The sequence below is a fragment of the Bos indicus genome, chromosome 15 (genome assembly GCF_029378745.1).
Source record: "Bos indicus isolate NIAB-ARS_2022 breed Sahiwal x Tharparkar chromosome 15, NIAB-ARS_B.indTharparkar_mat_pri_1.0, whole genome shotgun sequence".
Lineage (NCBI taxonomy): Eukaryota > Metazoa > Chordata > Mammalia > Artiodactyla > Bovidae > Bos > Bos indicus.
Window position 1 is genome coordinate 12,580,110 of NC_091774.1, and position 144,179 is coordinate 12,724,288.

Sequence of the window (144,179 nt, forward strand, 5' to 3'; positions counted from 1 at the left end):
ATCATTATTCTGGAATCTATTTGGGGAAGGAGAGGACTCTGTCTTTACTCTGTAAGTTAATGAAGGCCTAAGTTAGTTGTTTATGGGGAGAAAATAACTTTTAAAGTGAATATATCCATTGATATGTGTTAGTATACTGTATTGGTGTTTTTCTTTCTGGCTTACTTCACTCTGTATAATAGGCTCCAGTTTCAGAGACAGCAAAATAAACACAGATGTATAGAACAATCTTTTGGACTCTGTGGGAGAGGGAGGGGGGATGATTTGGGAGAATGACATTAAAACATGTATAATATCATATAAGAAACGAATTGCCAGTCCAGGTTCAATGCAGGATACAGGAAACTTGGGGCTGGTGCACTGGGATTACCCAGAGGGATGGTATGGGGAGGGAGGTGGGAGGGGGGTTCAGGATGGGGAACACGTATACACCCATGGTGGATGCATGTTGATGTATGGCAAAACCAATACAATATTGTAAAAAAAATATTGTAAAAAATATTGTAAAAAAAAAATAATAATTTTTTAAAAAGTGAATATATCATACCAGGTTCTAGATATTTATAAATGAATGCCTTACCTTTGAGAAAAAAAAGAAAAAGTATAACAACAGTGAGAACTTCAGAGTTTCTATATCCAGGACATGTGGGAATGGCAATGCCATTAGAAAAGTGACTAAGACACTTGTCTTGATAAGGCATTTTTGGGAACATTCTTATTTTTACTAAGTTTGGAGGCTTTGTGGTCTGATAATATTTATAGGGGGAATTCCTTCTCCCTCTGCCTTGTACCATTCTTTTGAGGAAACTGAGGTTTAATTGAAATTTAAACAAAAAGAATTACTGAACTTCTATAAAATTTAGAGGCCTGGATGACAAATACAACAGCAAGTTATGTTAATCAATGTTCTCAGTTCTGTAAACATTGCTATAAATCAACTAAAATTAATAATGTGGCAGTTTGTTATTAAAATTCATTTTAAAGCATGTCAGCTGAAAAAAAAAAAAAGAAACATGATGACTTCACATGGAAATAACAAGTTAATCTAAATTGTAACTCATTGAGTTTGTTCAGTATTGGTTCCTAGTTGCTCTAAGATAGCTCTCCTTCATAGTGAAAAAAAAAGTATTTTTTAATAGTAAACATACTACAGTCTCTCATAATACTCTTGCCTGGAAAATCCCATGGGCAGAGGAGCCTGGTAGGCTGCAGTCCACGGGGTCGCTAAGAGTCAGACACAGCTGAGCAACTTCACTTTCACTTTTCACCTTCATGCATTGGAGAAGGAAATGGCAACCCACTCCAGTGTTCTTGCCTGGAGAATCCCAGGGACGGGGGAGCCTGGTGGGCTGCCGTCTATGGGGTCGCACAGAGTTGGACACGACTGAAGCGACTTAGCAGCAGCAGCAGCAGAGTCTCTCATATCATTTCTAACTTTATATAAAAGGGGCTAAAAAACAAAAATGTAATTTTTTTTTTTTTCTGAATGTTGATTCAATGAGTCTTTAAGTGAGGAAAAAATACCCAAAGGTGAGACAGTAAAGACAAAAATAAAAGAAAGATACTGGAATTTTCTTTAGAAGATAGGCAAATATAAAGAGAGACTTGATGCCCTAGAGATAATTAAAGCAGGAGAAAATCTGGAGGTTTTGAAGCAAGCTGACATGCATAGTGTCTTAGGTAACCTGAGGCAGATCAGCTCAATGATTGAAATAGGAAGGATTTATCTGGATTAGTAGGATAGACAGAAAAGTTTCCGAGGAAGGAAAAATGAATAAGACAGTACTAAGAGTAAACTAGGGGATGGTAGGATTGGTATTGTATGTTTTTGTGTATACAACTGTGTGCATGATTGCATGCTAGTCGCTTCAGTTGTATCCAACTTTTTCTTGATCCTATAGACTATATCCCGTCAGGCTTCTCTGTCCATGGAATTCTCCAGGCAAGAATATTGGAGTGGGTTGCCATGCCCTCTTCCAGGGGATCTTCCCAACACAGGGATCAAACTCATGTCTCCTGCATTGTAGGTGAATTCTTTACCCACTGAGCCACCTGAGAAATCCACATACGTGTGGGAGAGTGTAATTTGTATTGTGTATTTGATTTCTAGAGGTATCATAACAAAACACCACAAAGTATGCATGTCTTAAAACAGCAGAAATTTGTTGCCTCACCATTTGGGAGGCTTGAGGTCCAAAACTAAGACATCAGCAAGGCCATGTTCTCTCTAAAACCTATATGGAAAAACCCTTCCTTGCCTCTTTATAGTTTCTGATGGCTTGCCTGTAATGCTTTGCATTCCTGGCTCGTACTTGCACAACTTCCATCTATGCCTCTCCCGTTGCATGACATTCTCTCCTCATGTGTCTGTTTCTCTTCCATTCTGATTATCATGGCATCAGCTATATGGGGCTAAAGACCCACATTATGCATTATGACTTAAAATTAACTTATTTATATTTCATCATTCATATTTCTAAATAATATCACATTTGAGATCTAGAGATTCGGGCTTTAACATAACATTTTTGGGAACATAGTATAACCCATGGTATGTAGGAAAGAAGTATTCATTGATGAAGAGTTCCATGTGCTTCCAGATACCACCATCAAAGCATGCAAATGGTACTGTACTGATATTAGTTATTATATATATGGATTGGGGAACTATTTATTATCAATTATTGTTTTACGATGACCTAATATCAGTTGTGGAGAAGGCAATGGCAACCCACTCCAGTACTCTTGCCTGGAAAATCCCATGGATGGAGGAGCCTGGTAGGCTGCAGTCCATGGGGTCGCTAAGAGTCAGGCCCGACTAAGGGACTTCACTTTCACTTTTCACTTTCATGCATTGGAGAAGGAAATGGCAACCCACTCCAGTATTCTTGCCTGGAGAATCCCAGGGACAGAGGAGCCTAGTGGGCTGCCGTCTAAGGGCTCGCACAGAGTCGGACATGACTGAAGTGACTTAGCAGCAGCAGCAACAGCAGCAATACTAGTTGTAGTAATTTTATTCTATGAAATATCTTAAATGCATTAGTATGCCAAGATATTCAATGCAACATGGTATGAGGTACAAAAAAAAACAAATGTAAAACATTAAGTAAAACTATTAAATACACAATAGTCTTACTGACAAGAAAGATTTTCTAGTAATTAAAATGTAAGGAAAATAGTTATCATAAAGATTATGTCTAATGTTACAAAGTGAATTAAATAAAAATTATGTACGCAATATAATTCTACAGTTGTTACTCTCGCTAACTAGTATCCAACCCTGTGTGACCCTATGGACTACAGCACTCCAGGCTCCCCTGTCCTTCAATATACCCTAGAGTTTGCTCAAATGCATGTCCATTGATTCAGAGAAGATATCTAACCACCTCATCTTCTACCACCCCCTTGCCATTTTGCCTTCAACCTTCCCCAATTTCACAGTCTTTTCTAATGAGTTGACTCTTCGCATCAGGTGGCCAAAGTATTGGAGCTTCAGCATCAGTCCTTCCAATGAATATTCAGGTTTGATTTCCTTTAGGATTGACTGGTTTAATCTCCTTGCAGTCCAAGGAATACTCAATAGTATTTTCAAGCACAGAAGCTCAAAAGTATTAATTCTTTGGCACTCAGACTTCTTTATGGTCCAACTCTCACATCCATACATGACTACTGGAAAAACATTAATTTTAAGTATATGGACTTTTGTCAGTAAAATGAAGTGTCTGTTTTTTAATACACTGCCTAGGTTTGTCATAACTTTCCTTCCAAGGAGCAAGTATCTTAATTTCAAGGCTGCAGTCACCATTCACAGTGATTTTGGAGTCCAAGAAAATAAAACCTGTCACTGCTTAATTTTTTCCCCCTGTATTTGCCATGAAGTGATGGGACTGGAAGGCATGATCTTAGTTTTTTGAATGTTGAGTTTTAAGCCAGCTTTTATACTCTCCTTTTTCACCCTCACCAAGAGGCTCTTTAGATCCTCTTCAGTTTCTGCCATTTAGAGTGGTATCATCTGTATATCTGAAGTTGTTGATATTTCTCCCTGAAATCTTGATTCCAGTGATTCATCCAGCCCCATATTTGGCATAATGTACTCTGCATATAAATTAAATAAGCAGGGTGACAATATGCAGTTTTATCTTACTCCTTTTCCAGTTCTGAACCAGTCTGTTGTTCCGTGTCTGATTCTAACTGTTGCTTCTTGACTTGTATACAAGTTTCTCAGGAGACCAGTAAGGTCTCTATAAGAATTTTCCACAGTTTGTTGTGATCATACAATCAAAAGCTTTCTCATAGTCAGTGAAGCAGAAATATATATATATATATTTTTTTTCTTTTTTCCTAGAATTCCCTTGCTCTCTAGAGATCCAGTGGATATTGACAACTTGATCTCTTGTTCTTCTGCCTTTTCTAAATCCAGCTTGTATATCTGAAAGTTCTCAGTTCACATACTGCTGAAGCATAGCCTGAAGGATTTTGAGCATTACTTTGGTAGCCTGTGAGATGAGTACAATTCTACTGTAGTCAAACATTCTTTGGCATGACCCTTCTTTGGGATTGGAATGAAAACTGATTTTTTCCAGTTCTGTGACCACTGCTGAGTTTTCCAAGTTTGCTGACAGACTGGGTGAAAATCATTAGCAGTATCATTTCATCAAGGTTTTGAATGGCTCAGCTGGAATTCCATCACCTCCACTAGCTTTGTTTATAGTAATTCTTTCACTGACTTCACATTCCTGGATGTCTGGCTCTAAGTGACTGACCACACCATCATAGTTATCCCACTCAGTAAGACTGTTTTTGTATAGTTCTTCTGCATGTTCTTGCCACCTCTTCTTAAACTCTTTGCTGTGGTTAGTCCTTATGGTTTCTGCCCTTTATCATTCCCATTCATGCATGAAATGTTCCCTTGATATTTTCTTGAAGAGATATCTAGTCTTTCCTTTCCTATTGTTTTCCTCTGTTTCTTTGCATTGTTCATTTAAGACGTCCTTATTATCTCTCCTTGCTGTTCTCTGGGATCCTGCAATCAGTTGGGAATATGTTTTCCTTTCTCACTTGCCTTTCACTTCTCTTCTTTCCTCAGCTATTCAGAACGCCTCCACAGATGACCACTTTTCCTTGTTGCATTTCTTTCTCTTTGGGATTATTTTGGTCAGTCTCCTGTAACATGTTATGAACCTTTGTCCATAGTTCTTCAGACACTCTGTCTATCAGATCTAATCCCTTTAATCTATTGGTCACTTCCACTGTATAATCATAAAGGATTTAATTTAGGTCATATCTGAATGGTATAATGGTTTTCCCTGCTTTCTTAAATTTAAGCCTGAATTTTGCAATAAGGAGCTGATGATCAGAGACACAGTCAGCTCTAGGTCTTTTTTTTTTTTTTCATTAACTGTATAGAGTTTCTCCATCTTTAGTTGCAAAGAATATATCCAATGTTGTTTCAGTATTGATCATTTGGTGATGTCCATGTGTAGAGTCATCTCTTGTGGGAAATGAGTTTTTGCTATGACCAGTGTATTCTCTCTGCAAAACTCCATTAGCCTTTGCCCTGCTTTATTTTGTACCCCAAGGCCAAGTTTGTCTGTTATTCCAGGTATCACTTCCAGGTATGACTTCTTACTTTTTCTTTTCAATCCCCTGTGATGAAAAAGACATCTTTTCTTGCTGTTAGTGTTACTGAAAGGAATGTGTGTGGGGTCTGGGCACTTGTTGCTTAAAAGTCAATAAACAAGCCAAGTTGGTGGAAAGGAAAGTTTGTTTTATTTTAGATGCTGACAACTGAGGGTAGATGGTGGGTCAACTCTCCCACTTCCCCCAAAAAGTAGGGGATGAGAGCTTTTATAGACAAAGCTGGGTGGAGGAGTTATATGCAGAAACAGCACAGTCATCTGTGACAGTCGTCTTCAGATTGTTCATCAATGATCTGACCAGCATCACCTTGATTGTTTTAAGTCCAAATAATCTTCAGTTTCAGCCGTTCGTTCCTATTGCTTGTGTGGTCAGCTCAGAATTGTGGCATCTCATTTCTTGGGTACAGTCTGATCATCATGCAGTTAACTTCTCCACCTGATGTTTTGGAAGCTATAAGACAGCTCATAGGATATGGCTCAGAATATCTATAGCCCTTGAGAAAGAAGAGGTAAAAGTTTCTGACTATGCTTAATGACTACATCATTATTATCTAATCTCCTTTGACAGTTTTTCTTTGTTTTAGCATTTCTCACTTTTCTGGTTAAGCTTAATTTTTTACTAGAGCTTTCCACAGTCAAAAGGCAAACAGAGGATATGGTGGGAGGGCAAGAACCTCATAGTCCTGCTTCATTTCATTAGTTCTAGAAGGTCTTATAGATCTTCATAGAAACAGTCAACTTCAGCTTCTTCAGCATTAGTTGTTGGGGCATAGACCTTGATTACCGTGATGTTGAATGCTTTGCCTTGGAAAGGAACTGATATCATCCTGTCATTTTTGCAGTTGAACCCAAGTAGTGCATTTCAGACTCTTGTTGATTATGAGGTTACTCCATTTCTAGTAAGGGATTCTTGCCTACAGTAGTAAGATATAATGATCATCTGAATTAAATTCACCTATTCCCATTCATTTTAGTTCCTCAATTCCTCAGATGTTGAAGTTTAGTGTTGCCATCTACTGCTTGACCATATCCAATTTACCTTGATTAATGGAACTAACATTTCAGGTTCCTACCAATATTGTTTCTTACAGCATGGAGCTTTATTTTCACCTCCAGACATATCCACAACTGAGGGTTGTTTCTAATTTGGCATAGCCACTTTGTGCTTTCTGGAGCTATTAGTAATTGCCCTCTGCTCTTCCCCCAGTAACAGCTTCTGACATGGGGGCTCATTTTCTATTGTTATATATTTTTGCCTTTTTGTGCTGTTCAGGAGTTTTCGTGGCAGGAATATTGAAGTGGTTTTCCATTCCCTTCTTTAAAGGACCACATTTTTTCAGAACTCTTCACTATGACCCGTCTGTCTAGGGTGGCCCTGCATGGCAAGGCTCAAAGCTTCATTGAGTTAAGTAAGTCCCTTTGCCATGTGATCCATGAAGAAGAATTCTACAGTTAAAATGGAACAGTGAATGCAAAAACTAGGTTAAAATGTTAGTACGTGCTTTGGAGGGATATGAAGTACTTGATACATTTCTGTAATTTTTCTCCATTGTATTGATTTTTGGCAAAAAGTATAAGGTGTTGATAAGAGAGAAAATGTAAAATTTTGGTAGTTAAAATAAAAATTTATTTTGGTTTTAGGAGTAAATCCATCCATCTTACCCACCTTGATTTTCTAAAGATAAGACTGAATCTATGTTGCAGGTCATCTTTTTTACAACTTTGATGAAGACTTGTCACTTAGCATGGAACAAAAAGTTGATTATAGGCACTATGCTTGAATAGGGTGAAGGTGTTTATTTAATGACAGTCACCTGGAACATAAATGAAAAACTTTCAGGAGCAATTATGACCAAATATGTCTGATGTGATTTTCTCCCAAAGAATAAAAACAGTAAAGGATTGTATTCCCTTTTACAAAATATATACTCGAGTGGTTCTGTCATTCTAATATACAAGACACTACATCAAACTGGGATTGCATGTATATACAGAGAACATATTTTTCTATAACTGAAATAAACAATAAAAAATACAAATCAAGCCTATATCAACCTACATCCTGCACATCTGGACATAATCTATTGAATTAAAAATTGTTAAAATATTCATGAACATAAAACAAATTAGTGCTAATAACAAAAGTGGCATCATTTGTCTCATTATTATCTAGTATGTAAATTTGTTCCCTAGGCACAACCGTTTTAATTCTCTAGATGTATCTTCAGGCACTTATTTCCATTTTTCTAAGTTATTTGCTTACATGCTTATTTCTTAATTTAGATTTTAGACATTAGTCATTGACTCCCTATTATGTATGATAATTAAGGGTATTGGCTCACTTTAATATCTTTTCCACACACACACACACAATTTTACCTCCCCACACTACATGAGTTATGCCATGTGCGTGCTAAGTCCCTTCAGTTATGTCCAACTCTTGGCGAGCCTATGGACTGTAGCCTGCCAGCTCCTCTGTCCATGGAATTTCCCAGGCAAGAATACTAGAGTGCATTGTCATTTCCTTCTCCAGGGGACTTTCCCAACCCAGCAATCAAACCCTTGTATCTTGCCTCCTACATTGGCAAGCAGGTTCTGTGTCACTAGCACCACCTGGAAAGCCTGAATTATGCTATATTTTTGGTAGATTGATATTTATATTATTATGGCTATGTAAATATCATTCTCATCTCAATTGAAGAGTATATTATGATAATCTTCTTATAAATTTCCCCACAAATTTATAGCTTTGTGTGTGTGTGAAGTCGCTCAGTCATGTCCGACTCTTTGCGACCCCACGGACTGTAGCCTACCAGGTTCCTCCATCCATGGGATTTTCCAGGCAAGAATACTGGAGTGGGTTGCCATTTCCTTCTCCAGGAGATCTTCCCGACCCAGGGATTGAACCCAGGTCTCCCACATCGTAGGCAGACGCTTTACCGTCTGAACCACCAGGGAAGCTAGCATTTTTAAATTTTGCTGATTTTCTTTACAAATTTACCAATTTTCTCCAAATGCTCTAATATCTGTTAATATTTTTCAAAACATTTAAGTATGTTAAATAATATTGAAGTCCATTGTTTCATAATGGCCTTCCTAATTTAGCTACCCATCATCCTGCCTAAAATGGATGAACTATGTCTAGGTGTGGTACTGACTGCATCCAGATCCCTTCTCAACTTGTGTCCTAAACAATAACCTCTGATTGTAAGATCTGCAATTTTCCTCTTTAAAGTTTTTATTTCCTTTTTACTTTGAAAAAAAAAAAAGTCTGAGAAATAGTGTATGTCCAGTAATCTCTTTTCTTTTGACACTAGTTCTTCTTTAAGAGAAAAGTTCATTATCTCTAGAAATCATCATCACCATCATCACCATCTTTTGATGATTCATACTCTATTCTTCTCTTTCCCCATCTGGGAGACTCTATTGGCCAGATATTAGATCTTTTCTTTTGATTCTCCACTTCTGTTTTATTTTTTTTATTTTCCATGATTTCAAATTTTTGCTCTAACCTACTTTATATTGCAGTCTTTGTATAATAGCTAGGATGAATGCTAGATTTGGAAACAAGCAACTCACATTTCAGCAGTTTAACACAATAGAGTTTTATTTTTTTATGCTAGCTAGGATATTCCTTGTTGACCAGTTCTCTTGGGTGACTGTTGTAAGTAGAAAACTAGGGAGAAAGGCATTATGCTTAACATCTCCACTGAGTTCTAGGCCCCCAAAGACTTAGATGTACCAAGAAGGTAATGGCATACAGTGTATTGTATGGACAGGTTGGACATTTCCTATATTGTTTCTACCATTGTGCAGAACATAGCCATATGTCTCCAACTTTAAGCAAGAGGGTTTGTGTAATGTGGTTTAGCTTAGTGCCTAAAAAGATAAGAGCTAGATGTCAGTAATATATACAATCTCTAAGTCACAGTAATTGCTGCCCATGTAGACACATGTTTCTCAGTCAAACTAATCTGGAAGTCAAACTACTTTCACCAACCTGATGCATTGACAACAATAGCATTTATGAAATAGTATTTCTCTTTCTCTATACTCCTTAATACCATATAAAACACCCAGATTCCATTCAAATATAGGTCTAAGTATGTAATTGCTCTATGGATTCACAGGGGCTTTTTCAAAGGTGTTCACAAGGAAGTTTTTCTCAGTTGCCACATTGTATCTAGTACAATTTATAGTGTTCTGTTCTAGTCTTACTCCATTCATTGATGCCTATTTCCTAAGACATTCTTAAGGTGTTTGTACCAATGTTTGGTTTTCTACTTCTGTATAACTGTGAAAAGAATGATTATACCACTTCACCAGAATGGCAATGTTTGTAGTTACAAGTAAAATATTAGCTACTAGTCAGACCCTATACTTAATATTTTCATTCTCATAGTATCTCCCTGACTATAGAGAGCAACAGTTACAAGAAACAGGCATCCTTTACTATTTAAATATCTGTTCTTACCCTATTCCATCTGTTCATTTGCTTGCAGCAGAAACCAGCTCTGTACAATTTGATGCTGATGCTCTGGCCCCTGAAAATCTGTCCCTAAGTAACTGATCACTTGAATAAAAATGGCTCAATAATTGTCTATCAACTGGGAATTTGAAATTGAAGCAGGAACTGCTTAGTTTAGGTTTTGATTTATTTTTGAATTGATATATTTCAAAATTGACTTTTTTAAAAGACATTTTTCTGCCCATGTGAACTTATAAGTCAATAAGACCTCTAGAGTTGAAGAAAGCTGAAACTACACACAATATAAAGTTTGAGTGACTTACTGGCTTTTTCACAGGGCTCTAGGACTTGATTTCAGTCCACTTGAAACTTCAGGTATACTCCCATTTTTATGGTAGTGTCATCGTTGTGTCTGACTCTTGCAACCCCAAGGACTGTAGCCCACCAGGCTCCTCTTTCTATAGGATTTCCTAGGCAAGAATACTGGAGTGGGTCACCATTCCCTTCTCCGGGTAATCTTCCCAACCCAGAGATCAAACCCAAGTCTCCTTCAATGCAGGTGGATATTTTACTGCTGAGTCACCAGGGAAGCTCCCTCCCCCGATTCTCATGAGACAATTTCAAATACTTCTTACTAACAAGTTCCTTTTTTATATACACAAGTTCTACCAGATTCAAATATTCATGATATGATCATAAATATAATTCCTATTTTCAGAGATCTAAATGAAGGCAAAGGAAGGTGTGTTTAATTTTCAAAATTTACATAGCTTATGATTTGAGAGGCAATAGAAAGAGCTCAGTTATCTTGAATGCAAAGTTTGTGCTTTTTCTCTCAAATAATACTGCATCCAGAAATATTTGACTTTCACAAAATTCTTAAGACATGTGAGTTGAAGAAGGTACAAAGAATTTATTATAAATTAATGATAGTATAGGTATGAATATTTAGTTGAAATTTGAATATCAGTGGGTTAATATATATTTATCTTGATTAAGCCATGTAGTAAAGAACAGCAATGCCTGTAGGGAATATTGTCAATTAGAAAGTAACAAATTGTACTTCTCTGACACTTGAGTATTTTAGAAGTTTGCCCAAGAATATTTGTCATCTTTGTTAAATTTTGAAACTAAAGACAGCTGATTTTTAAAGAATTTAACACGTTAACAAATAGATGTCATAACATATCTTTTTAAAACATGTCATAGACAAGAATAATTATTCTTTCCTCATGGGTGAATCCACTATAAAATGACTATTATTGTAAGATAATATATAGATGGAGAAACACAATTAGAATTAAGTATGAGTAATACAGAGAATGTTTTTTTCATGATATAGTAATCATTTCTTTAGAAGATACCTTCTGAAAGATAACAAATAACAAGGCTAATATAACATTGTCAAATGTCACAGAGCATCTTTAGCTAAAGTTGAAATCCTGTACCCAATTTTGGATGACATTAATTCTTATATTTGTTTTCCCAAGTTTATATGCATTTTTTTTTAATGCAAAGAGATGACTAGGTTAAAAAAAAAAAAAAAGTATATGCCATGGTTCTGTTCTTTCTTCTGGACAAAGTAATACTGTGATCCTTTATGAAGAGAGAAGAGGTAGAGATAAAAACAGAAAAAAAAAAATCATTTAGGAGACTCTGAGCACTACCATCTGCTGAAGTGAAAAATTATGTCACAGTTCTCATATAAAACAGCTTTGTGCTCAGTCGTATCCAACTCTTTGTGACTCTATGGACTGTAGCCCTCCAGTCTCCTCTGTCCATGGAATTGTCCAGGCAAGAATACTGAAGTGGGCTGCCATTTCCTTCTCCAGGGGATCTTCTGGACCCAGGGATCGAACCTGCATCTCTTACATCTGCTGCATTAGCAAGAAGATTCTTTACCATTAACACCACCTGGGAAGCCCATAAATATTTATTGATATAAGTTAGTCTTTCAACTTTAGATAACCACAGACAAAAAGTAACAGCTTTCTTAAAAGCCATCAGCACAACTGGTACTGCTCTACGAGGTTTTCAGACTAGAGAACCGAACAGATGTGTGACACAATGAAGATTCTAATGTCTGAAAGACTTTTAAGAAACCACCTGATAACTTAGCTCCCTCAAATATGCCTAAGGAGATAACATGAATATTGACTTTATTTTAAATAAATCTTCAAGCTTTATATATCTGGAGGCATTCGGGAAATGAGGTGAAATTGAAGCACAAGGCAACCAACTATTAGATTTAGTCACTTTTAAAATTTTGTCTTAGAAACTTCATTTCCTGGTAACACGTTGAACTGAGTACTTGCATGGACATCTCCCCCTCCTGCAATCCTCTCACTTTATGCAGGAAGATCTTCTTAAATATATTCATGAATTTGTACTAAAGTCAGTCATAGTCAAGTAAGCAGGCATTGAAGGTATTTGCCAAACTTTGTGAATTTCAATTTAAGTGTTTTCAGATATGTGTGTTTTGGGAGAGAGAACACAAAATCCATATAAGCTTATGTAAGGTATGGTAGTAGTTGTTTAGTCATTAAGTTGTGTCCAAATCTTGTGACCCCATGAGCTGTAGGCTATTAGGCTCCTCTGTCCAAGGGATTTCCCAGGCAAGAATACTGGAGTGGGTTGGCACTTCCTTTTCCAGGAGATCGTCCCAAGCCAGGTATCAAACCTGTGTCTCCTGCATTGCAGATGGATTCCTTACTGACTGAATAATAAATACCTCCTTATAAAACTATATCCCAAATAAACTAGACAACTAGTACCAACAAAAAAATATTTCTCTATATGGAGCTTATATTTTAGTGGATGAGGGTATACAAGCAATAAATAAAATAATACACAGTTTATCTGAAAGTGATAAATGTTATAGAGGAAATATGAATCAGCAATAGGTGTAAGAATTATTATTAAATTGACATGTTAAAGAGCTTGGTCAGAAAGAGCTGGTGGACATTTGAACAAAGATCTGAGGTAGATAAGGAATGAATCATGGAGTATCTTGGAGATGTGTGTTACAGACAAAGAGAATAAACAGTGCAAATGTGCAAGTGCTCTTGCATTTTAGAGAAAAAGCAAGGAGGCTTGTACGGCTGTAGAGTGATTAAAAGCATTAATAGGAGGAGATGTAACTGAAGGAGTAACAAGGGGAAAGATTGTACAAGACCTTTGATGTATGGTGACCATATGTCCAGGATTGTCCAATGCAATCTTCGTTCATACTTCTTGACTAGTATAATTATGACTTGGGACCCCTTTTCATTTTAAAAAATATCCCTGTTTGGATGATATATTATATGGTTACCTTATTTGTTAGGTATTATAAAGATTTTGGTTTCTCTCCTGGATAATACATAAAACCATCAAAGGATTTGATCTGGTAAATCACTTGATTTGACATATATTTTAAAAGGCTCACTCTTTTTTTAAAGAAAAAAAAAATAGAGTGAAGCAGAGAAAGAATAGATTTTATTAAACCAGTGAAGGCCATTGTGATTTTCTGGTCTAACAATGGGGGCTCAGATAGGGTTGATTTTAACCTGGATGAAAAGAAAAGACTGGCTGGATTCCAGGTATCTTTGAAGATAAAAATAATGGGATTTAGTAGTATATTGGATGCATATTAGAAAGAAAGAATAAAATCAAGATTACTTTAAGATTTTGCTGGTGAACAGAACAAGTTATGCTGCATTAACTGAGACTGAGAGATGAGCCAAGTTTGGAAGAGGGATCAGAAGTTCAGCTCTGGACAAAACAAGCTTGCTATAAGTACAAATAAAAAGGTATGGAGCTTGTGGGGAGGATTAGCCTAGAAACATAAACTATAAGATATCATCCTCTGGTTAGTATTTGAACGATGAGATTAGATGAGATTTTCAAACAAGTGAAAATAGATAGAGAATATAAGTTAAACAAAGACTGAGATCTGGAGTAGGCCAAAATTCATCCCAGATATGAAGAAGACTTAGTAGAAAAGAAAGTTAATATTTCAAAAGAGAGTGAGGCTAGGCATTGCTGCAACTACAGTAGGCATGACTACATGAGATTAGAATTAAGCCACCTCGCATTCCTTTATGTTAACAAGAGAAAGACAGAGTAAAATATATAACAACAATGACACAGTCAACGTGTCTATGATTGGTATTAGAAACACAAAATCTACATTTGCTGTGGGATTATATATTTCATATATTTCCTTCATTGCCTCTTTTTCGTTCTTCACTTCTGTTGGATAAATATTTTTCTGAATTTTATTTTAATAATTTTTAATCTTTCTTTCATGGATTTCATCCTTGGTATATGTGTATACTAAATAAAAGTATTTAGCTGGGTGGGAATAGGGCTGATCTTTAGCTTGAGCATAATATAATCACCTTTACACAATATCACATAAAACTGATGTAAATGTAGAACAAATTATTAATCAATATGTGTATCTTTCTGAGTCTTTTTTTTTATAATACATAACTCAGAATGTCATTTTTAAAATTATACAGGTTGATGAACATAGAACTAATTGCTATGAAGTATGATATAATTGTTTATTTTTATATGTATTTATTTCACTGTGATTGAGAAAAGAAAAGTAATGAACTGGTAAACTATTTCACAAATGCTTAAAAAAACTGCCTACACTTTAACCCTGACTCCTTTGGCTGTATTTACATCTAAATTTAAAATCTGCTGGCTAGCCTTTCACAGATCAAGTCGGGTAATTTCCTTAAAAAAAAAAAAAATTCATTGAAAATAATGACATTGAAATACTTTTTGACTCATTTTTCAATCTTTCATTATATTCTGAGACATTTTGTCCAAAGTCAGGCTTCCTAGTCTTTATGGCAGGTTTCGCCATAAAAGTCACCTGAAACTTTTCAATTCAGACCTATGGACGGAGGTTCATGACATTGTACAGAAGACAGGGATCAAGACCATCCCCATGGAAAAGAAATGCAAAAAAGCAAAATGGCTGTCTGAAGAGGCCTTACAAATAGCTGTGAAAAGAAGAGAAGTGAAAAGCAAAGGAAAAAGGAAAGATATAAGTATCTGAATGCAGAGTTCCAAAGAACAGCAAGAAGAGATAAGAAAGCCTTCCTCAGCGATCAATGCAAAGAAATAGAGGAAAACAACAGAATGGGAAAGACTAGAGATTTCTTCAAGAAAATTAGAGATACCAAGGGAACATTTCACGCAAATATGGGCTTGATAAAGGACAGAAATGGTACGGACCTAACAGAAGCAGAAGATATTAAGAAGAGGTGGCAAGAATACACAGAAGAACTGTACAAAAAAGATCTTCACGACCCAGATAATCACGATGGTATGATCACTCACCTAGAGCCAGACATCCTGGAACGTGAAGTCAAGTGGGCCTTAGAAAGCGAGAGGGAGAGGGTGGGATGATTTGGGAGAATGACATTGAAACATGTATAATATCATATATGAAATGAGTCTCCAGTCCAGGTTCAATGCACGATACTGGATGCTTGGGGCTGGTGCATTGGGATGACCCAGAGGGAAGGTACAGGGAGGGAGGAGGGAGGAGCATTCAGGATGGGGAACACGTGTATACCTGTGGCAGATTCATGTTGATATACGGCAAAACCAATACAATATTGTAAAGTTAAAAAATAAAATAAATTAAAAAAATTAAAAAAAAGAAAGCATCATTACGAACAAAGCTAGTGGAAGTGATGGAATACCAGTTGAGCTATTTCAAATCCTGAAAGATGATGCTGTGAAAGTGCTGCACTCAATATGCCAGCAAATTTGGAAAACTCAGCAGTGGCCACAGGACTGAAAAAGGTCAGTTTTCATTCCAATCCCAAAGAAAGGCAATGTCACAGAATGCTCAAACTATCGCACAATTGAATCCATCTCACACTCTAGTAAAGTAATGCTCAAAATTTTCCAAGCCAGGCTTCAGCAATACGTGAACCATGAACTTCCAGATATTCAAGCTGGTTTAGAAAAGGCAGAGGAACCAGAGATCAAATTGCCAACATCCACTGAATCATTGAAAAAGCAAGAGAGTTCTAGAAAAACATCTATTTCTGCTTTATTGACTATGCCAAAGCCTTTGACTGGGTGGATCACAATAAACTGTGGAAATTTTTGAAAGAGATGGGAATACCATACCACCTGACCTGCTTCTTCAGAAACCTATATGCAAGTCAGGAAGCAACAGCTAGAACTGGACATGGAACAACAGACTGGTTCCAAATAGGAAAAGGAGTACGTCTAGGCTGTATATTTTCACCCTGCTTATTTAACTTATATGCAGAGTATGTCATGCCACATGCCAGGCTGGAAAAAGCACAAGCCGGAATCAAGATTGCCGGGAGAAATATCAATAACCTCAGATATGCAGATGACACCACCCTTATGGCAGGAAGTGAAGAGGAATTCAAAAGCCTCTTGATGAAAGTGAAAGTGGAGAGTGAAAAAGTTGGCTTAAAGCTCAACATTCAGAAAACGAAGATCATGGCATCTGGTCCCATCACTTCATGGGAACTAGATGGGGAAACAGTGGAAACAGTGTCAGACTTTATTTTTTTGAGCTCCAAAATCACTGTAGAAGGTGATTGCAGCCATGAAATTAAAGGATGCTTACTTCTTGGAACGAAAGTTATGACCAACCTAGATAAATATTAAAACCAGAGACATTACTTTGCCAGCAAAGGTCCATATAGTGAAGGCTATGGTTTTTCCAGTGGTCACATATGGATGTGAGAGTTGGACTGTGAAGAAAGCTGAGCGCCAAAGAATTGATGCTTTTGAACTGTGGTGTTGGAGAAGACTCTTGAGAGTCCCTTAGACTGCAAGGAGATCCAACCACTCCATTCTGAAGGAGATCAGCCTTGGGATTTCTTTGGAAGGAATGATGCTAAAGCTGAAACTCCAGTACTTTGGCCACTTCATGGGAAGAGTTGACTCATTGGGAAAGACTCTGATGCTGGAGGGATTGGGGGCAGGAGGAGAAGGGGACAACAGAGGATGAGCTGGCTGGATGGCATAACTTACTCGATGGACGTGAGTTTGAGTGAACTCCGAGAGTTGGTGATAGACAGGGAGGCCTGGTGTGCTGTGATTCATGGAGTCGCAAAGAGTCGGACAGGACTGAGCAACTGAACTGAACTGAACTGAACTGAACCATAACTATTATCACCAAAGAGGCACAAGTGTATATATATAAATATATGTCACCTTTAGCACTTCCCTGATAGCTCAGTTGATAAAGAATCCACCTGCAATGCAGGAGAACCTGGTTCAATTCCTGGGTCAGGAAAATGTGCTGGAGAAGGGATAGTCTACCCACTCCCACTCCAGTATTCTTGAGGTTCCCTTGTGGCTCAGCTGGTAAAGAATCTGCCTGTAATGTGGGAGACCTCGGTTCGAACCTGGGTTGTGAAGATCCCCTGGAGAAGGAAAAGGCCACCCACTCCAGTATTCTGGCCTGGAGAATTCCATGGACTATGTAGTCCATGGGGTCACAAAGGGGGACACGACTGAGTGACTTTCACTTCATTTAACTTCATATGTCATTTTTCAGTTACATTAATTAGTAATAAAAATTATAGACTTTTTTTTAACTTTACAATATTGTAGTGTAAAAATAAATGAATAAACAGGGTAACAAAAAAATGATAGACTTTTTAAATTTTTAATTTTTTAATTCTAGTTTTGTTTGTTTGTTTCTAGGCTATCAAACAGTATAGGAAAGACATTGATGATCTGACACCCAAGATCAAGTGAAAACAGAGATTCAAGGATAAAACTATAAAATCAGTCATATACTACAGTGAGTAAAGAAGTAAGCAAGTGATTTAAAGAGGGATATGTAGCTAAAAAAATGTGATCTAATTTTTTTTTTTTCCAACAAAGACCATATCATTTATTTACAAAGGCCAGTGTAGGAGTTGGGGGAGATAGGGAGGGAAAACCACACAGACATCCTCTCTGGATTGCTTGGGACCCTTTCCCACTTGGGAGAAAATTCAGTTCCTCTTGCCTCCGTAACCGGTCCTCCAAGCAGCTGGGCTAAGTAGCAGAGAGAGGAGGTGATCTGAGCCTCCCCTATGCTCCACTAGAGTAAAGTCCAATTCCAGATCAAAGTTATCATTGCTGCCCTCTCCTTCCCTTCCTCAAATAGAACTTTCTGGCCTGGAGGGAAACAGTGAAAACTCAAGGGCGATCTAATTTTTGAGTGTTTGAGTTAGCTTGTTAGGTGAAGCTTTATTTTCTATTTTAATTTTTATCACAAATTATACATAAAAATGTCATTGCACACATTTATAAATAAACTTACCCTTATAGTTCTGAAATATGTCTTTAATTGTAGTTTTCCACTGCAAAATATTATAGCCATAATTTTTTTTAATTTTATTTTATTTTTAAACTTTACAAATTGTATTAGTTTTGCCAAATATCAAAATGAATCCACCACAGGTATACATGTGTTCCCCATCTAGACAATGCTAACATGCTGATTTTTCCCTTTCATGTTATTTAATATTTTTCTGAAAAATTTTTTTTTTGACTTTTTGGTGAAGAGGAGCAAATATCAAACATTACCTCATTCATCAACTAAAACTTGACACATAATTTTAAGGAGAATTTATCCTAGTATTTTTGATCTGAGGAAAAACAAAAGCAAAACAAAACTAGGTGGTCATGTCAGGCAAGACCCCCTAGACACCAAAACCAGCCTCTATAGCCCTGTCAGTAAGACATGAAATGATGGCATTCACTAAAGTGCATTATCTGATTAATTATGCTGAAAGCATCAGTTAAATTAGATCTAGTCAAATAAAGCCAGACATGGAGTCATCCAATTTAGCTATTAAAAGGTTTTTAAGTACATTTACTAATATTATTTTGTTTGAGGAGCCAGTACTCCATTCAAATATTTTAAATATGAAATTTTAAAGTATGAAAATTTTCCATTCCTCTCTCAAAATGATAAAATGACCAATAATGGAGACAAAAAAAAATCTTCCAAAAGCAAAAACCATATAAACAGAAGCAACTGCCTTTGAAAATAAGGAACAAATGTGATTAAAGGGTGCCTTCCTTCTCAGAATTCTGAATGAGACAAGTTCTGTCACATAGGTTTATTGATGTCATCTTGCTGAGTTTTTTAAATATATTATTCTCTTTTAATGCTTATTTTATTAACTATATTTAATCTCTACTTTAAATTCATAAACATAATGCTGTTAGTATAGCTAGGTAATCAAGAATGGCAACTGAGTTCACTAAAGATTATCTTATCTAGAAATGATTTTCTTTTTAAAGAAAGTTATTAGTATTTAATTTTATATATGAGGGAAATATTTTGTGTCTAGATAGTGAGGTCTATGTAGAGTGTCTTGGGCTGTGAATATCTTAGTGACAGCTAAGTCAACCTTGGGCTTTCCTGGTAGTTCAGTTGGTAAAGAATCCACCCTCAATGCAGGAGACCTGGGTTTGATCCCTGGGCTGGGAAGATCCCCCGAAGGAGGGTATGGCAACCCATTCCAGTACTCTTGCCTGGAGAATCCCCATGGACAAGGGAGACTGGCAGGCTACAGTCCATGGGGTCTCAAAGAGTAAAACACGACTGGGTGATTAAGCACAGCAAAGTACAAGTCAATCTTAAGGATTGGCAATGCCAAAAGAAGCCCTGAGAGGCTAGAGTCTGGATACATGTAAATAGTGAGGATCACAGAACAAAGTGTGGTAGACATCAGGTGAGTGATAAAAAACAGACTTAGAGAAACTTGTGCAATACGGGAAAACAAAAAAAAGAGAGAAGAAACATGGGAATCCAAAAAAATAAAAGGCCCGTGCAAAGTAACAGGACTGTAGTTAAAATGTACAAGGAATAAGAAAATATTTTACATTAAATGATTCTTTAAAATCTTAGGGTCACTTAGGATGCTTTTGCATCCAAATGTCAGAAACTCTCCAAATTAAATGGTTTAAAAATAAGCCATAAGGCAGACATATATAAGCCCTTTTAAGAAAGCATCTACATTTTGTGTGTGTGTGTGTGTGTGACCTTTTAGTGACCAATGGTAAGTGCCAGTGAATCAAGAGAAAAGTAGAAAGACATGCTAATTATTCTCACCTGTGCTTGTGCTAATGGCTTGGATAAAGTGAAGCCAAGGGAAGTTTGGAATTTTCCTTGCCCCATAGTTTCCATAGGTTTTAATTATCTTTTGTTGGGAGGAACCAAAAATCCTGTTAATTGATCATATCTGTTTGAAACTTCATTAAGAAGACTATTGAAGCTACTGACTTATCCGATACTAAAAGAGTGATTAATATTATGTTAGAGAATTTTAAGGCTATACTGAGAAAATTTCTTTATAACTTGGCATACTTTTATCATCTTCCTGCCAACAACCTTACCTCAGTCAGCATACACAATACAGTGTTGTTACAGATACAGCTCCGGGAGTTGGTGATGGACAGGGAAGCCTGGCATGCTGCAGTCCATGGGGTCACAAAGAGTTGGACATGACTGAGTGACTGAACTGAACAGATACAAATGTTATCATTTTATGAGAAATTTTGATCAACCACATGGATATAGTATATTAATACTGAGGATGCCATTTTTAACACACTCTCAAAATACTATTAAAAATAAAATATTAAAAAGAGATTTATGAAAAAAAAAAGAATGGGAATAAAAAATGAGCCTCCACACTTGTTATGATTTGCTGATCAAGACTGTAAACAGGGTTAAAGTCTTTGCTTTGTCTGTGTTGATTTCATCCTTGTCATAGTCAAAAATGGTTGCCTATGACAACTGGAGGGCATACTTTCATTTATCATGTTATTCAGGATAGAGAGAAGAGGGAAAAAAAAAAAAAAAGAACAGCATTCTCTTAAATAAGCCAAAAACCAAAACTATAGTAACCAAAATTCTTTCCTTCTGCCTGATAGGCCCCACTTAGTTCAGAGGACTAAACCTAGACCACTTACTTGTCTACATCATGCTATGCATGCATTGGCTTAGACTTAGAATCATCCCTATGAATGTGGAGGTGATGGGGCTTATTAAAGAAAATCGAGGCTTTGGGAATACAAAGAAAGGGAGAAATGGTTGGATGGTCTATAAGCTATGAAAAGTTGACTTGTTTGGTTGAGAGTAAGGGCAAGTTCTTCCTAGAATTTGAAACAGAAAATGGTATGAAGGGGAGGAGGCATTTTGATGAATTGGTTAGTAGTGTTCTTTGAAATGTGGTCAACCTGAGAATGAAGGATGGCTCTGCCATTTCTCATTTTTGAGGTCTTGAGGTATCATTTAGCCTTTCTATCATTTTTTCCTCATTTCTTAATAGGAATAACATTACCTACACCTTAGGGCAACAAAATATATAATGTATGTAAAACACTGAAATAAAATCATGTCTGGCCCATAGTAAACGAAAGGAACTATTTTTATTATTGATATTAACATTATTGTTCTTTAATATATTTTATTATTCTTTTTTAGTTTTTAGATTATCATTGCAAAAATGGAAATTCTGCTTAGGTAGGGAAGAAAAATTCTAAAATATAAATGCAGAGTTAAATAAGAAAATATATTAAAAAAAAAAGCAAATTTGAAGAACAAGTCACAATTAAAACTAGCTCCTAAATATTTACTAGCAGTAGCAGTTTTTGGGAGAAGGCGAAGACACCCCACTCCAGTACTCTTGCCTGGAAAAGTCCATGGACAGAGGAGCCTGGTAGGCTGCCGTCCATGGGGTCACTAAGAGTCAGACACGACTGAAGTGACTTGGAAGCAATAGCAGCAGCAGCAGCAGTTTTTGAGGTGAGCATGATGAATAATGGATTTCTCATGAGTGAGTGTGGTAAAGAGAACAAAGTGATCAGGACAAAGATAAGCTGTGAAAGATCATTAGTGCATACCTGCTCCTTGTTACTGGGCACATGTAAGATGCTTTCTCTACATCGGGTAGATGTAGAATGCCACATCAGGTTTACTACATATTTAATATAACATCTATTATACAAAACTATTTCTCAAAATTTAACTTAGTTTTCTAACACCTACAAATTTTTTTTTAATTTACCTTTGTAATTGCTTCACTGAAACAAACAAACAAAAAAGCAAATAGAAAGTTGAATATTAATAATTTTATTTTCCTCATAAAGACAATGTATTTGGAAATATTAATGAGGGTTCCTAATATCTGAGGAAACTAGTAATTATTTTGCAACTACTGTTGATTTCACAGAGAAGCATAAGCAGAATATGCACTTAATTATATGATGTAACTTGTTCTTGGCTCAGAGACTGGTCCTGAGGGGCAGAAAATCATGCTACAGTAATCAAAGATGCTGCCTAGTTAAAGAGTTTAAATTTTATAGCTAACGTTTCTCAGGACAAAGTTATCACAGCACACTTGAAATGGCAAAACAATAATTCTAATAACATTGGAATGATAGTTCCAGTGAAAATTAATGATATATGCCTAGAGATGTGTCTGAAGCCAAAGCCAAATTTACTTTGTAATCATTTTATAAGACAGAGAAAACCTGGAGTGAAAATAAATCAATGATTCCAAAGATAATTACAGATATCCAGCCTCATCACAATCCTTGCTTTTCCTTATTTCTGCTGCCGCTGCTAAGTCGCTTCAGTCGTGTCCGACTCTGTGCGACCCCAGAGACGGCAGCCCACCAGGCTTTGCCGTCCCTGGGATTCTCCAGGCAAGAACACTGGAGTGGGTTGCCATTTCCTTCTCCATTCCTTATTTCTAGTAATTACCAATTAGTAGTATTCAACAAGTTATAAGAGTGGAAAAGTTTAATTAAACTACACAGAAAAAATCTTATATTCCTAGGCAATTTATTTACTTGTAGTCCTATGCTAAGAGCTGTATATAGCTCTACAGTTTATTTAATCAAAAAATCTTCCAAATGATACAAACACAAAAGCTCTGGTACAGAGCTCAATCTCCTACTGCTTTCAGTTAGCCTATGTTTTACTATTTTTCCAGTTCTTAACCCATTTTATATATAATGTCCATATGTCCACAGGATGTAGAGGATGCTTCTAAGAAAAGACACAGTATAGGAATCATTTCATTTCCCCTATTTTAATGGGTGGAAAGATTCCAGTGCTGCAATAAACGTCAAAAGTTCTTCTACAAGCCAGGACCCAAAGAACGTATCACAGCTGGTAAAGGCTCTGAAGGCAATTGCTTGTGCTGGTTTCCTATTATTATAGCAGCAAAGTCTCTGCAAGGTCTTACCATCAAAAGCATTGATTTATTCTTGTCAAAAGCCTTCAGTCATCCTCTGGCTTTTAATTAAATCCCACTTACATTCTTCTTTACCTTGTCCACCTTCTGTTATACATAAGATAAAGCTGGTGCTGAATCTAATCATCCTCAGTGGCTATATCGCTTTGGCCCTACTATAGAAAATAAGGGCGGGGAGTACTTGGCCACTGTAGATTTACACCACAGTTGATTGCTAAATATACAAATTAAAATTACTTAGGATGGGAATAGCTACAACAAGTCTTTTTTATGTTATAATTTTAAACTCTGCTTATTATATTTTAACTCTAAGTGGACTTAGAGTTATTTATTTAGAGAATTATTTCTCTAATAATTCTTAGAGAATTTATTTCTAAATTCTCCAAAGTAGAATATACAAGTGTATGTTAACATTATCACATGCCCTTGAACCACAGATGTCCCTAAAACCCTGAATTTTAATAAGATACTTCTAATTACATACAATAAATATGATGAATAAATGGCTGAATCGTAGAAGAGTCTCATGGTTGAATATAGTCAGGAGTTTTTATACTGGTTTTGTCATTCACTATTAGTGTAACAAAAGCTATTTTAGGTAACATATCTAAGCTTTGCTCATATGTAAGTAGAAAAATAAAACCAATAATATGTATATTGTAGAGTTGCTGCAAAAATAAGAAAATATATGCAGTGTGTCTAATATTCAGTAAATGATCAGTAACAATGATTACCATTGTCACTATGATTATTAAACCTATAAACATGAGGTTTTAAATCTTGTGTATTTTTTCAGCAAATGTTTAGTTTCAGTTTCAGACTTGCTTTTTTCTAGTAAGTAATTTAGAGCTCATTTCTCTCTGCCATAATTTGACAGCAATCTAATCCTATAATCAACCCAATACCATTCTCACTCAAATATAAAAAGTAAAAGGTAAATGCAATGTAAAACATTGTGTGAATCAATTTTAAATAAAAATTAGATATTATTTGGTTATCTGCATCTCTAATACCATGGATACTTGGAATTACCTTTATATTTATCAATAAGGCTATATATTTCTTGTCTCAAATATATTTAAATAATCATAACAGTTCACCATCTATTCTACACTAGACCCTTTATAACAATAGAATGATTAAACGTATTTTCAATGAATCTGGAGCTCAAAGATGTCATGTAAATTAAAAAAGATTGCCTATGTCATCTAGGAGTCTAAAGGGTTATTTCTCAGAAAAATCCCTAATACATTTTTGTTCTATTTGTGATGTGTCTCAAGGCTTTAATAATTGAAAAGTAAATAATTCCATAAAAGTTTTAAACATCATATACTAAATTATATTTCAAAGATAAAAACTTACATATCAAAGAGTGAAATATATCAACGTAAATATTTTAATGAGAAGATCATAGTATTTGTTAATATCTATCTTTTACCAAAGTAGTCTGTAACTTGGAACATCTTGTTCACATATTTAGAATTATTTCTGATTTTGGCTATAATATGAGTCCTTATCATATAACAGATCCTAAATTTAATCAGAAGGCTGTCCGTAAATTTAATTCTATTTTTTCCCTAAATTACTCCTTTTTCTAGATTCCTACAGCATCTATGAAGTGAAAAGCTCAGTTCAGTTCAGTTCAGTCACTCAGCCACGTCCAACTCTTTGCAACCCCATGGACTGCAACACACCAGGCCTCCCTGTCCATCACCAACTCCTGAAGTGTACTCAAAACTCATGTCCATTGACTCAGTGATGCCATCCAACCATCTCATCCTCTGTTGTCCCCTTCTCTTCCTGCCTTCAAATTTTCCCCAGCATCAGGATCTTTTCCAGTGAGTCAGTTCTTCACATCAGGTGGCCAAAGTATTGGAGTTTCAGCTTCAACATCAGTCCTTCAAAGAATATTCAGGACTGATTTCCTTTAGGATGGACTGGTTGGATCTCCCTGCTGTCCCAGGGACTCTTAAGAGTCTTCCATTGAAGAGTTACAGAAGACTAAAAGCAATGTTGAGGCTGAACAGTTATAAATGGGAATCTGAACTCTCTTCTCAGTCTTTTCAGTCCTACAAACTGTCTTACATAAAAGAATGGGACCACAGGTTTGCAGTGTGGCTAATTAGTACATCAGCTGTTGACTGTTATTCTTTCCAGTGATCATTCTTTGGAATAATAAAATGACCTGACAAAATAAAATCTTATGTAACACAGTCATTTGCAAATGTTAGCATTGCCTCTAAGTGTAAAAGGCTGGATTCTTGTCCCAGACTCTTTCATTTAGTTCTGCTGCTGCTGCTGCTGCTGCTGCTGCTAAGTCACTTCAGTCATGTCCAACTCTGTGCAACCCCAGAGATGGCAGCCCACCAGGTTCCCCCGTCCCTGGGATTTTCCAGGCAAGAACACTGGAGTGGGTTGCCGTTTCCTTCTCCAAAGCATGAAAGTGAAAAGTGAAAGTGAAGTCGCTCAGTCATGTCCGACTCTTAGCGACCTCATGGAGTGCAGTCTAATTCACACATAAATATTAGTGTTGCATTTGAGACATAAGCCCATGACTTCTTACTCCAACAAGAAAAATATGTGCATAGGATATTGCAGCTTACAAAGCAGAGCACCTAGCAATTGTGTGGCAAAATATACTGAGATTTAGTTTCTTTCATATAAATAAATTTAATAACACTCCTTAAAAGTTAATTTGATAATTTACATAATTATGAAAGAGTGGTTTTAACTATACATTTCTGTACACATTAAAAGAGTCCTTTTCTTGAAATATTATTTATGCAATGAATTTGTATTGACAAACATAAAATACAGTGTGAAGTAAAAATCTCAAGTACCAAGGAAGGAAATGCCAAAGAAGCAGTTAGGAAACAATCTGAAATAGAATTAATTTTATTCTTCTCAAGTTCTTAAAATTATATCCTTTGCTTTTTATATGAATATCTGACATTCTGCTAGACATATTCAATTCATTCTGCTAAGCAATTCCTTTGAAGTCAGATTATGTATCCTCTATTTGAAACTCCATGCTTGGGTTAAGATGAAACACAGTTGTCTTTGAGAATAATATATATATACATTTATATTATGAAAGGAGCACAGTGCTAGATATTTTACTGTTGTTAAAGCTTTTTTCTCCTCACAGGAAAGTCCAGTGTAGCTGTCACACAAACTGATACTGTGCACTCTAAGTTTTGTGATAGACATAGACAAAGACAGAAATGTCAATAAGATAGTCCATTTCAAATTTAGTAATTTTGTGTTATTCGAAGCATGCATGGATTCTCAGTCACTCAGTCGTGTCTGACTCTTTTGCAACCCTGTGGACTATAGCCTGCCAGGCTTCTCTGTCCATGGGATTTCCCAAGAAAGACTACTAGAGTGGGTTTCATCCTCCAGAGGATCTTCCTGACCTAGGGATCAGACCCAAGTCTCCTGTGTTGGCAGGAGGATTCTTTACCAGTGAGCCACCTGCTCACTTGTTATTTAAAAGGACAGGAGAAATTGTGACATGAACACATAGCTCATTACACACGAATGTCAGTCTAGCTATTCATGAGCAGGCTAAAATCTCTCTTTGCTTTCAGTTATCTCTATAACTTTACCATTATAATTAAAAAAATGTAAAACACCATTACAAAAGATATGACAAAACAAAAGAAAATCATCAAAAGTGCATACCAAAGGTGTTCAATAAAGTATATGCACAAATTTTTCTAACAATAAATTAAATTCTTAAAAATTTCTAGCTTACTTAGAAACTATAATGGCTGCCATGTAATAACCTCAGATTTAACAAATACTTAGAATTTTCCACATTACACTAAAAGTGTATATATATATATATATACACACACACACACACACACACACACACACACACACACATATAAAAGCCATGAACTTAAAAATAAGTTATGAATGCTAAGGGTGAAATACAAATTTGTTCTTGTCACTCCAATCAGTATTATTTCATACATTCAATAATCTATAATAAAGCATTCTTGTTATAGTCATCCCAACATCTTTGCTTTTATTTAATGTCATTAAATAATGTTTGGCTTAAGGAAGTGTTCCTTTGTTGAATGCAGTATCCTGAAATCCAGCCACAAAATACGATTTGAATTTTGATTATCATACCTTTTATTTTGAAAATAACATCTCTATTAATAAAATATACATCATAAATACACACTGAAAAAAATTATAAAGAACCATAACTACTTGCAGCCAAAGATGGAGAAGATCTACACGATCAGCAAAAACAATTCTGGGAGCTGACTGTGGCTCACATCATAAAATCCTTATTGCCAAATTCAGATTTACATTGAAGAAAGTAGGGAAAACCACTAGACCACTTAAGTATGACCCAAATCAAATCCCTTATGATTATACAATGGAAGTGACAAATAGATTCAAGGGATTAGATCTAATACACAAAATTACTGAAGAACTATGGATGGAGGTTCATGACATTGTACAGGAGGCAGTGATTACAACCATCCCCAAGAAAAAGAAATGCAGAAAGGGAAAACGGTTGTCTGAGGAGGCCTTGCAAATAGCTGAGAAAAAATAGAGAAGCTAAAAACAAAGGAGAAAAGGAAAGATATACTCATCTGAATACACAGTTCCAAAGAATGGCAACGGAGAGATAAGAAAGCTGTGCCCACAATGCTGGATGCTTTGGGCTGGTGCACTGGGATGGCCCAGAGGGAAGGGATGGGGAGGGAGGAGGGAAGAGGGTTCAGGATGGGGAGCACCAGTATACCTGTGGCGGATTCACTTCGATGTTGGGCAAAACTAATACAATATTGTAAAGTTTAAAAAAAAATAAAATTTAATAAAAAAAAAAAAAGAAAGCTGTGCCCAGTGATCAGTGCAAAAAATAGAGGAAAACAATAGAATGCGAAAGACTAGAGATCTCTTCAAGAAAATCAGAGATTCCAAGGGAATATTTCATGCAAAGATGGGCACAATAAAGGACAGAGATGGTATGGACCAAACAGAAGCAGAATACATTAAGAAGAGGTGGCAAGAATACAGTGGATAACCACACAAAAAATACCTTCATGATCCAGATAACCATGATGGTATGATCACTCACCTAGAGCCAAACATCCTGGGATGTGAAGTCAAGGAAGCATCACTACGGAAGCCTAAGGAGGCATCACTACAAACAAAGCTAGTGGAGGTGATGGCATTCCAGTCGAGCTATTTCAAATCCTAAAAGATGATGCTTAAAAGTGTTGCACTCAATATGCCAGCATATTTGGAAACCTCAGCTGTGGCAACAAGACTGGAAAAAGTCAGTTTTCATTTCAACCCCAAAGAAAGGTAATGCCAAAGAATCTTCAATGTACAGCACAATTGCACTCATTTCACATGCTAGCAAAGTAATTCTCAATATTCTCCAAGCCAGGCTTAAACAGTACATGAACTGTGAACTTCCAGATGTTCAAGCTGGATTTAGAAAAGGCAGAGAAACCAGAGATCAAATTGCCAACATCCATTGGATTATAGGAAACACAAGAGACTTCCAGAAAAACAGCGACTTCTGCTTTATTGACTATGTAAAAGCCATTGACTGTATAGACCACAACAAACTGAAAAATTCTTCAAGAGATGGGAATACCAGACCACCTGAACTGCCTCCTGAGAAATCTGTATGCAGGTCAAGAAACAACAGTTAGAACCTGACATGGAACAACAGACTGGTTGCAAATTGGGAAAGGAGTATGTCAAGGCTGTATATTGTCACCCTGCTTATTTAACTTATATGCAGAGTACATCATGGAAAATGCTGGGCTGGATGAAGCACAATCTGGAATCAAGATTTCCAGGAAAAATATCAATAAAAATAGACACATAGAAGACACCACCTTTTTGCCAGAAAGTGAAGATCTGAACAGCCTCTTGATGACAGTGAAAGAGGAGAGTGAAAAGTTGGCTTAAAACTCAACATTCAAAAATCTAAGATCGTGGCTGCTGCTGCTGCTGCTAAGTTGCTTCAGTCGTGTCCAATTCTGTGCGACCCCATAGACGGCAGCCCACCAGGCTCCCCCATCCCTGGGATTCTCCAGGCAAGAACACTGGAGTGGGAAGATCATGGCATTTGGTTGCAACTCTTCATGGCAAATAGATGGGGAAAAAATGGAAACAGTAGGAGAATTTATTTCCATGGGTTCGAAAATCACTGCTGATGATCACTGATGCCATGAAATTAAAAGATTCTTACAACTTCAAAGAAAAGTTATGACCAACCTAGATAACATATTCAAAAGCAGAGACATTACTTTGCCCACAAAGGGTCTGTCTAGTCAAAGCTATGGTTTTTCCAGTAGTCATGTATGGATATGAGAACTGGCCTATAAAGAAAGCTGAGCACTGAAGAATTGATGCTTTTGAACTCTGGTGTTGGAGAAGACTCTTGAGAGTCCCTTGGACTGCAAGGAGATCCAACCAGTTCATCCTAAAGGAAATCAGTCCTGAATGTTCATTGGAAAGACTGATACTGAAGCTGAAACTCCAATACTTTGGCCACCTGATGCAAAGAACTGATTCACTGGAAAAGACCCTGGTGCTGGGCAAGATTGAAGGCTGGAGGAGAAAGGGACCACAGAGGATGAGAGGGTTTGGATGGTATCACCAATTTGGTGTACATGAGTTTGAGCAAGCTTGGGTAGTTGTGAAGGACAGGGAAGCCTGGAGTGCTGCAGTCCATGGGGTCACAAAGTGTCAGACATGACTGAGAGACCAAACTGAACTGATAACTACTCTCTGACTTGGAAAGGGGTTTTTTGTTTGTTTGTTTTTAGAATTAAACAATATAGTTTAGTTTTGCCAGCTTTTGAAAATTTACACAGATGAAATCATACTATATGCTGTCTTTGTGGTTTCCTTAATAGTAGTTTGTTGTATTAATATATCACATTTTTAAAATCCCTTTCACTGCTTCCACTGGATTTTAGGGTTGTTTTCATTTTGAGGCTATTATAAATACTATTTCAGGTATGTCATATATGCTCACTAGAAGTTGAAGTTTTATGGGGTAAACCTTAAGAGTAGAATAGCTGGGTCATAGGTTACACATTTCATTTTCTTCAGATGTCAAAAATGTGTGTATTATGTATTACAAAAGATATATAAATTCCATGAATTGTCCTGTGTATTAGTTCAGAAAATTTTGCTTTCTCATTATGACATGGTCAGTTGTATGACGTATGTTCTCTTACTTAACTAATACCATCTGTAAAGTTTTTATCAGTCTTTCATGGCTTGAATATTTGTGTGTGTGCGTGTGTCTTCTCACCATTTAATGTTTCCTATTCCCAGGAAAACACCAACACTACTGGCCTTTTCAATGTTTTATTATTAATAATATCTTTTCTGGTCCTGTTAATTTACATGCATTGAAAGGACAAAGTGTAAATAAGTAAATTTTTCTAAAACATTCATCAGTTTACCCATAAGATATATAAGGATGGAGAGAATACAAGATTATTTTTTGTTTTATTTTTATTGAGCAAAGTTGTTTATAATCTTCTAAAAATACTACATTCCAAAATAAAACCCTGTTAATTTTAATCAGTTTAAACATGTTATTATATCTTATAATCTATATGTACTGCAACATGTTTTATTTTAAGAATTGAGAGGGGAAACATTCCCTCAAAGTCCTAGTTCCAAAGTCACAAACAAAACTATGATTTTTCATTTATTTAGAGGTCTAAATGTAAAAGGATCAGATAAGTGAGTTTTAATAATAGATTATAAATGTTTTTAAAATACCATAGTCATATTTTTATTGATGGCTATGGTAGAAGTGAAGTGAAGTGAAAGTTGCTCAGTAATGTCCAACTCTTTATGACCCCATGGACGGAATAGTCCATGGAATTCTCGGCCAGAATACTGGAGTGGGTAGCCTTTCCTTTCTCCAGGTGATCTTCCAACCAAGGGATCAAACCCAGGTCTCCTGTACTGCAGGAGGATTCTTTACCAGCTGAGCCAGAAGGGAAGCCCAAGAATACTAGAGTGGGTAGCCTATCCCTTCTTCAGCTGATCTTCCCTACCCAGGAATTGAACCCAGGTCTCCTGCATCACAGGTGGATTCTTCACCAACTAAGTTATGAGGGAAACCCAAGGCTACAGTCAAAGAGAGTCAGCCTCACCTGAAGCCACATTACCCTGAAAGACAATCAGCTTAATTTATGAAGGGCATTCTTAAGGAAATTTAACTATAGTCCGTTAATCAAGGTCTACTCCAGAAAAATGAAAACCACGATAGATATTTTAATAAATAGGACTTACTATTTTAAAAAATACTTAATGGTGTATTAACTTCAAAGACTGAGCAATGAAGTATTACAGAAATTGTACTCACATAAAGTAGCTAAAGCTCTGTTGCTAAAGCTCTGGGAACCAAGAGAACAAAAGATTTTGGAGCAGAGGACCCAGAGGCCTGGGACTTAGATCTCTGAAGAACAGGTCCACACTGTCTTTGAGTATTTTGAGACTGAATGACAAATCACTTGGAATCAGGGCACAGATTTCTAATGAGGGGGCTTGGCTTAGCAGGTAACTTAGGGGGTCTAGTATGCCTGAATCTGGTCGTCTGAAAAAAACAAACAAAACCAAAACCAAATGCGGAAATTGGAACCTACAGCTGTTACTGAAATAAGCAGCCACTGCCTCCATGTACACTTATTGCTGCTGTGAAAATGATAGGAACAGGAAACAGAGAGAAAGAAACAAGTCTGTATTTCCTTTTTAAGCCTACTAATCTCTTTTCCCCAGAGAAGGCAATGGCATCCCACTCCAGCACTCTTGCCTGGAAAATCCCATGGACAGAGGAGCCTGGTGGGCTGCAGACCATGGGGTTGCAAAGAATTGGACACGACTGAGCGACTTCCCTTTCACTTTTCACTTTCCTGCATTGGAGAAGGAAATGGCAACCCACTCCAGTGTTCTTGCCTGGAGAATCCTAGGGACGGTGGAGCCTGGTGGGCTGCCGTCTACGGGGTTGCACAGAGTCAGACACGACTGAAGTGACTTAGCAGCAGCAGCAGCAATCTCTTTTCCTAGCACTTCCCAAATGTCATGGTATACCAGCAGACCGGCCTGCAAAGGTGGAAATGTGGTTTACCAGGTCTCTGCTCCAGCATCACAAAAATGCCCGTAGAAGAGGGGCTCTGATGCTACAAGAGAACAGCTTAAAAACAGGTACACACAGAATTTTATAAAATCCCTCATCCCTTGACTACTAAAAAAAAAAGTATAATAATCAGCACCTGATGAATGCACTTTAATTTTCCAGAGGATAAAAAGATTATGTTCTCTTGTGTCTGTTTGCTATTGTCTCTTAGTTTTGCCTCTCATGGGCTTTCCTAGTGGCTCTGTGGGTAAAGAATCTGCCTGTGAAGCAGGAGACCTGGGTTCTATCCTTGGGTCAGAAAGATCTGCTAGAGGAGAGCACAGTGACCCACTCTAGTATTCTTGTCTGGAGAATCCCATGGATAGAGGAGTCCGGAAGGCTATCGTCCATAGGGTCACAAACAGTCGGACATACCTGAAGTGACTGAGCACATATGCATGCATTGCTTCTCCTTAATGACTAAAAGACACTGTTACACAGTACAAAAACAATGAATTAGATATGGAATTCAATATATTTTAGAATGATCTAAAAGAAAATATATTTTTATTTTACACACATAGTTGTAGTCCCTGAAAGACAGCTATATGCTTGCACAGCAAAGGAAACCATAAGCAAGAAGAAAAGATGACCCTTAGAATGGAAGAAAACATTTGCAAACCAAGCAACTGAGAAGAATTAATCTCCAAAATATATAAAAGGCTCATACAGTTCAATATGAGAAAGCAAAAATAAAAAAATAAGTAGAAGACCTTAAATAAACATTTATCCAAACAATGTATGCAGTTGACCAAAAAACACATCAAAAGATGCTCAACACCACTAATTATTAGAGAAATATAAATCAAAATTACAATGAGGTATCACTTCACATTGGTGAAAATGTGAAATGGCCATAATTAAAAAGTCTACAAACAATAAATGCTGGAGAGGGTGCTGAGAAAAGTGACCCTCCTACATGGTTGCTGGGAATGTAAACTGGAGCAACTACCATGGAGAACAATATGGAGGTTCCTTAAAAATATTAAAATTAGAATTAACACATGATCCAGCAATCTCACTTCCTAGCATATTCCCAGAGAAAGCCATAATTCAAAAAGACACATGCACCCATTCTATTGCAGTATTATTTACAATAGGCAGGACAACTTAAAAAAAAAAAAGTTCCTCAGTCATGTCCTACTCTTTGCAACCCCATGGACTACACAGTCCATGGAATTCTCCAGGCTAGAATACTGGAGTAGGTAGCCATTTCCCTTCTCCAGGAGATCTTCCCAACCCAGGGATTGAACCCAGGTCTTCCACATTACAGGCAGATTCTTTATCAGTTGAAAGACAAGGGATGTCACAAGGAAGCCACAAGGCAGGTCATGGAAGTAACATAAATGTTCATTGATAGAGGAATGGATAATTAAGATGTGGTATATATATATACAATGTAATATTATTCAGTCATAAAAAGGAATGAAATTTTGCCCTGTGCAAAGACGTGAATGGATATAGAGACTGTCATACATCGTGAATTAAGTCAGAAAGAGAAAAAATAAAAATATTATATAGTATAGCTTATATGTGTAATCTAGGAAAATGATATGGATGAACTTATTTTGCAAAGTAGAAATAGAGACACAGATATAGAGAACAAATATATGGATACCAGGGGGAAGAGGGATGAGATGAATTGGGAGATTGGGATGGATATACATATATATATACACAACAGCTTTGTATAAAATAGACAGCTAATGAGAACCTACTGTATAGCACAAGAAAGTCTACTCAGTCCTTTATGGTGACCTAAATGGGAAGGGAATCCAAGAAAGAGAGACTATATTTACATGTATAGCTGATTCACTTTGCTGTATAGCAGAAAATAACATAGCATTGTAAAGCAATAAAGTTAACTTTTAAAAAGAAAAATTATATATTTAATCATAAATATAGGTGGCTAAATATGAAAAAATAAGAAATATAACACAGAAACTTTCTTTTAATAAAATAGACTTCTTAAACTTGTGGTATAAATGTTGCCTCTATATTCATTCTATCATGATCATATTGGTATTATTTTCTTACTAGAATGATTAAGTTAATTCAAGTAGTAAAAGATCAGTGACTTATGCTGTCTTGTTTAATGCATCATCAAGGTGCCAGTTGTATTTAAACTGATCAATTCTATCCGCTGGGAGTCGTTTTATTGTGAAGTATAAAACTGCACAAATCGAAAGCATTATTCTTATATGAAAAAATTATTTTGAAGAGTTTGAAGATGATAACAAAATTTAGTACAACTTTGTCTTTAAGGAAGGTATGTAATTTCTAACAGGTACACTGTGATGCTTATAATTATTGGTAATGTTCTATTTCTAAAGCTTGGTTATGAAGACATGGGTTTTTATATTATTCTGTTACTCTCCACTACATTCATTCATTCAAATCTGATATATATATGTAACAAGCTATAATAAGAATTTGAAATTATTATTGATTTTTTTTTTTGCAAATTAAATGTGTATTTTCAGGAAATGAAGATATTTAAATACATCATTTGGAATGAAAATATTAAAGCAGTGGCATGATTTGGACAAGTCTAATACTAGCAGCTCTTAAATAAATAAAATCATTTCTGATACAGAATTTAATTTTAGTATTAACTACCCCAAATTGGTTTCATGCATGCAGGGTGCGTGCAGGGCAATTTCGAGGAATAGGGTTATTGCAGAAACTTTAAAGCTTGTCCTAGAAATACCCAAGAAGATGAGTCCCTTCTATAGTTCCAGAATCACAACTAAAGTAGGATATTTAGGCAATGGTCTTGATCCAATATTGCTAAGTTTTTCTTCCTCACTTTATGAAAATACCTTTATTTGAAATATAAGACTTGAATGTCCTAGATCCTTGTTATTGTTAAAGTAATCACTGTGCTAATTTGACTCAAGCCACAGCTAAGCTTCTTGGTTTCCCTGAGGTTTTTCCTCTTCCCCTGGGTGACACAACTGATAGTCAGCAGCTAGCGGAGCAGATGTTGTTCCCCAACTAGTGTATGGTTGTTTTCTTCTGAAAGCAAATGTTCCCATGTGTGTACCTCCATTTCTGATCAGTTCCTTTGTTATATAAACAACAGATTGTGTTGTTGTTTTCTTAGAATATAGACCTTCAAAAGATTTCCACATAAGCATGTATTCTCTAAAATTGTTAGTAATTAAGCTCTCCTTCATTATTCTCTAATGTTCTCATTCTATCCTTTAAATCTGACTCTAAATAATTATTTATTTGGACTTTTCCATGTTGTTTCAGAAAGAATTTTGTTTAATTGCATCATCCAATTTTTATTTTCATTTTAATTATTTTACCTTGCATATAAATATATTATTTAACTTTTTTCAAGTTCTCAGATGTTAACATATTTTATCTTGATTTTTACTGGGATGATAGAAAAACTTTGCAATAAGGTTTAATATTAAATTCAGTTCATTTATTTTCCCATGTGATAATCTGTGTTAATTTTTTCCCTTAATTCTGAAACTGTAAATCCTATGTCCTAAGAATACTAGAAATTGAAATTCAAGGATTTCCTTTCTTCCTCTCCTAATTCAGAAGTGTATTGGAACACATTTGCTGAATCAATAATTTTTTACTGCTGCTCCTATACAAATAATAGCAAGCTACGACTCTCACACTCTGCCCCTGAAAATTAGAATAAAGAATAAAAAATAATTAATCTTAAATTCCCTGAAAACAAGTGGAAGTAGAAAGCATTCTATGTGTATGTGGTATTTCATGGTATTACATTAGCCATATCTCCACTCATCCAGAGACTGTGCAAAAATTATACACAAATTATTGAAGTATAGATTTAAAGTTAATCTTACTTGCCCTTACTTATTTTTAAAATAAAAGATTATATCCAGAGAAGAAATGATGCTTTTGCATGATCATGTACTAGTTACTAGCAGAATCAAATCAGTGTAACATAGACTTGATTAAAGTGATTATTTTACTTTTGTGTTTACTGTTAACACAATAAAAATTAGCTTTAAAGTCTCAATTTAAACCTTCTGTATGAAGTTCATTTTTTTTTTTTTTCCTGATGGTTTGTTCAAAGAGTGGTTTCAGAATATAACCTGTAACCAGTGCTAAGCTTGGGATAATACAGCATAATCAAATATATTATGTTTGCATATGGGAGTGTGACGATGCAGATGCAGACATCTGTCTATCAATTATTAGGTGTTTCTGAGTCACTTCACGAGGTGGAGAATGCTGAATAGTTTCATGATGGGATTTTTAATGCACTAGAAGAGAAATGGGACCTTCCCTGTGGCTCAGCTGGTAAGAATATGCCTGCAATTCAGGAGACATAAGTTCATTCCATGGGTTGGGAAGATTCCCTGGAGGAGGAATGCAACTCACTCCAGTATTCTAGCCTGGATAATCCTGTGGACAGAGGAGCCTGGTGGGCTATAGTCCATAGGGTCACAAAGAGTTGGACACTGAGCAAAAAAGAAACTGACTCTTCTTTTCACAAGAGACTCTGATATAGTTTTTGGTTTTCTGATGTCAATAGTTACTTGTTTCTTTAGAGCTAAATTTTGACTCCTTTGAAAATTGAACTATCCTTTCAAAAATTATGATGTTAAGGAAATAAATATTGGAGGTGGCCCTAAGATGGTGGAGGAATAGGACAGGAAGACCACTTTCTCCCCCACAAATTCATCAAAAGAACATTCAAACACTGAGTAAATTCCACAAAACAACTTCTGAATGCTGGCAGAGGACATCAGGCACCCAGAAAAGCAGCCCATTGTCTTTGAAAGGAGGTAGGAAAAAATATAAAAGACAAAAAGAGAGACAAAAGAGGTAGGGACAGAGCTCTGTCCAGGGAAGGGAGTCTTAAAAAAAGAGAGATTTCCAAACACCAGGAAACACTCTCACTGCCGAGTCTGTGGCCAGCCTTGGAACCACAGAGGGCAACAAAACTTGGAGGAAAAATAAATAAATAATTAAAACCCACAGATTACGTTCCCTATGGTAACTCCCCCAGTGGAGAAGCAGCGTAGACACCTGCACCTGCCACTACCAAGTGCGGGCTGAGCAGGGAAGCACGGGCTGCATTGCTTAGAGTAAGGACCAGGCCTGAATGCCCTGAGGGCCATCTGAGGGAACCAACTTGGGCTAGCAAACCGGACTTTGGGATAGCTACCACGCGAAAAGCCGTAACCTAAGATACCACCAGGCAAAGGACTGAACAGAGCTAGCCGGCTGCAGACCATCCCCCTCTGGTGACAAGCAACCAGAGTGGAAGGGGGAAATTGCAGCCCCAGAGAGATATTATCTACCAAACTGCAAGCAGGCTTCATTGCTAATTAAGACTTCTTGGGATTCTGGACGGTCAACATCCACCTGAGAAGGTGCGCCAATTGTACATACAGAAAACTGAGCAGCACGGATGGGGGAGGCAGTAAGTCACAGCGACTGTGCTTGCCAAACACCTCATCACCTGAGCTGCTTGGACCTGGGAAGGGCACAAAACATAGGCCCAACTGAGTCTGCACCTCTGAGGACTACCCAAGTGCCTGAACCTGAGTGGCTTAGACCTGGGAGGTACATGCAGCCCAGGGCCAGCCTCGGACGGTTCCAGTGGAGCAACCTAGAGCCTGAGCAGTGTGGGCAGGGAGGGCACACGTGCCGTGAGTGGGGGCAGGCCCAGTGTGGCTGAGACATTGCAAGCACACACCAGTGTTATTTGTTTGCAGCGTCCCTCCCTCCCCACAGCACGACTGAACAAGTGAGCCTAAAAAAGTGTCCACCACTGCCCCCTTGTGTCAGGGTGGAAATCAGACACTGAAGAGACCAGCAAACAGAAGAAGCTAAAACAGAGGGAACCGCCTTGAAAGTGACAGGTACAATAGATTAAATCCCTGTAGTTAGTACCAACTACATAGGAAAGGGCCTATCTCTCTTGAGAAATATAAGCTGAACAAAGGAAATATCCAAATATGAACTGACCCCACACTACCCTCAACAACACCAGAGAAAGTCCTAGATATATTTTTACTATTATTTTTTAATTTTTTTTCAATTTTTAAGTCCTCTATTACTCCTTTAATTTTCATTTTTATAACCTACTATTACTTTGCAAAAAAAAGAAGAGATCCTATTTTTTAAAGCAAACTTCATATATATATATATTTTTAATAATTTTTGTGACTTTTTTTTTCTTTAATATTGTATTTTTGAAAATCCAACCTCTACTCTAGATTTTTAATCTTTGCTTTTTGGTATTTGTTATCAATTTTGTACCTTTAAGAACCCAATCTTCAGTACCCAGTTTTACCTGGGAGCGAGATTACTGGCTTGACTGCTCTATCCCCCATTGGACTCTCCTATTTCTCCACCCAGTTGCCTCTATCTCCTCCCTCCCTCTTCTTTTCTCTACCCTGTTCTGTGAATCTCGTTGTGTGTTCCAAATGGTGGAGAACACTTAGGGAACTGATTATTGGCTGGATCTGTCTCTCTCCTTTTGAATCCCCCCCTTTATCCTCCTGGCCACCTCTGTCTCATTCCTCCCTCTTCTCTTCTCTGTATAACTCTGTGAACATCTACAAGCCATCCAGACTGTGGAGTGCACATAAGGAAGTGATTACTGGCTAGCTTGCTATCTCCTCTTTTGATTCCACCTCATCTCATTCAGGTCACCTCTAACTCCCTCCTCCCTCTTCTCTTCTCCATATATCTCTGTTAACCTTTCTGGGTCTCCCTCACTGTGGAGAAACTTTTCATCTTTAACCTAGATGTTTTAACAATGGTGCTATATAGATGGAGAAGTATTGAGGCTACTGTAAAAATAAGACTGAAAACCAGAAGCAGGAGGCATAAGTCAAAATCCTGAGAACACCAGAGAACTTCTGACTCCAGGGAACATTAATCGACAGGAGCTCATCAAACACCTCCACACCTACACTGAAACTAAGCACCACCCAAGGGCCAGCAAGTTCCAGAGCAAGACATACCATGCAAATTCTCCAGCAACACAGGAACACAGCCCTGACATTCAATATACAAGCTGCCCAAAGTCACTCCAAACCTACTGACATCTCATTACTGGACACTTCATTGCACTCCAGAGAGAATAAATCCAGCCTCACCCACCAGAACACCTACACAAGCTTCACTAACCAGGAAACCTTGACAAGGCCCCCATACAACCCCACCCATAGTGAGGAAACTCCACAATAAAAAGAACTCCACAAACTGCTAGAATACAGAAAGGCCACCCCAAACACAGCAATATAAACAGGATGAAGACACAGAGGAATACCAAGCAGGTAAAGGAACAGGATAAATGCCCACCAAACTAAACAAAAGAGGAAGAGATAGGGAATCTACCTGATAAAGAATTCCGATAATGATAGTGAAAATGATCCAAACTCTTGAAATCAAAATGGAATCACAGATAAATAGCCTGGAGACAAGGATTGAGAAGAAGCAAGAAAGTTTTAACAAGGACCTAGAAAAAATAAAAAAGAGTCAGTATATAATGAATAATGCAATAAATGAGATAAAAAACACTCTAGAGGGAACAAATAGTAGAATAACGGAGGCAGAAAATAGGATAGTGAAGTAGAAGATAGAATGGTAGAATTAAATAAATAAGAGAGGAAAAAAGAAAAACGAATTAAAAGAAATGAGGACAATCTCAGAGACCTCCAGGACAATGTTAAACACCCCAACATTCAAATCATAGGAGTCCCAGAAGAAGAAGACAAAAAGAAAGACCATGAGAAAATACTTGAGGAGATAATAGTTGAAAACTTCCCTAAAATGGGGAAGGAAATAATCACCCAAGTCTAAGAAACCCAGAGAGTCCCAAACAGGATAAACTGAAGGCAAAACACCCCAAGACACATATTAATCAAATTAACAAAGATCAAACACAAAGAACAAATATTAAAAGCAGCAAGGGAAAATCAAGAAATAACACACAAGGGGATTCCCATAAGGATAACAGCTGATCTTTCAATAGAAACTCTTCAGGCCAGGAGGGAATGGCAGGACATACTTAAAGTGATGAAAGAAAATAACCTACAGCCCAGATTACTCTACCCATCAAGGATCTCATTCAAATATGAAGGAGAAATCAAAAGCTTTATAGACAAGCAAAAGCTGAGAGAATTCAGCACCACCAAACCAGCACGCCAACAAGTGCTAAAGGATCTTCTCTAGACAGGAAACACAAAAAGGGTGTATAAACTTGAACCCAAAACAATAAAGTAAATGGCAACAGGATCATACTTATCAATAATTACCTTAAACGTAAATGGGTTGAATGCTCCAACCAAAAGACAAAGACTGGCTGAATGGACACAAAAACAAGACTCCTATATATGTTGTCTACAAGAGACCCACCTCAAAACAGGGGACACATATGGACTGAAAGTGAAGGGCTGGAAAAAGATATTCCACACAAATAGAGACCAAAAGAAAGCAGGAGTAGCAATACTCATATCAGATAAAATAGACTTTAAAACAAAGGCTGTGAAAAGAGACAAAAAAGGACACTACATAATGATCAAAGGATCAATCCAAGAAGAAGATATAACAATTATAAATATATATATCCACCCAACATAGGAGCACCGCAATATGTAAGACAAATGCTAACAAGTATGAAAGGGGAAATTAACAATAACACAATAATAGTTGGGAGACTTTTATACCCTACTCACACCTACGGATAGATCAACTGAACAGAAAATTAATAAGGAAACACAAACTTTAAATGATACAATAGACCAGTTAGACCTAAATTGATATCTATAGGACATTTCACCCCAAAACAATGAATTTCACCTTTTTCTCAAACACACACGGAAACTTCTTCAGGATAGATCATATCCTGAACCATAAATTTAGCCTTGGTAAATTAAAAAAATTGAAATCATTTCAAGCATCTTTTCTAACCACAATGAAGTAAGATTAGATGTCATTTACAGTAGAAAAACTATTAAAAATTCCAACATATGGAGGCTGAACAACACACTGCTGAATAACTGACAAATCACAGAAGAAATTAAAAACAAATCAAAATATGCATAGAAATGAATGAAAATGAAAACACAACAACATCAAACCTGTGGGACACTGTAAAAGCAGTGCTAAGGGAAAGGTTCATAACAATACAGCCATACCTCATGAAACAAGAAAAAAGTCAAATAAATAACCTAACTCTACACCTAAAGCAACTAGAAAAGGAAGAAATGAAGAACCCCAGGATTAGTAGAAGGAATGAAATCTCAAAAATTAGGGCAGAAATAAATGCAAAGAAAACAAAAGAGACCATAGCTTTGGCTATTCGAGGTTTTTTGTATTTCCATACAAATTGTGAAATTATTTGTTTCAGCTCTGAAAAATACCGTTGTAGCTTGGTAGGGATTGCATTGAATCTATAGATTGCATTGGGTAGTATACTCATTTTCACTATATTGGTTCTTCCGATCCATGAACATGGTATATTTCTCCATCTGTTAGTATCCTCTTAGATTTCTTTCACCAGTGTTTTATAGTTTTCTGTATATAAGTTTTTAATTTCTTTAGTTAGGTATATTCCTAAGTATTTTATTCTTTTCATTGCAATGGTGAATGGAATTGTTTCCTTAATTTCACCTTCTATTTTCTCATTATTAGTGTATAGGAATTCAAGGGATTTCTGTGTGTTGGTTTTATATCCTGCAACTTTACTACATTCATTGATTAGCTCTAGTAATTTTCTGGTGGAGTCTTTAGGGTTTTCTATGTAGAGGATAATGTCATCTGCAAACAGTGAGAGTTTTACTTCTTCTTTTCCAATAAAGTCTACAAGCAATAAATGCTGGAGAGGATGTGGAGAAAAGGGAATCCTCTTACACTGTTGGTGGGAATGCAAACTAGTACAGCCACTATGGAGAACAGTGTGGAGATTCCTTAAAAAACTGGAAATAGAACTGCCATATGACCCAACAATCCTACTGCTGGGCATACACACCAAGGAAACCAGAACTGAAAGAGACACGTGTACCCCAATGTTCATCACAGCACTGTTTATAATAGCCAGGACATGGAAGCAACCTAGATGTCCATCAGCAGATGAATGGATAAGAAAGCTGTGGTACATATACACAATGGACTATTATTCAGCCATTAGAAAGAATACATTTGAATCAGTTCTAATGAGGTGGATGAAACTGGAGCCTATTATACAGAGTGAAGTAAGCCAGAAAGAAAAACACCAATACAGTATACTAACACATATATATGGAATTTAGAAAGATGGTAATGATAACCCCGTAGGCGAGACAGCAAAAGAGACACTGATGTATAGAACAGTCTTTTGGACTCTGTGGGAGAGGGAGAGGGTGGGATGATTTGGGAGAATGGCAACAAAACATGTATAATATTATATATGAAACGAATCGCCAGTCCGGGTTTGATACAGGAAGCTTGGGGCTGGTGCACTGGGATGACCCAGAGGGATGGTATGGGGAGGGATGAGGGAGGGGAGTTCAGGATGGGGAACATGTGTACACCGTGGTAGATTCATGTTGATGTATGGCAAAACCAATACAATATTATAAAGTAATTAGTCTCTGATTAAAATAAATAAATTTATATTAAAAAAAGAAGAAGAAAGGAAATAAATATTGATAATATTACATCTTCGTGGTATAAGTACCTTAGTTAAGAATGAGTTTTTGTAATTGGGGAATTGACTGACTTCAGTCCTGAAATAATCATAATAAGAAAATAAAATGTGTGTCTATGTGCCCAGAGAACGAAGTTCAATGTTTGATACAAATAGATTCCTTCATAGTTATCTGTTTTTGTTTGTGTGTGTGGCTTGTTTACTTATTTGTTTTATGTTTCCATCATAAAAACCAGAGCACTAAATTGCTAGGCAAGTTTATTTGGATCCAAGGGAGCTTGCATTCTCTTTGTCAGCCCTTAGGGCTGGGATATCCTATGTATGGCTTGAACAGCTCATTTCCCATGTAATGTCTCTGCTAGTGTAATCTCACTTTTCCTGTGAGTCTCCTCCCAGAAGCGTGGGTCCTGATTGATCACTTCTTTCCCCCTGCTGTATGATTCTGAATGGATCTTTCTTATAACCTTGAATATGCAGGTGTCTTTCTGCTTATATACAGTTTTTTAATAGTTTTCAATAAGAACTGTTACATGTGCAGATGTATTTTTGATGTGTCCATGGCAGGAGGTGAGTTCCACACTCTCATACTCCACCATTTGGATTCAACCCCTAAAGTTTTATTTGGGTTATTTGTGTATGATTCAATGAATTTGTGGTGTGTTTTCTACAAAATATCAATCTTTCAGTTTTGTAATCCTACATGTTGTAACATTGATGAATATTAGATGTGCATCTGGTCCAAAAATATATATTTCTGCTATTGAGTAGAAAGTTGTATAAATATCATTCAAGTCTAGTATAGTCAATGGTGTTTTAATAGTATTTTCTATTCTCCTTGATTTTTTATGTGCTTATTATATCCACTGCTTGGAGAGTAGGGTTGACATTTGCAACTATAATTATAGATTTTTAAAACTTTTACTTCAGTTCTTTTTTGCTTATATATTTTGAAGCTGTTTTCTGATGCAAAAACATGCCATTTATCTTTGTTATCTTGATGAATTGACAATTTTATAATGGTGATTTTTTTTTCTTAATATCTGGTCATATTCCTTCTCTGCAATTTGCTTCCTATGATGTTAACATAGTCATATGTTTCGTTATCAGTACTATTTACACAATATATACTTTTTCCACCATTTTATTTTTATTTTGTATGTCTGTAAACATAAAGTGTGATTCTTTAGGAGAGGATAGAGATATGCTTTCTTAAAATTATTATTTATTCTGGTGGTAGTGCCTTTTAACTTTGATAGCCTACTTAAAATCAATATTGCTCTGAGTAAGATTGAGTTGTATTCTACCATCTATCTGTCCTTGTCTATTATTTACTTTCTCTCATATCCTTTTTTATTTTTGATGAATAGAGTATAATTGGCATTCCATTTAGTATCCACTCTTGGTATTTTGACTACACTTCTTTGTTTTATTCATTTTTAGTTGTTGTTCTAGGGCTTACAATATGCATCTTTAATTTATCACTCTCTATATTGATATATTACTTCACATATAACTTAAGAAAGTAAAAAAACATGCATTCTCTTTTTGTTTCCTCTTCTTTTAGATAACACATGGATATACATGTATATACACATACATACATATCCATGTATTTTCTGTATACACAAATTTTCTTATTAAGTTTTATTTCACACTATCAGTAATTATTTATGCTCATAAAAACAAACCAAAAATTTTAAAAACCTTGTGTTTATACTCATCAGAAGATTTATTATTTTCTGGTTATTTCTTTCTTTCATAGCTCATTTTTCTGCCTAATACAATTTCCTTGCATTTGTCTTTATTCCTTTACATTTACTTGGGAACAGGTCATAACGTGTATACTCAGATATTCAGTTGTGTCCCATTCTTTGTGACCTCAAGGACTGTAGCCCTCCAGCCTCCTCTGTCCATGGAATTTCCAAGGCAAGAATACTAGAGTGGGTTGTTATTTCCTTTTTCAGGGGATCTTCCCAATCCAGTGATTGAACCCATGTTTTCCTGTGTCTCCTGCATTGGCAGGTGGTTTCTTTCTTTCTTTCTTTTTATTTTTTTTAATTTAAATTTATTTATTTTAATTAGAGGCTAATATTGGTCAGCTGAGAATAAATTCATTCAGTTTAGTAGGTCAGAAATCGACTCTGTTTTGCTTTAATTATGGATAATATTTCCAATGGACAAAGGATTTTAGGATCATTTTTTTCCTCTGCATTTCTAAAAGGCTGTTCCATTGTCTTGAATTTTGCATAGTTTCTGAAAAGTGTGACATTCCCATTTTTTATTTCTCTGTATGTATTCATTTTTTTCCAGGTGTTTTAAATTTTGTTTCACTAATTTCAGCAATTTGATTAAGATATAATTTTGTGTGCCTGTTCTTATGACTAGCCTGCTTGGATTTAATTTAGCCTCTTGTATTCATGGTCTTCATCAAATCCATTATTTTATTACTCTTCTCTTTTGGGGGAACACTAATTACATGAGTTTCAATCAACTTTATATTCCACAGCTTACTGAAGCTATCTTTTTTTTTTTTTTTTTAATTGCCTTTGTTTCGCCTATATTTTGCTCTGTCTTCACTTTGGACTGGTGCTACTGTTTTCAAATATTCAAGACTCATTGGTCTTTTTGTCTTCATTGTTTAAACTTCTCTTCACTTATCCTGCTGAATCTAGGGTGCTGTAGACACAAAGTACTTCCACTTTAAGTAGCTAGTGGTAGAGCTTGCCATTTTGTTTGCTATTACGATGTTTCCGGTTGATTTCTGAGCTGTTTAAAGACAGTCTTTGTTGTTGTTATAGTTTAGTCACTCAGTCATGTCTGACTCTTTTGTGACCCCATGGACAGAGTAGCCTGAAGAGCTACAGTCCATGGGATTTCCCAAGCAAAAGTACTGGAGTGGGTTTTCATTTCCTTTTTCAGGGGATCTTCCTGACCCAGGGACTGAACCTGTATCTCCTGCATTGCAGTCAGATTCTTTACCATTGAGCCACCCGTGTTTACCATTACTTAGCCTAGCTGAATGTTTTGCAAAGTATAATTTTAAAAATTTAAAATCTTCCCTCCATAAATTGTTAGACATACCCCAAATTTGTCTTTCACTATGCATTTTAAAATTCAGAAACAAATTTCCCCTGTATTTCCATATGGTGAAATGAGTCTGCTTTTATTAGGAAAAAGAAAAAAAAAAAGAGAAAAACAAAACAAAACAATTTCCATTATGTATCATGCACTAATCCAAAAAACTGAAACTATAAAATGAAGTACATATAATTGTAACAAAGTAATTAACTTGCATTTCACTTACAAAACTGAGATAAGAGAGTACTTGTAAAGTGACTGCCATATGATCAGATTTAGCAGAAAGCAACGCATAAATACAAATAAAATAAATTTCTATAACTACTCACATCCCTTCTTGATCATCTAATATTAGCAAAAATTATCAAGTAAATTGAAGTGAAGTGAAGTGAAGTGAAGTGAAGTTGTTCAGTCGTGTCCGTGCGATCCTGTGGACTATAGGCCACCAGGCTCCTCCATCCATGGAATTTCCCAGGCAAGAATACTTGAGTGGGTTGCCATTTCCTTCTCCAGGGGATCTTCCCAACCCAGGGATCGAACCCGGGTCTCCCACATTGCAGGCAGACTCTTTAACCTCTGAGCCACTAGGGAAACCCAACCAGTAAATTAAGAAGACCCAAAAATATAGCATATAACTTGAAGAAGCAAATGTACATAACATTAAAATTCTACCAATACAATATTGTAAAGTAATTAGCCTCTAATTAAAATAAATAAATGTAAATTAAAAAAAATAAAATTTTGCTTTTAGTCAATGTTTCAGTACTCTATTTTACTTAGAAACTATCTATATGATAATTATCCATTAATTAACTTAATATTATATTATTACAAAGTTTTGGCTTTTAAGTTATTTAAGCTCTTGGAAATGCTCAAATTTTTAAAGTATGACACGTTTACATGCTGTAAAATCTTTGTCAGAAGTATGATTCAATATAGTTTATTAGAAATTTACCAGTTTCATATTTTGTAATGTTAAGGAAGTATGCTCTGCTATGCTGCTCTCTTGAATCCAACTCTTTGAGACCCATTAGAATGTAACCTGCCAGCTCCTCTCTTCATGGGCTTTTTCAGGCCAGTATACTGGAATGGGTTGTCATTTCCTCCTCCAGGGGATCTTTCTGACCCAAGGATCAAACCTGCATCTCCTGTGTCTCATCCATTGCAGATGGATTCTTTACTACTGAGCCACCAGGGGAAACCCTAAGGGATTAGCTTATTTTATCAGTAAACAAAAGCAATGTAAGATGTTTAAGAGGGTCAGATTAATTAAGCCAATAGTATAGTTTAGTTGGCTTTGTCAAATTAGTCCATTTTGTCATCTTGGTTGAATTCGAAAAACTGCTAAGGTATAATTTTCAACTGACAAAATCATGATTTTTTTCAAATATAAAATGCCATTTGTTAAATGTTTTTTTTTTCAGTATTAATTAATAAGAAAAGAAGATGTTAAGGTGGATTTTAACAGCATTTAGGAGCTTAGGTTTTTATAGAAAATTTAATAATGGAAAGTTAAGATAAGACTGCTGGATTAATTTCAAAATTGACTAATATCTTGCTGAGTAATAACCTTTGACATTTAGAATTATCTTTTCTATTAGACATAGATTGTTTGCATTTTGGTCTGAAAAATTCTGTGAGTTAACATATGATTTCACTAAGTCTGAGAACTTTAATCAATAGTAAATAGTGAGTCAAAGAAAAGCAATTTCCCTGGAAGATTCTTAGATGGGCCTTCAGATCATATCAGATCAGATCAGTCCCTCAGTTGTGTCTGACTCTTTGCGACCCCATGAATTGCAGCGCGCCAGGCCTCCCTGTCCATCACTAACTCCCAGAGTTCACTGAGACTCCTTAGGTCTATATAATATTACAAGTTCATCACTGAATATTTTGCCTTATTTCTATGTTTTGGATGATATTTCTAAGGCATTTCTCAAAATTTAGTGCTCTAAAGAAGCAGAACTATTATTTCTTTTTAAAGAAAAGTATATGGTTTTGATAATGTTTTGAAAACAAAAGGAAAAAATAGAAAAGACACTAGTAGCCCATCTCTTATTTTCACATTCATGTTCCCAGGTAAATCATTTATGGCTGAACATTGTTTATCTTCAGATGGACATGGATGAAATCTAATATAGTGATGATATTTTCTACTTGCTGATGACACTTGGTAGATGTTTCCTTGATATTCATATTCAGAGAATTGGGGATATAGGATTTGGTTTAAGAGTATGATTCAAACAAGGGATTCCAAGGGTTACTATGGAAGGTTTAGACTGAGGTTTCCATAATCCTTCATCACAGACTGACACTACTCTCTAATCTATTCACTCCAAAATTCTTGCTGGAAGTGTCTGTTTTGTTTTGTTTTTTTCTTTTTTTTCTTTTTTAACTTGGCTGCAATAAATTAGGATCATAAGAATGCTTTTCTTGGTAACCTATATAGAACAACATTAGTATATTTAAAATTCATGATATATTATAAGCCAAATTATACTTACTGTCTGAATCTTATGTTTCTCAGTATGAGTTTCACTTCTCATTCAACTTAAGAAGAATTTATTTAACCATAGAAGAATTTCCAGTAAATAAGACTTTCATCTCCTTTTCCAATAGCATATAAACACAATTTAAGAAATAATAATAAAAAAAGAAATAGCTTTGATAATGTTAAATATTGCTTTTTTAAATAAAATAGCTCCTCTGAAACTCCAGTACTTTGACCACCTCATGTGAAGAGTTGACTCATTGGAAAAGACTCTGATTCTGGGAGAGATTGGGGGCAGGAGGAAAAGGGGACGACAGAGGATGAGATGTCTGGATGACATCACCAACTCAATGGGCATGGGTTTGGGCGAACTCCGGGAGTTGGTGATGGACAGGGAGGCCTGGCTTGCTGTGATTCATTCGGTCCCAAAGAGTCAGACACGACTGACTGAACTGAACTGAACACTAATATGCTAGCAATGTAACCAAATAATGTTATTACTGAAATTGTAATAATATTCTCTTGTAGTAATACTCTTTATGATTTAAAAATCAAACACATTTTCAAATGTTATTCTTGCAAACATTTTATAAGATAGATTGTATAGATATTTAGCTTATAAGAATGCAATGGTAGGGGAAAATGTGAGCTTCAAATCCACAGATTCTGTTAAGTTGGAATCATTGCCAGTTTGTAAAACTGACAAGGTGTATCTATAATGCATTCAGATTAATTTTATAAAATTAAGAATCAGTCTAAAAATATTCAGAATCAGTCTAGAGTATTTTAGATTATTTTATGTTACATTTGACAATTCTACCATATTGCAGAACATAAAATTCGTATTCTCATACAATTTTATTATTTTCATTATATTTCCCAACTAAAAACTGAGCAATAGAGTTCTAAATAAATATTAAGAGTGTATCATATTTTCAGTTTGGAGATGGGATTGGAATGGCTAAGAAGGGCAGTTATTTACCATAAAATAATATTAAAGTTTACTGAAAATTTCAATATAAATTTTGTTGAACTATTTCACTATAATTTAGGTTTCCACAATTCAGAATTCTCTGGAAGGGAATCAATAAGTTACAACCAGATGACTGGTTCTAACTATGATGTATTAATTTGCAAATTACTTTTTGCTGAAAAACAACTGTGTTCATTATTTTACATATTGATTTGGTTACTTTCTCACTACAATTATGAGAAACCATGTGACATGCAAAGGCAAACATATTTACTGCCTGGTCCTTTACTGAAATAATTTGTAGATAGCCTTTTTCAGAAGAAATCTTATTGTTTGTTTGTTTTTGCATCTTTACTATTATATACATATCTTGGCCTTTACTGAAATAATTTGTAGATAGCCTTTTTCAGAAGAAAACATTGTTTTATCTTGCATCTTTACTATTATATGCTTAATATGAAGCAGCAGGAGGCAAAACTCATTTAAAAATAAAAAAAAAGCAATTTGAAATATAATATATACTTGCTGTGAATCACATCTCAGTATTAGCACCAAACCTTGTAGAATATGCTTTCTCATCCCTCTACTATGTCATCAGAGTTTCTGATAATAAAATTATATAAGTCCTAGAATAGTTGACATTTTTGCACAATATAGCTGGTGAATAGTTACATAATGCTAAAGGAGAAAGTTCTGGTTAACACACTTGCATGTGAAATATCTGACACTAATATACTCTGAGTGGATCACTTAGTCAGGTTAAGACTAGAGTTTGCTTATTGTTATGGTAGGGAGTGCAAATCAGATAAGAAATCTCATGTGATCCATAAGTAAGCAATAACAAAATTACTTCAATGTTATTTTTATTTTCTCAACAAAATTGTCCTCATAATGTCAACTTTCTAGGCATACAGAGACCAAATATGAGTAATCTCTGTAGGAAAAATCAGAAGCATACTTTTTTTACTCTTCAGGATTGTTCCAGGATGTAGATTGTGCCTATAATGGGAGAAATTGTGTATCAAGAATGCATAATTGGATAATATTATAAGATATTACTTAAAGTTGATTTATACATACAACTGTTCTTTACAAAAAAAATTCTGGAAATAAAATCAATGTTTACATTATGATGCAAAAACATACCATGAAAATTAAAAAATATAACTTTACCAGTAATAATGACAAAATCATGAAAAAAGCTTACAGAATAAATTTTGCAATCATTGAGAATAAGAGCCTCTAGAACTTTACAATTCAATTTCAGTAAGTGCTTATTTTCCATTTCTGTTTTACAAGACTAAAAAATAATTAAAATTGATAAATGACATAATGTCTTCCAAGTACATATCCTTACCCATTTATTATACTCTGGAAATTAAAGATCTTGGTGTTAATAAGCTATAATGATTTTTTTCTATCAACTTCACCTTAATGCTTTGGCTTCTCAATTACTGGTGAGGGAATTTGCCCAAGTTGACCTGTAATTAGAGTTGATTATCATTGCCAGCTTATCATAGAATGTATGACACAAAGACACAATATATTTTTCATTGAAAGCAAAAGAAAAGGCTGAGAAAATTTTATGTTCTATACTATAAGTCATAACAATATCCACTATGAAAACGATGCCAGTAAAGGCCATGGTATAGTATGGATGTAATTTGTCTTTAGTAAGATAATACAGATATTTTCTTTCAGTATAGCTGACATGACTTATCACTGTGATTCCTTTCTGGTATATTATGATCAAATCTAAATGATGAGTGAAGTAGAAATCAGTCACCAGTTGATGATTGCATAATTATTATCTCTAGGTAGGCATTTTGACATTAACTTGTGATTAGTATACAACCATAATTCATAACCAAGTGAAAGAAAGTAAGTCACCCTCACATTTCCTTGCATGCTGAGTTGCTTCAGTAGTGTCCAACTCTTTGATACTCCATTAACTGTAGACCACCAGGTTTCTCTGGTGGTCTCCAGGCAAGAGAGGAGACCAGGCAAGAAATACTGGAGTGGCTTGCCATGCTCTCTTCTAGGGAATCTTCCCAACTCAGGGATCGAATCCGCCTCTCTTACATCTAGTGTATTAGCAAGCAGGTTCTTTACCACTAGAGCCATCAGGTTTCCGTAATCATTCTCTAATTAGACCCTACTTTCAGATTTAATTAAAGGAGAAAGACATTATTACTATAAGATTTATTCTATTAGTTACTTACTGTTTCAATAATTCAAACCTAACCACACATAAATTTTAGTCCCATTTATAGAGTTTATCAAATAAATCATAATTGTGATTGCATACAGTCAGTCTTCTAGTGATCACTGTTCTGGAATGTTGTAGAAAAATATTTTAAAAGTTTTTAATAATACATTTATTAATATTTAATATTTATGAATTGTTTCAAGAACCAGGTTTTCCTGCTAACATAGACATTTTAAATGAACAAATATAAGAGTCTGTCAAATAAGGGATTTAAAGGAAAGAAAAACAATGCGAAGAGTTGACTCTGATGCTGGGAGGCATTGAGGCCAGGAGGAGAAGGGGACAACAGAGAATGAGATGGCTGGATGGCATCACCGATTTGATGGACATGAGTTTGAGTGAACTCCGGGAGTTGGTGATGGACCGGTAGGCCTGGCGTGCTGCAACTCATGGGGTCTCAAAGAGTCAGACACGACTGAGTGACTGAACTAAACTAAACTGAAGGAAATAAATATATTTGCATTAAGGATATATTCCTAAGTCTTCCCAGGTAGATTCTTTACCACTCTGCCAATGCAGGAGATTCAAGAGATACGTGTTGGATCTCTGGGTCAATAAGATCCCTTGAAGTAGGTCAGGTATTTTGTAGAGTGTCCAGAATACAGATTTGTTTAAGGTTTCTGATTATACAGTGGAAGTGAGAAATAGATTTAAGGGCCTAGATCTGATAGAGTGCCTGATGAACTATGGAATGAGGTTCATGACGTTGTACAGAAAGCAGGAATCAAGACCATCCCTATGGAAAAGAAAAGCAAAAAAGCAAAACAGCTGTCTGGGGAGGCCTTACAAATAGCTGTGAAAAGAAGAGAAGTGAAAAGCAAAGGAGAAAAGGAAAGAGATAAACATCTGAATGCAGAGTTCCAAAGAATAGCAAGAAGGGATAAGAAAGCCATCCTCAGTGATCAATGCAAAGAAATAGAGGAAAACAACAGAATGGGAAAGACTAGGGATCTCTTCAAGAAAATCAGACATACCAAGGGGATATTTCATGCAAAGATGGGCTCGATAAAGGACAGAAATGGTATGGACCTAACAGAAGCAGACGATATTAAGAAGAGATGGCAAGAATACACAGAAGAACTGTACAAAAAAGATCTTCACGACCCAGATAATCACGATGGTGTGATCACTGACCTAGAGCCAGACATCCTGGAATGTGAAGTCAAGTGGGCCTTAGAAAGCATAACTATGAACAAAGCTAGTGGAAATGATGGAATTCCAGTTGAGCTATTTCAAATCCTGAAAGATGATGCTGTGAAAGTACTGCACTCAATATGCTACCAAATTTGGAAAACTCAGCAGTGGCCACAGGACTGGAAAAGGTCAGTTTTCATTCCTATCCCAAAAAAAAAAAGGCAATGCCAAAAAATGCTCAAACTACTGCACAATTGCACTCATCTCACATGCTAGTAAAGTAATGCTCAAAATTCTCCAAGCCAGGATTCAGCAATACATGAACCGTGAAATTCCTGATGTTCAAGCTGGTTATAGAAAAGGCAGAGGAACCAGAGATCAAATTGCCAACATCCGCTGGATCATGGAAAAAGCAAGAGAGTTCCAGAAAAACATCTATTTCTGCTTTATTGACTATGCCAAAGCCTTTGACTGTGTGCATCACAATAAACTGTCGAAAATTCTGAAAGAGATGGGGATACCAGACCGCCTGATCTGCCTCTTGAGAAATTTGTATGCAGGTCAGGAAGCAACAGTTAGAAATGGACATGGAACAACAGACTGGTTCCAAATAGGAAAAGGAGTATGTCAAGGTTGTATATTATCACCCTGCTTATTTAACTTATATGCAGAGTACATGATGAGAAACGCTGTACTGGAAGAAGCACAAGCTGGAATAAAGATTGCTGGGAGAAATATCAATAACCTCAAATATGCAGATGACACCACCCTTATGGCAGAAAGTGAAGAGGAACTAAAAAGCCTCTTGATGAAAGTGAAAGTGGAAAGTGAAAAAGTTGGCTGGAAGCTCAACATTCAGAAAACGAAGATCATGGCATCTGGTCCCATCACTTCATGGAAAATAGATGGGGAAACAGTGGAAACAGTGTCAGACTTTAATTTTTGGGCTCCAAAATCACTGCAGATGGTGACTGCAGCCATGAAATTAAAAGACACTTACTCCTTTGAAGGAAAGTTATGACCAACCTAGATAGCATATTCAAAAGCAGAGACATTACTTTGCCAACGTAGGTCCATTTAGTCAAGGCTATGGTTTTTCCAGTGGTCATGTATGGATGTGAGAGTTGGACTGTGAAGAAGGCTGAGCACAGAAGAATTGATGCTTTTGAACTGTGGTGTTGGAGAAGACTCTTGAGAGTCCCTTGGACTGCAAGGAGATCCAACCAGTCCATTCTGAAGGAGATCAGCCCTGGGATTTCCTTGGAAGGAATGATGCTAAAGCTGAAAGTCCAGTACTTTGGCTACCTCATGTGAAGAGTGGACTCATTGGAAAAGGCTTGGTGCTGGGAGGGATTGGGGGCAGAAGGAGAAGGGGACGACAGAGGATGAGATGGCTGGATGGCATCACTGACTCGATGGACGTGAGTCTGGGTGAAGTCCGGGAGTTGGTGATGGACAGGGAGGCCTGGCGTGCTGTGATTCATGGGGTCCCAAAGAGTTGGACACGACTGAGCGACTGAACTGAACTGAACTGATGAATTTTTGAAAGGAATGCTCCAGAATATAAGTGCTCCTCATATAAAGAGGTGCATGAAAGCAACATGTTTTACTTCTGGCAATTTTAATATGGATCACTTAGTTAAAGAAGTGTCTGCAAGATTTCTCCACTCAAATACAATTATTTTCTTTTCATATTGGGTTTTCTAAGATGAGTCACTAAGTTCAGATCCAGTTTATAGTCAGTAACAGGGAAATTCCATTCTACCTCTTGGAAGAAAGAATGTAAAACTTATTGGCGCATACTACAACAAAACAGTAATTGACAAGTATTTGGTGAATATTTATTTTTAATTAATTTTTACTGAAGCAGAGTTGCCTTACAATGTTTTGTTAGTTTGTACTCTACAGCAAAATGAATCAGCCACGTTGTTGCTGCTGTTCAGTCACTAGGTTTTGTCCAAGTCTTTGACCCCATACACTGCAGCATGCCAGGCTCCTCTGTCCTCCACTGTCTCCTGGAGTTTGCTCAAATTCAGGTCCATTGAGTTAGTGCTGCTGTGTATATACTTTATACTTTATACTCCTTTTTCCTTTTGCTTCCAATCGTCCCCAGCATCAAGGTCTTTTCCAAAGAGCTGGCTCTTCCTGTCAGGTGGCCAAAATATTGTAGCTTCAGCATCAGTCCTTCCAATGAATATTCAGAATTGATTTCCTTTAGGATTGACTGGTTTGATCTCCCTGCAGTCCAAGTGACTCTCAAGAGACTTCCCCAGCACCACAATACAAAAGCATAAATCCTTAGGCATTCAGCCTTCTTTATGGTCCAGCTCTCACATCCATAGATGACTACTGGAAAAACAATAGCTTTAACTAAATGAATGTTTGTTGGCAAAGTGATGTCTCTGTTTTCTAATGCACTGTCTAGGTTTGTCACAGCTCTCCTTCCAAGGAACATGTGTCTTTTAATTTCATGGCTACAGTAATCATCCACTTCCTTGGTGGCTCATACGGTAAAGAATCTGCTGGCAATACAGGAGACCTAAGTTTGATTCCCTGGGTTGGGAAGATCTCCTGGAGAAGATAATGGCTACTCACTCAAGTATTCTTGCCTGCAGAATTCTATAAACAGAGGAGTCTGGTGGGTGACAGTCCATGGGGGTCTCAAAGTGTTAGATGTGACTGACACTTTGATCAGGTTTGTCATAGATTTCCTTCCAAGGAACAATCATCTTTTGATGTCATCGCTATAGTTACCATCTGCAGAGATTTTGGAGCCTAAGGAAACAAAATCCATCACTGCTTCCACTTTAACCCCTTCTATTTGCCATGAAGTGATGGGACCAGAGGCTGTGATCTTAGTTGTTTTATCGCTAAGTTTCAAGCCAACCTTTTCAATCTATTCTTTCATCTTCATCAAAAGGGTCTTTAGTTCCTCTATGCTTTCTCCTATTAGAGTGGTGTCATCTGCATAATCAGTGATTACTGATAATTCTCTCAGCAATCTTGATTCCAGCTTGTGATTATTCCAGCCTGACATTATGTACTCTGCATGTAAGTTAAATAAGTAGGGTGAGAATATACAGCCTTGACACACTCTTTTCCAATTTTGAACCAGCCATTTGTTCCATGTCTGATTCTAACTGTTGCTACTTAACATTCATACAGGTTTCTTAGAAGGCAGAAAATGTAGTCTGGTATTCCCTTTCTAAGAATTTTCACAATTTGTTGTGATCCATACAGTCAAGGGCTTTAGTGTAGTCAGTGAAACAGAAGTAGATGCTTTTCTGAAATTGCTTGCTTTCTCTATGATCCAACAGATATTGGCAATTTGATCTCTAGTTACTCTGACTTTTCTAAACCCAGTTTACACAATCGTAAGTTCTTGATTCATATACTGCAGAAGCCTAGCTTGAAGGATTTTGAGCATAACACTGTTAGCATGTAAAATGAATACAGTTGTATGGTAATTTGAATATTCTTTGGCATTGCCCTTCTTTGGGATTTAAATGAAAATGGACATTTTCAAGTCCTGTGGCAACTGCTGAGTTTTCCAAATTTGTTGATATATTTAGTGCATCACTTTAACAGAGTCATCTTTAAGATTTTAAATAACTCAGCTGGAATTATATCATTTCCACTAGCTTTGTAGTCCTAAGGATCACTTGACTTCACACTCCAGGATTGCCAGTTCTAGGTGAGTGACCACAGCATTGAGGATCTGGGTCATTAAAACTTTTTTTTTTTTTTTTTTGATAGTTCTGTGTATTCTTATCACCTCTTCTTAGTTTCTTCTGCTTCTATTAGGTCTTTACTATTTCTGAATCAGCCATCAGTTCAGTTCAGTCGCTCAGTTGTGTCCGACTCTTTGCGACCCCATGAATCGCAGCATGCCAGGCCTCCCTGTCCATCACGAACTCCCGGAGTTCACTCAGACTCACGTCCATCGAGTCCGTGATGCCATCCAGCCATCTCATCCATATACATACATGCCTCCCTTTTAGATTTAGTAGGGTCTCCTGTGTTATACAGTGGGTTCACATTAGTTATATGTTTCATACATAGTATTAATAATGTATATGTTTCAATACCAATCTCCCAATTCCTTTCACTTCTCCTTTTCACCCTTGGTCTCCATATGTCTTTTCTCAATGTCTCTCTATTTTGGCTTTGCAAATAAGATTATGCCTACTATTTTTCTAGATTTGGCTTCACTGGTGGCTCAGATGATAAAAGTGCCTGCCTGCTATGCGGGAGACCTGGGTTAGATCCTTGGGTCGGGAAGATCCCCTGGAGAAAGAAATGGCAACCCATTCCAGTGCTCTTGCCTGGAAAATTCCATGGATGGGGGAGCCTGGTAGGCTATACTCCATGGGGTTGCAAAGAGCTGGACACGACTGAGCCACTTCACTCTCACTTTCTTTCTAGATTCTACATATACTCTAAATTCTACATATATTTGTTTTTCTCTGACTTCACTGTATGTGACATCCTCTAGATTTATCCATATCTCTACAAATCACCCAATTTCATTACTTTTATGGCAGACTACTATCCACTGTATGTTTGTACATCTTCTTTGTCCATTTAAATTACTTCCATGTTCTGGCTATTGCAAATACTGCTGCTATGAACATGGACATATATCTTTTCAATTATAGTTTTCCACGTATATACCCCAGAGAAGTCAATGGCACCCTACTCCAGTACTCTTGCCTGGAAAATCCCATAGATGCAGGAGCCTGGTAGGCTGCAGACCATGGGGTCGCTAAGGGGCAGACACGACTGAGTGACTTCACTTTCACTTTTTACTTTCATGCATTGGAGAAGGAAATGGCAACGCACTCCAGTGTTCTTGCCTGGAGAATCCCAGGGACGGGGGAGCCTGGTGGACTGCCGTCTATGGGGTCACACAGAGTCAGACATGACTGAAGTGACTTAGCAGCAGAGCAGGTATATACCCAAGAATGGGATTGCTGGCTCATATTGTAATTCTATTTTTAGTTTTGTAAGAAATGGTCACACTCTTCTCAATAGTGACTGCATAAATTTATACTCCCACCAACAGTGCATTAGGGTTTCCTTTTCCTCACACTCTCTGAAGCATTTAATGTTCGTATATATTTTGATGATGACCATTCTGAGGTCTTCTCTGGTGGCTGAGATGGTAAAAAATCTGCCTGCAATATAGGAGACCCTGGTTCAATCCCTGGGTCTGGAAGATACCCCAGAGAAGGGAATGGCAACCCACTCCAGTATTCTTGCCTGGAGAAGTCCATCGACGGAGGAACCTGGTGGGCTACAGTCCCCATGGTGTCGCAAAGAGCTGAACATGAGTGAGTGACTAAAACATTCTGACATAAATTGCATCAAGAACTTTTTTACCCACCTCATAAAATAAAAATAAGACCCAATGTAACTGAAAAGCTTTTGCACAGCAAAGGAAACCAGAAACAAGACAGAAAGACAACCTTCAGGATGAGAGAAAATATTTGCAAAGGAAGCAACTGACAAATCTCTAAAATATGCAAGAAGCTTATTATCAAACCAAACAACCAAATCAAAAAATGGACCTAAGCGGACATTTCTCCAATGAAAATATATAGATAGCCAACAAACACATGAAAAGATACTCAACATCACTAATTATTAGAGAAATGCAAATCAAAACTATAATGACATATCACCTCACACCAGTCAGAATGTGAAATCTGAACAGCTACGTGTGTTCCTCTAAGGCTTTTATAATGTCTGACCTTGCATTTAGATCTTTAACCCAGTTTCTGTTGATTTTTGTAGATGTGTGAAAGTGAAAGTTGCCCAGTCATGTCCAACTCTTTGCGACCCTGTGGAACTATACAGTCCATGGAATTCTCCAGGCTAGAATACTGGAGTGGGTAGCCTTTCCTTTCTCCAGCGCATCTTCCCAACCCAGGGATAGAACCCAGGTCTCCCTCATTGCAGGCTAATTCTTTATCAGCTGAGCTACCAGTGAAGCCAGGAAGTGTTCTAATTTCCATCTTTTACATGTAGCTGTCCAGATTTCCCAACATCACTTATTAAAGAGGCTGCTCTTTCTGAAGTCTAAGAATCTGATTCCCCTAGCTCCATATTTCTTTCTAAAGATTGTTTTGGCTGTTTGGGGTCATTGGTGTTTCCATAGGAATTGTAATTTTTTTCCTATAATTCTGTAAAAATTGCCATTGACAATTTGATCGGGATTGCATTGAATCTGTAGATTGCTTTGTATATCATAATAATTTTCACAATATTGATTATTCCAATCTGAGAACATGGTATGTCTCTCCACCTGTTTGTGTTATCTTTGATTTCTTTCATCAATATTTTACAGTTTTCTGCATACAGGTCTTTTGCCTCCTTAGATAGGCTTATTCCTAGGCATTTTATTCTTTTTGTTACAATTGTAAATGTGATCATTTCCTTAGTTTCTTTCTGATAATTCATTGTTAGTGTATAGAAATGCAGCAGATTTATGTGTATTTGCTTTATATCCTGAAACTTCACTAAATTCATTGATCAGAAGCTACAAAACCACCTTCTTAAAGTCCAGTTCACTAAGTTCACATAAGTTGATCTTATCTATGAATTCTAGTACACTAATAGTGATTTTCTATTTCCTTTATATCCTTAAATTTATTATTTGTGATCATTCTGCAAAGAATATTTTTCATTTCTGCCCTCTTTCTTGTTTAATATTTTATTTATATATATATATATATATTATAATATAGAGTCCAAGATTATCATTACTTTTTTCTGAAGATATTAGCAAAATACATTCAATGCTCATTTACATTTTTCATGAATCAAGAGCTCATTTACTTTTATTGTTGAATGGTATTTCATTCTATAGATGTATTACAGATAGTTTATTCATTAGTTTATTGAGTGAAATTATTATGCATATGATTAGGATGTGCCTTAAATGAAGGTGCTGTGTTGTTACAGTCAATATCTGGTCTTAAAAAAAACAGAAGGACAAAATATTTTTCTTAAGACTAGTCTACTTTTTGTCTCTCTTTTCCTGTTCTGCCTTCATAGAGGCCTATAAGAGCATTCTTGAGTTGGTCCACATACAGATGACAAATGGATTAACTATGTTAATTAACAAAGCCACCTGATCTATATCATTACATCCAAAACTGCAGTCTTGCTGGAGACTAACCATTTTTAGGTATCATAATACTTTCTAAATTCCCTTCATAATACATACCAGAATCTCAAATTATTAGCTTCATGTCGTGTTTATTCTCTGCCTCATATTACTGGGCATCTATGTTCTTTAAGGGTAAGGGACAGACTGCTAACTGCTGGAAGACTCAATTTTTTTTTTCTTTGCTTTTTCTATTTTTTGAGGAAAGAGTAGGGGTGGTGATGCATAAAATGATAAAAACAAGTAGAATGTTTATAACTTCATTGGTATACCATTTTACTTCAAGTGAATTGTATTCCTTTTGGCATTAACTGACAATGGGAAAGATGTAAAAGAAGCTTTATAAAGTTTAACTCCTACTCTGAAGTGTGATTTGTGAAAGCTCTTTTCAGTGGCCAATTCTCAGTAGAATTAGAAGAGTCCTGTGCTTATGTCCTTTGTACAGTGACAGGATAGCAAGGAATTTGAAATCATTTAAATAACAAATTAATCATCCAACTGCCACTCACACTGAAAACATTTGATGATTGTACACTGTTCTTTCAAATAAGTGAATTATAGGTTATTTTTAATGAAAATATGTTTATTATTTAAATAGTAGAATAGAAACATGAAATTCACTGCATAATGTCTTTAAAACCAACTTTGGAAGGGCTGATGCTGTCACTTAACAATTATTTGGACTACTTTGTTTCCTTAAAGTACAGAAAATGATTATGTCACTTTCACCAAACTCCTACTGGATTTGCATTTCCTGGTGTAAGGGGCAGTATTGTTTACCTATAGGAAAATATTTGAATCTCACCATCATTACCCGGAATAATTTGCATTCCTTTCTTGTGCAGGGGTAGGTATTAGGGCATTTTCCTGCTTATGAAAAGAGAAGACACTCTGTACACATTGTAAATATTAAATTGTGTCTATTTTAGATGAAGAACACCGAGTTTTTGCATAATTCTCCCTTATTTTGTCCAGGATTTTACCTTATGACTAGTTTTGCAATATTTCCCAAGAAGAAGAAAAAAAAAAAAAACATTTCTCAAGAAGAAATTAATTTAGATAGATGCATGTGCAAGGACATTGTCAAGGGTAGAATCCCATAACATTACTGATATTATCATGTACATGAGAATCACAATTCATTAAAGTGTCTGATTTATTTGAACTGCACATGTGTGTATATACAGGCATTAATCTCTTTTTTCCCTAATTCTTCAATGAATTGATATTAAATTACACGATTTCAAAAAATTGTGAATGTTAAAATGATCATATGTATCATTTTCATCAGTATTTAAAACAACTGCCACAAAATTTTATAATCTAGTTGAGGAGAGGAAAATGGACTGTGAAAGATAAATATTAGCAGGTAACATTATATGAAATATTTCAGCAGTCTATTATTTACTTCTAAGTAAGTACTAATAAAATAATAAATACTCCCCAAAGGTATTTATAGGTTTGTCTTCATAAGAGCATCTCAAAATATATTCTCATTTTGTTATGAAAAAACAAGTAATATTGGTGCATAATATATTTAATATTCTTCAAATTCCAATTATTTTATTTTAATTTAAATAACTCTAAAAGTAGATCAACTTAGTAAGCCCTAAGTCAAAACGGAATCCAACTTCTCTGGCTCTAGAATTTTTTGTTTCTGTTACTTTTATTCACCGAAATAGTGTTTCAAATCCTAAACTCCTGAATTTATTTTAATTTCATTCTTCTCTAATCTTTACTTAAATATCAAGGACAAATTATTTCTCCTTTATACTTATTTGAAAAATTTATAAATTCATTTATTTTTTCTAATATGACTGTAGTGAGAATTCCCAAACTGGCATCTCCTGTATCTTCTGTCTCCCATGCATTCTAGTCTGTACCCTATCATATATTAATTTTTCTAAATCATGACCTTATTTTAATTTTTCCTTTATTCTAAAATCATAAATGCTTTCCCACTCCCAAATGAAAAAGCAAAAATGATTTATATTAACCATTCAGTGGTGCTGCTGCTGCTGCTGCTGCTAAGTCGCTTCAGTCGTGTCCGACTCTGTGCGACCCCATAGACGGCAGCCCACCAGGCTCCCCGGTCCCTGGGATTCTCCAGGCAAGAACACTGGAGTGGGTTGCCATTTCCTTCTCCAATGCAGGAAAGTAAAAAGTGAAAGTGAAGTCGCTCAGTCGTATCCGAATCTTGGCGACCCCATGGACTGCAGCCTACCAGGCTCCTCCGTCCATGGGACTTTCCAGGCAAGAGTACTGGAGTGGGGTGCCATTGCCTTCTCCGATTCAGTGCTACCACAATCATATAACAAAGTATAATACTGTTTTGACATACCTTTTCTCCGTTTGTGATGCTAATCTGGACTTTAAGCTTTAGTGTCCAGAGTTTTTATTGGGATTTTACTACATAGGCATGATTGATTAAATTACATTCACCTGACTCAAATTCCAGTTCTTCCTCCCTCCAAGGAAGTAGTGCTCTTATCATGTGGCTCAAAGTTCCAAAACTCTAACCACATTGTTGGTCTTTTTCAAATGGCCAGCTTCCGTTCTGGATAATCTTGCTAGCATAAACTCAGATGTGGTCCCATGTCAATAACAAAGACACTCTAATCATTTGGGAGCTATCAGTATTTAGAAGTTGCTTCCCGGGAAGGAAGGGAAAAGTCAAATTGTTTACTATTGAACCCTAGCCAAACTAAACCATTTTCTCATCTTCTCTCTCATTTTTGCTCACCAGATATGCTTTTTTTTTTTCTTCCCTACATGTGCTGCTTCTGCTGCTGCTAAGTCACTTTAGTTGTGTCCGACTCTGTGCGACCCCATAGACGGCAGCCCACCAGGCTCCCCCGTCCCTGGGATTCTCCAGGCAAGAACACTGGAGTGGGTTGCCATTTCCTTCTCCAGTGCATGAAAGTGAAAAGTGAAAGTGAAGTCCCTCAGTCATATCCGACTCTTAGCGACCCCATGGACTGCAGCCCACCAGGCTCCTCCATCCATGGGATTTTCCAGGCAAGAGTACTGGAGTGGGGTGCCATTGCCTTCTCCCTTACATGTGCTACCATACCTTTAAGCTCATCACAAACATAACTTCTTTAGGAGCAATTCCTTGATTAGTCCAACTTCATGAATTTTAACTCTAGCAGATCTTCTTTTGTGAGTTTATTATACTTTTTGCATACAAACATTAAATTATTTCCTGTACAAAACTATAGATTACTGTAGATTTTAAGTATGACATTCATCTACATCTTTTAATAATATTCAGCCAAGGATTTTTCACAAAATATTGTTTTTTATCTAATAAAATTACTCATTTTGTTTGGATAGCTACTTTGTGGCAGGCCCTGAGATAAACAAAGAGAATACAGTAAATAACCCCAAATAACAGTATTGGTTTCCTACCCTCCAGATGCATTCATGCCAGGTGAAGAGGTGAACCTTGTTGAGAAAGGAAAGCAATTGGACCAAAGCTCTGGAAACAAAGTTTAGATATGCAAGAAAAGAGACTAAAGTTATTTGTTGGAAATAGGATTTATACTCAAGTATTTGTGTATCTTTCTCACTTGAAACCTAGTTCCCTATATTAATCTGCCTAATGAACTGACAACAAGGTGCAAGAAACAGACAACTTTGATTATCTTTAGGTCTAAACAAATTAAGTTCTGGATATTCACACAACCTGACAGTACCTATATAAGTTGGTACCTAATAAGCTCTGGGAGCTGGTGATGGACAGGGAAGCCTGGCAGTGCTGCAGTCCATGGGGTCACAAAGAATCAGCCACGACTGAGCAACTGAACTGACTGACAGTACCTTTAACTATACAGGATCTTAGGTAAAAGGTCTTATCAAGTGATTGTTTCCTTTTCCAATACATACCATAGTATCCTTTTAGACGGCAGAAAACAAAATTTATTTATTTGCCTCTGAACGACCTAGTAAACGTAAAGTTAGTTGGCTGTTAGCATAACCAATATCTGGCATAGTTAGGAGCACTTCTGGGAATTCAAAAATAATGGTTATTTTCTAAGCATGTATTTGTTTATTTCATTAGATTATGTGGGAAACATGACTAATTAAACCTTTGGTTTTGCTCTTGTGGTGAATTAAAACATATGTGAAATATACTTAATCTCAGTTAAAAGTCTGAAATATTTTGCTTCTATAGTCCCTGATTTTGTACTTTGTGATAACATAATAGTTTTCAGATTAGAACATAAGCTTATGGCTTTCATGTCCTATGCAAGAATTAGTATCTGTAGGATCCTAAATATATTTCTTAAACTTTCTGAGTCAATTTCTTATCTATAAGAATAACATGATAAATCCTTCTGCAAAGCTTTGGAAAGATTATAAAATGTGCTTCTGTGCATAAAAGAGTCGTAAATATTTAGTTTGTAATCAAAATAGCTTAGCTCTCCTGACCACATTGAATAAGTTAGATATTAAAATCTGTTTTCTAAAAATATTCAACCAGATCATTGTCATGTCAACACAGATTTTAAGAATTTATAGATTTAAGATAATCAATGTAATTATTATCTTGCTATCTTTCCTTAGAAGAATATACTTTAATCATTCACAGGACTTAGTACCATTCACACATAAAAAAGACCAAACTTGGATAAGTCATTACCTTAGGACTGAAAATAAAATATCTTTTTACAGAGGAAAATGTTTGCATTCGAGCAAGCTGTGCACAGCAGTTAATGGGAGTGGAATTCAGAGGGGAAGATGTACGTTTAAAAATATCTTTCTGTAAAAAAAGGAAGAGAGTGAATAGAAAAATCCCTAGGGATGCAGCATGCAATAAAATTTGAGACTGATAGTGAGAAAAGCTATGGAAATCAGTGAATAACAAAAGGTCCCTGATTAATGGTATCTGAATGGTTTCTGTAGACCCATTTGACATTTTTCTGTGTGGAACATCCAATTTGGAATCGGGTTGGAACCATAATCTATACAGTTGTATGGTTCTTTTACTTTCTATTTTTTATTCAATGGCATAGATGAATTTCAGAAAGCCCGTAGGAAATAGAGAAAAAAACACTAAGTAAAAACTCTAAGTCATTTTCAAGAATAGTGTCAAAAATTCAGCTACAGAAAAAAAAAAAAAAAAAAGAAAGACACAGCCTGGATTCAATTTTTAAAATCCTGAATTTTTCTATGAAGATTTACTTTGACATTATATAACTCAAAAGTGCATATGAAGGAAATTAAGGGAAAGTATTTTTTATTTTATCATTTCAATCACAATGAAATTATTCTCATAGTAATAATTTTATCAAGAAAAATCATCTACAATGTTTGGTATACAAGGAGAAAAATTCCAGCTTTCAAGTTTTATGTAGTGAGGAAAACTAATAATTTCAAATCTAGTCTCACTGGCATTTATGATTTAAACCTTGTCAAATATTCCATGTTAAAAAATTGAAATAAAAAATAACCTAATAATGTTATGTAATGATATTAGATTTAGAAATCCCAAGCCCCTGTTCCTGTTAGCATTTATTCATAAGGAATCTGAGTTCTCCATTCAGGTTTTAGTAGGCAGATGTTTTTACATTGTAGGAACATTCTGTCAATTAGTACTACTTTGACTTTTCTAAGTATCTGTAGAGAATTAAAATTAGAAACAAGACAGAAAGTGATATATGTTCTCACAATGCCATGGAAAATTTCATTTTTAGTTATTGTGGAGAAGTTTTTCAAATATCAAGCATTATTTTATGGTTTATTTTTAATAAAATATCAAACAAAAATCAGTTTTAATATAATTATTTAAATCATATATAAAGAAATTTCCCAAATAATACAGCATTGTAATGTCCCACACACATATATTATTTCCTTAAGATGTACTTGCTTTATGTGTTAAAACATTGTAAAACTAAATGGAAATTTTATGATTTACATAAGAAAAATTGGCAATTGAGAATTACTATATATTTGCACTATTTGCAAAATAGTAATGAGAGTCCCTTGACTGCAAGGAGATCCAAAAAGTCCGTTCTGAAGGAGATCAGCCCTGGGATTTCTTTGGAAGGAATGATGCTAAAGCTGAAGCTCCAGTACTTTGGCCACCTCATGCGAAGAGTGGACTCATTGGAAAAGACTCTGATGCTGGGAGGGATTGGGGGCAGGAGGAAAAGGGGACGAGAGAGGATGAGATGGCTGGATGGCATCATTGACTCGATGGACGTGAGTTTGAGTGAACTCCGGGAGTTGGTGATGGACAGGGAGGCCTGGCATACTGTGATTCATGGGGTCCCAAAGAGTCGGACATGACTGAGCGACTGAACTGAACTGAACAGAATGTATAGAAAATAAAAATGATTGTGTTTTAATTTGAATAGAATATGTGAATTTAAAGGTATCTGAAAATCTTCAACATTTTCTCTTTTAATTTATTTTTAATTAAAGGATAATTGTTTTACAATTTTGTGGTGGCTTTTGCCATACAACAATGTGAATCAGTCATAAGTATATATATATGTTTCCTCCCTCTTGAACCTCCTCAACACCTCCCACCCCACACAGAGTTACAGTTTGAGCTTCCTGTGTTATACAGCAACTTCTCATTAGCTACCTATTTTACATATGCTAATGAATATGTTTCAAGGCTGCTCTCTCAATCTTTATCACCCTCTCCTTCCCTTCTTGTGTCCAAAGTCTGTTCTCTATGTCTGCATCTCTATTTATGTCCTGTATATAGGTTCATCAGTATAATTTTCCAGATTCTATTTATATATGTGTGTGCTAATATATGAAATTTTTCTTTTTCTCACTTACTTCACTCCATATAATAGGCTCTAGGTTCAATCCACCTCACTAGAATTAACTTGCTGCTGCTGCTGCTAAGTCGCTTCAGTCATGTCTGACTCTGTGCCACCCCAAGGACAGCAGCCCACCAGGCCCCACCATCCCTGGGATTCTCCAGGCAAGAACACTGGAGTGGGTTGCCATTTCCTCCTCCAATGCATGAAAGTGAAAAGTAAAAGTGAAGTCGCTCAGTCTTGTCTGACTCTTAGTGACCCCATGGACTGCAGCCTACCAGGCTCCTCTGTCCATGGGATTTTCCAGGCAAGAGTACTGGAGTGGGGTGCCATTGCCTTCTCCAAGAATTAACTTAGGTGCATTCAATTTTATGACTGTGTAATATTCCATTGTGGCTTCCCTGGTGGCTCGTGGTAAAGAATCTGCCTGCCAATGCAGAAGACATCAGTTCAGTCTCTGGGTTGGGAAGATTCCCTGGAAATGGAAATGGCAACCTACTCCAGTATTCTTACCTGGAAAACCCCATGGGCATAGGAACCTGGTGAGCTACAGTCCATGGGGTTGCAAAAGAGTCAGACATGACTTAGCGACCGAATAAGTAAACAGTACTCCAGTGTGTACATGTACCACAACTTCCTTATCCATTCATTTGTTGAGACATCTAGGTTGCTTCAGTGTCACATCTATTGTAAATAGAGCTGCAATAAATACTGAAGCTATTGTTGTTTTACAGTTGCTCACTCAAGTCTGACCCTTTGAGACCCCATGGACTGCAGCATGCCAAGCTTCCCTGTACTTCACCACCTCGTGGAGCTTGCTCAAACGCATGTCCATCAAGTCGGTGATGCCATCCCACCACTCATCCTCTGTTGTTATCTTCTCTTCCTGCCTTCAATCTTTCCCAGAATTAGGGTCTTTTCTTATAAGTCAGATCTTCTCATCAGGTGGCCAAAGTATTTAGCATCAGCCCTTCCAATGAATATTCAGGGTTGCTTTCTTTTAAGATAAACTGCTTTGATCTCTTTGCTGTCCAAGGGACACTCAAGGGTCTTCCCCAGCACCAGAGTTCAAAAGCATCAATTCTTTGTGTCTCAGCTTTCTTTACGGTCCAACTTTCACATTAATACATGACTCCTGGAGAAAATATAGCTTTGACTATATGGGTACATGTATCTTTTTCAATTATGATTTTCTCAAAGTGTATGCCCAGTAGTGGAATTGCTGGGTCATATTCTAGCTAGTTTTATTCCTTTTTTTTTTTTTTAAATAATCTCCATCAGTTCAGTTGCTCAGTCATGTCTGACTCTCCACAACCCCATGAATTGCAGTATGCCAGGCCTCCCTGTCTATCACCAATTCCTGGAGTTCACTCAAACTCATGTCCACCGAGTCAGTGATGCCATCCAGCCATCTCATCCTCCCTCGTCCCCTTCTCTTCCTGCCCCCAATCCCTCCCAGCATCAGGGTCTTTTCCAATGAGTCAATTATTTGCATGAGGTGGCCAAAGTACTGGAGTTTCAGCTTCAGCATCATTCCTTCCAAAGAACACCCAGGACTGATCTCCTTTAGAATGGACTAGTTGGATCTCCTTGCAGTCCAAGGGACTCTCAAGAGTCTTCTCCAACACCACAGTTCAAAAGCATCAATTCTTCAGTGCTCAGCTTTCTTCACAGTTCAACTCTCACATCCATACATGACCACAGGAAAAACCATAGCCTTGAATCTCCATACTGTTCTTCATAGTGGCTGTATCAATTTACATTCCCACCAACAGTTCAAGAGGGTCTCCACACTTTCCCTCTCTAGCATTTATTATTTGTAGATTTTTTGATGATGGCTCTTCTGACCTCTGTAAGGTGATATGTCATTGGAGTTTTGATTTGCATTTCTCTAATAATGAGTGATGTTAAGCATCATTTCATGCATTTATTAGCCATCTGTAGTATTCTTTGAAAAAAATGTCTGTTTATGCCTTCCTCTCACATTTCGATTGGGCTGTTTGTTTTTCTGGTATTGATCTACAGGAACTGCTTCAACATTATCTTTATCTCAGTCTGTCTACTCTTTTTAAGTCTTTCTCTGTAACCTGAAATTTAATTATGTTTCTTGTATTTTTCACAAGTGCCAATTTATTAAATTTCATTTGTAGAAAAATTATATATTGCTTACTTTGTGAGGAAATTAAGATTTTGGCTATTTTTAAAAAGTAATAAAGTATTCTTGGGTAAATTTACATATTCTTAACTTTAGCACAACTGAATGATATACATCTCTAGCTATAACAGTAAAATGATACAGCCATGATTTTGTCTAAGTCCTGGTGGCTCAGAGGTTAAAGCGTCTGTCTGGAATACAGGAGACCCGGGTTCGATCCCTGGATTGAGAAGATTCCCTGGAGAAGGAAATGGCAACCCATTCCAGTACTCTTGCCTGGAGAATCCCATGGAGGGAGGAGCCTGGTAGGCTACAGTCCATGGGGTCACAGAGTCGGACACGACTGAGTGACTTTACTTCTTCACTTCATATGTGTAGTAGAGAGAGAGAGAGAGAGGTAATTGAGTGGGAGAGCTGAAAGCCTTAGGGACTTGTATGTAGTTTGAGAAAGTTTGTAAAAGGATTTTGATAATATTTTTCTCTCTAAGCAAGATTGAATAACTCATATAGTTAATTTTGCAGTGTTTTATATTTTGAAGCTTATATTTTGAATATATTTTATATTTTGAAGTTTATAATATCAATCTTCTTTGTTTTCTTTGTTATTTATTTATTCTTTTGAGAGGTAGGAGAACCAGAATAGCACATGGGTCAGGTGTTCAGTCCTGGAGTCATACCATGTGGGTCTGAAATGGATAACACTGGCAACTTATTGTTCTGATGACTTTTGTGCTTTGGCTAGTATTGATACAATTGATACATAGCTTCTTCTTTCTTTTCCTTACTATGGCTCAGAGGTTCAAATGTAGTTAGAGTTGGTCCTAAATAGTGATCCTGGTTTTGGGAGTTGACAATTCAGAAGTCATAGTTTTCAGAGTTGACAATTCAGAAGCTATATATAAATGTGTTTTACTAGCAAAATTACAAAGTGAATTGAATTCATAGCATTGTGATGTATTTTATGTTAATATCAGGGCAATGATTGGGTGTAAATAAGATCCTGAAAATTGAGTTGGAACCACATGGACAGATTCATATAAAGATACAAATTTTACTCTAAAGTTTTCCTGATACTTTCACCACTAGTAACAGAGTTTCTTCCCTACTTGAGTAAGTGGATTTCCATTTGTCTGAAGAAACTAAAGAACAGTTATGAGGCAGTTGCTTTATAGTAGATGTTAGTTTTCTCACCAAAATCTACCCTCAACATCGTTCATTGCCTCTATATCTGTAATCTAAGAAGCCCCACATATGTCTCTAAGAACTACTCAGTGCCAATTTTCAGTTGTGTGTGTGTGTGTGTTTTTTTTTTTTTTTTCCTCTAAATTCCTGACCATAGGCACTGCTTTAAATTCTGTCTACTGGAAGGATTTCTCTTTGACACTGTATCTTATAGGAAACCTGAGCAGAATTATAATGTTACTCCTGTCCACTTTCAGGTAACACCAACATATTATGTAGAACGTTCTGTAAATAAGATCCGATTTTTATTTCTTCCAACAGTTGTTCATAGTGAACACCTTAGGAGATAATAAAGGTGTTCTGAGACAGAAACATCAGTATTGCAGGAGAAGCAGCCATGTGAACTGGAGCCACTTTCTCATGCAAATTACACGTGCCTTCAGGAAGGCTCAAGTCAGATCTATTTATATATCAAAGCTACTCCATGACAGTGATGACTTGTACATTCAACTTTTAGGGGTTGATGGCACCCCACTCCAGTACTCTTGCCTGGAAAATCCCATGGATAGAGGAGCCTGGTAGGCTGTAGTTAATGGGGTCGCTAAGAGTTGGACACGACTGAGCGACTTCACTTTCACTTTTCACTTTTCACTTTTCCTGCATTGGAGAAGGAAATGGCAACCCACTCCAGTGTTCTTGCCTGGAGAATCCCAGGGACGGGAGAGCCTGGTGGGCTGCTGTCTATGGGGTCGCACCGAGTTGGACACGACTGAAGTGACTTAGCAGCCAGATTATACTGAATTTGTGGTGAATGGCTCAGTTTATGTGAAACACTGGTGGTCTATGGCCAAGCTACTTTTGTACTGAGAAGGGTTCAAAGGCAAATAAAAGATATTTTCAAAAGTAGAATAGTTATCTGCAAAGGGTGGGATCACTCTACGCCCAAATTGAAATGGTCTGCCACAGTCTTCACTTACAGCAACTTGCCAGAAGTTCACACAGCATTCTTCTGTGTCATCCTACACCCACGGGGTCATGTGGCTGAAGTAGCTGAGCAGTTTGCATGTCAACCACATATTATAGCAATCTTCTTTTCATTTCACACAAAGGAAACAAATCAAAGCAAAAAAATATTTTGTATATCATTAAACTACAAGAAGAACAAAGGGAATACTTTACTTCCTGGGGTGATTAATTTTGAAAATCAAGGTGGGAATGTATTGTTATTGTATAATGGGTACAAAGTAAGTATTCAGAACCCAAGAGATCCTTTGAAAATCTATTTAATATTTTCATATCCTTTGTGAAATCTAAATATAGATAATTACCCAACACAGAAAAAACTAAAAACTGTCTCAAGACCTTCAGTAATTAAAAATGTGTTAGTCTGGATTCTCCTGAGAAACAAGACAAATAGAATAGATGTACTTTGTACATATATCATCTAATTATGTATATCTCATTATGTATCCTATTACATAGAAACTAATATAGCTGTAACATGATTTAATATAAACATACATTGATATATATATATAAATATAATAGTGTTCTTATTTATAATATGATTTATGATAAAAAATTGATTCATGAAATTTTGAAGTTGAGAAGTGCCATGTCCTATCACCTCCAAGCAAGAGACCCAGGAAAGGCTTTCTTTAGATGTGATAAATAAGTTTATGACCTTGATTATGGTGATGGTTTCATGGATATATACATCTTCAAACACATCAAATTACATACATTAAATAGGCACAGTTATCTGTGTGCCAATTATGCTTCAATAAACTGGTTAACAAGTAACCTCCACTCCAAGTTCAAAGACTGAGAACCAGAAGCACCCATGATGGTGTTTTTGAGTCCAGTACCAGAGCAGAAAAAGACTGATGCTTCAGTTCTAGGAATCAGGCAGAGTTAGTATTCAGCTTTCCTCCACCCTTTCATTGTATCCATGTCAATGAGTCGAATAATGCCTACCGCATTAAATGGTACAACCTCTCTTATTCTGCCCACCAATCTAAGTGCTAACTCTCCCAAAAACAATCTCACAGACACATGTAGAAATAATATTTAACCAGATATGTGGGCATCCTTTGATTCAGTCAAGTACACACAGAAAATTAATCCTCATAGAAGGCTTGGGTAATTTCAGTAGTTAAGGGAACACAAAACTTGAGGTGCTTTGGAAGGCCAAGGGAATATGAAATAAAGAGTGTGCTAGTCTCTCAGTTGTGTCCGACTCTTTGTGACTCCATGGAGTGTCGCCCACCAGGCTCCTCTGTCCATGGAATTCTCCAGGCAAGAGTACTGGAGTGGGTTGCCATTTCCTTCTCCAGGGAGAATAGAGAGTAGAAGACACAAATAATAAGTCAAAGATATGACCATATATGGCAAGCAGAATTCTAAGGCACCCACTTGATCTCACTCCTTGCTGCTTCCCTTTGATTATAGGAGGGACTGTGGACGTGGAGCATTTCAGTTATAGAGAGATCAAGTTGGTAAAATGTGTTGGCAGCATCTAAGGACTGAGAATGACCCCACAGATAATGGCTAATAAAGCAGAAACTTCCATCATACAATCACATAAAAATAAATATCATCAATACTGGCATAAACTTGAAACAGAACGTAGAGCTACAGAAAGGAGTCAGCTTGGCTAGGATCTTGATTTTAGTCTTATAAGATCTTGAGTAGAGAATCCAGTAATGCAATGCCCAATATTTGAATGAAAAGACTGTAAGATAATGAGTACTCTTTTAAGCCCTGATATTTATCATACTTTTTTATACAGCAATAGAAAATTAATACACAATATGACCATACAGAAGTGAAGGCAGTAACATTTGCTTGTCTTCCTTGTATTTATATGGGTATATTTGTGTGTGTGCATTTATTAGATTAATGCACCACAGTTCAAAGCATCAACTCTTTGGTGCACAGCCTTCTTTATGGTCCAATTGTCACATCCATACATGACTACTGGATAAACCATAGTTTTGACTATACACACCTTTGTCAGCAAAGTGATGTCTCTGCTTTATAATACACTGTCTAGATTTGTTATAGCTTTTCTTTCAAGGAACAAGCATCTTTTAGTTTCATGGCTGCAGTCACCATCCATGGTGATTTTGGAGCCCAAGAAAATAGTCTGTCACTGTTTCCATTTTTTCCCCATCTATTTACCATAAAGTGATGAGACTGGATGCCACGATTTAGTTTTTAGAATGTTCACTTTTAAGTCAGCTCTTTCACTCTTGTCTTTCACCCTCATCAAGAGACTCTTTACTTTCTCTTCACTTGCTGCCATTAGGGTAGTGTCATCTACAAGTCTGAAATTGTTATTTCTTCTGGCAATCATGATTCCAGCTTGTGATTCATGCAGCTAGAATTTTACATGATGTAGTCTGTAAATAAGTCAAATAAGCAAGGTGACAATATACAGCCTTGGTGTACTCCTTTCTCAATTTTACTGAATCAGTTTCTGGAGGAATAAACAAGACATAATAGTGGCTAAAATGACATATGTGTCATATATTCCCTTTGGAAGGAGTGTTGATATGTATTTTCTCAACAAGATATAGTGAAATCCTGTAAGTTGAAAACAAGATTTTATATTCCTTCATATCCTTAGCTTAAACACAGCTATTAAATAAAGCGTATATGAATGACAATTTGAAAAAATAGTAGATTGTTTTGGATGCTGTTAATCCACAAAATTACATATGGGAACCATGTTTTTCTCAATTTTCTTCCCTTTAAGGCTTGAGGGTAGATTTGGCCATAAAAGGAATGAGAGTAACTTATAGAAGGTAGAAGTGAAGAATAGCTACTCATACAAAATGCAGTGATGACGTGCAACAGACAGATACAGATTCACCTAGCTGGTGCCAGCATTTCTCCTCTTCTGCTTTTCATCCAGCTGTCTTCTCAACTGTGTCCTCACTGATAAATGTATCCTGAGAACTACTAACCAAATGCTTGAATGCAGATCACAGATATTTTAACCTTATAGAGGTAATCATTCCCCAGAGACATCACTTTGAGCTCACATTTCAATCTCACTCAAGTGATCTGACATGTTTTGCTTGTTAAATGTCTTTGCAAGTCCTGAACCGGTTTCATGTTAGCCAATTAGTCATGCTTTCTCTGATGCTGTAACATCCTTTCCATATCTTCACACCCCCAGACTTTCATATTTATGTATGATCTAGTTACTATAAGAAATGTATTATTCTCATAACAATTGTAGTTCTGTTTTTCTGACTTAACTATAACTGACAGAGCTTCATTAGAATGAGATTATTTAAATGTTTTCACTATCTCATAATGGAGGAAACAATGGAATTTCAAATGAACTAGTGGCAGTTTTTAAGAAAACATTTTAAAGAGGTAATATTCTATTTTAAATAATACAAAGGGTTGCTCTGTATTGTAAATACACAAATTCATGGCTCAAATTCTTCAGCAAAATGCCATACATATCTTTCCATTGGTTAACTGCCCCCTCATATCTCTAACTCACACCCAGTATCTCAGTCTGTATCTTGCACAAAGTAGATCAAGTGAGCATATATTGCTTTTACTAGTACCATACTTCTGTGAATACCTGTCTATCTCCTGTTCACAGAGTCCTTCTTGGCTATCAATAACTTGATTCTGGTTTTTTTGTAGTACAGTTTGTCTGTGTGTGTGTGCACATGTGTGTGTGTGCATGAGAGAGGGAGAGAGATTCAAGGATATTTTTTAATAGAAAGCTTGATGCTTACTTTAGGAATGATTTAAGAAAAATCATTTGATCCAAACAAAGCTAATTAGAATTTTTCTATGGCATGTGGACATTTAATAAAACACAATATTCTTTTTCACTAGAGGATTTAGATTTGCAGCAAACGAGTTATTAGTAAAGACAGAGATAAAGAGAATAACAGTGCTATAACATAATTAGGAACACTTTGCCTTAAAGTATTCTACTCTCGATGTTCACATTTATGTGAGTTAATAAATTGTCTTTTAAGTTAGTTTATTCATATTTTCTGATTCCAATTAAGTAACAGTGTTTTTAAAAGTGGGAAGTTACAAATGACAGGTCTAAAATTTTAGAATTGACCAAATGAATTTGGGTTGGCCAGTTAACAGTTTTTAATCTGTGAAATATTGTGTCAGAATTCACACTATGCATTCATAAAATATAAATAATTAGATTGCTTATTGTAAAATTAGTCTTGAACTCTTGGCTATCTCTATTCATCTGCAGAGATGTTTAAAGAAGTTTCAAGGTTTTTTTTTTTTTAGGCTACTCATTCTAAAGAACAGAAGGACATAATGTGATGCTGCTTTTGAAAAATGGCAGGTTTCACATAAAATAAAAGAACTAAAATTACCAAAGTTTTTTGTAAATTATATCCTTATAGAACTATGAATATGTATATTAAAAAAATCATAATGAAAGGAAACAGAAGAATACAGGACTGGGACACAGGATGAACAAAATAAATGTGAAATTTAATTCCCAAACTGGTTACATTATTGAAGTAGGGGGAATATTAAGTGTACCTTATTGTTTTAGCCATAGTCAGATAAACTATGTTAGGCTTGGGACATGTACAACACATGTAGGCTTGTTTCTAAGGGATAGAAATCTTATTGTAGGTGTCCAAATTCAAGATTTGTGACTCCACTCACTTTTACTTTGGTTACAACTCCTGAAATAAGCAAAATCAAGTTGGCCACAGGCTTTCTGTGGTTTTCAAGAGATATACTACTAAAAGAAAGTGTATATATGGGTGATACAAATTTTCAGTTCTTAAATCATTCTCCAATGCCCCACCTCCTTAGTAGTATGTTTAGTTAGCAGATAGCAAACACTGTATAGCTCATTGTGGAGAAATCCACCCTTCTGCTTATTTCAGATTAGTTCATGGGGCAGCATAGACAAGAATTCTCAACTATTCATACTGAGAAATCTAGTATGAGGCCATTCAACACATAGGAAGAAAAACCTACTGAACCTGGCCCAAAGAAACTGGTGTATCCTATTAAACATGGAATGTGTTATATTACTTCCTTTCCTCCATCATCTATTTCTTTTCCACCTTTGGATAATGAATGGAGATCATAGTTAAATTCTTCAATGAGTCAATAAACTGCACAATATTGAAAAGGGATCACCACAGAAGTAAATGTGTACCTTCAACTCACCTAGTTTTCATCTATTATCATCCTGGAATCTGCTATTTGTGAATTATTTGGTTTGATTATGTTGTGAAGGTAACAAGCCTTTTTTCTAGTCCATGTTGGAAAGTTATATTATGGTTGAAATAAGGGTGTAGATGAGTGAAGAACAACATGGGGATATGATATTCTGCATGTTCATCTCTGTTAGAGCTGTCATATATATTTTGAAGAAAGGTTATACTAAAGAATCAATTCAAGCCAAACCATGAAGAACTGATATATGGTCAAAAGTTCGTAATTACAGTAGTCAAGCCTCTGAATATAGCTCTTTGTGAAGGCAGATCAAATTGGAAAACTGGAGATAAGCCAATAAATTTTACTTGCTAAAAGTATTTTTTCCCCTTCTTTTGGTTGGACAAATTGCAAAATATTCTTAATTCAAGAGAGTAGATGTGGATATGACTATACATACTGACTCATAGATAAGAAATTCAGTAAGAGTACTTTATGTTTCAGTAGTTGGACATGACCTTGTTTGGTGCACTTTTGTGAAAGGGCCGAATGTACTTTCTGCTTACTGAATAATCAAAAGAAATTGTCCTAATCAGAAAGATGGATTGCATTATTTGGGCTGTCCTTAGGGACATATTCAACCTTAGGGAGCTGAAGACTGATAACTGACACAATTGCTTCAGTTTCTGTTGAGTTTCTAATATCTGCAACTGAAAATCTTGACTAATACAATATGAATATAACAATACTTAAGAATAGACTTCTTACTATGGAGTATACCAAATTCAATAATAAAAGAGTAGTCAATAATAATATAATTTTATTAAAGTATCTTAATGTGAAGAACATTTTACATAATTTCTTACAATGATAATAATTATATATAAATTATTATCTGCACCTCACAAAGGAAAACTGAAGCCTTGATATCTTAAGGGCAAGCACCTTATAAATAAGAGCCAAATTTGAACTTAAATTTTATTTCCCACAAATAATAGAAGATTTTTATTTCATTAAAGGGGTCATCAGAAAGTGCACTGTATTCACCTCCCAAAGAACTATATTCCACCTGGGATGCATGTGAGTAAGCATTCTGCATAGTGCCATGTACAGAGGAATACCAGAAATTAGCATCGTTTCTATTCTTATCAAGTATATAGTATACTGTGAAAGTAAAAGAAAACAAAACATAAGCAAGTAAGTGATTGGAAAATAACAAAGGTTCATATGGAAAAAGAAAATATGTGGTACTTTAATAGAAAATGGAACATTGTGATGGATTATGTGTTTTTAGTTAGGAAAGAGCACACTAAGAAGATAATATGTGAGCAGAGATCTGTAGGAAGGTAATGAGCCAGATTTCTGAAGGGCCTCTTTAAGAGAATTCCAGTCAATATGGATAATACATCCAAATGACAGTGAGACATGCTGTTGAAGGGCTTGGCAGAATAAACAAAGGCCAAAATTTTTGAAAACAAGATGAAAGGTGTATAATTTGGTGAGGAGTAAAATAATAAGATTATGAGGATACTCTCAGTTCAGATAAAATGCACTCATTATCTTGCAAGGCAGACAGATTTAAATTGGGAGAGATAGTGCAATATATTAGCTGTAAAGTTGTCCTATTCACAATGTAGAGAGGGAATGTGGGAACTTGGTAAAATAAGATGCAGAGATGCAAATTAAGAGGTTATTGTAGTCATTATTGCAGAATCAGATGATTAATGGTAGTGAATAGAAAAAGAAAATAGATCCAAATGATCTTGGATTAGAAACAGATACCAAGAGATTAAAAAGAGAGAGAGAAGATGTTGATGGTGAATTTGAACTTTGAAATAAACAAGTAGAAGAAATAAAGAAGTTATACCCTTGTTTCTTGGTATAAGCCTTTGATTAAATTGTTAATACAACTCTTAAATGGTTATAGTTGTTGAAGTGCATTCACTAATTTCTTTTTTTAAATAAGCAGGTTGTTTTTACTTAATTATTGCTATTTAATTCCAAACATGAATATCTTAAATAAAAATCAAAGTTTTACCTATAAAAGTCTGAAAAACTCTTTTTATGCAATAGTTACATGTGCATAAACTATAGCAAACATGAATAATAAACTAGAACCAAATAAAAATCCATAAGGAATGGATTACTAATACCAGAGTGGTAAATTATGAAAGCACTATTATTGAAGTAGATGTTAATAGAGAAGCTTTTAAAGTTCTGGCAAATATTATTTGTAAATGACACTTTGCAATCATAGGAATGCTAAAAAGAAAAATTATAAACTACCATGTACATAAAGCAAATGCTGTACAGAAACAAACAGAAAATGAACAAAAACTCTATAACTAGACTGCCAAGATTTATAGTCAGTCCTTTGTGAACTGTTTAATTTTTTCAAATTACTTAAAAATGGGCATAATAATAATACTAATGTAGAGGTAAATTTATACATATTAACATATGCACACAAACTACTCATAAATATTTATATATTTCTAGTATTTGGCCATTATTTTTCATATTCATATTTCACAAAATATTTTCTCATGCAAAAAAGGCTTTACATAGAAAATCAAATTTCCACATGGCAATACTATTGAATTTACTAGGCAACAATTGTAATTTAAAACTTGTATATAGTTAATAACAGTGCTTCACAATCACATACAATATAATTATTGATAGAACTACAAATAGAAATACATGAATTCAATATCATGATAGGATACTTTAAGGCATGTCTTTCAGTAATTGGTAAATAAAAATAAGAAATAAAATGCATGTATGCATATTATATATATGAACAATGAAATAAAAAAATAATATATCACAACTGAGGAAATTCAGATATTACACTTCCAAGATAATGACTTTAAATCAGCTATTTTTAAAATGCTCAAAGATCCAAAGTAGCTATATTTCAAGAACTAAAAGAAGATATGAGAATAATATGTAACTGAAGATAGCATGAATAAGATAACTTAAATTATAAGAGCAAAAAGGAAAAAAATGCATTTCTGGAGGTGAAAAGTCCGATAAATTAAATAAAAAATATACTAGTGTGGTTCCACTTCAAGTCTGGATAAGCACCAGAAAGAAGCAGTGGACTATAGGATAATTGAAGTTATCCCATCTTAAGTGCATAAAGTAAAATGAATAAAGAAAAATGAACAGAGCCTCAGAGACTTGCAGGCATCTATTAAGATATCAACATATGCACAACTGGAGGTTTAGAGGATGGAAGAGAAAGGGGCAACAATGATATCTGAGGACTTAATGACTGCAAAACTATTAAACCACACACAATGAATCTCAAGGAACTTCAGGTACAATGTATGCCGTGCTGTGCTAAGTTGCTTCAGTCATGTCTGAGTATTTGCAACCTTGTGGACTGTAGCCCACAAGGCTCCTCTGTTCTTGGGATTTTCCAGGCAAGAATATTGGAGTGGTTTGTCATGTTTTCTTCCAGGGGATCTTCCTGACCTGAGGGTCAAACTCTCCATCTCTTATGTCTCCAGCATTGGCAGGCAAGTTCTTTACCACTAGCATCAGACTGGAAACCTCCAAGTAAAATACAATCAAAGAAACATAACAAATTTTTGAAGTATAACAAACTGTTTAAAGACAAAGAGGAAGAAAAATCATGTGAACAGTAAGACAGAAGTAATTCATCATATAAAAGGGATGCTTTATAAGATTTTCAGAAGATTCATTGTCAGAAACTATGGAGTACAGAGAGCAGTAGAATGATGTACTAATACCTCTACTAGGAAAAGAGTGTATATCAAAAATTCAACATCCAGCAAAACTATTTTTCAAAATGAATAAGAAATAAAGACAAGTTCAGATAAATAAAACTGAGAAAATGAATGGCTAGCAGACTATCCCTTCACTATGCTGTTGTTCTTTAGTCAGTTAGTACTGTCTGACTCTTTGCAACACCATGAACTGCAGCACACCAGGCTTCCTTGCCCTCCACTATCTCCCAGAGTCTGCTCAAGTTCACGTCCATTGAGTCAGTGATGCTATCTAACCATCTCATTCTCTGTAGCTCTCTTCTCCTTATTCCCTCAATCTTTAAGATCATGTACAAAGTACTATGAGAAATACTAGAAAGAGTTGTTATGGCTGAAACGGAAGAATATTAGGCAAAAACTTGAATCTACATAATGAAATGAAGAGCTGTGAGAAAGACAGCTACATAAAAGACTGCATAAATATATTTTTCTTTGCAATTTTTCCTTCTGATTAAACAGACAAATGTATTAATAAGTATAAAAATGTGTTGATGGGCACATGATGTATAAAGACATATGTTCTATGATGATATTATGAGGGAAGAATTGGAGCTATATGGGGGCAAACTTTTGTATATTATTGAATTAAAGTCATAATCAAAACTGTATTTTTGAAAGTTAACATGGTAACTGTCATCATTAGGACAACCACAAAAATAACTTTGAAAGCTGTCATTAAACAAAACAAAACAAAACAAAAAAAGAATCAATATAGGACCTTGGAAATATCTATTTAAAGAAGATAGTCAAGGAAAAATTCAGCAAGAAACAAGACAGGATAAGTTAAAAACAAGTATCAAAATGTCAGATATAAATTGGAGAAGGAAGTGGCAACCCACTCCAGTATTCTTGCCTGGAAAATCCTATGGGCAGAGGAGCCTGGAAGGCTACAGTCCATGGGGTGGCAAAGAGTCAGACATGACTGAAGCGACTTAGTACACATGTACAGACATAAATCCTAAATACAACATACAAATAATTATGAGATACAGTAAGAGTGGTACCCAGAGGGAATTTATAAAACAAAAATATTTCAAATCAATAAACCTAAATTTCTATCATAAGAATTAAAAAATATAGCACCCCAAATAGAAATTATATAGAAAGAAGGAAATTATGAGTGGAAATGAATGCAATAGAGACTAGAAAAACACTTAGAGAATCAATGATACGAAGAATCAGTTCTTTCAATAGATTAACAAATTTGACAAAACTTTACCTAGACTGACCAATAAAGAAGAGGAAAAACTATTAAATCATCAAAATAAGAAATGAAGAAAGATACTTAAACTACAACCTTCTAAAAATAAATATGATTATGGTGGTGTTTTAGTTGCTAAGTCGTGTCCAACTCCTGTGATCCCATGTATTGTAGTCCACCAGGCTCCTCTGTCCTTGGGATTTTCCAGGCAAAAATACTGGAATGGGTTGCCATTTCCTTCTCCAGAGGATCTTCTCGACCCAGGAATTGAACCTGGGTCTTCTGCATTCAGGCAGATTCTTTACCTACTGAGCTATTAGGGAAGCCCCAAAAATATGATTATTGGGTATACCATAAATATCTGTATATCAACAAAATGTATAATATAGAATAAGTGGACAAATTTCTAGAAGCATACAAACTGCTGGAACTCACTCAAGGGAAAATAGAAAATCTGAACTGATTTGTGATAATTAAAGACATTGAATCAGTAATTATAAATTCACCACAAAGAAGCACTCTGGTACAGAGGACGTACCTGGTAAATTATATCAAAAATGTAAACAACTAACAATATTTTTTTTCACAATCCTCACAAAAAAAGTAGATGGAGGAATCCATATCTCAGTATATGATCAAAATATTGCCCTGAAAATATATTTAAGATATTATAATAAAAATAGAGCCAATATTATGTATAAATATAGGTATAAAAACCTGGAACAAATTAGTTGCAAATCGAATATAGCAACATATGAAACACATTGCATAGTATGACTAAAATGAGACTTGTCCCAATATAGTCTGTTTAACACAAAAAACGTGACAGAGAATCTGGGAAGATGGTAGTGTAAGACGCACTGGGAATCTCTACTCCACCTAAACTACAACTGCACTGGCAGAATCTGTCTGATGTGAAGATGCAACTATCTTGGAACCCTGGAGTCTACTGAAAGCTTGGAACTTCCAGGAGAAGCTAGATGATGCTATGCAGTTAGTTTAAGATCAAGTTCAACTCCTAACACTGTACCAGTTTTCTGTCATCCATCCCTCAATTTACATATGGTTTATGTGAGCCAAGGCCAGAAAAAAAAAAAAAAAAACAACACCACATGTCCTTTAAATATTCGGGGTCTGTGCTCTGATTGCTGAGTGCTGCCTCTGATCACAAAGTTGCAGAAAAATAGCTGGGCAGTAATTGTTGGTGCATTGTTGGTGCACCTTCCCCTATGGTTGAAAATTCCTTCTCCATCTGAAATGATTCCCAGGAAATTCGAAGGCCAGCGCCCTACCTTCTCACTGTTTTTCTCTTCTCTTCCTTTTAGGAGAGAAAATTTGAATGCAAAGGCATGTAAGGGGATAATTATAAACGGTCAAAAATGCTAGGGAGCAAAAGAGACACTGATGTATAGAACAGTCTTATGGACTTTGTGGGAGAGGGAGAGGGTGGGAAGACTTGGGAGAATGGCATTGAAACATGTAAAATATCATGTAAGAAACGAGATGCCAGTCCAGGTTCAATGCACGATACTGGATGCTTGGGGCTGGTGCACTGGGATGACCCAGAGGGATGGTATGGGGAGGGAGGAGGGAGGAGGGTTCAGGATGGGGAACACATGTATACCTGTGGCGGATTCATTTTAATATTTGGCAAAACTAATACAATTATGTAAAGTTTAAAAATAAAATAAAATTTTTAAAAAAATAAAAAAAAGAAAAGGCTTGTAAAAGATCTGAGAAAAAATTAGGTTTATAGTTTAGGCTGATCCTCAAAATAGAGCGATTGCAATTAAAGACCAAAAAAATAAAATAAAATAAAAATAATAATAATAAAATCAGCAAATCCTGGGAAATGGGGAGAATCTGATTACCACATTGTTAGATTCAAATATTCAGTTTAAAAGAAAAAGACACGTAAAGAACAGGAAAGTATATCTCATTTGAAAAAAATAAATCAACAGATACTGTCACTGAAAAAGACTTGGTATATTTACTAGAAAAAAAAAAAAAAGCCTTTAAAAGAACTGTCTTCAAGTTGATTAAAGAACTAAAATAAGACATGGAAAAAGTCAAGAAAATAATATGTAATAAAATGTAAATATCAATAAAGATCTACAGAGCTAAAAAAAAAGCAAAAAGAAATTATAGAGTCAAAAAGTACAGTAACTGGAATATAATTGGAATAAAAGTTTCACTGAGGGATTCAGGTCATATTTAAGCAGGCCAAAGAAAGCATTAGCAAACTGAAAAATAGAATGTTGGAAATTACTAATTTTAATGAATCGAAAGAAACAGAGTTAAGATAAGTCTACAGGGCCTAAGAGACCTGTGAGTCACAATCAAGTTGATCAAAAAATACATTACATGAGCTTCAATAGAGAAAAAGAGAGGTAAAGGAATTATTGAGAATGTTTGAACAAGTAATGGGTGAAAACTTCCTAAATTTAATGAAATGCAGGTAGTTAATATCCAAGTAGCTAAACAAACCCCAGAAGAACTCAGATTCTCACATTGCAACACAATAAAATTTTCAAAAGCCAAACTCAAAGAGAAAATCTTGAAAACAGCAAAACAGAAACAATTTGTCTCATACAAGTGATCTTCAATAAGGTTATAAATCTATTTCCCATCAGAAAGTTTGGTGGCCAGAAATCAGTGGAATGATGTACAAGTACAACTCGAAGATGTTGTAGGTTTGGTTCCTGACCACTGCAATAAAGCAGATATTGCAATAATTTGAGTCACATGAGTTTTTTGGTTTTTCCATGCATGTAAAAGTTATGTTTACAATATACTATAGCCTATTAAGTATGCAATAGCACTATGTGTTAAAATGTACATATCTTAATTAAAAATATTTTATTGTTAAAAAATGCCAGCTATCAGCTGAGCCTTCAGTAATTCATAATCATTTTGTTGAAGGAGAGTTTGAAATATTACAAGAATTAACAATAATGTGATACAGAGATACAAAGTAAGCAAATGCTGTTGGAAAAATGACACCAATAGGTTTACTTGTTGCAAAGCCATAAACAAACAAACAAAAAACACTTTCAATTTGTAAAAAATGCAATACCTGTAAAGCAAAATAAAGTGAAGAGTGAAGCAATGTAAAAAATCATGTGTCTATATTTAGAGGGTTAAAAGTAACCACCTGTCAACCAAGAATCCTTTTTCTGGCAAAACTGACCTTCACAAGCAAAGGAAAAATTAAGACATTCCCTGATAAACAAAGGCTTAAAGGATTTATTATTACTAAACATTACCTGCAAGAAATACTCAAGAGAATCCTGTAGGATGAAAAGAAAGGACAAGAAAATAACTCAAAGCTGTCTGAAGAAACAAAAATATCAATAAAAGTAAATACATAGACAATTTTTTTTAATTTTATTTTATTTTTAAACTTTACAATATTGTATTAGTTTTGCCAAATATCGAAATGAATCCACCACAGGTATACATGTGTTCCCCATCCTGAACCCTCCTCCCTCCTCCTTCCCCATACCCTCCCTCTGGGTCATCCCAGTGCACCAGCCCCAAGCATCCAGTATCGTGAATCGAACCTGGACTGGCGACTCGTTTCATACATGATATTATACATGTTTCAATGCTATTATCCCAAATCTCCCCACCCTCTCCCTCTCCCACAGAGTCCATAAGACTGATCTATACATCAGTGTCTCTTTTGCTGTCTCGTACACAGGGTTATTGTTACCATCTTTCTAAATTCCATATATATGCGTTAGTATACTGTATTGGTGTTTTTCTTTCTGGCTTACTTCACTCTGTATAATAGGTTCCAGTTTCATCCATCTCATAGACAATTTTTAAAGCTATTTTTACTCTAACAATAATCTGTAACTCCACTTTTTGTTTTCACATGATATAGAAGAGTAACATATTAAAAATATATATTCTAAAAGATAGTGTAATTTTTATTTGTAACTCCACACTTTGGTTGCTATATAAAAAAGATTATTGCATTTAAAAGAGTTATTATGCTTTTGACTACAAAATATATAAAGATATAATTTGGGGACAACAATGAAAGGTGTGGGGAGAGTTTTGAATGAGTGAAATTTTTAAACATTATTGAAGTTAAATCAGTATAAATTCAAATTAAGGTATCTTAAAATTAGGATATTAAATGTAACAATTAAATGTCAGTGGTAACAAAAAATAGCTGTGGAATACACAAAATGAAAGAACACAGATATTAAACACTTCATCAAAACCCCCAGTAGCATAGTAATGGAGGAAATTAGGAACAAAAACCTACAAGGTAAAAGGAAAACAAATTAAAAAAATGATAGAAATCAGTCCCTCCTTATCGATAATTATTCATATGTAAATGGATTAAATCTTCAGTCAAAATGCAAACTTACAGACTGGATAAATAAAAGTGGTCCAATGAGATATTTTTTTACAAGAGATTTCCTGTAGATCTAGAGACACAAACATGTTAAAATTGAAAGGATTCAAAAAGTTATTCCATGTAAGTAATAGTTGAAAGGGTGCAGGAATGGCTATACAAATATCATACAAAAATGGTTATAAATAAAAATATATGAGACAAGGACATTATATATTAATACAATGCAGTAAAAGATATACCAATTATAGACATTTACATAATAATAATGTCATCAAAATATATGAAGTAAAACCTGACAGAATTAATGATAAATAAGCAGTTCTATCCTAGAGATAGTTTAATATATTCAAAATATTAGACAATTTTCTTTAATGGTTTGAACAAACAGAGATAAGTAAGAAAATGGAGTTTACCCTGGCTCAGATCATGAACTCCTCATTGCCAAATAGAGACTTATATTGAAGAAAGTAGGGAAAACCACTACACCATGCAGGTATGATCTAAATAAAATCCTTTATGATTGTACAGTGGAAGTGACATATAGATTCAAGGGATTAGGTCTGATAGAGTGCCTGAAAAACTATAGATGGAGGTTCATGACATTTTACAGGAGGTGGTGATCAAGACCATCCCCAAGAAAAAGAAATGCAAAATGACAGAATGGTTGTCTGAGGAGGCCTTACAAATAGCTGTGAAAAGAAGAGAAGTGAAAGGCAAGGGAGAAAAGAAAGATATACCCATTTGAATGCAGAGTTCCAAAGAATAGCAAGGAGGGATAAGAAAGTGTTCCTCAGTGATGAATGCAAAGAAATTGAGGAAAACAAGAGAATGCGAAAGTCTAGAGATCTCTTCAAGAAAATTAGAGATACCAAGGGAATATTTCATGCAAAGATGAGCACATTAAAGAACAGAAATGTTATGGAGCTAACAGAAGCAGAAGATAGTAAGTAGAGGTGGTAAGAATACAGAGAAGAACTAAACAAAAAGATTTTCATAACCCAGATAACCACAATGGTTTGGTCACTCACCTAGAGCCAGAAATCCTGAAATGTGAAGTCCAGTGGGCCTTAGGAAGCATGACTATGAACAAAGCAGGTGCAGGTGATGGAAATCCAGTTGAGCTATAAATCCTGAAAGGTGATGCTTAGAAAGTGCTGCACTCAATATGCCAGCAAATTTGGAAAACTCAGTAGTGGCCACAGGACTGGAAAAGGTCAGTTTTCATTACAATCCCAAAGAAAGGTAACGCCAGAGAATGTTCAAACTACTGCACAATTGCACTCATCTCGCATGCTAGGAAAGTAATGCTCACAATTCTCCAAGCCAGGCTTCAACAGTACCTGAACTGTGAACTTCCAGATGTTAGAGTTGGATTTAGAAAAGGCAGAGTAACCAGAGATCAAATTGCCAACATTTCTTGAATCATCAAAAAAGCAAGAGTGTTCCAGAAAAACATCTACTTCAGCTTTATTGACTATGCCAAAGCCTTTGCTTGTGTGGATCACAACAAACTATAGAAAATTCGTAAAGAAATTGGAATACCAGGCCACCTGAACTGCCTTCTGAGAAATCTGTATGCAGTTCAAGAAGCAACAGTTGCATCTGGACATGGGAAAACAGACTGGTTCCAAATTGGGAAAGGAGTACATCAAGGCTGCATATTGTCACCCTGCTTATTTAACTTATATGCAGAGTACATCTTGCAAAATGCCAGGCTGGATGAAGTATAAGCTGGAATCAAGATTGCCAGGAGAAATATCAATAACTTCTGATATGTAAATGACACTACACTTATGGCAGAAAGTGAAGAAGAACTAAAGAGCCTGTTGATGAAAGTTAAAGAGGAAAGTGAAAAAGTTGGCTTAAACTCAACATTCAAAAAACTAAGGTCATTGCATCTGGTCCCATCACTTCATGGCAAATAGATGGGGAAACAATGGAAACAGTGACAGAGTTTGTTTATTGGGCTCTAAAATCACTGTGGATGGTGACTGCTTCCATGACATTAAAAGACACTTGCTCCTTGGATGAAAAGTTATGACCAACCTGCTACTGCTAAGTCACTTCAGTCATGTCCGACTCTGTGCTACCCCATAGACAGCAGCTCACCAGGCTCCCCCATCCCTGGGATTCTCCAGGCAAGAACACTGGAGTGGGTTGCCATTTCCTTCTACAATGCATGAAAGTGAAAAGTGAAAGGGAAGTTGCTCAGTCGTGTCTGACTCTTAGCGATCCCATGGACTGCAGTCTACCAGGCTCCTCCGTCCATGGGATTTTCCAGGCAAGAGTACTGGATTGGGTTGCCATTGCCTTCTCCAATGACCAATCTAGATAGTATATTAAAAAGCAGAGACATTGCTTTGCCAACAAAGTTCTGTCTAGTCAAAGCCATAGTTTTTCCAGTAGTTGTGCATGGATGTGAGGGTTGGACTATAAAGAAAGCTAAGTGCTAAAGAATTTATGCTTTTGAACCGTGATGTTGAAGAAGATGCTTGAGCGGCCCTTGGAGTGCAAGGAGATTCAACCAGTCAATCGTAAAGGAAATCAGTCCTGAATATTCATTGGAAGGACTGATGTTGAAGCTGCAACTTCAATAATTGAGCCACCTGATGTGGGGAACTGACTGATTAGAAAAGACCCTGATGTTGGGAAATATTGAAGGTGGAAGGAGAAGGGGATGACAGAGGATGAGACAGTTGGATGGCATCACCAACTTGATGGGCGTGAATATGAGCAAGCTCTGGGAACTGGTGATGGATAGGGAAGCCCAGTTTGCTGCAGTCCATGGGGTCACAAATAGTTGGACATGACTGAGTGAATGAACTAAACTGAAGGACCTACACAACACAGTAAAATTAGTTTAATAGATCTAATGCACAAATACAGAACACTATCCAACAACAAGGCATACATATTCTTCTTAAATGTATATGACATTTTTAAGAATAGACCATGTTAGCCTACTAATTCAGTCTCAATAGATTTGAAAAGTAGAGACCATGAAAAATATCTTCCTTTTTTAGCCACAACAGAATGAAGTTAGAAATCAACAAAGTTAAAACTGAAAAATTCAAAAACTTTTGGAAATTTAATAACTGACCCTTAAACAACTAATTTATCAAAATTTAGTCACATAGGAAATTAGAAAATACATAGAAATGAATGAAAATGAAAACAGAATAAATTGAAACTTAAGAAATGAAGCACTTTATAGAGGGCAAGTAAATGAATAATTATAGTAGAGTTATTATTTAGAAAGACAGTTTTCTAAAGATGTTGATTTTGTTTATTAACTTATAAAGTCAGTGAAATTCCATTCAAATTCTTTAAACTTACTTCTGGTAGAAGTTTGCAGTTAGCTTCTGGTAGTTCTTTGCAATCAGTTTCTACTTTTTTTAATGAAAGATCTAAAAGGACCAAAGGAACAAGACAATTTTTCAGATGATAAAGCCACAATATATTAAGACTTACCACAAAACAATAGACCAAATGAAGCAAATGGAGTAAAATAGACAGGCTAGAATGCAGCATACGTGTAAATGAATTGATTTGGCAAAAATAGAATTACAAGTCAGTGGAATCAGTGGAGATGGGAGGGCTCATTCAAGAAACACTGTTCCAATTGATTTGCCATAAGAAAAAATGCAGTTATAATTAATTTCTTCTCATCATAAAAAATAATCAGTTTCAGATGTCGAAATGTTTCACTGTAAAAGCCAAAATATTAAATTTGGAGAAGAAAATACATACAAACATTCTCAATATTTTGGAATAAAGAAATAATTTCTGAAACATACCACAGAAATCAATGGCTACATATGAACGTTATAATTTTATTTCTGATGTCAGCTCTTAAGAATATCAGTTCCTAACAGTCTCTCTTTTGCTCACTCTGCTCTAATCATGTTCATTTTCATAGTGTTCCTCAAATACACAGTTATGTGCATGATGTTTTGTCTCTCTCCCAAGTTGGTTTGAATGTCAACTTTTCAACAAGACCTAAAGAGGTTACCCTTTTTTTTTTTTAAATTGCAACAGCCCTTAATTCTCACTTCAGATATGCTGACTCTTCTACCCTAGATTATTTTTTAATTTACTTATTTTAATTGGAGGTTAATTACTTTACAATATTGTATTGGTTACATCCCTTTAGGATTTATAGTTTACTACCATGCTATGTAATAACATTTATGATGTGATTTCTTAAAAAAACCATTTCATCTTTCATCTGATAAGTGCTAAAACAGCAAAGATCTTTGCTTTCCTCACTAATGTACCCCAAGCAAACAAAACTGTGAACAACTAATATTAGAATCCATAAAATCTTCCAATACAATTAACCTTTCTCTTAAGTTTTTGACTTCCATTTCTTTTCTGTTGTGTTAATAAGTTCTTATCAGTCATAACATATGACTTTCACATTTTTGGAAAGAGTATACAGTCTTGCTTTTCAGAATTGGGAAGCACATGTATACCTGTGATGGATTCATTTTGATATTTGGCAAAACTAATACAATTATGTAAAGTTTAAAAATAAAATAAAATTTAAAATAAATAAATAAATAAATTCCCTGGAACTCATTTTTATGTGTGTGGAGTCATATAATCACAAATTATGCATTATTTCCTTTATCTTTATATACATATTTAATATTACATATTTTTAACTAGTCTTTGATAGTCAGCTGTCACTTTTATCATATGTGAAGTTTTCATTTATGCTGTTACTGAACTTTCTATTATTTTCCAAAAGTTATATCATTTAACGTTTTATTATCCTTAGGATGAATGAGGTTTCTCTGGTAGTCCTAGTTGTGAAAAAAATCAAATATCTTTATTGCTATTAGTAGTTATGGCAATTCTTATTCTTGTATTGAGTCTGCAGTAGACCTCCAGATACCATATGACAGTGATTCTTCCTTGTCTCATCACCTCTCTCTTACTTCATGAATTATACCATACTGTCTCATGCATCCAGTGCTGAAGTCATCAATCCCAGGCCTTCTTTAAGAGAATGTTGTCTGATCATACTTTGAGCTATCTGTAAATTCCAAAACTGGAATTTATTTATCTCATATCAAATTCTATGTTTTTCTGACTCATTTATTTTATTTTTTAACTTTACAATATTGTATTGGTTTTGCCATATATCAAAATGAATCTGCCACAGGTATACATGTGTTCCCCATCCTGAACCCTCCTCCCTCCTCCCTCCCCATAACATCCCTCTGGGTCGTCCCAGTGCACCAGCCCCAAGCATCCTGTATCATGCATCAAACCTGGACGGGCGACTCGTTTCATATATGATATTATACATGTTTCAATGCCATTCTCCCAAATCATCCCACCCTCTCCCTCTCCCACAGAGTCCAAAAGACTGTTCTATACATCAGTGTCTCTTTTGCTGTCTCATATACAGGGTTATTGTTACCATCTTTCTAAACTCCATATATATGCATTAGTATACTATATTGGTGTTTTCTTTCTGGCTTACTTCACTCTGTATAATAGGCTCCAGTTTCATCCACCTCATTAGAACTGATTCAAATGTATTCTTTTTAATGGTTGAGCAATAATCCATTGTGTATATGTACCATAGCTTTCTTATCTGTTCATCTGCTTATGGACATTTAGGTTGCTTCCATGTCCTGGCTATTATAAACAGTGATGCAATGAACATTGGGGTACACGTGTCTCTTTCAATTCTGGTTTCCTCAGTGTGTATGCCCAGCAGTGGGATTGCTGGATCATAAGGCAGTTCTATTTTCAGTATTTCAAGGAATCTCCACACTGTTCTCCATAGTGGCTGTACTAGTTTGCATTCCCACCAACAGTGTAAGAGGGTTCCCTTTTCTCCACACCCTCTCCAACATTTATTGCTTGTAGACTTTTGGATTTCAGCCATTCTGACTGGTGTGAAATGGTACCTCATAGTGGTTTTGATTTGCATTTCTCTGATAATGAGTGATGTTGAGCATCTTTTCATGTGTTTGTTAGCCATCTGTATGTCTTCTTTGGAGAAATGTCTATTTAGTTCTTTGGCCCATTTTTTGATTGGATCATTTATTTTTCTGGAATTGAGCTGTAGGAGTTGCTTGTATATTTTAGAGATTAGTTGTTTGTCAGTTGCTTCATTTGCTATTATTTTCTCCCATTCTGAAGGCTGTCTTTTCTCCTTGCTTATAGTTTCCTTTGTTGTACAGAAGCTTTTAAGTTTAATTAGGTCCCATTTGTTTATTTTTGCTTTTATTTCCAATATTCTGGGAGGTGGGTCATAGAGGATCCTGCTGTGATATATGTCAGAGAGTGTTTTGCCTATGTTGTCCTCTAGGAGTTTTATAGTTTCTGGTCTTACATTTAGATCTTTAATCCTTTTTGAGTTTATTTTTGTGTATGGTGTTAGGAAGTGTTCTAGTTTCCTTCTTTTACAAGTTTTTGACCAGTTCTTGCAGCACCACTTGTTAAAGAGATTGTCTTTAATCCATTGTATATTCTTGTCTCCTTTGTCAAAGATAAGGTGTCCATAGGTGTGTGGGTTTACCTCTGGGCTTTCTATTTTGTTCCATGGATCTATATTTCTGTCTTTGTGCCAGTACCGTACTGTCTTGATGACTATGGCTTTGTAGTAGAGCCTGAAGTCAGGCAGGTTGATTCCTCCAGTTCCATTTTTCTTTCTCAAGATTGCTTTGACTATTCGAGATTTTTTGTATTTCCATACAAATTGTGAAATTATTTGTTCTAGCTCTGTGAAGAATACCTTCGGTAGCTTGATAGGGATTGCATTGAATCTATAAATTGCTTTGGGTAGTATACCCATTTTCACTATATTGATTCTTCCAGTCCATGAACATGGTATATTTCTCCATCTATTAGTGTCCTCTTTGATTTTTTTCACCAGTGTTTTATAGTTTTCTATATATAGGTCTTTAGTTTCTTTAGGTAGATATATTCCTAAGTATTTTATTCTTTTCGTTGCAATGGTGAATGGGATTGTTTCCTTAATTTCTCTTTCTGTTTTCTCATTATTAGTGTATAGGAATGCAAGGGATTTCTGTGTGTTGATTTTATATCCTGCAACTTTACTATAATCATTGATTAGCTCTAGTAATTTTCTGGTGGAGTCTTTAGGGTTTTCTATGTAGAGGATCATATCATCTGCAAACAGTGAGAGTTTTACTTCTTCTTTTCCAATTTGGATTCCTTTTATTTCTTTCTGCTCTGACTGCTGTGGCTAAAACTTCCAAAGCTATGTTGAATAGTAATGGTGAAAGTGGGCACGCTTATCTTGTTCCTGACTTTAGAGGAAATGCTTTCAATTTTTCACCATTGAGGATAATGTTTGCTGTGGGTTTGTCATATATAGCTTTTATTATGTTGAGGTATGTTCCTTCTATTCCTGCTTTCTGGAGAGTTTTTATCATAAATGGATGTTGAATTTTGTCAAAGGCTTTCTCTGCATCTATTGAGATAATCATATGGTTTTTATTTTTCAATTCGTTAATGTGGTGTATTACATTGATTGATTTGCGGATATTGAAGAACACTTGCATCCCTGGGATAAAGCCCACTTGGTCATGGTGTATGATCTTTTTAATGTGTTGTTGGATTCTGATTGCTAGAATTTTGTTAAGGATTTTTGCATCTATATTCATCAGTGATATTGGCCTGTAGTTTTCTTTTTTTGTGGCATCTTTGTCAGGTTTTGGTATTAGGGTGATGGTGGCCTCATAGAATGAATTTGGAAGTTTACCTTCCTTTGGAATTTTCTGGAAGAGTTTGAGTAGGATAGGTGTTAGTTCTTCTCTAAATTTTTGGTAAAATTCAGCTGTGAAGCCGTCTGGACCTGGGCTTTTGTTTGCTGGAAGATTTTTGATTACAGTTTCAATTTCTGTGCTTGTGATGGGTCTGTTAAGATTATCTATTTCTTCCTGGTCGAGTTTTGGAAAGATGTACTTTTCTAAGAATTTGTCCATTTCTTCCAAGTTGTCCATTTTGTTGGAATATAATTGCTGATAGTAGTCTCTTATGATCCTTTGTATTTCTGTGTTGTTTGTTGTGATCTCTCCATTTTCAATTCTAATTTTATTGATTTGATTTTTCTCCCCTTGTTTCTTGATGAGTCTGGCTAATGGTTTGTCAATTTTACTTATCCTTTCAAAGAACCAGCTTTTGGCTTTGTTGATTTTTGCTACGGTCTCTTTTGTTTCTTTTGCATTTATTTCTGCCCTAATTTTTAAGATTTCTTTCCTTCTACTAACCTTGGGGTTCTTCATTTCTTCCCTTTCTAGTTGCTTTAGGTGTAGGGTTAGGTTATTTATTTGATTTTTTTCTTGTTTCTTGAGGTATGCCTGTATTGCTATGAACTTTCCCCCTAGGACTGCTTTTACCGTGTCCCACAGGTTTTGGGTTGTTGTATTTTCATTTTCATTCATTTCTATGCAAATGTTTATTTCTTTTTTGATTTCTTCTGTGATTTGCTGGTTATTCAGCAGCGTGTTGTTCAGCCTCCATATGTTGGAATTTTTAATAGTTTTTCTCCTGTAATTGACATCTAATCTTACTGCATTGTGGTCAGAAAAGATGCTTGAAATGATTTCAATTTTTTTGAATTTACTAAGGCTAGATTTATGGCCCAGGATGTGATCTATCCCGGAGAAGGTTCCATGTGCACTTGAGAAAAAGATGAAATTCATTGTTTGGGGATGAAATGTCCTGTAGATATCAATTAGGTCTAACTGGTCTATTGTATCATTTAAAGTTTGTGTTTCCTTGTTAATTTTCTGTTTACTTGATCTATCCATAGGTGTGAGTGGAGTATTAAAGTCTCCCACTATTATTGTGTTATTGTTAATTTCTCCTTTCATACTTGTTAGCATTTGTCTTACATATTGTGGTGCTCCTATTTTAGGTGCATATATATTTATAATTGTTATATCTTCTTGGATTGATCCTTTGATCATTATGTAGTGACCTTCTTTGTCTCTTTTCACAGCCTTTGTTTTAAAGTCTATTTTATCTGATATGAGTATTGCTACTCCTGCTTTCTTTTGGTCTCTATTTGCATGGAAAATCTTTTTCCAGCCCTTCACTTTCAGTCTGTATGTGTCCCCTGTTTTGCGGTGGGTCTCTTGTAGACAGCATATGTAGGGGTCTTGTTTTTGTATCCATTCAGCCAGTCTATGTCTTTTGTTTGGGGCATTCAACCCATTTACATTTAAAGTAATTATTGATAAGTATGATTCCATTGCCATTTACTTTATTGTTTTGGGTTTGAATTTATACACCATTTTTGTGTTTCCTGTCTAGAGAATATCCTTTAGTATTTGTTGGAGGGCTGGTTTGGTAATGTTGAATTCTCTCAGCTTTTGCTTGTCTGTAAAGCTTTTGATTTCTCCTTCATATTTGAATGAGATCCTTGCTGGGTACAATAATCTGGGCTGTAGGTTATTTTCTTTCATCACTTTAAGTATGTCTTGCCATTCCCTCCTGGCTTGAAGAGTTTCTCTAGAAAGATCAGCTGTTATCCTTATGGGAATTCCCTTGTGTGTTATTTGTTGTTTTTCCCTTGCTGCTTTTAATATTTGTTCTTTGTGTTTGATCTTTGTTAATTTGATTAATATGTGTCTTGGGGTGTTTCGCCTTGGGTTTATCCTGTTTGGGATTCTCTGGGTTTCTTGGACTTGAGTGATTATTTCCTTCCCCATTTTAGGGAAGTTTTCAACTATTATCTCCTCAAGTATTTTCTCATGGTCTTTCTTTTTGTCTTCTTCTTCTGGGACTCCTATGATTCGAATGTTGTAGAGTTTAACATTGTCCTGGAGGTCTCTGAGATTGTCCTCATTTCTTTTAATTCATTTTTCTTTTATCCTCTCTGATTCATTTAATTCTACCATTCTATCTTCTAATTTACTAATCCTATCTTCTGCCTCTGTTATTCTACTATTTGTTGCCTCCAGAGTGTTTTTTATTTCATTTATTGCATTATTCATTATATATTGACTCTTTTTTATTTCTTTTAGGTCCTTGTTAAACCTTTCTTGCATCTTCTCAATCCTTGTCTCCAAGCTATTTATCTGTGATTCCATTTTGATTTCAAGATTTTGGATCAATTTCACTATCATTATTTGGAATTCTTTATCAGGTAGATTCCCTATCTCTTCCTCTTTGGTTTGGTTTGGTGGGCATTTATCCTGTTCCTTTACATACTGGGTATTCCTCTGTCTCTTCATCTTTTTTATATTCCTGAGTTTGGGGTGTCTTTTCTGTATTCTGGCAGTTTGTGGAGTTCTCTTTATTGTGGAGTTTCCTCACTATGTGTGGGTTTGTACAGGTGGCTTGTCAAGGTTTCTTGGTTAAGGAAGCTTGTGTCAGTGTTCTGGTGGGTGAAGCTGGATTTCTTCTCTCTGGAGTACAATGAGGTGTCCAGTAATGAGTTATGAGATGTCTATGGTTTTGTAGTAACTTTGGGCAGCCTGTATATTGGAGCTCAGGGCTGTGTTCCTGTGTTGCTGGAGAATTTGCTTGGTATGTCTTGCCCTGGAACTTGTTGGCCCTTGTGCGGTGCTTGGTTTCAGTGTAGGTATGGAGGCGTTTGATGAGCTCCTTTCAATTAATGTTCCCTGGAGTCAGGAGTTCCCTGGAGACAGGGTTTGGACTTAAGCCTCCAGCTTCCAGTTATTGGTCTTATTTTTACAGTAGTCTCAAAACTTCTCCTTCTATACAGCACCATTGATAAAACATCTAGGTTAAAGATGAAAAGTTTCTCCACTGTGAGGGTCACTCAGAGAGGTTCACAGTGTTACATGGAGAAGAGAAGAGGAAGGAGAGAGTTAGAGGTGACCCGAATGAGATGAGGTGGAGTCAATAGAGGAGAGAGCAGGCTAGCCAGTAATCACTTCCTTATGTGTACTCCACAGCTGGACCGCTCAGAGATGTACACAGAGTTATACAGAGAAGAGAAGAGGGAGGAAGGAGACAGAGGTGGCCAGGAGGATAAAACGGGGGAATGAAAAGGAAAGAGACAGATACAGCCAGTAATCAGTTCCCTAAGTGTTCTCCACCGTCTGGAACACACAGAAATTCATGGAGTTGGGTAGAGTAGCGAGGGTTTAGGGAGGAGACACAGGTGACCTGGTGGAGAAAAAGGAGAGTCCAAAGAGGGAGAGAGCAATCAAGCCAGTAATCTCACTCCCAAGTAAAAAATGGGTACTGAAGATTGGGTTCTTAAAGGTACAAAATTGGTAACAAATACCTAAAAGCAAAAATTAAAAATCTAGAGTAGAGTTTGAAATTTCAAAAATACAATGTTAAAAAAAAGAAGAAGGGAAAGAAAGAGAGAAAGAGGAAAAGAAAAAAAAAAGTCACATAAATTATAAAGAAAATATATGTACAAAATTGATATCAAATACAAAAAGCAGAAGTTAAAAATCTAGAGTTTGGAATTTCAAAAATGCAGTGTTAAAGAAAAGAAGAAGAAAAAGAAAGAGAAAAAACAAACAAACAAAAACAACATCACAAAAATTATAAAAAAAATATAGGTACAAAATTGATAACAAATACTAAAAAGCATAAATTAAAAATCTAGAGTAGAGTTTGGAATTTCAGAAATACAATGTTAAGGAAAAGAAGAAGAGAAAGAAAGAGAGAAAAATAGTCACAAAAATTATAAAATATATATAGGTACAAAATTGATAACAAATACCAAAAAGCTAAAATTAAAAATCTAGATTAGAGTTTGGAATTTCAAAAATACAACGTCAAAGAAAAGAAGGAAAAAAAAAAAAAAAAAAAAGAAAGACAGAAAAAAAAAAAAACAAGGTTACAAAAATTATAAAATATGTATATGAAGTTTGCTTTTAAAAAAAATAGGGTCTTTTTTTTTGCAAAGTAATAGTAGGTTGTAAAAGTGAAAATTAAAGGAGTAATAGAGGACTTAAAATTTTTTTAAAAATTAAAAAAAAAGAATGATCATAAAAATAGTAAAAATATATCTAGGACTTTCTCTGGTGGTGGTGTGGGTATTGTGGGGTCAGTTCATTTTCGGCTAGTTCCTTGGTCTGGCTTATATTTCTCAAGATCTATAGGCCCCTTCCTATGTAGTCGGTATTAACGACTACCTATTTACTCTATTGCCTGTTGCTTCCAAGGCGGTTCCCTCTGTTACAGCTTCTTCTGTTTGCTGGTCTCTTCAGTGTCTGATTTCTGCCCTGATACAAAGGGGGCAGTGGTGGACACTTCTTTTTTTTTTTTTTTTAGGCTCACTTGTTCAGTTGCACTGTGGAGAGGGAAGACACTGCAAACAAATAACACTGGCGTGTGCTCGCAGTGCCTCAGCCACACTGGGCCTGCCCCCATTCACGGCGCGTGTAGCCTCCCTGCCCACAATGCTCAGGTTCTAGGTTGCTCCACCGGGAATCATCTGAGGCTGGCCCTGGGCTGCCTGCACCTCCCAGGTCTAAGCCGCTCAGGTTCAGGCACTCGGGTAGTCCTCAGAGGCGCAGACTCGGTTGGGCCTGCGTTTTGTGCCCTTCCCAGGTCCGAGCAGCTCAGGTGATGAGGTGTTTGGTGAGAGCGGTTGCTGCATCTTATCGCCTCCCTGCCTCTCGGTTTTCAGGATGTATAACCGGCGCACCTTCTCAGGCGGTTGTTGACTGACCAGAACCCCAAGAAGTCTAAGCAAAGAAGCCTGCTTACAGTTTTGTAGATAACGTCTCTCTGGGTCTGCGATTGCCCCTTTCTGGCTCTGGCTGCCTGTCACTGGAGGGAGATGGTCTGCAGCTGGCTATCTCTGTTCAGTCCTTTGTTCCATGCGCAAGCCTGGCAGTGTCTTAGGTTAGGGCTGGCTTTTGGCGTGGTAGTTGTCCCAGTCTGGTTTGCTAGCCCAAATTAGTTCGCTCAGATAGCGCTTGGGGCATTCAGGCCAGATCCTTACTCTAAGCGATGCAGCCCACGCCTCCCTGCCCAGTCCCAGCTTGCTAGTAGCAGATGCAGGCATCTGCACTGCTTCTCCGCTGGGGGAGTTACTGTTGGGCTCGTAATCTGTGGGTTTTAATTTTTTATTTATTTTTCCTCCCTGTTATGTTGCCCTCTGTGCTTCGAAGGCTTGGCACAGACTCGGCCATGAGAGTGTTTCCTGGTGTTTGGAAACTTCTCTCTTTTTAAGACTCCCTTCCCGGGATGGAGCTCCATCCCTCCCTCTTTTGCCTTTCTTTGTCTTTTATATTTTTTCCTACATCCTTTCGAAGACAATGGGTTGCTTTTCTGGGTGCCTGATGTCCTCTGCCAGCATTCAGAAGTTGTTTTGTGGAATTTACTCGGTGTTTAAATGTTCTTTTGATGAATTTGTGGGGGAGAAAGTGGTCTCCCTGTCCTATTCCTCCACCATCTTAGCTTCTCCTCCCTGACTCATTTTTATCTAAAAGTCTCCATCTCTGAATAAACTCATACTTATTTGCCAAGTGAGTATTTGATTGAATGAAAAAAAGTCTCAAGATTTGTGTGACTACTGTTGTCCTTTTACAACATTGTTGCTGTTCAGTCACCAAGTCATGACAGATTCTTCACAATCCCATGGACTGCAGCTCAGCATGCATCCCTGCCCCCATCTACCAGAGACTGCCCAAATTCATGTTCATTGCATCAGGGATCCCATTCAACCATCTCATCCTCTGTCACCCTTTCCTCCTTCTGCCTTAAGTCTTTCCCAGAATCATGGTCTTTTCCAATAAGTAGGCTATTTGTTTCAAGTGGACAAAGTATTGAAGCTTCAGCATCAGGTCTTCCAATGGATAGTCAGGATTGATTTCCTTTAAGATTTACTGGCTTGATCTCCTTGCTGTCCAAGGGTCTTTCAAGAGTCTTCTCAGCACCACAGTTCAAAAACACCAATTCTTCTTTACAACATTAACCTATTAAAAAATTAGCATTTCATTATCTCTGCCTCAACTATGGGACACTTATTTTTACATTTTGTTTTTAATAGAAATAAGATTTTCCTTCACAAAATGATATAAATGTTAAATGAAATTTTTCATTATGTTTGCTGTCATCTCATGCAAGAATCTAAGAATAGTGTTGTTCTTTTCCAGTTTCGCAGTCATGTCTGACTCTTTGTAACCCCATGGACTGCAGCACTTGAGGCTTTCCTCTCCTTCACCATCTACTGGAGCTTGCTAAATCTCATGTCCATTGAGTTGGTGATGCCAACCAATCATCTTGTCTTTTGTCATTTCCCTTCTCCTTGTGCCTTCAATCTTCCCAAGCATCAAGGTCTTTTCCAATGAGTTGGCTCTTTGCATCAGGTGGCAGAAGTGTTGGAGCTTCAGCTTCAGCATCAGTCCTTCCAATGAATATTCAGGGTTGATTCCTTTTAGGATGGACTGGTTGGATCTCTTTGTTGTCCAAGGGACTCCCAAGAGTCTTCTCCAGCAACGCAGTTCAGAAGCATTATTCTCTGGTGCTCAACCTTCTTTATGGTCCAACTGTCACATCTGTACATGACTACTGGAAAAACTATAGCCTTGACTGTATGAACCTCTGTCAGCAAAGCAACATCTCTGTTTTTTAATACACTGTCTAGGTTGGTCAAAGCTTTTCTTCCAATGAGCAAGTGTCTTTTACATTCACAGCTGCAGTCATCATCTGCTGTGATTTTGGAGCCCAAGAAAATAAAGTCTATCACTGTTTCCATTGTTTCCCCAACTATTTGTCATGAAGTGATGGGACCAGATGTAATGATCTTCATTTTTTTAATGTTGAGTTTAAAGCCATCTTTTTCACTCTCCTCTTTCACTTTCATCAATAGGTTTAGTTCCTCTTTGCTTTCTGCCATAAGGATAGTGTCATTTGAATATCTGAGGTTATTGATATTTCTCCTGGCAATCTTGATTCCAGCTTGTGCTTCATCCAGCCCAGCGTTTCTCATGATGTACTCTGCATATAAGTTAAATAAGCAGGGTGATAATATACAGCCTTGGCATACTCCTTTCCCAATTTGTAACCAGTTTGTTGTTCCATGTCCAGTTCTAAATGTTGCTTCCTGACCTGCATACAGATTTCTGAGGAGGCACATAGGGTGATCTGGTATTCCTATCTTTTAATATTTTTCTAGTTTGTTGTGATCCACACAGTCAAAGGCTTTAGTGTAGTCAATGAAGCAGAAATAGGTGTTTTTCTGGAATTCTCTTGCTTTTTCTATTATCCAATGGATGTTGGCAGCAGGAAGAGAAGGGGACGACAGAGGATGAGATGGCTGGATGACATCACTGACTCAATGGATGTGAGTCTGAGTGAATGCCGGGAGTTGGTGATGGACAAGGAGGCCTGGCGTGCTGCAATTCATGGGGTCATGAAGAGTCAGACACAACTGAGTGACTGAACTGAACTGAACTGCATGTTCTAAATACAGCCTATACATCTGGAAGTTCTCCATTCACATACTGTTGAAGCCTAACTTGGAGGATTTTGAGCATTACCTTGCTAGAGTGTGAAATGACTGCAATTCTGTGGTAGTTTGAAGATTCTTTGACATTGCCCTTCCTTGAGATTGGTATGAAAATTGAGCTTTTCCAGTCCTATGGGCACTGCTGAGTTTTCCAAATTTACTGGCCTATTGACTACAACACTCAATACTTGATACATTCATGTACTAAGAACAATACATTACTAGGAATTATAAAGCTCAACATTCAGAAAACGAAGATCATGGCATCCGGTCCCATCACTTCATGGGAAATAGATGGAGAAACAGTGGAAACAGTGTCAGACTTCATTTTTGGGGGCTCTAAAATCACTGCAGATGGTGACTGCAGCCATGAAAGTAAAAGACGCTTACTCCTTGGAAGGAAAGTTATGACCAACCTAGATAGCATATTCAAAAGCAGAGACATTACTATGACAACAAAGGTCCATCTAGTCAAGGCTATGGTTTATCCTGTGGTCATGCATGGATGTGAGAGTTGGACTGTGAAGAAGGCTGAGCACCGAAGAATTGATGCTTTTGAACTGTGGTGTTGGAGAAGACTCTTGAGAGTCCCTTGGACTGCAAGGAGATCCAACCAGTCCATTCTGAAGGAGATCAGCCCTGGGATTTCTTTGGAAGGCATGATGCTAAAGCTGAAACCCCAGTACTTTGGCCACCTAATGTGAAGAGTTAACTCATTGGAAAAGACTCTGATGCTGGGAGGGATTGGGGACAGGAGGAAAAGGGGACGGCAGAGGATGAGATGGCTGGATGGCATCACTGACTCGATGGACATGAGTCTGTGTGCACTCTGGGAGTTGGTGATGGACAGGGAGACCTGGCGTGCTGCGATTCATGGGGTCGCAAAGAGTCGGACACGACTGAACAACTGAACTGAAGTGAACTGAACTGAATGTGCCCCTTGGAATAATTTGATTTTAACAGAAGGATATGACATTTATAAAAAATAGTAGAGGTTTATAGTATAAAATGCACAGTTTAACATTTATAATATAAGATACATATATAAAGTATTTTATGGCATAAAATATTACAGAAGAATGACTTTTCATAAAATTAGTTTAGAACTCCATTTTAATATCTTACTGCAGCAGTACAGCTCCTTGTAATTCTAAAATAGTTAACATTTATTTGTAGAACTAATGCTGATTATAATGGAAGAAATATGTAAATAAAGGCAATTCATTTAAATTAATAAGATATTTTTTACCAATAAAATTCAATGTTCCAAAACTGTCTATATCGATGATAGCAGCATTGGGACAAATAGACAATCATTGCAAGTGACTATTCGAACAAATTCACAATGTTGGATGACAAATTCTCCTACAGGTTTTAAAATTCAGATTGTTAATTTATAATTACAACTTAAATATCTCTTTCTCTAAGAAATTTACTATCTCTTTTCATCCAAGATGACATTGCTATTATTTGGTCCCAAGTGTTACTATCACCCAAATTCACCAGTAAGCAAAAGACAGCTGCCACTGTGAATTAAATATATTTTGTATCTTTCCAAATGGGAGTTCTGGAAAAGCACACTCAATACAAGGTCAGCAAAACACTTCTGAGGTTCACAGTTCATTGGGGAAATCAGCAGAAGGGCTGGCTGCAGCTGGAACATATGCTAATCACCCTGGCATCAGATGCAATTTCTGCCATGATATATCTCAGGTTTGCCATTATTAAAAATGCATCAGCCTCAAGTAGTCACCTTCTAGCTTTTAGATTCTAAAGGCCATGCCAGCAATTTAGAGGAATTTGATGTCAAATGTAGGGAGATAGGTCAACTGGGAAAGTGTGCTTTATGATGGTCTTGCATCCAATGTAGGCAATAACGTCTAAGCCACTTTACTTTTATTACTTGTATTTATCAGAAGTCCCCATAACTTCCATGAATACAGGATAAACTCATCTTTTATCATACTGTTTCAGTAAAAATTCCCACAAAGTACATTATCTACTGTACCAGTATCTTGAATTCAGATTGCTCACAGTATTCATTTAGTTGTTTTTCTGACTCTGCATATTATGCTATGCCCACAATTGACACTGGATAAGTGAATTAATAATTATTAAATATAAATTCTGTGGTAACCTTTCTATCCTTGTGTCTTACAAATGTTAGTCACATATAAAAGACAAGGAACAGGAAAATGCAATGTATTTTGCTTCTTAATTATAATAAGATAGCTTCAGAGACTTGGTTATCAAACAGAGCAACTTAGATTCTTTATGTTAAATAAACAATACGCTCCCTTATTTTGGTCATTTGCATTGGCTATATCTTTGTAAATGGAAGAAAACTCTTCCAGTAAAATTATAAGTTTTAATTTCAAACAAGATGGATGATTTATTTGCAGAGTAAGGCCACAGAGTAAGTACTAACTGTTCTAACAAACTATCTACGAAGTACCCATGCAATGATACTGCAATTTTTACTTTAATTATTTATTTATTTTTTTAATATTGGCACAATGTAGAATCTTCTCCAGAGAAGGCAATGGCACCCCACTCCAGTACTCTTGCCTGGAAAATCCCATGGACGGAGGAGCCTGGTGGACCGCAGTCCATGGGGTCGCTAAGAATCAGACATGACTGAGAGACTTGACTTTCACTCTTCACTTTCATGCATTGGAGAAGGAAATGGCAACCCACTCCAGTGTTCTTACCTGGAGAATCCCAGGGATGCGGGAGCCTGATGGGCTGTCGTCTATGGGGTTGCACAGACTCTGACACGACTGAAGAGACTTAGCAGCAGCAGCAGCAACAGCAGAACTTTCTCAATCAGGACTTTGAATGTATTCCAATTTTATACAAAAATAATTGCAAACACAATTAGAGAATAAAGATTTGTTAGCACTGTGCCTAGTATCAATTAAATATTTGATTAATGAATGGAAAAGGAATGAGTCTTCCCAGTCATCTTAGTTGCTAAAGCATGCAAAGCCAGAATAAAATTTCCTTGAATGGATGTGCTGACATCAACAGCAAAGCTACTGAAAAACTGTAAGTTCTTTCCTCCCTGTGGACAGTGTTTCCATCTCTTTTGCTTTTGAACATTTTAGTTTGCTCTTGATAAAAATGTGGCTGTTAAGGACAGTACAAGTAACACTTAAAATATTCAGAGCAATTTTGTTAAGATTTTGTTTATTCTTTTTATTGCCTGACAAAATTTATTGTAGATGGAGAATCATGGCTTGGGTGTTGAAGATTGTCCAGATGTCCTGGGATGTGAGCCCAGCAACTCTGAGAGCCCTAGCATAATAAGAGGATAGTTAAGGTCACTAAGATCAGTCTAAGTACATCTCAAAACAAAACAAAACAAAACAAATGCCATCTATGCAAACTTAATGGAGGACACTATTGTAAGTTGGGTTTTTCATTTCTTAAATCATGTGGATTTGAGTATGTGTGTATTGAGACATATATGTGTGCAATTTAAAATACTATATATATATATTTAAAGAACATACATCTTTCTACAGAGTTTTGCCAGATACATTTAAACCTCATTTGCTATAAATTTAAGTATGTGAATCAATACTTGTGGTGAAAATAACACTATTGTAAATCAGTCTTTCTACTCTTCAATGTGAAATCGAAGAAGAAAAGAAAATTGCTAAACAAAGATTCAAGACTTCTGGGAGATTTCAGTGTATGCTTATGGTTGTCAGTTTTCTCATCTGATATTGATATTGTATTATAGGTTATTTAGGGACCTTATAATGAAATATTTAATATTGATTAAATGAAATGATATTTAAATATATATGTTATAAGCCACATAAGAAAGCTGAGTGCCAAAGAAATGATACTTTTGAACTGTGGTGCTGGGAGAAGACTCTTGAGAGTCCCTTGGACTGCAAGGAGATCCAACCAGTCCAACCTAAGGGAAATCAGTCCTGAATATTCATTGGAAGGACTGATGCTGAAGCTGAAACTTCAAAACTTTGGCCACCTGATGTGAAGAACTGCCTCATTGTAAAAGACCCTGATGCTGGGAAAGATTGAAAGCAGGAGGAGGAGATGACAGAGGACAGGATGGATGAATGGCATCACTGACTTGATGGACATGAGTTTGAGTAAGCTCTGGGAGTTGTTGATGGACAGGGAAGCCTGGCATGCTGCAGTCCATGGGGTCGCAGAGAGTCAGACACGACTGAGCAACTGAACTTAACTGAACATAAGTCACGATATAAGAAAAAGTTTCAGCGAATGTTTGGTCTTTCGTTTCTTTCATTTAGATCAAACTATACTATAACTTTTTCTAAGAACTCACATAAGCTTAGTCAAGTTTTAAGATTTCTTACCATTTTAGATTATGAGTTTCACATAAAATAGTTTGGCTTACTTTTGAGTGAGCAGAGTGGAACATGTATTTAGAGACCCCTTCTTTTTAGATCTACTAAAGAAAACCTGGTATATTCCATATATATATATCAGTCTCTCAGTCGTGTCCGACTCTTTAGGACCCCAGGAATCGCAGCACGCCAGGCCTCCCTGTCCATCACCAACTCCTGGAGTTTACCCAGACTCACGTCCATTGAGTCAGTGATGCCATCCAGCCATCTCATCCTCTGTTGTTCCCTTCTCCTCTTGCCCTAAATCCCTCCCAGCATCAGAATCTTTTCCAATGAGTCAACTCTTCACATGAGGTGGCCAAAGTACTGGAGTTTCACCTTTAGTATCATGCCTTCCAAAGAAATCCTAGGGCTGATCTCCTTCAGAATGGACTGGTTGGATCTCCTTGCAGTCCAAGCGACTCTCAAGAGTCTTCTCCAACACCACAGTTCAAAAGCATCAATTCTTAGGCGCTCAGCCTTCTTCACAGTCCAACTCTCACATCCATACATGACCACAGGAAAAACCATAGCCTTGACTAGACGAAACTTTGTTGGCAAAGTAATGTCTCTGCTTTGAATATGCTGTCTAGGTTGGTCATAACTCTCCTTCCAAGGAATAAGTGTCTTTTAATTCCATGGCTGCAGTCACCATCTGCAGTGATTTTGGAGCCCAGAAAAATAAAGTCTGATACTGTTTCCACTGTTTCCCCATGTATTTCCCATGAAGTGATGGGACCAGATGCCATGACCTTCGTTTTCTGAATGTTGAGCTTTAAGCCAACTTTTTCACTCTCCACTTTCACTTTCATCAAGAGGCTTTTGAGTTCCTCTTCACTTTCTGCCATAAGGGTGGTGTCATCTGCATATTTGAGGTTACTGATATATCTCCTGGCAATCTTGATTCCAGCTTGTGTTTCTTCCAGCCCAGCGTTTCTCATGATGTACTCTGCATAGAAGTTAAATAAGCAGGGTGACAATATACAGCCTTGATGTACTCCTTTTCCTATTTGGAACCAGTCTGTTGTTCCAGATCCAATTCTAACTGTTGCTTCCTGACCCACATACAGGTTTCTCAAGAGGCAGGTCAGGTGGTCTGGTATTCCCATCTCTTTCAGAATATATATATATATATAATTTGGCTTTTCTGGTGTCTCACCAGTAAAGAATCTGCCTGCAAAAAAGGAGCCAGAGGAGATGAGGTTTTGATCCCCGGGTTGGGAAGATCCCCTGGAGAAGGAAAAGGCAACCCACTACAGTATTCTTGCATGGAAAATCCCATGGACAGAAGAGACTGAAGGGCTACAGTCCATAGCATTGCATAGAGTTGGACATGACTGAAGTGACTTAGCATATAGCACATATATATATTTATATTTATGGTATGTATTTATATAAAATTATAATATGTGATCATCACTATCTCATATGTAATAATATAACATATGATATACCTAAAATTATCGTATAAATGAGATAATTTTATAAGTAAATATGAGAATAGGAGATAATGATAGATCTCTGGAGACATCTTTAAATTATGCATAATATGTCATTATCTTCAGAATTTAAAGATGAGGCTATTGACAGTGTTAAAGACTTACTTGATCAATAGAATTTTCACACATAATTCAAATGACAAGTACTTTTTATTAGAACAAAATATTCTGCACAGCATTGATTTGAGAATGTGTAGATCTTTTCAAAATATTTGCAAAACGTGGAAGGCTTTTGTTCTCTATACAGGTCTTGTTTATTGTGTTCTCAAATTTATTTCAATGTATTATTGACATATAATTGTGTAACAGAGAAAACCATAGCCTTGAAGTCTAAGTTTTAATGCCTTTGTTTACCCTCTGTTTCAGAGAACTTATTGCCAAATATTACAATTTCTTATTTAGTCTATTATTCTGTTTCTTACAATGAATTATAACCTACTTCAGGCTTTCTTGATTACCTTTTATAAATTATTGTATTCTTAGCATGTGGCATTACATTTGATACATAGTAAATCATAAATGTTATTAGTGAATAATCATTTAATGAGTGGCCATGCCATATATATATTTTTTAATTTCAATTGCCTCAATTTGTATGACTGGCATACTATTCATTTATTTATTTTGTAATGCCACACAGCATGCAAAATCTGGGTTTCCCAACCAGGGATTGAACCTGTGCCCCCAGTTGTGGAAGCACAGAGTCTTAACCATTGGACTTTCAGGGAATTCCCCCAGTATACTATTTAAAGAGATATTTTAAATGATAAAGTTATCTAGTATCAAAAAGATATTTGATTATTTTTTCTTTCAAACAATATATTAGTATAAACAATCATTCCTTATGAAATGATTGTGTCTTCTTTTTACTTATGAAAGAGGCCAATCAAAACAGGTGCCAATGAAATCACAGTGCAGAGAGGCTTTTCTATAGAAAAGTTGTTTATTTAAAATGAATCAAAAGAGAACATTAGAATTGTGCAATTACTGAGGAATTATGTACTATTAATTTCTGTATATTTTATGCATTTGTTTTAGAAATTATAGAAGTAATATGCATTTAGTGTGGCCAATTTGAAGAAAAAATGTAACAGTTTTTGTGGCCTTTTCCCTTTATCACTGAATTAATTTAATTAATATTTTAATGTTTCAACATTCTTTCTCTTAATATTTTAAGATCATTTGAAATGTATGCCTCTGTCCTATTTAACATATATTTAAAACATTTACTTTGATATATCTCTCACATACAATTTTAAAGGCTCTATAACATTTCACAATCTTTTGGAAAACACACACTTGAGAGGCCTCTCTTCTCTAGAAAATGAGTTTTATTCATTATCATCAATGTCAACTAAAAGAAAAGGAGACAACATTAAGAACTATGGCCTTACTGATACCATACTGAGAACTATAACCCAGGAAACAGCCTCTTAGTAGTTCTGCTCCAAATAGGTAGGGAGACAAACCAGTATACACATGACTGGTGGGGGCTTCCCAGGTGGAGCTAGTGGTAAAGAACATGCCTGCCAATACAGGGGAAGTAAGAGACATGTGTTCAGTCCCTGAGTCAGGAAAATCCCCTGGAGGAGGGCACGAGAACCCACTCCAGTACTCTTTACTGGAGGATTCCATGGGCAGAGGAGCCTGGCAGGCTGCAGTCCATAGGGTTGCAAAGTTATGACTGCAGTAACTTAACACATACAACATATATCACTTTTTGGCTAAGGGATATATGCAGTAAAGCAGGCATTTTCATAAGAGGTTACGCTTATGGAAACAGATATCTCACTGATTTTAGTGCCCTTCTTTCTGTGGGAATATACAAGAATCTCGGAGAAGGCAATGGCACCCCACTCCAGTACTCTTGCCTTGAAAATCCCATGGACAGAGGAGCCTGGTAGGCTGCAGTCCATGGGGTTGCTAAGAGTCAAACACGACTGAGTGACTTCACTCTCACTTTTCAATTTCATGCATTGGAGAAGGAAATGGCAACCCACTCCAGTGTTCTTGCCTGGAGAATCCCAGGGACGGGGGAGCCTGGTGGGCTGCCCTCTATGAGATCGCACAGAGTCGGACACGACTGAAGCGACTTAGCAGCAGCATACAAAAATCTGAATTCGTTAAAACTCTTTCTGAAATGTACTTCTATCTGATGACTGTTTTTCTCAGAGGTAGAGTGCTTCATCCTGTGTTTAGTCCTGAGTTTCTCACAGGGTGCACTGTTGGTCTGTGACTACATTGGCTAATGATTTAATCCTTGTAGAACTGGATAGTGGGTAATACCATTTGTTTTATACTAACTTTCTTGTTTAGACTAATATTCTGTTTCCCACTAACTTTCTATTATTTATCATCTTTCTTCACTTCTGAAACACACTGAAAAAAATTTAATGGCCTTCCAATTGTATTAATAAAATTTATTGCTGACCACTTTATTTTCTGATATCTCTAGTTATACCTCCATATATTACATAACTGTTTGCATTTGGGAGACTTTTTTCTTATTTTCTGTTTTTTTCTTTTTACTATATGTTTATACAAAAATAAATATGCTTGATAAAGATAACAATATATTAAGAAAATTGGCTTTGAAAATAAACTTTTAGAGTTTAAACTTTAGCTACAATGCTTAGAAAACTGCATGATTTTGAACAAGCTCTTCACTTTCCTCCAGCTTCATTTTTCTCATCTATAAAATGGGAATAACTTTAGTGTTCATTTCCTAGGATTGTTGTAAATATTTAATAAAATTATGTAAATAAATAGTCTTAAAAACCCTAAGATATTGTGTATACAGTACAATTAGCTTGTACTTTATTATTTGTGTCATTAATTCTGGTATAACACTAAAGTCAGACACATGATTTTAATGTTCAAATTCATAGGAAGTTAAAACCAGTAAGTCTGAGGCACAGTTCTTACAATTGACTGTATGATAGTCTCTAAGCTCTGAAATATGTGACAAGGCACAGACACAAATGCTTAACCTCATCGACTTGAAAAGTATCTGAGAAACAATAGCAGCGTCCTACACTTTTAAGCAAGTTAATATTTGCCTTATTCTTAAATATTTGCCTTATTCTTAAAATTATTTCTTGACTATTAAATCTCTGATGTGTGCTTAGTATAAAGGTAGAAGTCATTTGGGTTCAATTATTTTTGTCTTTGAAAATGCTAAAATGTGAATAGTGCTATAAAGTTTTTTTATTCATATATTAATGTAAATACTTGTAATAGAAACCTGTCTCAGGCCCTTTAAATATTTTCTATATTAGTCTTATATATGCTGAATATTTTGACATCATATTATAATTATTATGGTGAGACTATTGCTTCATAAAAGTATGAATTAAGTCTATCAATGTTTTAAGCTTGATGAACAATGCATTAACAGGCAAAGATGGGTGGGCAAAAGAGAACTGGAGAGAGGGAGAAAGAGAGATGTCTTTATATCTGGTTAGAGGTGTTATAACAGTTGCTGACTTCCTTAAATCCGAAATTTTAAAAGCACCAATTATCTGACTTTAGGCAAATATTGTAATTTTGTAATGCCATTCTCCTCCATAAAAAGGAAACAACAGTCCCAAATATTGGGATATTGTGATTGTCAAACTAGAAGTATGGGAAGGCACATAAAAGTAACAAAGCGTTATTGAACAGTTTGTGTAATTTTAAAAAATGCATTCTTTAAATTGAACATGTTTCATGCTATTTGGATGATTTCACTAAAGTAAAACTATATAAAAAATCTTAGGAAAAAAAAAGGATATTAAAAGGACTTGGTTAAGGAAAAATAGAAAAAGGAGGTTTTGTAACTTTACAGGAAACAATTATTGGATGTATGTGTCAAAGGCAAATTGAAGTAGCATTGCATCAGTAGCAGTCAGGGTTTCGTCACCTTATAATTGCACATCCCTGGATATATGACTTAATCTCTCTAATCTTCAGCTGTCTCTTCTGAAACATTCAATGACCAATCCTTTGTATATCAACTATTAATCTCTTTCATATACTTATGGTTGTCCCTTCCCCATTGAGAGTTTTGAGGGAAACAGATTTGCATTCATGCACTTGACATTTGAAATGAATTTTTGTGTAAATCAGGTACTTTCATAGGAAGTAGAAATGCAAAAAGATTAAATAGTACCTGAAGCAAAATACTGGTTAAGAACAGTATATATAAATATTTAATTACATTACTGTATTTAAATGTTGAATGCTGTTGTGTTCAGTGCACTACAATAACAGAGCATTAATAGCACTACTTACAAGACAGGTTTACAGAAGAGGAAGCATGCAAATTTGAATTTGAGTAATGAGCCAAAAAGGCATCATTTTTCTTTTAACTCTCTGTTCAATCACACAAAATTAATGACAAAATAAAAACTTGGATGAATCCGGCTTACCTTGCTATAAACATAAATATGTAATTAAAATGCATAGAAATTAAATAAAAAGAAGTACAGATTTAAATCTCAAAAGATTAACTTACTTCTCAATAGAACAGCTTTTTCTCTTAAGAATAAAAGCATTATCTTTCATTTATTTTGTCTCTTTTGATTTAAAAGAAATATTATTTAAATAGTAATTGTTATATGTGGTTGACTATAAAGAACTTAAGTCAGAAACTTCAATGTGAAAATAGATGGCAGTAAATACAATAAGAGTGCCAAAAAAAAAAAAAAAGTGCTTTTTGTTAAAGTGTTTGCTTTTGCAATATAGATTCTTCTAGGTCTTGAATATTCACGATTTAAGACATATGCAGAGATCTAAAATCAGAGTTCACATAGCCATTATAAAAGAAACATACTTGACTCAGTGTCAATCTTTATTATGAAAACACTATTTTCTCAGAGATAGGGAAATTGGTTTGTAGGGCAGCAACTTGTATGATTTTCCATCCTAAACCCCTGAGTAATGAATGATAGAAGTCATTCTCACTGTCTCTCAGTCAGTTTATTGTCGTTTCTGAGACTCTGTGACTTGGAAACTGCTGAATACCAAATTACATATTTTCATAGCTTTAAACTGGTAAAGAATAATCTGGTATCTAGCATGAACCCAGGAGTGGATTGTTCCAACGAATCAGACATTCTTATACTCTACTAAAGGGCTTCCCTCCTAACTCAGCTGGTAAAGAATGCACCTGCAATGGAGGAAACTTCGGTTCACTTCCTGGGTCGGGAAGATCCCCTGGAGAAGGGATAATTTACTCACTTCAGTATTCATGGGCTTCCCTGGTAGCTCAGATGGTAAAGAATCTGCCTGCAATGCAGGAGACCTGGGTTTGATCCCTGGGTTGGGAAGATCGCCTGGAAGGGGGCATGGCTACCCACCCCAATATTCTTGCCTGGAGAATTCCCATGGACAAAGGAGACTGACAAGCTACAGTCCATGGGGTTGCAGAGTCAAACACGACTGAGAGACTAAGGACAAACACATGCAATACTACTTCATTTATTCTGTAAATCGATCTTTCAGATTCCCATAACTTCAACAGATGTCCCTGGCCTGTATTTCCAGATGTCAATGGTTAATATCAGAAAATCAGACTTTGCATCCTCTGTATTTTTCATTCACTGACTCTATGACTTGGGTAATTAATCTAATGACTGTGCTTTTAGTTTTTCTTATTTGAAAAAGAGAATAAAAAATGTATCTGTCTACCTCATCAGATCAATATATAGAATAGTATTGACACTGCAGAATCCTCTTTTATGCCTAATCATATATTATTACAATCTTCATTTGCATTTCTCCAATATGCTGATTGGGTGTGAGGTGCTAGAGAAGGAATGGCACACTACTTCAGTATTCTTGCCTTGAGAACCCCATGAGCAGTATGTAAAGGCAAAAATAGGACACTGAAAGGACACTCTAGGTCAGTAGTTGCCAAATATGCTACTGGAGATCAGTGGAGAAACAACTCCAGAAAGAATGAAGAGACAGACCCAAAGCAACAATAATGCTGTTGTGGATGTGACTGGTGATGGAAGTAAATTCTGATGCTGTAAAGAGCAGTATTTGTATAGCAACCTGAAATGTTAGGTCCACGAATCAAGGCAAATTGGAAGTGGGCAAACAGGAGATGGCAAAAGTGAACATCAACATTTTAGGAATCAGTGGAATAAAATGGACTGGAATGAGTGAATTTAACTTAGATGACCATTATATCTACTACTGTGGGTACAAATCCCTTAGAAGAAATGGAGTCGCCCTCATAGTCAACAAAAGAGTCTGAAATGCAGTACTTGCATACAATCTCAAAAACGACAGAATGATCTCTGTTTGTTTCCAAGGCAAACCATTCAATATCACAGTAATCCAAGTCTATGCCTTAACGAGTAATATGCCCTAACGAGTGAAGAAGCTGAAGTTGAAAGGTTCTATGAAGACCTACAAGACCTTCTAGAACTAACATCCAAAAAAGATGTCCCTTTCGTTATAGGAGACTGGAATAAAAAAGTAGGAAGTCAAGAAATACCTGGAGTAACAGGCAAATTTGGCCTTGGAGTTCAGAATAAAGCAGGGCAAAGGTAATATAGTTTTGCCAAGAGAATGCACTGGTCAAAGCAAACACCCTCTTCCAACAACACAAGAGAAGACTCTATATATGGACATCAGATGATCAATACCAAAATCAGATTAATTATATTCTTTGCAGCCAAAGATGGAGAAGCTCTATACAGAGAGCAAAAACAAGACCAGGAGCTGACTGTGGCTCAGATCATGAACACCTTAATGACAAATTCAAACTTACATTGAAAAAAGTAGGGAAAACCACTAGGCCATTCAGGTATGGCCTAAATCAAATCCCTTACAATTATAGTGGAGGTGACAAATAGATTTAAGGAACTAGATCTGATAGAGTGCCTGTAGAACTATGGACAGAGGTTCATGACTTTGTACAGGAGGCAGGGATCAAGACCATTCCCAAGAAAAGGAAATGCAAAAAGTCAAAATGGTTGTCTGACGAAGACTTACAAATAGCTGAGAAAAGACGAAAAGCAAAAGGCAAAGGAATACCCATTTGAAGTCAGAGTTCCAAAAAATATCAAGGAGAGATAAGAAAGAAATCACTTCCTCAGTGATTAATGCAAAGAAATAGAGGAAAACATTACAATGGGAAAGACTAGAGATTTCCCCAAGAAAATTAGAGATGCCAAGGGTACATTTCATGAAAAGATGGGCACAATAAAGGACAGAAATAGTAGGGAACTAACAGAAACAGAATATATTAAGGCAAAGTGGCAATTTTACACAGAAGAACTATACAAAAAGATCTTCACGACCCAGATAATCACAATGGTGTGTTCACTCACCTAGAGCCATACATCAAGGAATGTGAAGTCAGTCAAGTGGGCCTTAGAAATCATGACTATGAACAAAGCTAGTCAAGGTGATGGAATCCCAGTTGAGCTATTTCAAATCCTGAAAGATGATGCTATGAAAGTATTGCACTCAATATGCCAGCAAATCTAGAAAACTCAGCAATGGCCACAGGACTGGAAAAGGTTAGTTTCATTTCAATCCCAAAGAAAGACAATGCCAAAGAATTGTCAAACTACCACACAATTGCAGTCATTCCCCACGCTAGCAGAGCAATGCTCAAAATTCTCCATGTCAGGCTTCAACAATGCATGAACCATGACTTCCAAATATTCAAGGCAGAGGAACCAGAGATCAAATTGCCAACATCCATTGGATCATTGAAAAAGCAAGAGAGTTCCTGAAAAAGATCTACTGCTTTATTGACTATGCCAATGACTTTGACTGTGTGGATCACAACAAACTGGAAACTTCTTAAAGATATGGGAATGCCAGACCACCTGACCTGCCTCCTGAGAAATCTGTATGCAGGTCAGGAAGCAACAGTTAGAACCAGAAAAACATGGAAAAACAGACTGGTTCCAAATCAGGAAAGGAGTATGCAAAAGCTGTATATTGTCATCCAACTTATTTAACTTCTATGCAGAGTACATCATGAGAAACACTGGGCTGGAAGAAGCACAAGCTGAAATGAATATTGCCAGGAGAAATATCAATAACCTCAGATATGCAGATGACACCACCCTTATGGCAGAAAGTGAAGAGGAACTAAAGAGCCTCTTGGTGAAAGTGAAAGAGGAGAGTAAAAAAGTTGGCTTAGAACTCAACATTTAGAAAATGAAAATCATGGCATCTGGTCCCACCATTTCATGGCAAATAGATGGGGAAACAATGGAAACAGTGAAAGACTTTTTTGGGGGGGGCTCCAAAATCACTTCAGATGGTCAGTGCAACCATGAAATTTAAAGAGGCTTACTCCTTGGCAGAAAAGTTATGACCAACCTGTATAGCATATTAAAAAGCAGAGACATTATTTTGCCAAAAAGGTGCATCTAGTCAAAGCTACTGTTTTTCCAGTAGTCATGTATGGATGTGAGGTTTGGACTATAAAGAAAGCTGGGCACAAAAGAATTGATGCTTTTGAACTGTGGGGTTGGGGAAACTCTTGAGAGGTCCTTGGACTACAAAGAGATCCAACAAGTCTGTCCTAAAGGAAATAAGTCCTGAATATTCATTGGAAGGACTGATGCTGTCGCTGAAACTCCAATACCTTGACCACTTGATTCGAAGAACTGACTCATTGGAAAAGACCCTGATGCTGGGAATGATTGACGGTGGGAGGAGAAGGGGATGACAGAGGATGAGATGTTTGGATGGTATCACCAACTCATTGGATATGAGTTTGAGTAAACTCCAGGACTTGGTGAGGGACAGGGAGGCCTGGCGTGCTGCAGTCCATGGGCTGGCAAAGAATTGGACACAACTGAGTGACTTTACTGAACTAAGTATGCTGATTGAATTTTTAAATAAGTTCTTTGTATAAAGACTTAGTTAATACTTTTGACAAATTTGAAGTGGTTTTCTATTTCTTATTAATTTTTGGAAGTTCTTTACAACATTCAGAAAATGAAGATCATGGCATCTGGTCCCATCACTTCATGGGAAATAGATGGGGAAACAGTGGAAACAGTGTCAGACTTTATTTTCAGGGGCTCCAAAATCCCTGCAGATGGTGACTGCAGCCATGAAATTAAAAGACGCTTACTCCTTGGAAGAAAGGTTATGACCAACCTAGATAGCATATTGGAAAGCACAGACATTACTTTGCCAACAAAGGTCCATCTAGTCAAGGCTATGGTTTTTCCAGTGGTCATGTATGGATGTGAGAGTTGGACTGTGAAGAAAGCTGAGCACCTAAGAATTGATGCTTTTAAACTGTGGTGTTGGAGAAGACTCTTGAGAGTCCCTTGGACTGCAAGGAGATCCAACCAGTCCATTCTAAAGGAGATCAGCCCTGGGTGTTCTTTGGAAGGAATGATGCAAAGGCTGAAACTCCAGTACTTTGGCCACCTCATGCAAACAGTTGACTCATTGGAAAGACTCTGATGCTGGGAGGGATTGTGGGCAGGAGGAAAAGGGGATGACAGAGGATGAGATGTCTGGATGGCATCACTGGCTTAATGGACGTGAGTCTGAGTGAACTCTGTAAGTTGGTGATGAACAGGGAGGCCTGGCATGCTGCATTTCATGGGGTCACAAAGAGTCAGCAAGGCTGAGTGACTGAACTCTGAACTCTTACATATTCTATATATGAGTATTTATCTCTGACATTGTCTTGCAATATCTTTTCCCATTATTTAACTAATTTTTTATTTCTTTATTGGTATGCTTTGATGACTATTTTATACATTTTAATTTTATACATTTTCATTTATTTATTTTCCTTTATTGTTATTGTTTTCTGCTGCTACTGCTGCTGCTGTTAAGTCTCTACATATTATACCTGCTCACCTCTTCAAGATAATATAAATGCTCTCTTATAGTATTGATCAAGACACTGTTTTACCTCTTGTATTTATATCTACAATCCATGTTGTATTTGTTTTTGTTTTTGTTTTGTTTTTGACTGAACAACAATAAATAATTTTTATTTGGTAACCAGTTGTCCCAGTCCCATTTACATAATAGTATACATCCCTTTACCCCTACTGCCACATACAGATTTGAAATACACCTTAGTTACATAAAACTTCAAATTTCCCTTTGTTGTTTTCAGCCCTTTGTTTCTTTTATTTGAACAAAAATCCTTGTTGAGATTTTTAATTCAGATTTCAGCAGATACTGATACTACCCTGGAGAAATTTGTCATCTTTATGAATAGAGTCTTCTCATCTAAAACATGTTTTATATTTCCATTTATTTAGGTATATTTTATATCTTTAAGTAAATTCTTGTAACTTTTTTCAGAATGGTCTCACATACTTTTTTTTATTGGATTTACTCCTGGATCTGCAATTTTGTTGCTAATGCTAAACCTAATTGATTAGTAGATAGGAATGAAATTTTTAATTTTCACTACCATTATCAGTATTATCATTATAACAGTAAGGAATATTTAGCTCATGAGTCTCTGTGGTTGTCTGGATGACTTGGCTGATCTCTAGTGAACTTACCAGTTTGGGTCTAGGCAGGAACTTAGCTGGGCTTTCTGGTGGAGATAGGGTGTTGCAACTCTCTAATCCTCCTTGAACCAGAAACTGTCTGATTCTTATAATCATTGTAATAGGAAAGTGCAAAAGCAGAATTGATTTTCTCATATATTTAACTTATATCTAGGAAACCTTACTAAATTCTTATAGTATTGATAGTTTATGGATTCTCTTGTTTTCTTTTTTATTTTATTTTTAAACTTTACAATATTGTATTAGTTTTGCCAAATATCAAAATGAATCCGCCACAGGTATACCCACGTTCCCCATCCTGAACCCTTCTCCCTCCTCCCTCCCCTACCCTCCCTCTGTGTCGTCCCAGTGCACCAGCCCCAAGCATTCAGTACCGTGCATCGAACCTGGACTGGCGACTCGTTTCATACATGATATTATACATGTTTCAATGCTATTCTCCCAAATCTCCCCACCCTCTCCCTCTCCAACAGAGTCCATAAGACTGATCTATACATTGTATTTGTTTTTGTAGATTGAATATCATGTTTGATTTTTCATGTATTTCCTACTTTACTTGTTTTCAATAGTGAAATAATTTTGTACTGTAGTTTATTTGTGGGAAATTTATTAGTAATACCCTAATGTTTTAAACAGACACAAGAACACAGGATTGTTCAGACACTACTATTTATTCTTGTATCACATTTTATGTTATATTTTTCTAGATTAATTTCCACTTCATATAATTTATTTTCTTTGTTAGCATAAAGTTACTCTCCTTTTGAGTTTATTTTTTCTGTCTGTGGTGATGCACCTGTTTATATTCTTTGTGTAGATAATTTGTGTCTCAGATTAGCCAATGAATGTATCATTTGCATTAGTCTTTTAAGTAAAAAAAAAACAAAAAAACTTAGCTCTCCATTTTTCCATTATAATTGATTTGATGTTAACTTGCTTTCTTTTATTCATATATTATGTTTTCAGCACTGTCTTTATTTTTTAAATTTAATTTAATTTTATTTTATTCAGCACTGTCTTTAATGTGTAAAATTCTTTCCCTGTGTAAGCTTTATCATCACAAATTTGGAATATATATTTTATTTATATTTCATTCAAAACATTTAATAATTTTTCCTATGACATTTTTTGACCCATGTATTAGGTAAAGATACATTACTTAATTTCCAAATATTATGGGTTTTGCAGTTATCTTATTTTTATTGATTCCTTATTTAATCCTATTTGTATAGTCAGACTAAATATTCACTATGAGTATAGAACTTATAAAACTTGTTAATTGTTCCACAGTCACTTGAAAAGAGTGCAAATTTTATATTTCCTCTCCCTCACTTATCAAATCCATGGTTAATTTTTAATTGAAGATAATTATTTAGATTACCAGTTCTCACATTTCCATCCAACACCTTAGCCTCTAATTTTCTTACCTTCTGCCAGCAGAATTCACCTCAGTCACCTACTTCCATGGTCTTACTCTAAGCCAGAGTTTCTCATCATCTTTCTGTGGTGTGTATCAATAAACTTGAAAAACTAGGAATAAAGCCACCACATGGCCCAGAAATTCCACTACTAGGCATATACCCTGAGGAAACCAAATCTAAAAAAAAGACACAAGTACCCCAGTGCTCATTGGAGCATTATCTACAATAGCTAGGACATGGAAGAAACCTAGAGGTCTATTGAAAAATGAATGGATAAAGAAGTTGTGGTACATATATACAATGGAATATTACTCGGCCATAAAATGGAATGCATTTGAGTCAATCCTAATAAGGTGGATGAATCTAGAGCCTATTATACAGAGTGAAGTAAGTCAGAAAGAGAAAAACAATCATTGTATACTAAGTTATATATATATATGGAGTCTAGAAAGATAGTACTGATGAACCTACTTACAGGACAGCAGTGAAGATACAGACATAGAGAAAAAAACTTATGGACATAGGGAATGGGGGGAGAAAGGAGAGGGTAGGCTGTATGGAGAGAGTAATGTGAAATCATACATTGCCATATGTAAAATAGGTAGCCAATGGGAATTTGCTGTGTGACTTAGAGAACTCAAACAGGGTCTATGTAACAACCTAGAGGATTGGGATGGGAAGGCAGTGGGAGAGATGTTCAGGACAGAGGGAACATATGTCTACCTATGGCTGATTCATGTTGATGTTTGGCAAAAATTGACACAATGCTGTAAAGTAATTATCTTTCAGTTAAAAATTAATTTAATTAAAAAATTAATCAGTCATAAAGGCAGCTATGTGTAACTGTGAGGCCACAGCCAAGAATCTTGTCTACCCAGATGAAACGAACACTTTCTATGGTTGTCTGGCTCTACTGTCTATATGCTAGTCTTGTTAATTGCATGGTTCCACTTTTATATATTCTAACATATAGTAGTTCATACTTATGAAGTGAAGTGAAGATGCTCAGTTGTTTCTGACTCTTTGTGACCCCATGGATGGTAGCCTACCAGGCTCCAAGATCCATGGGATTTTCTAAGCAAGAACACTGGAGTGGGCTGCCATTTCCTTCTCCATGGGATCTTCCCAACTCAGGGATCAAACCCGGGTCTCCTGCATTGCAGACAGATGCTTTACTGTCTGAGCCACTAAAGAAGCCCATACTTATGAAATATTATAGCTATTTATTTAACAGTATATTTATTATATTGTTAAAGTTTTCAAATGCTGTGGGAGACAGGAAGAATAAAAGAAAAGCAGGCCCTGGCAAGGGCCACAAAAGAAATCTATGATTATTGATAAACTGGAGGCTATAAGGCATGAGACTCTTGAAACAAGTCCAGAGGGAACAGTTCATAATCTTGAAAATAAGATATGATACTGGGGTCATAATACCGACCCCAAACTCTTTCTCAATTGGTGTTTCAGAGTCACATGTTTTACATATCTGGTGGAAAATCTATAGATAAGAATATTAATCTTAGTTACTGATTTGTTATTGATTATTGTTTCCTAATTACTCAATGGTTAATGATCATTTTGTTCTTTGGCCCTGAAGGCCACATGAGTTATATTTTAACTCCCTGCATATTCTTTCATTCACGGCTGAAAGTATAAAAAAGCCGGCTTGGATTCAGTTTCAATAACTTCACCTCGGAGCAGTTTTGGTCCCCTGATCCTTGCTTTTCTCTGAATTTTTGTGTCTCATTTCTCATTCTCTCACCATATCGCACTTTTGGAAACCTTGCTTGTCGAGCTGGTCTCGACACAGTGTAAGTTTAGATTAATTAAATTGATTCAGCTAATTTTTCTCAGCTTTTACTCTGTATATAATAAAGCCATGTTATAGACATGTGCAAGTTTAATATTGCTGTCTTAGTTTTAAATTGACCCCTTTAAAAAATTATGATTCCTTTTAATCTTTTGTAATATTGATTGATCCAAAATTTGACTTCTTATTTCAATGTACTATATCAGTCTTCTTATAACTGGTATTTTTATAGCATATATATATATATATATATATATGTATATATTTCTGGCCTTTTGTTATTGACTGTTTGTGAACTTGTGTTTAAGATGTGAGGATAACTGAGGTGATCATTTAAGGTTAATTGAAGTTAATATGTTGCTAGAGTTAGATTACAATGTTTACTGTAGCTATAAGTCTAGTGTCCGTGATTTTCCATTTCCTTTTATTTATGTCCTTCTCTCAGAAATATTCTATAAATACCTTATTTTGTAGCTCTTTCAGCTCCTTTTTTCTATTATTTTACTGGAGGCCTGGAGATGTCTTAGTAAGATTTGGGAGGGGGAAGATTTTCTAATCTTACGGTTAAATTGATTTTTGATAGGTCTTTGTTCTTGGGCTAGTTACACATTCATGACTGTTTCTTGTCTTCTCCCCCTCCCTCTTTTGTAAGGGACAGATTATATGTGGTGTAGCAGTCATTGAATGCATGCCCTTCCCTCCAGGTGAGATAAGATTCTCCTAAAGTCTTATCACCTAAAAAATAAGTCTTTATTATAGAAAATCTTTTGGAGGTATTTCAAATGGTTACTTTCATTTCATCCTGGGGGGATGTTTAGTGGTTCCTCACTGTGAAAACTGGCTAGATTCCTAGAATTAAAATGCATGAAAGAGTGCCTCCAGCAAGACTGCAGATCCCTTGCAGCTTCTCACTCTCATGCTAGTCAATCCTCATTCACACTCTCCAGCATTTCCAATGTCCTTACCAGTTAAGAGCTCCAGGGACTTTTGTCCCAGGAAAAAAAAAAAAAATCTTGTCCACTTTCTTGTATGCACCCTTCTCTCTCAATTTTGGAGTAACAGTTTACTTTTATCTCTATGACTTGTGGCATATATATGAACCACCACTGGCATTCTTTTTCAAATCTTCCTGAACAATCAGCTATGAGTGTCCTAAACCAGTCACTTGATATCTGTTTTCTTCAAACATTTTCTACATTTATCCTCCAAAAATATAAATTATATTTTTGAGAAGACTTAAAAATAGTTAATGCCTTGTCACAAAGGTGAGCAGAACTTTAGGAGAAATAGTTTACATTATAGGTTATGAAATTAATAGGTGACTTTTCAAAATCAAGAGAAAGGAAAAGAAATATACCATGAAAATATCAGCCTTTGAGAGGATGTGAACAGAACTATTAAAGAGAAAAAAAGGAGAGGTAGAAACAACATACATCCAGAGCAAAAATTGGATTGTATAAGGGCCAAGATTAAGCACAGCTTGTGAAGTATTGTCTAGATTCAAAATTATTTTTCAATATCTTACTGCCATGTTTCAAACATAACCCCATTTTAAACTACTCAGAGATTCCCTTCTTGTATAAATCTTGACAAGATTAGATCTCAAAAATAAACTATACTATGCTTTGAAAAATGCATCTAAAAAGATCAATACTAGTTAATATGATAAAATATTAATATTGGTTAGTATTTGTACTTGGAAAGAGCATTCCCATCTATTAAATGATTAGTCATTACATCAACAACATGGAGGTTGGGGTGCAAACCCTGCTGGGGGAAAAAAATGCCTATAACATATTTGGTTGTCATTATATGCAGTTCCTCTACAAATATGCAGTTCCATGTCCATAGATGCAATCAGCCATGGATTGTGTATTACTTACTGCAGCATTTGCTATTGAGAAATTCTACCTATAAGTGTACCTGCACAGTTTAAACCTGTGTGTCCAAGAGGCAACTGTGTCTTCATCTAATTTGCATTATTTCAAAATAATAAAGGACAGAGAAATATTTTTCTGAAGCATGTGCCTGATTATCTCAGTATCTGGACGATTTTTTGAGGGAAATACAGAAAATCAAAATTAATAACTTGAACAGGGAAAACCTACAGGGTATATCAAGGGCTGCATGGACTTCTGGATCAGGCACTCTTAGAGTTGGTGAGAGCTGAATGACTCATGATGCTGTGCTGTGCTTAGTTGCTCAGTCGTGTCTGACGATGCAACTTCGTGGACTGCAGCCCGCCAGGGTCCTCTGTCCTTGAGGATGCTTCAGGCAAGACTACTGCCATGCCCTCTTCCAGGGGATCTTCCCAACCCAGGGATACAAGCCAGGTCTTCCACATTGTAGATGGATTCTTTATGGACTGAGCCACTAGGGAAGCCCGAACGACCCATGATACAGAGGAAATTTGACTTTTCTTAGAGGACTCAGTCAAAGAGAAGAATGCCCAAGGTCATTCAGCTGCAAACTCCTGTGACTCTCCAAAATGGCAGGACAGCTTCTTCCATGGGTACTTGGAGTGTCTGCTTGAATTGACAGAATTTGATGGATCTGTGATGACCCAAAATAGTAGCTGATTGTTTCCTCTTCTTGTGTTTGGAGGAAGGGACAAAATGTGCACTTGAGGGGATTAGAGAGCACAAAAGTTCTCTAGACCTTATGAAGAGGAATAAGTTTTTGCCAGTCAACTTACCACCAGTAGTAATTCTATTTCACTGCTCACATTGTTTTCCCACTTCTTGCCAAACTATAAAGGAATAAGTTGTATAGGTATTAATGGATTTAAAACCGTCATAAATATGCACACAACACATATATACACATATACATAGGCACATATACAACTCAACAACATAAGGGAGGAGATCCAAGTTGTATATCACAAAGAAATGTCTGTTAAAAAAGCACTGTTGATTGTCAAAATTAAAATAAATAAATATTAAAAAGAAAGCAAAAATGATTTATGGAAAGAAATGAAATCTGAATTTTTCAAACAATGGAGAGGGAGGACTGCCAGTCCAGGTTCAATGCACGATACTGGATGCTTGGGGCTGGTGCACTGGGACGACCCAGAGGGATGGTATGGGGATGGAAGAGGGAGGAGGGTTCAGGGTGGGGAACACAGGTATACCTGTGGCAGATCATTTCAATATTTGGCAAAACTAATACAATATTGTGAAGTTTAAAAATAAACACCACATGGAATAAAAAATAAAAATAAAAAACAAAACATTGACCTTCCTGAGAAGATGATTAGTGATTTCAAATATCCAATAAAAGATAAAAAAATAGAGTAAACAATGAGATGTTATAAGGAAAACGAGTTAGAAGAAAGATACAAAGACATATTATGAACAATAAATGTTCTAAAAGGAATAAAAATAAAAGGACAACAAATTAGACAAATACAGTAAGATATTCTTTATCTAAAGAAAGGACTCAAGATTTGCTGTTGTAAAATTCATAATATGAAGTGTTCTGCAGGTAAACTGCTGCTGCTGCTAAGTCACTTCAGTCTTGTCCGACTCTGTGTGACCCCATGGATGGCAGCCCACCAGGCTTCCCCATCCCTGGGATTCCCCAGGTAAGAATACTGTAATGGGTTGCCATTTCCTTCTCCAATGCATGAAAGTGAAAAGTGAAAGTGAAGTCGCTCAGTCATGTCTGACTCTTAGCGACCCCATGGACTGCAGCCTACCAGGCTCCTCTGTCAATGGGATTTTCCAGGCAAGAGTACTGGAGTGGGGTGCCATTGCCTTCTCTGGCAGGTAAACTAGCCATGTATAAACTCAGTGACATTATTTTATATGTTACATAATTTTGTAAGTAATTTGAATTATAGTTTTTTAGTAAAATGTAACTATAACAAAATTTTATTTTGTAGCATGTTTCTGCATATATACCTAAAGAAGATATACCACAACTTATCATCATTGATTCCCTAATTCTTTAACTTGATTCTTTAACATGAAGGAAATCACATGTAGATGGGAAAATAAATAAATAAATAAATATATATATATTTAATATATAAAATGTTTAAAGCATGCTAATATGTAAAGACTGAAGTAATCAGTGACAAACCTAGTAGATGAAGCATGATTTATAAGTGGAAATATTTTCTCTTCTGTGGCAGAATTTTATCATCACCTGCTCAGAAAAAGTGGCATAGCTGAAGGTAGTCTTTATAAGCACCTCTTTCTTCAATACATGTAGTTAAGCATCTGAGAAGAATAGTATTTTAACTTTGTAAAATGGTAACATTATATATACATAGAAGTTTAAAATTTCTTGCTATTATAAACAACTGGGCTGTAGACATATATTCATTTTGTCTATTGAAGGATTGTTGACTTAAGTTATAACATCAGTTCCAGATGTACAACATGGTAAATCTCTATTTTTATAGCTAATACTCCATATAAATGTATTATAAAATATGGGTCAAATACCCTGTGCTTTACATTAGATTTTTACATTTTCTAGTTAGCTGTTTGTACTTCTTAATCCCCTTCATCTATTCTGATCCTCCCACTACCTCTCTCCATTCTGGTAAACACTAGCTTGTTCTCTTTATCTGTAAGTGTTTCTGTTTTATTTATTTGTTTTATTTTTTGAAATTCCTTATATTAGAGAAAACATACAATGTTTGTCTTTGTTCACTTGTTTCACAATGTGTAATACCCTCCTCGTCCATCTTTGTGGTTGCAAATGGCAAAATTTTTATTTTTATGACTGAGCAGTGTTCCACTGCACACACACACACACATATATATATGTAACCATATATGTTCAGTTCAGTTCAGTTCAGTCACTCAGTCGTGTCTGACTCTTGAGAGACATGGTGCACGACCACGGACAGCTGCGACAGTGCACAAGCGTGGCCGAGAGGAGCTACCCCACGTCCAAGGTCAGGGGCAGAAGCCTGGAGGACCCCATGCCTGAGGGGTGGCGGCCAAGAGGAGCTACCCCACGTCCGAGGTCAGGGGTGGTGGGCGAGAGTGCCAGGCTGCGACAGCACAGGAGCAGCGGAGAGGACCTACACCACGTCCAAGGAGCTGTGGCTGCATGGGCGCCGGAGGGCCTAGAGGAGCTACTCCACGTTCAAGGTCAGGAGGGGCAGGGGTGAGGAGATACTGCTTGTCCAAGGTAAGGAGCAGTGGCTGTGCTTTACTGGAGCAGCCATTAAGAGAAATCTAAGTAAGACGGTAGGTGTAGCAAGAGGGCATCAGAAGGTAGACACACTGAAACCATAATCACAGAAAACAGGTCAATCTAATCACACTAGGACCACAGCCTTGTCTAACTCAATGAAACTAAACCATGCCCTGTGGAGCCACCCAAGACGGATGGGTCATGGTGGAACGATCTGACAGACTGTGGTCCACTGAAGAAGGGAATGGCAAACCACTTCAGTATTCTTGCTTTGAGAACCCCATGAACAGTATGAAAAGGCAAAATGATAGGATACTAAAAGAGGAACTCCCCAGGTCAGTAGGTGCTCAATAAGCTACTGGAGATCAGTGGAGAAATAACTCCAGAAAGAATGAAGGGATGGAGCCAAAGCAAAAACAATACCCAGCTGTGGATGTGACTGGAGATAGAAGCAAGGTCCGATGCTGTAAAGAGCAATATTGCATAGGAACCTGGAATGTCAGGTCCATGAATCAAGGCAAATACAGTTCAATTCAGTTCAGTTCAGTTCAGTTGCTCAGTCATGTCCCACTCTTTGCGACCCCATGAATCGCAGCACGCCAGGCTTCCCTGTCCATTACCAACTTCCAGAGTACACTCAGACTCACGTCCATTGAGTCAGTGATGCCATCCAGCCATCTCATCCTCTGCCGTCCCCTTCTCCTCCTGCCCCCAATCCCTCCCAGCATCAGAGCCTTTTCCAATGAGTCAACTCTTCGCATGAGATGGCCAAAGTACTGGAGTTTCAGCTTTAGCATCATTCCTTCCAAAGAAATCCCAGGGATGATCTCCTTCAGAATGGACTAGTTGGATCTCCTTGCAGTCCAAGGGACTCTCAAGAGTCTTCTCCAACATCACAGTTCAAAAGCATCAATTCTTGGAACTGGTCAAACAGGAGATGACAAGAGTGAACGTCGACATTCTAGGAATCAGCGAACTAAAATGGACTGGAATGGGTGAATTTAACTCAGATGACCATTATATCTACTACTGTGGGCAGGAATCCCTTAGAAGAAATGGAGTAGCCATCATGGTCAATAAAAGAGTCTGAAATGTAGTACTTGGATGCAGTCTCAGAAACAACAGAGTGATCTCTGTTCGTTTCCAAGGCAAACCATTCAGTATCACAGTAATCCAAGTCTATGCCCCAAACAGCAAAGCTGAAGAAGCTGAAGTTGAATGGATCTACGAAGACCTACAAGACCTTTTAGAACTAACACCAAAAAAGATGTCCTTTTCATTAAAAGGACTGGAACACAAAAGTCGGAAGTCAAGAAATACCTGGAGTAACAGGCAAATTTGGCCTTGGAATATGGAATGAAGCAAGGCAAAGACTAATAGAGTTTTGCCAAGAGAACACATTGGTCTTAGGAAAAACCCTCTTCCAACAACACAAGAGAAGACTCTACATATGGACATTACCAGATGGTCAAAACTAAAATCAGATTGATCATATTCTTTGCAACCAAAGATGGAGAAGATCTATAGAGTCAGCAAAAACCAGACTGGGAGCTGACTGTGGCTCAGATCATGAACTCCTTATTGCCAAATTCAGACTTAAATTGAAGAAAGTAGGGAAAACCACTACACCATTCAGGTATGACCTAAATCAAATCCCTTATGATTATACAGTGGAAGTGAAAAATAGATTTATACTATCAGAGACTACATCTGATAGAATGCCTGGTGAACTATGGATGGAGGTTTGTAACATTGTACAAGAGACAGGGATCAAGACCATCCCCATGGAAAAGAAATGCAAAAAAGTAAAATGGCTGTCTGGGGAGGCCTTAACAATAGCTGTGAAAAGAAGATAAGTGAAAAGCAAAGGAGAAAAGGAAAGAGATAAACATCTAAATGCAGAGTTCCAAAGAATAGCAAGAAGAGATAAGAAAGCCTTCCTCAGTGATCATTGCAAAGAAATAGAGGAAAAAAACAGAATGGGAAAGACTAGAGATCTCTTCAAGAAAATTAGAGATACCAAGGGAACATTTGATGCAAAGATGGGCTCGATAAAGGACAGAAATGGTATGGACTTACCAGAAGCAGGAGATATTAAGAAGAGGTTACAAGAATACACAGAAGAACTGTACAAAAAAGATCTTCACGACCAAGATAATCACGATGGTGTAATCCCTTACCCTAGAGCCAGATATCCTGGAATGTGAAGTCAAGTGGGCCTTAGAAAGCATCACTACGAACAAAGTTAGTGGAGGCAATGGAATTCTAGCTGAGCTATTTCAAATCCTGAAAGATGATGCTGTGAAAGTGCCCAAACAATATGCCAGAAAATTTGGAAAACTCAGCAGTGGCCACAGGACTGGAAAAGGTCAGTTTTCATTCCAATCCCAAAGAAAGGCAATGCCAAAGAATGCTCAACTACCACACAATTGCACTCATCTCACACTCTAGTAAAGTAATGCTCAAAATTTTCCAAGCCAGGCTTCAGCAATATGTGAACCATGAACTTCTTGATGTTCAAGCTGGTTTTAGAAAAGGCAGAGGAACCAGAGATCAAATTGCCAACATACGCTGTATTATGGAAAAAGCCAGAGAGTTCCAGAAAAACATCTATTTCTGCTTTATTGACTATGCCAAAGCCTTTGACTGTGTGCATCACAATAAACTGTGGAAAATTCTGAAAGAGATGGGAATACCAGACAACGTGACCTGCCTCTTGAGAAACCGATAGGCACATCAGGAAGCAACAGTTAGAACTGGACATGGAAAAACAGACTAATTCCAAATAGGAAAAGGAGTATGTCAAGGCTGTATACTGTCACCCTGATTATTGAACTTATATGCAGAGTACATTATGAGAAACTCTGGGCTGGAAGAAGCACAAGCTGGAATCAAGATTGCCAGGAGAAATATCAATAACCTCAGACATGCAGATGACACCACCCTTATGACAGAAAGTGAAGAGGAACTCAAAAGCCTCTTGATGAAAGCGAAAGTGGAGAGTGAAAAAGTTGGCTTAAACCTCAACATTCAGAAAACGAAGATCATGGCATCTGTTCCCATCACTTCATGGGAAATAGATGGGGAAACAGTGGAAACAGTGTCAGACTTTAATTTTTGGGCTCCAAAATCCCTGCAGATGGTGAATGCAGCCATGAAATTAAAAAATGCTTACTCCTTGGAAGGAAAGTCATCACCAACCTAGATAGCATATTGAAAAGCATAAATATTATTTTGCCAACAAAGTTCTGTCTAGTCAAGGTTATGGTTTTTCCAGTGGTCATGTATGGATGTTAGAGTTGGACTGTGAAAAAAGCTAAGCACCAAAGAATTGATGCTTTTGAACTGTGGTGTTGGAGAAGACTGTTGAGAGTCCCTTGGACTGCAAGGAGATCCAACCAATCCATTCTGAAGGAGATCAGCCCTGGGATTTCTTTGGAAGGCATGATGCTAAAGCTGAAACTCCAGTACTTTGGCCACCTCATGCGAAGAGTTGACTCATTGGAAAAGGCTTGGTGCTGGGAGGGATTGAGGGCAGGAGGAGAAGAGGACGACAGAGGATGAGATGGCTGGATGGCATCACTGACTCAATGGACGTGAGTCTGAGTGCACTCTGGGAGTTAGTGATGTACAGGGAAGCCTGGCATGGTGGGATTCATGGAGTCGCAAAGAGTCGGACACTACTGAGTGACTGAACTGAACTGAAAGTATAGAGGAGATATTGAAAGCTTCTGACATAGACATCAGAAGGGGGTAGAAAGAGTACCCCCTTGCTAGTGTTAGCAATGGAATTATATCTATCTAGGTTGGTCATAACTTTTCTTCCAAGGAGTAAACGTCTTTTGATTTCATGGCTGAAGTAACCATCTGCAGTGATTTTGGAGCCCCCCGAAATAAAGTCTGACACTGTTTCCACTGTTTCCCCATCTATTTTCCATGAAGTGTTAGGACCAGATGCCATGATCTTCGTTTTCTGAATGTTGAGCTTTAAGCCAACTTTTTCACTCTTCTCTTTATTTTCATCAAGAGGCTTTTTAGTTCCTCTTCACTTTCTGCCATAAAGGTGATATCATCTGCGTATCTGAGGTTATTGATATTTCTCCCGGCAATCTTGATTCCAGCTTGTGCTTCTTCCAGCCCAGCGTTTCTCATGATGTGCTCTGCATATAAGTTAAATAAGCAGGGTGACAATATACAGCCTTGACATACTCCTTTTCCTATTTGGAACCAGCCTGTTGTTCCATGTCCAGTTCTAACTGTTGCTTCCTGACCTGCATATAGGTTTCTCAAGAGGCAGATCAGGTGGTCTGGTATTCTCATCTCTTTCACTACTACACATAAAATAGATAATGAAATAAAATATTTATGTACACATACATAGGTGCATGTGTTCTAAGTCGATTCAGTCATGTCTGACTCTTTGCAACACTATGAACTGCAGGTTGCTCAGGCTTTTCTGTCCATGGGATTCTTTGGACAAGAATACTGGACTGCCATGCCTTCCTCCAGGGGATCTTCCAAATCCAGGAATCGAAGCAGCATCTCCTGCAACTCTTACATTGCAGGTGGATTCTTTACCACTGAGTCATCAGGAAGCCTACATGTACATATTAATATATATGTGCTGCACACCTGAAACTAATTCAACACTGTAAATCAACTATGAAAGTGAAAATGTTAGTCACTGTTGTCTCTGATTCTTTCCAACCCCATGGACTGCAGCCTTTCAGGCTCCTCTGTCCATGAAATTCTCCAGGTAAGAATACTTCAGTGGGTACCCTTCCCTTCTGCAAGGGAGAAGGTAGTCCCTTCTCCAGGGGATCTTCCCAATCCATGGATCAAAGCCCACATGTCCTGCATTGCAGACAGATTCTTTACTGGTTGAGCCAGCAGAGAAGCCCCAAGAATACTAGAGTAGGTATCTATTCCCTACTACACTTCAATTTTATAAAAGGTGTATCAGGCAAATAAAATGAAATGTGCTAATATCAAAGTAGAATTTAGAAAGTAGAAATATTTCAAACAATATATTCCATCAGATACAAAAAAAAAAAATCTAGAAATTACCAACAAAACCAAAGAGCAGACAAATAGAAAAACAAACAGGCCCTTTCTTAACGTTTTATCAAGAAAATCTTGGGTAGAGGAAAAAGTATACTCTGAAATTACAGATTTAAAAAGTCAATCAATCATGAAGAAATCAATACACATCATGGTATATGTGTACATGGTAGATTCAACTTATTATTAGACAAAATTCATATCACTATAAACTTTATCAGTAATACAGAAATTATGAAAGCTAGTGAGTTGCTCTTACAGATCAGAAGATTAAGGAACACAAAGTAAATTTGCATGTGGAAATCAAAAGAAGAAAATAATGGCAAAATATTATTAGACAGAGACTAGAAAAAAGGATATAATTAATAAATCAACATTCAGAAACTGATAGCCAATGTGTTCAAAGAAAAAAGAAAAAACTACAAGCAACATAAGAAATCCAATGGGAAAAACAACTGAAACACAGGTGACTTGAAAATTATGAGAAAAATATGTAGATCTTTGTGAAAATATGGAATTCATAATTTCCTAGCAAAATACAGACTATCAACATTGATCTCATGAGTTAGCCTACATGTTTCAAAAAGAAATACAAGACATGGTGCTAGTTATATAAAAAATATCCCCCCCCACCTAAAAAATCAGTAGACATAGAAGTCTCCACAAGAAAATACCACCAGATAATAAAAGATTAAATAGTCCAAATGTTGTACAAGTTATCCTAAGCATTAAAAAGGTAAAGACATTTCCCAAGCCTTTGTAAAACAAATATAACATTATACATAAAACTGTAAATCAACCTTCTCTTGAATATACGATGTAAAAATAATAAAATATCAGTGAAAAGAATTCGACAAGTGATGCATACAGTACAGGTGCATCTTCCAGTTTAGGCCAGAGAATGACACACAGAGGGTTACTGACAGTTGATATAACCAGCATCAATAGTATTCAACTGACAGTATCTCTGTTAAGAGTCTGTTACAGGAAATTTTTACTGAGGAAATAGGATAGTAAATAAGAAATTTACTGTTTTCTTCAAGAAATTCTCACAAACCATTTTGTCTAATCAAATGATGTGTTCATGTGGAAAAACTTCTCTCATACTGAAACAATAGATTGCACACATGGCCACAGCCCACTCACCAGACAACAGTTTATTTTAAAACTTTTTCACAAAAAACATTGTTATTTTTATCCAATTTCTATTAGCTCCCCATCTCAGAAGGTATATCTTAAAACTCATGAGCCTAGATACAAAAAGTCTATAAATATCTTTCTTCAGCCTACTTCTGAGACAATATTTCAAGTTAAGTTCTCCCTTGATGCAGTAAATTTAATGAATCCTGATTTCCTTTATCAATAGGTTTCTTTGCTAGCCTTTATGGAACATTCAATTGTCAATGCAATACCATTTCATGTTTTTAATATAATCACCACAGTAAAAGAACATATTTAATTTAAAGCTTTGAAAATCAACTAGTTACAAATCATCCTTCAGACAAATTTAAAATTGGAACACATAAGCTAAATTAAAAGATTTAGAAGAAATTTTTGCTTCATTTGCACATGTTTTGGGCTTCCCAGGGGATGCAGTGGTAAAGGATCTGTCTGCCAATGCAGGAAATTCAAGAGACAGGGTTCAATCCCTAGATCAGGAAGATCCCCTGTAGAAGGAAATGGCAACCCAGTCCAGTAGTCTTGCCTGGGAAATCCATGGATAGAGGGGGCTGGTAGGCTACAGTACAAAGGGTTGCAAAACAGTCAGACGTGAAAGCACACACACATGTAAATGTATCATTTTCACACACATTCTTATTTTAATGGGACCAATGGTTTTAACAGACAAAATTCGAATATCAAAAGAAAGGGTTGTAAAAAAGTTTGCCTTTCCTACTATTAGATTGGTGCAAACATAACTGTGGTTTCAGGCTGTGACTTTTAAATCATAACTAGGTTCAAATACATCTTTATTAATCAAAATAGGAGCCATTATATTCAGCACATTTTTGCCAAGTTTGTTTATTCCTGTAGCATAAACATACCTGTTGCAGGATTCAATAAACTCTTGGAAAGCATTTTCTACCTCCTGCTGGTTGTGGAAGCATTTTCCCTGCAGAAAGTTGTTGAAGTGCTTGAAGAAGTGATGGTCTAGTACTTTGGTGAGAGATTAGGTGAATACGGCAGATGAGGCAAAACTTCATAGCTCAATTTGTTCAACTTCTGAAGCACTGGTTGAGCGACATGCGGTTGGGCATTGTCATGGAGAAGATTTGGGCCCTTTCTGTTGACCGATGCTGGCTGCAGGCAATGCAGTTTTCAGTGTATCTCATTGATTCGCTGAGCATACCTCTCAGATGTAGTGTTTCACTGGGATTCAGAAAGATGTAGTGGATTAGACAGGCAGCAGACCACTAAACAATGACCATGACCTTTTTTTTGGTGCAAGGTTGGCTTTGGGAAGTGCATTGGAGTTTCTCCTCAGTTCAACCACTGAGCTGGTCATAACCGGTTGTCATATAAAATCCGCTTTTCATCTCACATTACAACCCAATCAGGAAATGGTTCATCATTGTTGTTGCATAGAATAAGAGAAGATGATATTTCAAAATGATTTTTTTTTTGATTTGCAGTCAGCTCATGAGACACCCATTTATTGAGCCTTTTCACCTTTCAAGTTTGCTTCACATGCTGAATGACCATAGAATGGACAATGGTGATTTCCTCAGCACCTTCTCATGTAATTGTAAGAGGATCATCTTCAGTGATCCTCTCAACCAGTCATTGTCACCTTCCAATAACCAGCTACTATGCTCCTCAACTTTAAGGCTCTCTTCTCCTTTGCAAAACTTCTTGAATTATAGCTGCACTGTACTTTCATTAGCAGTTTCTGGGTCAAATGCATTGTTGATGTGACAAGTTGTTTCCACAGCTTTACAACCCATTTTGAAACTCGAATAAGAAAATTGTTTGAATTTGCTTTTTACTTAACATCATTTCCATAGTCTAGATAAATATAAAATAAATAGCAAGTAATAAGTCATTAGCAAAAAAATAGTGAGAAATGATCATTAAAATCATGTATAACATAAACACATTGATTTAAGAATGTATTCCAATAACAAATGACAAAGTTCAGCAATATAAAACCACAGTTACTTTCATACCAAACTTATACTTACTTTATGCATTTTTTATTATATCTATTATAATCTTATAAAGTATTTTTTCCATGGCCTAGTAGTTTAAGGCTAAATACTGCTGCATTATTCATTTTAACTTTATGATTATAAGAAAGTCACTTTGCTTCTCAATACTTCATGAGAAAAAAACTATATATCATCAATTCATATTTCAAAACTGTTTCTTAATCCTTTACCACATTCTATTATAAAGTTGTTTCCATAGAAACTCTTAAATATATAAAAGATCATACAATATTATATTTTATTTTCCTCCATACAAATCTGTAAACTTCACTGAAAAATTAATTTGCTCCAGCTCTCACAACAAACTTTTGCATGTCAATGAAAGTACTAATTGATATGTAGATCTGTTTATTTACTGAGGTGTCTCATGGCCTCTAGTGGTGCATTGTATATGTGCACTGTGAAAAGCAGACTTAAATTCTCCAAAACAAGTCATCGAACAACAGCTGGATAAGAGAATTGAGTTACAAAATCATTCACAGTTTGGAACATCCAGTACATTTTCTGCCTTCCTTCTATCTGTATACATGTAAAGGAATAGGAATACATTGCTTATCCACATTAAAGTAATTCCAACAGTAACAAGAAATTAAATGGGAGTCCAGAAAAATATGAGACTATTATATTATGTGAAGGTCATGTGGAAAAATGATTTCAAATATGCAAAAAAATGATAATTCAAAGTTCCTGAATAATAGAGGAACGGCAAGTTGTCTGTAACTTTCAGTTTTCTGGACTATTTCTTGGACTGTTCTTAGAAGTTTCTTGGACTATTTGCAAGTAAAGTGAATAATTGATATTATATAATAGTAGTATTGGCTTCCCTGGTGGCTCAGATGGTAAATCGTCTGTCTGCAGTGCAGGAGACCCAGCTTCGATCTCTGGATTGAGAAGATCCCTGGAGAAGGAAATGGCAACCCACTTCAGTCCTCGTGCCTGGAAAATCCCATGGACAGAAGAGCCTAGTAAGCCACAGCCCGGGGGAATGCAAAGAGTCCGATAAGACTGAGCAACTTCACTTTTCACAATAGTATTATTAGTAATAGTACCATTAATGATACCAACCTCTTACTGAATTTTTTTTTTTTTTTTGGTCTATCACAGACCCATATTATTTCTAATCCTCACAACAACCATACAGTCAATTTAACATTCAAGTATATACCTGTCTCATCTCAAGGTCATTTTTTTTACATGATGCTATATTTCTTATTCCACCAATGACAATGAAACGTGGGGAATACTTGTGGGTAAGTTACCACTTTCCTTTAGTATCTACATTGATAAGTTTCCCACCTTAGTCTAATCACTGTTATTTCCTTCCTGCCTTGCCATCACATTTTCTTTGGTCACTTTTGGTTCAGTTGAGTTCAGTCACTCAGTCGTGTCCTACTCTTTGTGGCCCCATGAACCGCAGCACGCCAGGCCTCCCTGTCCATCACCAACTCCCGGAGTTCACTTGGACTCACATCCATCGAGTCAGTGATGCCATCCAGCCATCTCATCCTCTGTCATCCCCTTCTCCTCCTTCCCCCAATCCCTCTCAGAATCAGAGTCTATTCCAATGAGTCAACTCTTCACATGAGGTGGCCAAAATACTGTAGTTTAAGCTTTAGCATAATTCCTTCCAAAGAAATCCCAGGGTTGATCTCCTTCAGAATGGACTGGTTGGATCTCCTTTCAGTCCAAGGAACTCTCAAGTCTTCTCCAACACCACAGTTCAAAAGCATCAATTCTTCGGCGCTCAGCCTTCTTCATAGTCCAACTCTCACATCCATACATGACCACTGGAAAAACCATAGCATTGACTAGACGGACCTTTGTTGGCAAAGTAATGTCTTTGCTTTTCAATATGCTATTGAGATTGGTCATAACTTTTCTTCCAAGGAGTGTCTTTTAATTTCATGGCTGAAGTCACCATCTGCAGTGATTTTGGAGCCCTTGTATTTACCATCTCCCTCATTTGTACCCGGACACGTCTTAATTCCTATTTCAGTGCTCAGATTAAACAAGAAATAAAATCAGTTCCTCATGAAACATATACTCATAGACACTACTCTCAGTATTTAATCATCACAAGTATGATCAATAATTGAGCTGCTGCTCCTGCTGCTGCTGCTAAGTTGCTTCAGTAATGTCTGATTCTGTGTGACCCCATAGACAGCAGCCCACCAGGCTCCCCCATCCTTGGGATTCTCCAGGCAAGAACACGGGAGTGGGTTGCAATTTCCTTCTTCAATGCATGAAAGTGAAAAGTGAAAGTGAAGTCCCTCAGTCGTGTCCGACACTTTGCGACCCCGTGGACTGCAACCTACCAGGCTCCTCCATCCATGGGATTTTCCAGGCAAGAGTACTGGAGTGGGGTGCCATCGCCTTCTCTGATAATTAGGAATTATATTTTTAAAGTAAATATTCTTAATTAGATTCTAAGTTGTACCAGGGACAATAATTGAAATTGCCAAAGACAATATTCACAGGTAGGATCTTGGTACCTTTTACAATTCCTGATATATAGCAGGAGCTCAATAAATATTAAGAAACAAAAAGGCAATGATATTTGAGGTAACAAACTCTCTTTTGTCTCCTAAGTTTCTGTTTCATGGAACAATTGATTATATTCTACATACAGACAGATTTTAGTGTTGAAAAGTTATTTAAAGTTCATTTAGCTAGAGGTCAGATGCCTGCACCTGAGCTATAGCATCTCTTTAAATGGTCACCTGTTCTGAGGTTAAACATCTTTAATCTTGGGAAATTCAGTTAACACATTGTTGTTCAAGACCAGATTACTAAATTCAGAAATCATTCAATAAAAATGTGTATTTGGGCAGCAAACTAAATTCAAATCTATCAAACTCATTAGTGAATTTCTGCTTTTCCAACTAGAGAAAGGTTTAAATAACAACCAGAAAATATTAAGAGCAATGTCTGTTGACCTTCTACCTGGGCATAGATAATGCAGATCCTTAGACAATACATACCCTTAGATATAATCTGTGGATCTTTCTGACAGTTGGATATAATTCCAACTGTGCTTCAGGGAAAGGTCTGTTTGCTAAAACATTCTCTGCAGGTGATTGTTCCAGCTCACTGGAATTTTGTTATTTAGAGGATACTATCTAGCACAGAAAAACAAAGCTTGATAATTTTGAAATGTCACCATTTCAGAATGGTTATAAATTAGACTCCTCTGAGAATGTTTATATAAGGTTTAGAGGAAAACAAACAAACAAACACAAAACATGGAAATATAGTCATACAGTAGAGTAATTTTCCAGTTGTCATACTGCTATTTTTTTAAAAACACTGGAGACATATATAGACAAAAAGAAAACTTGCAGAGATTCACTTCATTAGTAGAATTACATTTATGTTATAAAACTTTAATAGTGCCTAGTCTTTTTCTATTTTTTTAAAATGTTTTTATGTTCAACCTTCTGAAGCACACATGCATAAATTGGTAACATGTAAATAGCTGTGGCATTACAGGAAAGAAAAGCCCAATCTTATTTAATTTGTCAGTCCTCCCTGGTCCTCATATATGAGAAGCTAGCTATATTAGAATCTCTTACATAATACTGTTAACAAAAGCAATTTGTTTTACTAAATATTTTTTTAAAATATAGGCTTCTTCACAATAAGTATGTTTGCATTTCAAACTATTTTATCTTATTCAATTGGTGTGATTGGTCATCCCCTACATTTCTTTTAAATAAAATACCAAAATAATAGTAAAATTCTGGCAAAGAGAAATGAATATACCTGCGTGTGTTTCCAGTCATAACTATATACCCATAGCAGGTGAAAATACTCTTTTTTAAAAAAAAAACACTGGCTGCTGTTATAAAACACTCACCTTTGCCCACAGATTCATGTTGTTCCCCATGGTGCATTGTGTTGTTTGTTGTACCAAATAAAATCCCAGATATTATAGAATCAAAGTTGTTATAAAACATTTATGATATACTTTTATACTGGAACATCAATATGTAATTTATTTTTCTTTCACTTTAATGGTGGGAAAACAATGCTATTAGTATGAGCCCCTGCAAATGCTGTCGCTATTAACAAAATATTCTCAACTTTATACCCAGCCAAATGCTTTTCTTTTTAAATCTCTAACAAAAACAAGGGAGTAACTAATAGAGATTTAAAATGCACAAGAAATCACTATGATACAAGTGAAAGAAAACAATAATAAAAAAGACTACAATAATAATAATATAGATAGTTCAGGCTTCTCTGGTGGTTTAGAGGGTAAAGAATCTGCCTGCAAATGCAGGAGATCCTGGCTCGACATCTGGGTCAAGAAGATCCTCTGGAGGAGGAAATGGCAACCCACTTCAGTATTCTTGCCTGGAGAATTCCATGGACGAGAAATCTGGCAGGCTACAGTCCTTGGGGTTGAAAAGAGCTGGACATTACTGAGTTACTAACATTCAGACTTATAAATAGGTTCATGAGACAGTTAAGAGACAAAACATACTGAATCATTTCATTGAACATATTATAGATTAGGTAAACTGACAAGCAAGTATGCATATAGTCATGCTTTAGTGAATACCTTAGGGTTTAAAGTGCATAACTTTCAGGCATTTTATTCCTTCCATCTGGGCTTAGCCATTTTTTCCAGAGATCTCAGATGCTCATAAATAACAGATTCCTTGAAACATTTTTGACAGAGTATTAGATAAAAGATTGGTTAAATATCTGGCAGATAGGTATCTGTGTCAGCAAAACAAGCCCCTTCTATTATACAAAGCTATCCATAAATCAAATGGGAATGTGTGAGTTTCCTTTCAATAAACTTTTTTTCTCAAGGACAAGATCAATGTAGAGGAGCATAGACGAAGTGGGAATGCAACCACCAGTCTTGGTACAGTTTAATAGTTCCAGAGAAAAAGAATTTTTGTATTTCAGCACATTCGGCCTTGCTCATATTACAAGTCTACTTTATATCTCAAAAATTATATTGATAGTAATTTCTTTGTAGCTCAGCTGGTAAAGAATTTGCCTGCAATGTGGGAAATCTGAGTTCAATCCCTGGGTTGGGAAGATTCCCTGCAGAAGGGAATGGGTACCTACTCTAGTGTTCTGGCCTGGAGAATTCCATGGTCTATTCCATGGGGTCGCAAAGAATCAGACATGACTGAGCTACTGTGACAGGTACAGACAATGATTTCTTCACCCATCCACTAAGATGTAGCCTGAATGAGTATGTGCTATGTATACTACTCTCAGCTACAACTCATCAGATTTCTCAACTTTTTGACCCTCACACCAAATCCAAACCAATGAAAATATCAAATATGTTTACTTTTTTATGTTTTTAATTTTGAGTGTGCCTCAGGCTTATCTTTGTAGAAGATTTTATTTTATTACGAATGAGTACAGTCCACGTACTTTTTTTTCAAGTTACTGAGCACATCCTATGTTTATCCTATTTTGTCTCAGAAAGCTCTGCATTAATCACATTGTTCCAATGTATATTCTCAACATACAAGTATTGCTCTTTCAGGAAAAGAAAAAATACTAAGCTGCATTCTTTAAAAATAAGAATTTCCTATATACTATGCAAAGTAAAGGTACGAAAAAAAATTGGAAGTAGGAGTAAAAAGAAAAACAAAGTTATTTTTGTTTATGCTTGGACATATATCTACTCACCACAGTGATATTATGCAGCATAACAATTAAATTATTATTAATAATAATGACAGTCAATCACTATATTGAGTTACTAACATGTCTACCAATTTCTTCATTTTCATTTACCCTCACTGATAACTACCCAATCTTCAATCTTTTCTTTCAGATTTAATTTCCTCTTTATTGAAGTATATTGGTTTTACTTAATTTTAAATAATGAGCCCTGATTGATTTTTTTTTCCTGTGTTTCAATATGTTCTCATTTTGCCCTCAGTCTAGAATTATCTATTAACATGATATTTGATTCTAGTTTGACAGTTGTTTATTATCAACATGTAGAAGATACTAGTTAACAGTTTTATGGACACCTTTGAGTCTGATGAGAAGTCTGTTAGAAACATTACTTTAATTGTAATATATTTTTAAATGATTGTTGTTATAAAGATTTATATATGTATATTTATTTATTTATTTCTAATAGCCAATATGACAAGGAGCTTAGCTTGGTACTCTGTGATGTTCTAGAGGGGTGGAATGGGGAGAAGCTGGGAGGGTGGTTCAGCAAGGAAGAGATATATGTATACTTGTAGCTGATTCACATCGTATAGCAGAAACCAGCACAACATTGTCTTCCATTTAAAATAAAAACTTATTTAAATTAAACAAAAAAATCATTGTGAATATTTTGTATGGAATTGTACTTATCAGTCCAGTTAATTACTTGGTGTGCTCCTTTACTGTCAGGACTCCAGCTTGTCTTCAAATGTAGGATGCTTTCAACATTCTCTTTTAATTTTACTGTACCCACATTATATATAAGTAACTTACAAAAATAGGTAATTAGACATATTTATCTAAGAAACTTTAATTCAGTGGTGAAATGCTTTTAAGTAGATTCAAAGTCCAACTCCCAAATATATTTGCTGGTGGAACAAATGAAGTTGTAATCGAGCTAGCCTATAGAGACGTAAGCAGAAGACAACTTATCAGAGGAGATATTGAAAGCTAAAAAGAGTAATCAAAAGAACACCACAGAATAAAAGAAAAATACTGCAGGCAAAAATCAATCACAAAGAATGCCATGGTAATTCACTATTCACTACTATTCTATTAGAACAGTTCATATTTACAAAGAACCAAAACTGACACAATATGTCCATAGATCAGTAAGGGACTCATGGACGTATTGTCCTAACTTCTTTACAAATAGACTATTGGTCTCCAGAAAAGTAGCGGGGACATTGGATAGGAAATTTAAGGCTGGACATTAGCCTAAATTCAGTGAAAAAGTAATTAATACAAATAACAGTCAGCTATCTGGTCAAGTCTTGAGTGGTCAAAAGGCTTGCTCAGGTTTTTCTGTAACATCTTAAAGAAAAACCTGAATGAACTTTTTGGCCAACCCCACTCTATCAGACTTGGGAGCTGGGAGAAAAGCAAACAAAAAAACTGAGAGTAGTCTTTATAAAATAAGGTTTTGAGACTTGGATAACAAGATCAGAATGAAAATATGTAGGTTTTTGGATAAAATGAATAGATTGTCCCAAATATCAACCAAAACAGAAACCTTATAAGATTTGATTATCTAGATAACACTGATTTTACTCTCTAGTAAGATCTTGTGAGAAAATCCCCTTGGCACTATCTATATGCTACCCCATAGGAATGACAAGCTTGAAGGAGAAAAAGATTGGTACTATTTCAGGGTCCAATTTAACAGATCCTGTTGCTGAGGTTTTAAGGTGAAACTAAATATAGCTCAGGTTGAATGGAAGAAATAAAATATTTTGTGTTAAAATTCCCTGAATCATGTTTTTATGCTTTTCAAAAAACAGAAAATGGTAAGAGTATATGTATCAATTGGTCAGTTTGAGTAATAATTAGATTATTTTGTAATTATAATTATTATTCATTATCTTGAAATATTTTCAAGCCAGCTTTAGACAAAGTATACTATATCTTGTGAGAAAAGTGCAATCTAGCTGAATCTCGTGAAGGGTAGCTATGAAAACAAAGAATGACTAACATAATAATTAATTGAAATGCACTAAAGCTTTTTTTCCTTTGAGCTTAGAAAAAGAAAAGGAGGTCTACTCTCACCGTTTCTATTCAACATTGTACTGCAGATTAAAATTGGCTCTTTAATGAGAGGAAAATAAATAAAAGACATACACATTAAAAAGGAAAAACTAACTTTTTCCTAGGTAGTATATATGTATATGTAGCAAGTGAAAAATAATTTACCAAAAACTTTATTTCTAAGTACTAGCAACCAATATTAAATGACAAAATTAAAATATCACTTACAGTAATGTTGCAAATAAAAGATGTGAGAAAAAAAGATATAATGAAAGATGGTCAAACTTTAATGGTTAAAGCAATAACTTAAAAATTGGTGAAATAATGAGCTGAGACAAATAACTGGAAATATTTGACTATGTCCTTTGATTGAGAGATTCAAAATTATGATAACAAGTTTTCCAAAATTTTCTAAAGACTTATTGTAATTCCAATCTAAGTCCCAGCAGACTTTGAGAAAGGCAATCTTATTCACTACCAGCTATAAAGATGTAGTATTAATATAGTAACTAGGAAAACATGGTTTCCAGTACAAGAAAACGAAAAATCACTCAGACTGAGTCCCTTCTCCCCCATCCCAGAAAAAGACCAACACACTTGATTTTTAACAAGATCAGATCAGATCGGTCGCTCAGTCATGTCCGACTCTTTGCGACCCCCTGAATCGCAGCACACCAGACCTCCCTGTCCATCACCAACTCCCGGAGTTCACTCAGACTCACGTCCATCGAGTCAGTGATGCCATCCAGCCATCTCATTCTCTGTCGTCCCCTTCTCCTCTTGTCCCCAATCCCTCCCAGCATCAGAGTCTTTTCCAATGAGTCAACTCTTCGCATGAGGTGGCCAAAGTACTGGAGTTTCAGCTTCAGCATCATTCCTTCCAAAGAAATCCCAGGGCTGATCTCCTTCAGAATGGACTGGTTGGATCTTCTTGCAGTCCAAGGAACCCTCAAGAGTCTTCTCCAACACCACAGTTCAAAAGCATCAATTCTTTGGCGCTCAACTTTCTTCACAGTCCAACTCTCACATCCATACATGACCACAGGAAAAACCATAGCCTTGACTAGACGAACCCTTTGTTGGCAAAGTAATGTCTCTGCTTTTTAATATGCTGTCTAGGTTGGTCATAACTTTCCTTCCAAGGAGTAAGCGTCTTTTAATTTCATGGCTGCAGTCACCATCTGCAGTGATTTTGGAGCCCCCCAAAATAAAGTCTGCCACTGTTTCCACTGTTTCCCCATGTATTTCCCATGAAGTGATGGGACCAGATGCCATGATTTTCATTTTCTGAATGTTGAGCTTTAAGCCAACTTTTCCACTCTCCTCTTTCACTTTCATAAAGAGGCTTTTTAGTTCCTCTTCATTTTCTGCCATAAGGGTGGTCTCATATGCATATCTGAGGTTATTGATATTTCTCCTGGCAATCTTGATTCCAGCTTGTGTTTCTTCCAGTCCAGTGTTTCTCATGATGTACTCTGCATATAAGTTAAATAAGCAAGGTAACAATATACAGCCTTGACGAACTCCTTTTCCTATTTGGAACCAGTCTGTTGTTCCATGTCCAGTTCTAACTGTTGCTTCCTGATCTGCATACAAATTTTTCAAGAGGCAGATCAGGTGATCTGGTATTCTCATCACTTTCAAAATCTTTCACAGTTTATTGTGATCCACACAGTCAAAGGCTTTGGCATAGTCAATAAGGAAGAAATAGATGTTTTTTTTGGAACTCTCTTGCTTTTTCCATGATCCAGCGGATGTTGGCAATTTGATCTCTGGTTCCTCTGCCTTTTCTAAAACCAGCTTGAACATCAGGAAGTTCACGGTTACATATTGCTGAATCCTGGCTTGGAGAATTTTGAGCATTACTTTACTAGCATGTGAGATGAGTGCAATTGTGCAGTAGTTTAAGCATTATTTGGCATTGCCTTTCTTTGGGATTAGAATGAAAA